General features: G+C 34.6%; 3 protein-coding genes, 1 long non-coding RNA gene, 1 other non-coding gene and 3 pseudogenes across 6 annotated transcripts in view; 4 read left to right on the forward strand and 4 right to left on the reverse strand.

Annotated features, from left to right (window-relative positions):
• Positions 1-8,310, reverse strand: part of LOC120120876 — a 17,522-nt gene extending 9,212 nt beyond the window's left edge. Inside the window, exons 1-2 of the long non-coding RNA XR_005515945.1 lie at positions 8,299-8,310; positions 7,615-7,621 (exon numbers count right to left, since the gene is read on the reverse strand). This is a non-coding gene — a long non-coding RNA (uncharacterized LOC120120876). The remainder of the gene's footprint in view (positions 1-7,614; positions 7,622-8,298) is intronic.
• A 4,528-nt stretch (positions 8,311-12,838) lies between these two features.
• LOC120120902 lies at positions 12,839-14,892 on the reverse strand. Its single transcript, XM_039140407.1, has 5 exons — positions 14,682-14,892; positions 14,402-14,602; positions 13,817-14,116; positions 13,618-13,716; positions 12,839-13,528 (listed from the first exon to the last, which is right to left on the reverse strand). The coding sequence occupies exons 1-5, from the start codon at positions 14,775-14,777 to the stop codon at positions 13,343-13,345; spliced, it is 882 nt and encodes a 293-aa protein (XP_038996338.1). The 5' UTR covers positions 14,778-14,892; the 3' UTR covers positions 12,839-13,342.
• A 10,882-nt stretch (positions 14,893-25,774) lies between these two features.
• LOC120120903 lies at positions 25,775-46,464 on the forward strand (annotated as a pseudogene).
• Positions 46,465-46,880: 416 nt separating this feature from the next.
• LOC120120791 (probable 6-phosphogluconolactonase 4, chloroplastic) lies at positions 46,881-47,553 on the forward strand. The gene has a single exon (XM_039140319.1). It carries the CDS (start codon positions 46,966-46,968, stop codon positions 47,449-47,451), a length of 486 nt encoding a protein of 161 aa, XP_038996250.1. The 5' UTR covers positions 46,881-46,965; the 3' UTR covers positions 47,452-47,553.
• An 18,658-nt stretch (positions 47,554-66,211) lies between these two features.
• On the reverse strand, positions 66,212-80,126 carry LOC120120836 (cytochrome b5-like). 2 transcript variants are annotated; one of them, XM_039140366.1, is made up of 4 exons: positions 79,972-80,126; positions 77,933-77,999; positions 77,571-77,848; positions 66,212-66,222 (listed from the first exon to the last, which is right to left on the reverse strand). In XM_039140366.1, the coding sequence occupies exons 1-3, from the start codon at positions 80,056-80,058 to the stop codon at positions 77,598-77,600; spliced, it is 405 nt and encodes a 134-aa protein (XP_038996297.1). In that variant the 5' UTR covers positions 80,059-80,126; the 3' UTR covers positions 66,212-66,222; positions 77,571-77,597. The 2 variants fall into 2 exon arrangements, with proteins under 2 accessions (XP_038996297.1, XP_038996296.1); XM_039140365.1 differs by lacking the exon at positions 66,212-66,222 and having other exon boundaries at positions 77,514-77,848.
• An 826-nt stretch (positions 80,127-80,952) lies between these two features.
• LOC120120904 lies at positions 80,953-85,057 on the forward strand (annotated as a pseudogene).
• A 6,551-nt stretch (positions 85,058-91,608) lies between these two features.
• On the forward strand, positions 91,609-95,194 carry LOC120120871 (annotated as a pseudogene).
• Positions 95,195-144,029: 48,835 nt separating this feature from the next.
• LOC120120938 lies at positions 144,030-144,145 on the reverse strand. Its single transcript, XR_005515947.1, has one exon. It is a non-coding gene; the product is annotated as a U5 spliceosomal RNA (small nuclear RNA).
• Positions 144,146-144,179: the final 34 nt, after the last annotated feature.

Below are 144,179 nucleotides of genomic sequence, written 5' to 3' on the forward strand. Positions count from 1 at the left end.
CCCTCCATGAGTATACAAATACTATCTCTAACCTCATTATCATATTATAATGCATCATCATGCCAAATACAATGATAGTAACCAGTATTGCAGAGACGTTGATACTATCATTCAACAATAAGTAAGCGTCGTGGTGTAGCTGAGGGTCACGTAGCATCACGGAACTCACACTCTGCTTACTTAATAGAGGTACCTTGGGTAGACTTGGGTCACATAGAATCAATATCTCTCAAGTATCTCAGGTGAGGTTTGGGTCACATAGCATCGACACCTCCCAAGTATCTAAAGTTAGGTCCGGGTCACACAACATCAGCACCTTACCTAGCTAGTCTACTCCTCTTGAGTACTCGGAATGTATCTGGGTCACATAGCATCAGTACCACATTCAACTAGCGACTAAAGTGCATCTTGCATTAACTTGGATATATCTTATCCTATGCACTCAAGACGATCGTCCTACTACTAAAGTTACTCGGGTATCATCATCGTTTCCCGAGCGACACACAAGGGCATAAGTCTTATGAAATCTTACCTCATAAAGCTTTTATTGTTATCACACAATTAATGTTATTATCTCATTATTATTATAAGGCTTTCATCTAGAGCTACGCCTTAACATACGTCAATTGATGCCACACTGCAGTAGACGAAGTAGCTCGATCACTCGCTACTTATTGAAGTCATGTGAGGTCATATCCCCTCACCCGAAACTATCCTTCTCGTCCTCTCGACTGGGACGTTATGGGATGGTATTATTACGTATAGGGTATTTTACTCATTTCTACCTCCGGAGATGTCTCTAAGTATTTCACAATTTCCCGGTGATTATGGTGTTTGCAGTACACTGACTGATCCATCGGTTAGTCTAATACATGACTCAGGCTCGTTACTGGGTAAAACCACAAATTATGCTCTTATCGTATTTCTCCCAATACCCCTTGAAATAGTGGAACGACTTATCCATTTTCGGTTCACTGACGTTCTCGAAGCAAAACACTCTTCATTAGGGGTGTTCAAACGTTTAATTCGGCCACCAACCGAACCGAATTTCTATTAACCTAATTAACCGATTTTTTTATAATTTATTTAATTAGATTAATTTGAATATAATAACATTATTTTTATTTGGGTTAAAATTTTAATTATGTATTGATAATTTAATGACTTTAATGTGGTTAAAAAATAATTGAGTCTTAATTCTTAATGAGTTTGAGCTTAAAACATGTATTTAATATATATAATATATTTCTTATTTAATAATTTTAGTTAATTCGGTTAATTAATCGATTTCGAACTGAATTAACTGTTAATCAAATATTGAAAAAAATGTTAATCATTCCCCGATCAAACTAATTCGGTGGCCGACCGAATTAACCAAACTAATTCGGTTTGGTTGGCTAATTCAGTTAAAACCGAAAAATGAACACCCCTACTCTTCGTCGATATTGAATCTAACATGTTTGTCATTCTGCTCATCAGGTATCGCATATACTGATCCTTAATCCCAGCCATCCATATACGCCCTCAATTGAATATATTCTAGTATATTACGCTTAATATGGTTGCACCAGGCGTAACCTACCCCTACGAATGTTTTTAGGTATGTTTGGTCATTTATGTTCCTGAAGGACTAAGTCTTACAATTACGGATCGTCCTTAGATCTTACGGACCTTAAAAGGGTCAAAAGAACGTTAAACAACACTTATGACCTTTAACGAATGCAAATGCATCCCTTTTTATCAAGAAAACAAAGAAGGGATCGATCTTTTCTTTCGAGGGATCGATCCTTTTGAAAAGGGGTCGATCCTTTACTGGACAGAAACTTTGAGATCGATCCCTTTGGCAGAGGGATCGATCATTTTTTCTGAGAATGACTTCCTTAAGCTCGAGAATTACTAAAAAATCACTCCAAATGACATGGGTTGGTTTCTCAAATTATTATAAAGTTTTAGTAAGTTATTTAGGGTCATAAGGCATCATTAAAACATGCTATTAATACCTAAAACGTGGTTTTGGTTGATAAATCAAAGATGAACCCTAAAATGCTCAAATCATACAATCTTAGCAAAAACCATGGATTTATGAAACCTTAATACTTCAAAAGATTAGAAATACACTACATTGATGCTTGAATCCCGAAATGAACCTCATTTAGCTAGAAATCAATCTCCTCAAGGCTTGGATGGAGAAAACCCCTCTTGAAGCTATAGTCACTTGAATAAGATGAAAGAAGAAGAAATGAAGAAGAAGAATGAAGAGAAGAGAAGTGGAAAGGAAAAGAAATCCACATCTGAAACACTTTAAAACCCTCAACAATATCTTCCAAAACCAATAATGGTATAATTACAATTTAGGTCCTCCATACTTTGTCCCTTAATTAAAAATCCCATTTTTGTGACTATTTGGGCACAAATTTAACCCAATTAAGGCCAACAACTTAATTTATAAATTTCAAAAGGTCCACTTAGCTCTCAGGTAAACTCAAAACTACTAACCTGTAATTTGGGGTGTTACAACTCTCTCTCCCTTAAAATAAATTTCGTCCTCAAAATTTACTCAGTCAAAATAACAACACAACCTTAGGTCAAACACTTAGGAACTTCGCAACGCTTAAACCTTATTAAAACTAATTTTCAAAGAAGAAGTCCCCATCATATGACATATAGTTCAAACTTGCAAATCGATCTATGATTTCCTAAGGGCGCTACCAACGTCAAACTTTAAGCGAAAACCTTTAAAAACTTAAAGCTAAGGAATTATATTCTCTATATCTGACACTACACGCTCAGAACGATCCACAAGAATAACACTACTCCTCCATTCGCTATTATCATTAAGACATTCTCTAATAAATCTTGCTCAATCGTGTTAACTTGCTATATAACCCGATGATCGATTTTACTTGCTGAACATATGTGTTATACCTTGAGATCTTACAACACTTGCTAACACTATCTCAATACTAACTACTGAAAATACGATGATAACCCTTGATTAACGTCAATCTATATGCTTCTGTTGTACAACTCTGATTCAATACTCAACTACAGTACCTGACTATTTCCCATATATCTTACGACTTACAAACGCTATGCTCATCTGATCGAGCATATAAGGGACTCACAACTGAAAATCGATCATTTGTCGAGCGAAACTAATAACATTTGAATCTCCTGGAGGGCACATAACATAAAGAGGAGATCTTATAAGGTCAAACTTTAACTTAAGGTTTTGAGGCTCTACACCTTGTATTCGCTAATGCTCACCATCATTGAGCTAACCAATGACAACTGACACTAGTCATATGATGCCTAACGAACTTGATTTTGATTTTTTTATAACCCAAGGTACCCAAAATATGCAATAAAAGCAATGTTGCATGCTATTGAGTGTGATACATAGGGAAACTCACTTAGCTAACTCACTTAGCTAACTCACATAACACTACTGTCAAGGCTTGGCTCACTTAGCTAACTCACTTACCGATTATGCACGAATGCACACTGACGAAATCAGAGGGAAACTCGGAACTATTGTATCGAAACATACAATTAGCTAACTTACTCCTCGAGGGCACTTGGGGCATCTGCACCTAGTTAGCAACCAAAGTGCTCTAGCACTGATTCAGACATATCTTGAAGTTTCTGAAAACAAGGCAATTGAAATACTAGTTAGAGTGACTCGAGTGTTCTTAATACTCTCGTGAAGATTCCTTACCTCCGGCGCCAAACTAGTATCTCAAAATTATATGCGAGTCGATCACACAAACCATTAAAGAATATATGAGATAATATTGCTCATTCTGCTAAGGCCAACCCACTCGACACCTGGGTCTCATTCTAAGATCCTTCACACGAATACTTTTCTTACTTAGCTCATTGTTCACCACAAAAGAATTTGTGCACATATGCTTACTAAATGCTTACTATACCAACACAAAAAGCTGGGATGTCTAAAAACATACATAGCATCTCATCTGCGATCTGAAAAGAGAAAACACACACCGTCGATCCGAAAACAAGTTGATCTACTTTTTTTTTCTCCTGTTCAAGCATAGAACCAACATCAATCAGACTAGGACAATCTCTTGCCAAATGCATCCAAGATCTGCATCCATGGCATTTCCTATAAAGCTTGAAACATCTTCATCGATGATCTTTGCCACAAGACTCGCACTCTGGATACCTCATGACTCTATCAGAATCTTTAGAGCTTGCCACAGATGGAGAATCTAACAATCTCCTATGAGACCCTGCACCTACACTCTGACTCGGGTGGAGTGACAAAGCTGATGTCACTCTTCTCTACTCTCGCGGACCTCTGGTCCTCTCGACCACTAACTTAGATTGGTCCACTGGCACACGGGCCCTCCTTCTCGGGCTACCAGATTCGTCTAACAAACTCTTTTTTCATAGCCTGTACCCTTTCTACGGCTTTAACATGTCGTGATGACTATGAAAAACACTTTAGACGGGTCTGTCGCCTACTACCCAGGAAACCTCTTGCATCTCAAAGACTCGGTCGTAACTATTTGGAGTGTAATAGCTCAATATGAGGAAATCTCTCTCGTACTTGAGCGCTGAACGGTTTTCCTGAACCAACTAAGAGAATTTACATCCTCAAACTATCTATGTGCGCCTCGTCAACATACATGCCTTTAAATTTCTCTATGAGTTGATCCCATGTAGGCACCCTCAGATGTAGAGCTATCTCTACAATCTCTTGCAAACTTATAGCATCACCCTTGAGCAAAGCATTAACACACTATATCTTACCGTAGAAATTGAATGTATTATACATCTTCAGTCTCTCTATCAGAGATTCTATCGGCACTGGCATACCCTGGTTGGTTGGCTACACAATTTGCACTCTAGGAATAACGTCCAATATCTCCATGAGAGTGGAACCCAAACCTCTAAAGAAGGTCACCTCTACAACTTTTACGCTTAATGAGACCCCATATTCCTCCGCTCTATGCAAGAACTCCTTGATAACATTATCAAGATGAGAGGCTCGACTTTACATCCTATCTTCTAGACCACGCTTGGAACTATCAATCATTACAAGTTTTTGTAACACAGACTTAGAAAATGAGGCACCATCAGGATTCTATACTTATACAAGTACGTTGAGCACCTAACGACATATATTCACTGACACCTTACTAAAAATGACCATTGGGTCCTATAACATACTTAACATGGCACTCTGATACCACTAAATGTAACACCCTAAACTCGATTGGGCCTAAAGGGCCACATTGGGCTTCCGAGGCAATCTCTGATACTCAAAACCTATTTATTTTCTTTTCAAATATATTGAATGGTATCATAATAAAACATAAACAACGGTTATAAAACATTTTTACAAAATTTGAGCTCCATAACGCAATATTTAAATCAAAATAATACATCTTGAAGTTTGCAACTCAAATACAAAAGTAAGGTTCTATGAATACACATGCCCACTAAAGCTACAATACAGTACTCTGTCGGAGATTCTGGAAGCCCTTTGACAAAGGTGCTATTACTCAACAATAAGTAAGCATCATGGTGTAGCTCTAGGTCACATATCATCACATAACTCACACCTTTTCTTGCTTAATAGTGGTACATTGGGTAGACCTGGGTCACACAAAATCACCATCTCCCAAGTATATTAGGTGAGGTTCGGGTCACATAGCATCGATACCTCTCAAGTATCTTAGGCTAGGTCCGAGTCACACAACATCGACATCTTGCTTGGCTAGTCTACTTCTCTTGAGTACTCAAAACGTGTCTAGGTCACATAGCATCAGTACCATGTTCAACTAGTGACTAAAGTGCATCTTGCACTGACTTGGATATATTTGAATATCCTTTGCACTCAAGACGATCGTCCTATTGCTAAAGTTACTCAGGTGTCCTCATCATTTCTTGAGCGATACACAAGGGCATAAGTCTTATGGAATCTTACCTCATAAGGCTTTTATGGTTATCATACAATTAATGTTATTATCTCATTATTATTATAAGGCTCTCATCTAGAGTTACGCCTTAACACACGTCAATTGATTCCACACTGCTCTAGATGAAGTAGCTCGATCACTCGCTATTAAACTTATTGAAATCAGGTGAGGTAATATCCCATTCACTCGAGACTATCCCGCTCATCCTCTCACCTAGGACATTATGGGAGGGGTATTATTACTTATAGGGTATTTTACTCATTTCTACCTCCAGAGAGGTCTCTAAGAGTTTCATAATTTTTCGATGATTATGGTGTTTGTAGTACACTAACTGATCCACTGGTTAGCCCAATACTTGATTCGATCTCGTTACTGGGTAACAACACTCCTAATGCTCTTATCGTACTTCTCCCAATTCCCCTTGAAGTAATGGAATGGCTTATTCATTTTCGATTCACTGACGTTCTCGAAGCACCATGCTCTTTGTCGATATTGAATTTGACATATTTGTTGTACCACTCATCGAGTATCTCATGTACTGATCCTCAATCCCAACCTTCTGCATATGTCCTCGATTGAAGATAATCTAGTGTATTACACTTAATATGGTTACACCTAGTGTAACCTACTCCTATGAGTATTTTTAGGTATGTTGGGTCATTTATGTCCCTCACAGACTAAGTCTTACTCTTACGGATCGTCCTTAGATCTTACAAACCTTAGACGGGTTAAAAGAACATTCAACAACACTTAGGACTTTTAATGAATGCAAATTCATCCTTTTCATCGAGCAAAACAAAGAAGGGATTGGTCCTTTCTTTCGAGGGATCGATCCTTTTCTCCAAGGGATTAATCCTTCTAAAAAGGGATATGTCCTTTCTCTTGAGGGATCGATCATTTTGAAATGAGATAGATCCTTTACTGGACATAAACTTTGGGATCGGTCCCTTTGGCTGAGGGATCGATCCTTTTTATGGGAATGACTTGCTTAAGCTTGGGAATCTCTCAAAAATCACTCCAAATGACATGGGTTGGTTTCTAAACTTATTCTAAAGTTTTAGTAAGTTATTTAAGATCATTAGGTATCATTAAAACATGCTATTAACACATAAAATGTGATTTGATTGAGAAATTAAAAATAAACCCTAAAATGTTCAAATCATCAAATATTAGCAAAAATCATGGATTTATGAAACCTTAACACTCCAAAGGATTAGAAATACACTACTTTGATGCTTGAATCCCGAAATAAACCTCCTTTAGTTAGAAATCAACCTCCTCAAGGCTTGAATGGAGAAAACCCCTCTTGAAGCTATAGTCACTTGAAGGAGATGAAAGAAGAAGAATGAAGAGAAGAAAAGTGGGAAGGAAACCCACGATCGAAACCCCTTTAAAACCCTCAACAATATCTTCCAAACCAACAATGGTCTAATTACACTTTAGGTCCTCCATATTTTATCCCTTAATTAAAAACTCCCTTTTTGTGACTATTTGGGTCCCAAATCCAACCCAATGAATCCCAACAACTTAATTTATAAATTTCACTATATCCACTTATCTCTCGGATAATCCCGAAACTACTAACCCGTAATTTGGGGTGTTACATTCCATCTTGTGAAACTTGGCGTGAATCGCTTATGGGGTTATTGACAGCTAAGGATTTCACTCTTCTGCTTTTCATTCTTTCCCAAGTTTGGTACAGACGTAATCTCCATCTACATGAAGATCGGCTACTTCCTCTTTGACAGGTAGTTGCGTCCAGTAAAGCGATGTAGGTGGCATACAATCAAGCTCGTGTTTCAGCTATACCTTGTTTGGTTACACCATCTTTCTCCACTGATTCTAACTGGATAAAACCACCGCCATCTGTAGTGAAGGTTAACATTGATGGTACTTGCCCACGATGGTTAGGATCGCCAGCGATAGGGGTTATTGTGCGTGACTCTGAAGGGATGGTCATCGTCGGATGTCCAAAGCAAGTCTCATGTCTCCGGGATGCATCCATGGATGAGGCTCTTGCCATTTGTTGTGGGCTTCGTTTTGTTATGGAACTTGTCTTCTCCAAGGTGATTCTTGAAAGTGACTCAAAAAATGTGGTTTTGAAGGTACTACAGCCCCGTATAAACCAATTCGTGTTGCGATTCACTTTAATGGAAGCTCGGCAGGTGTTGGATGTTAATCCTGAATACTGTGTTCGTGTCATTCGTCGTACTGCGAATGGTGTTGCTCATCGCCTGGCACAATATGTTGTTGCTGTTAATTCACCAGTTTCTTTTACTTCTGATTATCCTAGTTTTATTGCTTCAAATGTTATTTCAGATGCTAATTTCAGATAATGCGTGATGTCTACTTTCAAAAAAAAATTATATAAAAGCCTATACCTATTATAAATTTAGAAATGACACCAAAAATTATATTGAATATAGAAATTTCTTTTTAAAAAATAGCAAGTTATGAATATTATGAATTATTTTATTTCATTGAGAGTATTTTATTATGGCGGTAACATTTGAAATTTACATAGTGTACAGTGTATAGTTGTAAGTGTAGCATTGAAATTTACATAGTGTATAGTTGTAGGCACATTTCTAACATATGAAACTATATAGTTTTGGACTTCGTACCAAATGATCTCTTGCCTTTTGGATTTTATATTTTCTCACTTGGCATCTCCATTTCATTTTTGGTATAGTCCAGTTTCATATCTATTTCTTACATTTGATTATGCTAACTCTTATGATCAATCGAAATACACTAAGAGGAAATGAATTAACCTTTTAAAAGTTTGGTGTGAAAATAATCTAAAAATAACTTTTGTATAACGATTTGGAGTGGTTTGATTTTAGCAACCAAAGTCTACATTCAACACCTTAACATCCACACTAAAGATTTCTCAAAACACTTCAAGGTCTATACCCAAAACCTTGAATACACTCTCCCAAAGAGTAATTACAAATTAAGAAAATTAAGAGAACCTCACAAGGCAAATATGTTTACACAATTTAAGCATTCACCCAAAATCACAACAAAATAAATAATGTAGCTCACAAGTGTGTATACAATAAATAATTTGACAAATCAAGTAAAAAAAATACTTTGATGTTGGTAGGTTGGTTCAATACGTTTCTTTTTGACCATGGGATACTTTGACCTTCAATTAATATAGTATTTATCAATTCTAGCCGTTTGGAGCCATTGAGAGTCATTATAGTCGTTACATAAAATAAAAAAATAACATTTAACGCACAAAAGATTGATCCTTTGGTAAAAGGGATCAATCCTTTTCATCAGAAGATTGATCTTTTAGTGAAGGGATCGATCCAAAAGTTTCTAGAATCCATGAGATCGATCATTTTTAAGGTGATCAATCCTTTGGTCAAAAAGATCAATCCAATTGCTAAGGGATCGGTCCTTTAAGCAAAAAATCCTTGGAAACTTGACTTTAAAGTGTGAAAGCAATCGAATATGTTTTTGAAAAAGGTTCGACTAAGTTGGAAAATATTTAAAATATATTTTTTAAGTTAATTTGGACTTTGAATTATTTTTTATAATTTTTTGACAAATTTGATTTAGTCTAAAATCAATTTTGCAATTTATTGTTATATCAAAACATCAACCATCTCTCCCTTTTTGACATTACAAAACTCTTTGAAAAATTATCCCCTTAGAAAATTAATAAAATGACTTATGAATTTGTTAAAAAAATTAAAGCAATAAAATTATTTTTCAATTTATATTTATTTTTTCCTTTTTTTTTTGTTATATCAAAGATACTTTACAATGTTAATTCCATATAACAATGAGATAAAATAATGAAAATAAAACTAGAATCAAATAAAAATATATAGAGAATTAATATAAGAACTATCAAGGTACTTTAACATAAAAGACAAAATACATACAAAATATAAAGTATTAAAGTCATAAATATCCAAATAATCAAATAATAATGTACTAAATATCAAATATAACATCAAATGTCCAAAAGATATAATTGTAACAAAGTCTAATGTATGAAAATGATATGATATGCATGTTCACTAAGATGGTGAAGAAGGAGGGAAAGAAAATCTATCGAGCTGGTGCTGAATCGCTAGAACCTCCTTAATCATGTGTGCCTCAATAGCATCATGACGAGTCACAAGTTCATCAAAGTGTACATCAACATGAGATCAAAGAGATTCGATAAACTAAAGTATCCTATCCTCAAAATATTGAAAGAAAGCCTCGGTGGTACAGGGTCTAATGTGTTGCTCCCTCAGGCTCCTCTCCGTCATGGTTGTCATGAGCATCAATCATTTGCTTGTCTCTATTGTGTTCATCATCTTTATGCTCCCCATAGCGACTATGGACCCAACGTATGGATCCTTCGAGCTCCTCGATGTAGTCGATCTTTGTCATGGTAGGCCGGTGATACTATCATCGGAAGAGAACATGTCAGGCTTATGAGAGTGTCAACATCAAGTAGCTCGAATAAGTGACTGAGATACATCCCGTACACAATATTTGACTGAGCTTTGATTTGATGACACTTACAATGTCATTGAAGGTCATGCTAGCAAGGAGGAGCTTGTGACCTTGTTGAATGCAATACATCCATCAATAGTCACTCTCGCAAACCATCGGGAATTTTGTGCCATGAGTACGGTTGCAATGGGTGATGATAAAATGAAACAACCTGTCATGGAGGGAGAAAAGGGTGACTATTATTTCTAAGACGCGTATTTAGAGGAAAAAAGATCTTGTTCATTGTCATCGTCGGTGAGAGAAAGGTCAAAAGATTGGACGATGAGGTCGACGATGATGATGACAATATGACCCATAAGATATGAGATAATAGTCTGATGAATGGTGCCATCTTGAATTTCTGCAGCATTCGAATAAAAAGCTTGAACCAAATTTATAAGTATGGACGTAAAAATTAAGAAAATAAAAAAGTTTTATGTCCTTCAAATTTTGCTCATGAGAAAAATTCAAAATATTTAAAAATTCGAAATCTTTTTTTTTTGGGTTTTTTAAATCGGACAATCTTAGAAAAAATAATCGAATCTCTCATGGGCTTTGGAGCTTTTAAAACATAAATCAAGAAAAGGAGCAACTTGAGGGTTGCTTGGGAAAGTTTGTCCCTTTAAAGCCATAGATTTTCGTTTAACCATTTTGAAAGATTTTGATTAAAATTAAAATTTAGGCTAAAAGAGATGTTTGAAGGAGGCTAAAAAGTATTATTGAAAGATTTAAAATGACTTAAGCTAAGAAAATGGGTATGACCGAATGGTATGAGAGTGATTTTGATTGGAGACTTTTATCAAGCGTCTTGGGGTGTAAGATAAGGTTTAAGTTTTAAATAAAATTTGTCAATGAGTTATACCCCTACCTAAAATAAAAATATATTCAATGAATAATTGTTCTTTAACCACCTAAATCAATCCAATTTTTCGAATTAAAAAAATGAAAAGATAAGGCTTTTAAGAACCCTTCCCAAAAGTGTTATTCTTTCAAAATGACGTTATGAATAGTTGAAAGAAAGAATGAAAGAAGAATCACGCACAAAACTCTTTAAAATTTGATTGAATTGAAGGATTTTGAAGAATTTTTTAGTTTGAAAGTCATTTGAGTGTTTTTGGTTCGAAGTGGAGGTTTGGTAAGTGATATGCACGTAAAATAGAATTTTAAAGGCTTTCCTCACACATTTGATTTAAAGGGGATTCATTGCAAAAAAAATATTTTTTATAAAAGGGTCGATCTTTTTTCTGGAAAATACAAGAGATCAACCTTTATTCAAAGGAATCTATTATTTTTCAAATAATTTGACTGTTGGAAGAAAGAAATCGATCCTTTAAGGGAATAGATCGATCCTTTTTATCAGAGGATCGATCTAAAAGTTTATAGAATTCAAAGAATCAATCCTTTTTCAAGGAAATCGGTCATTTGATTAAAGAGATCAATCTTTTACTAAGGGGTCAATCTTAAGCCAAAGATTCTTGAAAACTCAACTTTAAAACACGAAAACGAACATATATATATTTTAAATGTTAGACTAAGTTAAAAAACATGTAAAACATATTTTTCAATTTAATTTAGATTTTAAACTAATTTTGATAATATTTTTATAAATTCAATTAAATCCAAAATCAAATTTTACGGCTTATTACTATCCCAAAACACAATTCAACAGATAAATTATTTATTTATCATCTTTCTAATTATGTTTATATTTTTGTTTATTTAGAGAAATTGAACTCACCCATCTCCTTTCTCCACGTATTTATTTGTTTATTTTACTCATTTCTATCTTCCATAATTTAACTCAATTTTGGGAGACAATATGGCAAAACAACAAATCTATTACATTCGACATCTCCCTAGTAATTATATATTTTTGTTTATTTAGAGAAATTGAACTCACCCATCTCCTTTCTCCACTTATTTATTTGTTTATTTTACTCATTTCTATCTTCCATAATTTAACTCAATTTTGGGAGACAATATGGCAAAACAACAAATCTATTACATTCGACATCTCCCTAGTAATTATTTACCTTCTTTTTCACCATCTCTGAGTTGTGGTTTCAAAGTTGCTAGCTTGCAATTCAAAACTGAGTATGAAGTACCAATGCACAGTTGCAAGTTGGAAATGAAATGTGTAGCTTCAGTATGACAACACAGTAAATAAATAGCTCTTTCTAAAACCAGACTATCTAAGGCCAAAAAGGAGAACAAATTATTTAAAATAGCCAATCAGATTAATATCCTAGGATGCTTGCAATCCAGAGTATCCATCCTGGCACAACAAAATTACAATGGTATATTAGATGATAAAAACTAGTGTCAGTTTATCCAACTTAATTCTTGTAAATATCTCACAAGGCAACATAATCTTGTCACTCCAACCCCAAAAGAAAAGATACAATTGAATATGACAACAATTATACAAATAACTCATAATTTCGATAGATGCACTCGCTATCTTCTACAAGATGCTATCCCCCCGTTGCCCTAGCCAAAGTACAAGAAAGTCAACTTCTGTAGGCTTAAGCAGTCACACACACACAAAAAAAACATAAGCTGAATATGACCTTCATCTATCTGGTAGGGTTTTTAAGTCACTTACCTGTCCTGTTTTCCAACAAAATTTGAATTAGACCTTCCATGACCTGAGGCTCTGCTTTCAGCACTTCTCATACTTATTCTCTCAAAACTTGCCCCATTACTTTCATTAGAGTGTCTTTAAATTTGTATTTAAATATAAGATTATTGCCAGCCACAAAAGAAATGCCATTTGGATGTTGATATTGCATTCCTAACTGCTGTGAATGATCATCAGCTGCATTTTTAGAGATTGTTGCATGCTTCTTGAAAACATCATCCTCGTTTGTCACACGACCAGAAGCAATTTATGTGAGAACTTTCTTTAGTCGGTTAGGCTGCACAATTGGAGTAACAGCAACAGAAGGAAAAGAGGTCGATTGAGGAGACGTGGCTGCAGTAGCTGCAGCGACTTTTGCAACAGCAGTTGTGGCTTCTATCATTTCTTGTGCTCCCTCTCGAAGCTGAATATAATCTCCATTGATCACAAATAACTGAAATCACAAAGGTGTTACAATTTTAAATCTTGAGAAACTACAATTTTATATGCATAAAAATATGTGAAAAGCTACAATAAACAAACCTCAAGGTGATTGGCTACAAAGTCATCCAGCTTTCCATATTTTTTCTTGTAATCATGCCAATGTAAAGGTGCAAGCATTTTCCCCAACCTATTTGGCAGCTGCATTTCAAATATACAAGTCAAACCCATTTGTGCACGACTTAAATGCTATAGTAACTTCACCTAAGAAAAACTATTAGCAAACCACAAAAGTACTAACCGTTGAGTTGATCCGGGTTCTGCCACCATTTGGAATTGTACGAACAATGCAGGCCAACAATGCTTTTTCATCAAGCAAAGCAGTCTCTGAAATCTTACCTGACATCAATGTATTATTCTGTCCAGTTGTGACCGACTTTTTGGGCAAAACAGCACCAGTTCCATTGATGATTGTTGTTTCATTGGAATTAACAGATTGCACTGAAGTATTAGTATGAGACAGGCTGCCAGCGGTACCTACTTCAACTGTTAGATCTTGGTCCTCCAGCACATGATTTTTCAAGTTCATCATATTCTGTTCCTGTCCAGTTCAAAATTAAGTAGATATTAGATACAAGATTTTCAACAACGTGAAGACTGGCCAAACAGACAAACCTTGGATTCATAACTCTGTTCAAAAGTGATCAATTTCAATGCATCATGAAATTGTGAAGAAACCTGTTGTAAGCTTTGCTCAGATCGAGGTTTCACAATGTAACTTGCATTAATTGAATCAAAGACTAGCACATAAATGGTTTTAACAATTTACAAGAATAGAGGACAACAATATTGAACATCTTAAGAAAATAATCTAAATTTAAAGAACCTGTGCTGTCCCAGCAGATGCTGATATTACAGAATTTGGCTCAGACCCTCGGCTTATATGATCCAGATGTTCCGAACAAATGGCTGGTCCATCAGCAGACATTTCACACTCATGACTTACATCTGACCTCCTGAGGTTTTGATCAGTTTGGGATGGTGGAAGTTCATTCTGTCCAGATTGCTGGAAACCCCCAGATGCAGTCTGAAGAACATGATGAAAAACCATTAAGTATAGCACATAATACCTTGGGAAAAGTGATAATTTGTTGCTTTGACCATACTTGTTGATTTTGCCACTGTTCAATGGATGACATTGCTGGCATTGAGTAGGATGTAACATGAGATGCCAAAGAATGAGGAAACCCTTGCTGACACATGACAAATGAATGGAGGGCAGTACCTTGCTCAGGTGGGAGGTAAGTAAGCAGCCCATGTGGAGCAACCGAAACACTCTGAACATGGTCATTTTGATTCTGTTAGTGAAAAGAGTAATTTAAAGGGAACAAAAAGAGGAAGTAATAAAAAATAGTAAATAAAAGAACAAAAAAAATCATGAAGTGACCATTAATGAATAATATAGCCTAAGGTTTTTAATTAAAACCTCTAAAATTGTTTACAATCACCGTCTTAAACTAGACATCAGCGAAGTGTAGAAATGAGGAGACTGTGGAGGGGGTGCAGAGATCCATTACTTGAATAAAACTAAATGCAAGTTGTATCATATTTTGCTAATGAAATGCATTACAATATGAACAAAAGTGGTTACATATAATCACTTTACAGGTGATTATATTAAATATTTTATTAGGCACAATCTCAACAATGACACTTCAACAGAAACAGTATTACCAGATTTGATGCATTGCCAGCAAACGGTTGAACATTGTCTGAAGCCCCATTTGAAACTACCCCAGTATTCGCATTTGTTCCACCACTTCCACCACTTCCATTAGAATCCAATTGAATTTCATTATTTTGGTCACCATATTGACGTAAGTCTTTTGTGTTTGTTTGTGATACATGTGATTCACCATGTTTGTGATACATGTGATTCACCATTCCTCTCTCTTGCATCAGCCAGCTCAAGTTGAAGTTGATGCACTTTAAGTAAATGACGTCTCTCCATTTCTGCAAACTAAAATCAACGTCTGTCAATCTAAATTCATGGAAAACCATGTCTATTTATTTATTCGAGAGAGAAACATAAATATGAAATTTAAAGCTCGTCAACCTGTCTTTGACAGCCATGCCAGAGCTGGTTATATTGCTCTGTGCGTTCTCTTAATTCTGCCTGTAAGGTGTGGTTTGTACTTGAATGCAAAGAATTCATCTCCTGGAGACGTGAAAGCCAAGTTTGGGCCTCTCTCAGTTGTTTATCCTTATGAAGAATGGCTTCCTGAGTTGCCCTATACTGAAGAACAAGACTTTTATTAGTAAAAGCAGCTAGACTTCCAGCAAGTAGCAACTGACATTATACTTGATTGAAAATGTTGTGCGACTTCCATATCGAACATAAAAAAACTTGCTTTGTTAATTTAATAAATCTGAATCTAACTTTCAATAATTGGCAGATGCACACCATGGATCCTGAAACAGGTTATTCACAACTAAACCTCCCTAATTTAAGTAAATTTCAAAGTGCATAAAATAAAATAAATGTATGGACCTGTTCTTGCAATTCAATAATCTGCCTCTCTTTCTCTTTAATATGCTCTTGGAGATCAAGTCTCTTTTTTATATGTTGGGTTCTCTCAGCTTCTGAATGATCATGTTCTTTTCTGCAAATAGAAAAAGAAAAGGAAGCCCAAGTAAAATTCTGAAGGTTCAAGCCTCAGCCAGAAAAGGAAATGCCATTCAGTTATGAATTCTAAAAGCTAAGTTATTAACTCAACTAAATAACAGGTTTAGGAAAAAAATGTTAAGGACTTATAACGTTCTTGAACTTTTTCATGAAAAAAAATCCACTAAGCCCCTACTTTTTTTGCACTCAAATGAGTGCTCGAACAGAAACTGCATCATGGAGCCACCATGACCAACAGTTTCTGTTGTTGACCGTTATTGTGCTAATGTGGTCATTAAACTTACTGGCATGACAACCAACTTGTGAATGATGACCTAGCAAAGGGGTTGAATTGATTTTTTGGAAAGTTTGAGGGCATATTAATGCTAAAAATATAAAAATCATTTGAAAATAATAAAAAAGTCAAAATTATAAAAAAATCAAATATTTAGAAAATAATTACTTTTTATATTTCTTTATTTTTAAATAAAATCTAATATTATTTTCTTATTTTTAATGTTCTAAATACTTTTTTTAATATTGATTTCTAATTTATTTTATAATTTTTAATTATTTCGAACTTTTAATTTATTTTTAAATATTTCTATTTTTTATATTTTTAAAATTTTCAATAATTTTGATTTTTTATATAATTTATTACATTTTCTCGGGATTATATAAGACTCAAACTTTAAAAAGAGAAAAGAAACCAAGTCCCTCTACCACAACATCATTCACATTGTCTAACAAGTTAGCAAACTTAACGGCCAAGTCGACACAGTAACGGGCAACGACAAAAACAGATGGTCAAAGAGAAGGCTACTTGAAGCAATTTGCCAATTTGAGGGCTTAATTAAAGTTTGAGGATTTTAAAACGCTTAAGCCTAAATGCTGGTTACTGCAAATAGAGAGGTCTTAAGAGTAGAGCACAATAAACACACCTGAAAGTTCCTAGTTCCCTGTTTTTCTTTCTGAGGAGGTGTTCCTTTTCCCAGACCTGCCAAGATAATCCGGGAAGCCTTAAATTACATGACTTACTAGAAAAACATTTTATATTAAAAGAAGAATAAAAGTAAATCCAAGAGCAGAATGGAAAAACAGAGAAGACCTCTTCTTTTTCCACTTTGATGGCATGTAGTTCTCTATCTTTCTCATCCATTTTCTTTTCCAATTGGCGAATGGTCTGTTCACGTTCATTGAGTTGGTCCTGTAGAAGCAAATAAAGCTAAAGATAGATTGAAATTCACAAAAAGAAAACAAGAATCTATTTGTTTCATGCGTGGAAGAACTCATTGATATTTTTCACAATTTCAAACATGAGATTCTTAAAACATAATTCTTGAATAACAATATTGGAAAAGGTAGGTTTCACTCATTTAATCATCCGATAGTCAAATCATGATGACAGAACTTCCTTGGGTTAATAATCATATGCATGAAACATAAATACCTCTCTTTCATTTTACATTTTCATAAATCAAAGGTCAGTATAATTTATAGAGGCCTTTAAAACATGACTTGTTTCTTTTCTTGATAGTTGTATTTGAGAACAATATTGCTATGAATCACATTCTTAATTCAAACCTCAAGCTTGGCAGCAGTATTGGCATGGGCTTCAATTTTAGCATCACAACTTCTCTGCATTTCTAGAATTGTTGATCTAGCAACTGCCTGAGCTTGTAATTCAATATCGATTTGTTGGAGTGCCTCTCTCTGTCTAGTAACCTCATGGATTCTCTGTTGTAATATGTCATCATCTAAAGTTCCATCCACCGTGATCCGAAAGAAGTCAGCATCAACAGGCTCTCCTCGATGTTGCACCTTAATAAGCATTTAACCATGTTCTCTTTTCAGCGTTCTCAAAATGGAATTGATCTTAGAGCCAAAAGCCTTACCTTATATAAGGTCCTTTCATCTGGTTGTCCCATCTTTGATCTGTCCAATCCCTGTTTATCACAAAAAACTGAATATAACAAATATGAACACCACAGCTTCAATAACAACAACAATATTAATCTTTCACCAACATAACTCGAAGCTACAATCCTACCATTGGCATCAGGGTGTTTTATCACTTCACCATAACTGAAAAAAAATTCTAGAGTTTGAAACACTGAGTTCTTGGGATTACATAAATATTGAAAAACAGTTTATACAACCCAAATTTACATCCCCAATTATTCAAACAACCAATTAACCATAGACTTCCATCAAAGTGAGGCAACAATTTTAATCAATGCTTCAAATAGAGCACATGGTTGGGCTAATAAATGACGATCCCAAACCTCAACCCAAAAGAGTGAAATAAGTGCAACTAATTAAATAACTGGGTAATCAAACTGTATACGAGTAAACAAACTTAAAGAGCCAATAAGATAATGGAAAAAGAATTAAGCGCTGCGCATAAGAATACCAAACACAAATAGTTATAGAATTAATCATGAAATTGTTTTTCGTTCGGAACTTCATATGCAAAACACGAATATGTTCTCGTTTCACCGTTGTTCTTCTAATCCAAAAAAACAAAGAAACTTTCATGATTAAATGAAATTACCACGCCATAAACGGCACGCCACTCTTTCCGTGAAGGTGATGGCATCGGCAACGAACTGCTCTGTGAGGCGGCGACACCAGCCGCGGCCTCCATTGGATCAAAATGTTCACAGTGCTCCGACTCTCTAACTTTTCTATCTGCAAAAAGCAAACCCAATAGAAAAGGGAGAAAAAGGAAAACTATAGTTTTAAGAAAAAATAATAAGGAAACGGGACAAAAGAAGAAATTGAGAAGAAAAGTAGGGGATAAATGGTGAAAAAGGAGAGCGGTGGAGAACAGAAATAGGGAAGCTTTGGGTTTTAAGGATTGGAGGGTTTTTGGATGAATCTTTGAGTGCCAGATTGCTGCGTCAAAATTTTATTCTAACGAAAGCCTCCCGCCATTTGTAGGCTCTAAGCCTTAAGGTTCTAATATAGACTATTATTAATATTATTAGGGTGAACTACACGACCGATCACTAAACTATTACCATTTTTCTATTTTAATCATATAATTATATTTTTTTTAAACTTTAGTCATTAACATTGCGTTTTTCTATTTTAATCATCAGCATTAAAAATTAACATAAAAGATGATGTGGTATATTATAATAACATTTTTATTCTCTAAAATATATATGTTTTATTAATTTTTTATTAATTTAAAAATAATTCTACAAATGTAATTCTTAATATTTAAATTTTTTATCAATTTAACAATGAGTTGGTTTAAGTGATAAGCAGCTTGATATTGCTTAAACAATGTCTTAGGTTTAAGCCCTTGTGTATGTAGAAAATTCTAGTTAGGAGACTCACCCACCAAAATCAAATGTACGATGTGAGTCAATCCGAATTAATCAAGACGATGTTTTGAAAAGTAGAGTACAACAACAAAAATTCTATCAATTTAATATTCATTTTATTTTTAAATAATTGAATAAATTTAACTATTCAATAAAATGATAGGTATCATCATCTTAAAAAATATTTGATTTAATAACACTATTATAATAAACAGATAATTTTTTAGAATAATATCCTTTTTAAACTCTTTCTTTACTGAAATCGAACTCACATAATAATATCGACTAAAATGGTATCATTTCGGCAAAGGTGCACTTACGTTGAAGCATCTTTTAAAGGTGCATTTTAAATGGAGTGTCTTTGCTTACGTGACAAATCATTTGAACAATTTCTACTCTGTTGGCGTCACTAATAACTAAAATAAAATAAATAAAATAATAAGATGAAAAATATATGGATTTTATTCAAAAATAACCAATAACACAAGTGGTATATAATTGCACGAGTCGATAAATTGAATGACTGTGGCGCGGGTGTTGGGGAAACCGGGTTATTTCTCACACGAACGTAGTTTCAAAATTGACCTAAAATGTCAATATCAAAACCACCAAAGGTTGCACAGCGGATAAACCCGTCAAACAATTGAATATTGAAACACAATGGAAAAAACCGAATAAAGAACAAAAAAGGAGAGAACACACCAAATTTACGAGGTTCGATGAGAATATCGCCTACTCCTCGGGCACCACACTGGATGATAACTTTACTATCAACAAATATTACAACAAATGGAATTCTTTAGAATTCCCAAAGTGAGAGAATGAAGAAAATAAGAGGAAGAGAGAACTTGTTTTGGGGTGATTTCTAATGAAAATACTTAGGCCTATTTATAGTTGAGTTTTAAGGACTAAACCTATAAATGAAGAAAATAAGAGGAAGAGAGCTTGCCAATGTCCTTCTCCATGATCATGCATGTACCTGCTCACAACTCCAACTGCTTGTGAAATGTCAGAACACGTACACACTATGGAATACATCAAGCTCTCAACTGCATTAGCATATGGAACTTTTTCTATATACTCTCGTTATTTGTTAGTTTTAGGAGATAACTGAGAAATAAGTTTCAAATGATAAGCTAGTGGGATACTTACATGTTTGGTATTTTCATTCATGCCAAAACTTTGTAATACCTTTCTCAGATACTGCTTCTGTCTATCTCTGCCTATCTCCATACCAAGAATTTTCTTGGCCTCACCTAGATCTTTCATCTCAAACTCTTAATTCAACTAAGCCTTTAATTTATCTATCTTCTTTTGACTCTTCGAAGCGATCAACATATCGTCAACGTACAAGAGTAGATAAATGAAAGATCCATCTTTGAGCTTTTGCAAATACACACAATGATCATATTTGCTTCTAGTATAATTTTGCCTCCTCATAAAGCTATCAAATCGCTTGTACCACTGCCTCGGAGATTGCTTCAATCCATATAGCGATTTGTTTAGCTTACAAACATATTTCTCACAACCACCATCTTTGTATCCTTCTGGCTGAGTCATATAAATATCCTCTTCTAAATCACCGTGCAAGAAAGCCGTGAGCTAGCTCCAAATTCAACTGTGCTACCAAGGTCAATAATATTCTAATTGAGGAATACTTCACAAAAGAGAAAAATACTTCATTGTAGTCGATTCCCTCCTTTTGAGCGTAGCCTTTAGCAATCAACCATGCCTTGTAGCGAACATCTTTCTTGCTATGAGATCCATCTTTCTTTGCAAATACCCACTTGCATCCAAATGCTCTTTTACCTTTCGGTAATTGTGCCAGTTTCCATGTGTTGTTCTTTTGGAGAGATTACATTTCTTCATCCATGGCACTTTTCCATTTATCACTTTCCAAGCTTTGTATTGCTTCTTGGTAAGTGATAGGGATATCATCATCAACAATTGGAAGAGCATAGGCCATCATATTAACAAATCGAGCAGGTCTACGAATTTCTCTCTTTGGCCTTGTAACTGCAAGTGGTTCTGGTGTCTCCAATGGTTCTTGGGTTTGAACCTCTTCATCTTTTGATTCTTCTATTGGAGTTGAAGAATCAACTGTATCAACTTCTGGGATCATCGTCTATTGAAACTCCACCTGTTTTGGAGTATGCTCCACCTGCTGTGGAGTACTACTTATCTGGGCAACTTTATTTGTTACCTTCTTTACTAGGGCATATTCATCAAAGGTAAATCTTTGCTACAAATTATCTTCTTAGTGTCTAAACACCAAAGGCGGAACCCCTTCACTCCATGTGTGATTCCCATAAAGAGAGCATTCTTTGCTCTCGGATCAAGCTTGGATTCCTTCATATGATAATAAGTAGTAGATCTAAATAGTAAGGAATCATAATCAGTAGCAAGTTTTCCAGACCATACCTCCAATGGTGTTTTTCCTCCTATCGTTGATGATGGCAGACAATTGATGAGATGGCCAGCATATGTCACAGTCTCAGCCCAAAATGCCTTGCCTAACCCAGCATTAGACAACATACATCGAACTTTCTCCAATAGTGTTTGATTCATACTCTCTACCACCCCATTCTGTTGTGGTGTATTTCTAACAGTGAAGTGTCGAACAATACCATACTCATGGCAAACGTTAAAGAATGGGTCACTTTTATATTCCCCTCCATTGTCCATTCTAAGACGTTTGATCTTTCTACCAGTCTGGTTCTCGATCATATTTTTCCATTTAAGGAAAATTCAAAGCACTTCATCTTTAGACTTCATAGGATACACCCAAACTCTTCTGGAAAAATCATCTACAAAAGTTACAAAAAATGGTTTCCTCCCAAAGACGGTGTCTTTGAAGGATCTGAGTGAATATAATTCACAATACCTTTTTGTATTATGTATAGTGGTGTCAAACTTCACTCTCTTCTGTTTTCCCATAACACAATGCTCGCAAAAGTTCAATTTGCAAGCCTTTGCACCATTCAATAATCCTTTCTTTGTCAGAATTTGCAAGGATTTCTCTCCAGCATGTCCCAACCTCATATGCCACAACTGGGTTGTGTCCAAATCATCACATCCAGAAGCTGCTGTAACTGCTCCAATAATTGTACTACCTTGGTAGTAATACAAATTATTTTTTCTGATGCCCTTCATCATAACAAGTGCGCCAGATGTGACTTTTAAAACTTCATCTCTCATAGTGACTATTAAGCCTTTGGATTCCAAGGCTCCCAACGAGATGAGATTTTTTTTCAAACTTGGTACGTATCAGACATCAGTCAGAACTCTGATTGATCCATCTTGATTCTTCAAACCTATCTCAACAGTTTTACAGGCATTGTCATTCCCATATAAACAACTATTGTATTTAGTTACACTAAATTGGAGAACCAGTCCCGATTAGGGGACATATGATAGGTGCAACCCGAATCTAATATCCACTCATCTGAATGAAATGTTGTTGATGAAGCAACCAATGATATGTCAGATTCATTTGCATCATGCTCTGTAACACATGCATCTGGAGCAGCTTTTCCTTTCTTCTTCAGCTTCAGACAATCTTTTTTCTAATGGCATTTCTCATGAAAAAAGGCACAATCATCTTTTCCCAGGCTGGACTTCGACTTTGATCTCCCTCTCCACTTTGGCTTTTGACTTTTCGAGCGACCTCTTGCCACCATGGCCACCGCTGCTTCGTACTTGCTCTCCTTCTTGGTTTTCTTTTTGAGCTCATAACTATACAAAGTAGCAGTTACATCTTTAACGGTAACATTATCCTTACCATGAAGTGTCTCAAGGTGCTTAAATTCACCTGGAAGAGATGACAACAACATCAAAGTTAAATCTTCATCTTTGAAGGTTTCATCTATTCCCAATAAGTCTACCACTAGCTCATTGAACGTAGTGATATGTTCATTCCTATTGGTGCCTGGTTGATAATCAAATCTGAACAATCTTTTCTTCATGTGGAGACGATTCTAAGAGCTTTTCTTTTGGAATTTTTCCTCCAGTGCTTTCTACATCTTACTTGCAGAAGTCTCGTTCTTATAGTCATACTTCTTCTCCCTAGAAAGACAAGATTGAATCTTGTTGCACGCCAAACGATTGATTGTTCCCCATTCTTTCTCCTCCATATATTCAGGTATTTCTTCCTCAATGGCGATGTCTAGACCTTATTGGAATAAAGCGTCTAACACCTCGCCTTGCCACATGCCAAAATGACTAGATCCATCGAACAACTCCATCGAGAAATTTGCATTTGACATCCTCCTCCTCACTAGTCCAGATGAAGAGCTTGATGTCTCAACTAATCCATATTTTGGCATTTTAATTCTAAAGAACAATATTCAATAGCATGAATTGTATCTTTTCAGCAACGGGACCACCAGGATAACCTCAACCGAAGCTCTGACACCAATTGTTGGGAAACCGGGTTATTTCCTACACGAATGTTGTTTCAAAATTGACCTAAAATGTCAAAATCAAAATCACCAAAGGTTACACAGCGGATAAACTCGTCAAATAATTGAATATTGAAACATAATGGAAAAAAACCGAATAAAAAACAATAAAGGAGAGAACACACCAAATTTACGAGGTTTGACGAGAATATCGTCTACTCCTCGGGCACCACACTGGATGTTAACTTCACTATCAACAAATATTACAACAAATGGAATTCATTAGAATTCCCAAAGTGAGAGAATAAAGAAAACAAGAGGAAGAGAGAACTTGTTTTGGGATGATTTCTAATGAAAATACTTAGGCCTATTTATAGTTGAGTTTTAAGGACTAAACCTATAAATAACCTAATATTTTAAGGACCAGAGATGAAATTCCCATTTGCCAAGTTTGGTCACCTACCAAAGAATTTTACATTGTGTACAAGTTAGCCACCAACCAACTTGTCAACTTTGCCAACTTACCAAATTTGACAATTTGCAAGCCAAACCTAACAATTGCCAAATTTGACAATTTGCAAGCCAAATCTAACAACGGGTATATAAATATTATCTTTAATTATTCAAGGAGTACATGTATAGAAAATTACATTTAAACACGTTAAAATCACATATAACAATTTTTACACATGAACAATTACATGTCTTTGATACATACCACACATATTTTTTTTAATAAAATTCATATATTTTTCACTCATTATTTTTCATTTGAACTGCGAGCATAGAAAAGCCATCCAAACAAGGACAAAGACATAATTATATATTAGAGGATCAATTTATAAAATTTTAAAAGAATATATCATTAATAAAAAAATATCTAAAATGTCTAAAAATTTAAAATTTAAAATTTTTAGAGGATTGACCGCTCCCACTCACTCTTAATTCGATCTATCTCTACATCTAAATGGCTTACCACATTCGCAAATATGCTCCCTCTAAAACATACTTTTTTTATCAAATGAATATCTTTTTTTTATATATAATATTGTTTGAATAGTACAAATCAAACGACTTTAATAATATAAGAACTTGTTATTCTCTCTATAGATTTTGAGTTTGAGCACCGAAAAGAATACGAGTATTCGCTTCTATGTTATATTCACCTATTTATCAAAAAAAGAAGTTTAAAAATATTATTTTAATAAAATTACCGTCCTAAGCCTTTAGATATGTCATTTAAATTACCGTAAACCATTAAAATCTATTAAAAGCAATATCAATACGTTAATTGAGTAAGATACATATAATTTGAGTATCTATATTCATGCTTGGATAACGGTACCTAATACACTGTTTTCAAATAAAATAGCTAATTGATATTAAATGTTAAAGTCGCACAACAGGATAAAACTGATTATTGTTAAAATAATATTTTAATTCTTTATATTTGTTAAGTGGACATCTAAGGATAAAACTGATGCTTTTTTTAAATAAAATGATAATTAAAAAAAGAAATGCAAAAATCAAATTAATTTTTAATAGAAGAGTCAAAATACAATGCACTGTTAACCCCGATAACATTTGCACGTATGAAGCGGTAGAAAAATCCCAACTTGGTGAGGGCTTAAGGTTCGAAATTTCTGGGGGCAAAACATAAACGCTCCAATAGGGAAAACCGGTAACATTAATCAGAGAAAGACAAAGTGGAAAGACTACTGTAATTCGTCATTTTGCAGGATCCATCCCTGCAATGCTAGCTAGAAAGAGGTAGAAGACAACCCAAAGAAGAACAAAAACTATGAAAACGTAAAACAAATATACACGACTACTTTTCTTCAAACCCTAAAACACCTGATATGGTGATGGTGGTAGTGATGATGATCTTTATCGATCATGCCTTGAACATTTCGAAACTCCTCCACGTGGCAAGGGATCACGATGGGGCCTTACTGATCAAATCCAAACTCTTCCTCGGCCAGCTTCAAGAGCTGCATGAAGAGCGGGTGATTGATATAAATGACTGGGATCACGAACCTCTGTTACTCTTCCCCTTGACCCACCATGATCGCCACACACCCTTTTGTAATAATCTTCAGCTCCTCCTTTTCAATGACTATGAAAGCTGTGTAGGTGAAATTTCACACGGTGTTTGTCTCCGCTCCCCATATTTCTTTTATCTTCAACAATGGAAAGAGAAAAAAAAGAAAGAAGACACTTTTTGAAGTTGTTGCTAAAAAGACAGACGATGGTATCAAAGTCTCTTCAATTAACGAAAGGCCAAGGATGAGGTCATAGTATAAAATAGCGTTATGAGGTCATAGTATAAAATAGCGGTTGTAACATCTGTCGTTGTTGCGGTGTCGCAGTTGCGGTGTCGCGGTTGCGGGACGTTATGTAACGTGTTGCGGGCGTGATTTTTTAACGTGTTGCGGCTGTCGCGGACGGTTGTATAGTGTTTATATTGCGTCACGGTGACCTTCAAAACCGTTACGATTGCGGCCGCAATTTAATACCATGGATGAGGTACTGCAGAAATGGCGAGCTTAAAAAGGGTCAGAGAAAAGTACTCCGTTAAAGACCTGAGAACGCTGCTCATGATAATTTGAGGATAGCAGCATAACTCGCATATGAACAAGAAAGAAACAAGGGAATGGAGAAAGATGGTTTATTGGGGGTTTGTATTGGCTTGGTTAGGGAATTTTATAGGTGGGTACTTGCAGCAAAGAGTTAAAGCCTATTTGTCGACAATATTTTTGGAAATTTGAAAGTCAACTTCCCTCCCCCGTATAGTATCGTTATCTTTAAAGAAAAGTAGAATACTTTGAAGATCAATCCAATTCCAACCCAAGGGTAGGTAGGGCAAAGGTTTTGCCGAGACGGGTCGAGAGTGGCAAAGGCTTGCCCTCAATGCCAGTGGCAACAGCGGACCTTATAATTTGTGACCGCCATCTCTCCAACACGTCAGTGTTCCATTGCAACCAAAGTGGCGTTCGCTTGAAAATCACTTTACTCTAAAACCTCATTTTCTATAGAAGGCCCTTGGGTTATATTTTTTTAGTGAATTGTGTTTTTTCATTACTAATTTATCATTTTTAATTAGTTTGTTCTAAAATTTTATAACTTTAGTCTTAAGATTATTATTATTTTTATTAATTTTAGGGTAAATTTTGTATTTAACCATCCGATTATTCGAGTATTTTTATTTTAATCACTCAATTATTTTTTTCAAAATTATATCTAAAATTATGTTTTAGTTTCAATTTGATCACCTATCATTGAGTCAGACTTAGTGAAATATTTATTAACAATGAATGATCAAAATGAAATAAAAAGAATAACATTAAATATGAGATTACCAAAACGGAATAAAAATAATAGTTAATATATTAAACATGCAGTTTTCCCTAGTTTAAACCCTTCCCACATCGTCAGTACCGCCACCTCACTAAACCAAGTTTTCCCCCGAAACGACCTCCGACAAGACAAAACCAAAGCCATTAATCAGTCAGGTCCACCCTCACTCTTGTCGAACAGTCAATTTTAAGTTTAAAGCGCTCATTACGGATGACATCTTTCTTTATTTCTCCACTCAATTTCCCAATCTCCCATCATCGCCGCCACTACCAAAATCACCTCGTATTCCTTTCCAGCCTTCAACATTATCGCACCTCCCGATGCTTTTCTGATTCCGGAGATTTTGTTGGAGAACCAAGGCGTCGATGGTGGAGAAAGGGAAAGCAAAGGTGGATTCCGAGGAGGATCTCTCGGTGTCGCTTTCTAAATACACCGACGATCTAGCTGATAAGTTCTCCAAGGAGAAAGGCAGCTTCACTGTGGTTTTGTCTGGCGGCTCTCTCATTAAGTCTCTCAGGTCTTAAGATACCCTTCATTTTTCTCAAATTGATTGGCCCCATTACTAAATGTTATGTCGTAACTGGTTTTCGTCCGGGCACGAAATATTTACTTGACGGGAAAATTGATGTGAATAAATGGTTTTAAAAATAATTTGGGAGTCGCCATCGACCTTTTGAGTCAGGTAGGTCGAATACCTAAGAATTATCTTTTAACAGAGTTTTTAAGAAAACATCAGTTAAAAGATGAACTGATCTGCGTTTATAACAAAAAATTCTTTCTTTTAATAATAAAAAGGGATTTGTGGTCGGTTACGTTTAGGGAAGGATTAGCACCCCTACAACGCCCAAAATTGGTACCTTTTAATTATAAATTGTCTCTATTAATAGAAATTTAAAAATTCAAAATATATATTTAATTTATAATCCTATTATTTCAAAATTATAATTATAAGAAAAAAGAAAAAAATAATTTATATATATTTATAAATAAAATATTTATTTATTTAGAAATATCAGAAAAGGACTTCTAGGTGCCTTAAGACAGCTCTTTTCTTCGATATTAATAAATATTAATATAATAAAATTATAATTTTTTATAATATTTAATTTTAAAATACCAGAATAGGACATCCAGTTGTATTAAGACTGCCCTTTTCTTCGATATTGAAAAATAAATAAATAAATATTAAAAAATAATTTATGTAAAAAAAATATAAATTATTATTTATTATATATATTTATATGACTATATAATAATAATAAAAATAATATTTAAATATATAAACAAGTAAAATTAAAACAATAAAAATACAATTAGAACTATATATTTAAAAGCAGTAAAATAAATGAAAATTTTTAAAATTAGTGACTAAATTATAATAAAATTAAAATTAAATACCTAATTCATAATTAATCAAAATTATAGGGATTAAACATGCTATTTTCTTATTTATTAATTTAGTGACTAAATTAAAATTATATAAAATTCGAATATCAGATTAAAATAAATTAAAACATACTATTCAGATTAAAATATTAATTATTAAAATTAAAGGACTAAATCTGTTATTTACCCTAAATATATTATTTTAATACAAATGACGAAAATAAATAAAATTAAAATAAAAGAACCGAATTAAAAGGATTATAAATTGATTTAGTGACTAAAATGTAAAGATTACAAGTTAGGATGACTGCGGACGGGATTTAACCTTTAAAAAATTACAAACAGATCCCTCCCCAAAACGGCGTCGTTTGGGGAGGGCTATTTAAGCCCCCTTCATAGCTGGCCCGAAGGGCCAGCAGCTCATTCTTCTCATTTCTTCTTCTCTCTTACAAACGAGAGAAGAAGAAGCTCTCTCGGCTCTCTAGCTTCCCTCACCGGAGGGAAGCCGGTCACCGGGCGGCAGCCGTCTACCGCCGTAGTTCTCACTGCCGGCCACCGCATCCGGTGGCCGAAAAAATCTATTTTTACACCACAATGTAGATCGGACCGTCCTAATGACGGTTCCGGTGATATTTTCTTCTAAATAGCTCCCGATTGGAGCAAATCTAAGAAAGTACCTTCGATTTTCGAAGGTTTTGGTGAGGTCCGGCGGTCGTGGCTTCTTCGGTAAGCTTCTCTTCTTTTCTTTTTTTTTTGTTGTGTTGTTGCTTTCTGTTTTTTTTTGTTCTCTGCTTTTTGCTGGGTTTTTTTTGCTTGCAGGGGAACTGAGGCTTTATAGCCTCAGTGTGGCTCTCGTCGGACCGGTCTGAAGGATGAAAAGTTCGGTGAGTCACCAAAGCTATGCTGGTGACTCACCATAGAGGCGACGTGGACGATCGGGATTGTGGCAGCAGAGCTTCTAGAGGCTTCTTCGGGGCGGCTTCGTGGCATTGGTGGAGCGTAGGCAACGGACGTGTGGCCTTCTGGAACCAACGGCGGTGGCTGAGGACTTTTGGAGACGGCGACAGCAGTAGTGCTAGGGTTTAGAAACCCTAGCTGAAACCCTAAATTGGTTTAGGGTTTCCTTTTAGGTCTGGGCCGATTCTGGTTGGGCCTGGGATTTGGGCTTGTAATTTTTTAATAATAATAATAATATATATAATAATATATATAATAATAATAATAATAATAATATAAATAATATTTAAATGAAAAAAAATGAGTATCTTCAGCTGCCCCTCTTTGTTTATTCTTGTGTTAATAAGAATATAGCAAAGACGAAAAGATAATAAGTTTTTTTTATTTGACTTTACTTGATTATGATGGAGATGTTGATCTAATTCTTCTTTGGGATTAGTTCTTCTCATTATGAACATTTCCACTGGGGATGATGTTGACCTATTTCCTTTTGTGATAGAGTCATTCAAAAGATTGAATAAACTCTTCTCATTATGAACTTCTTCTTTCTCCTTCAGATGAGTTCTTCTCATTATGAACTTTCTCTGGAAAGGTTGATGCTAATCTATCTGCTTCTGTGATAGAATTATGCAAAAGGTTGAATAAGCTCTTCTCATTGTGAACTTTTTCTTCAGATGATGAGTTCTTCTCATTATGAACTCGAACTGGAAAAGCTGATCCATCAAGTGATGGATTTGAGCAAAAGGTTGAACAAATTCTTCTCATTATGAATTTCTTCTTCCTTCTTCAGATGATGAGTTCTTCTCATTATGAACTCTACCATGGAAATTTTAATCCATCAAATGATGAATTCAAACAAAAGGTTAAACAAATTCTTCTCATTATGAACTTTTTCTTCCTTCTTCAGATGAGTTCTTCTCATTATGAACTTTCTCTGGAAAAACTGATCCATCAAATGATGAATTCAAGCAAAAAGTTGAACAAATTCTTCTCATTAGATGAGTTCTTCTTATTATGAACTCTTTCTGGCAATGTTAATCCATCAAATAATGAATTTAAACAAAAGGTTGAACAAATTCTTCTCATTATGAACTTCTTCTTCCTTCTTCAGATGAGTTCTTCTTATTATGAACTCGAACTGGTAATGCTGATCCATCAATTGATGGATTTGAATCTTTGCTAAAAATCTTTGAAATTCTTGTCAAAATTCAACATGGATAAAATGAATGAAAATGCACCTATTTTTGCAAATGCCTAAATATGATGCATGAATGTTAAGTTATTTGATTTCAGATTGGTGAACTGAGTATTTCTTCAGTTGTAGAAACCCAATAAATCTTTCTTCTTCAAATCAGAGAATCTATCATCTTTGACAAATGTAGATGTAGCTATAATGTCACAAAATCTCTTGAGAATAAAACTCAATAGTATAGGCTCTTGAAAAGCTTGCATTCATGCAACATGTTGATTCTGATAACAACTCATCTGATTATGAAGTGATCTTTCAAGATGATTTCGCAGATATCGATAGTTCTTTTAATACCAAGAAAATCATGAATTCTGATTCTGATGAGGGGAGTAAACTGTTATACTTGAAAAGAAATGGGATTCTCAGAGGCTGAGGCTTCAATAGCCATGAAGATATAATCCTGATTCATCAATTGCAGAGTTGACAGATTTTATATGTACTGCTCAAATGGCTAAGGCTGCTGACGCACTTCTTCCGGTAAAAGGTAGGCAGCCATTATGCAATGATCCCAATTACAAGTAAAGGCAAAACTTGGTAGAAGAAGCTTGAAAAGAAGCTTCTTAATGAAAACGATCATGCAGTCCATCTTTTAATTCCAATGATTGGTTCTGTGGTTCCTACCGAACCAGATCAGATAACTCAAAGAACACTTCCAGAAGATGCTATGAGCACATTCATCTTCCAAATTCAATGATTGGTTTTTTGGGGTTCATACTAAACCAGATCAGATAACTCAAAGAACACTTCCAGAAGATGCTATGAGCACATTCATCTTCCAAATTCAATGATTGGTTTTTAGGGTTCATACCAAACCATATCAGATAACTCAAAGAACACTTCCAGAAGATGCTATGAGCACATTTATCTTCTAAATTCAATGATTGGTTTTTAGGGTTCATACCAAACCAGATCAGATAACTCAAAGAACACTTCCAGAAGATGCTATGAGCACATTCATCTTCCAAATTCAATGATTGGTTTTTAGGGTTCATACCAAACCAGATCAGATAACTCAAAGAACACTTCCAGAAGATGCTATGAGCACATTCATCTTCCAAATTCAATGATTGGTTTTTAGGGTTCATACCAAACCAGATCAGATAACTCAAAGAACACTTCCAGAAGATGCTATGAGCACATTCATCTTCCAAATTCAATGATTGGTTTTTAGGGTTCATACCAAACCAGATCAGATAACTCAAAGAACACTTCCAGAAGATGCTATGAGCACATTCATCTTCCAAATTCAATGATTGGTTTTTAGGATTCATACCAAACCAGATCAGATAACTCAAAGAACACTTCCAGAAGATACTATGAGCACATTCATCTTCTAAATTCAATTATTGGTTTTTAGGGTTCATACCAAACCAGATCAGATAACTCAAAGAACACTTCCAGAAGATGCTATTGGGTCTACGACACTTGTTCTTCTTGAATCTGATAAGGTGGAAATACTTATAGGTTTCCCTAAAAACCATATACAAGGATCTGTATAGAAACATGTTCCATGGTGGTATCAATGTCCTGTCTCTTTTCTCTGGGATCAATGATGCAGAGGTTGCCTTTTACTGTCTTGGCATACTTTTGAAAACAAATGTGCAAGAACTGAATGATGATCGGTTGGAGCAATTGATGAGTAGTTTTAATGGACTCAACCTTATTGTCGGTGGCATCCATTGTAACAACCTTACTGGAAGAAATAAACATCATTCATGGGCTTAAAGATTTTTGTTGGTGCATTTACTTGCAATGATTGCTACAAAAAACTGTCTCTTCTACTTCTCCAATATACCCCATTCTTTTTTAATCATGGAACAGTTTAGTTAACAGTAAAACTTGTCATCTTCAACTTTTGGAATACTGTAACCAATGCTACCCTTTATAACCAAAGTGCAAATAATAACTTGTTCATGGCTTTATGATGGTGACGATTTGCTTACTTTGTATTCCATGCCTTTAAAAGTATTAACATAAAGTGATATTCAGAAATCTTTAACTTATTTCAAAATTATGTTAATCCATAAAAGAATAAATTGAATTTTCGAAAATAAATTGAATCTCAAATAAATTGAACTTGAAATAGATAGAATTGTATTCAAAGTTATGACAAGCATAAGAATGATAAAAATTCAAATGACTCAACAAATTATTAGCATAAGTATTTCTAAATTAATCAAATTGACATAATTTAGAGTAATGATGTAAGCTTTTGTCTGGAAGATCTCAAACGTTGTCAAAATGCTTGTAGATGTGAAGTTTCTCCCAAACTGTCAAAATCTTAAGAGGATTCAATTGCCAGATGCCTAATATCAACATGCATTTGAGTCGCCCTTTCAGGTTTTCAACTCAAATCCTTCCTTTGGTTACAAGATGCCCTTTTGCGGGTTTTCACCTTGACCCCCCTTTTTTCCTTTTTCTTTTTCTTTTTTTTTCTTCTTTTTTTTTTCTTTTTTTCAATCATAATATTTCTTGACAGAATCCGAGTTTATTGGATTTCTCAAAAATTTTCCATCCATTTCTGCCAAGATCAATGCTCCTCCGGAAAAGGCCTTTTTCACAACGTATGGCCCTTCCCAATTAGGCATCCATTTCCCACGGAAATCTTTATGTATAGGCAAGATCTTTTTTAGTACTAGATCACCCTCTTGGAATTCTCTTGGATGAACTTTCTTATCATGAGACTTCATCATCCGTTTTTGATACATCTGTCCATGGCAAATAGCTTTCAATCTTTTCTCCTCAATAAGGTTCAATTGATCAAATCTAGCTTGGGTCCATTCGGATTCATCCAATTTTGTTTCTCTCAAAATTCGAAGCGATGGAATCTCAACTTCAATTGGTAAGACTGCTTCCATCCCGTAGACTAAAGAAAAAGGTGTTGCCCCTGTAGATGTTCGAACAGTAGTTCAGTATGCATATAAAGCAAAGGGTAACTTCTCGTGCCAATCTTTGTAAGTTTCAGTGGTCTTTGTAATAATTCTTTTGATGTTCTTATTTGCTGCTTCAACTGCCCCATTCATCTTTGGACGATATGCCACTGAGTTTGCATGTTTGATCTTAAACTGTGCACAAAGTTCGGTCATCATTTTGTTGTTTAGGTTCAGAGCATTATCTGTAATGATCCTTTCTGGTAGGCCATACCGGCAAACTATCTCTTTCTTTATGAATTTGCAGACTGTGGACCTCTTAATATTGGCATATGAAGCAGCTTCAACCCATTTGGTAAAATAATCAATTGCCACAAGGATGAAACAATGTCCATTCGATGCTTTTGGTGTGATTGCACCAATGACATCTATTCCCCACATAGAAAACGGCCAGGGCGCTGTCATTACATGTAAAGGAGATGGGGGTACATGAATCTTGTCTGCATATATCTGGTATTTATGACATTTCCTTGCATAATCAATGCAATCTGTGTGCATGGTAGCCCAATAGTATCCATATCTCATTATTTTTCTGGCCATGGAAAGACCATTTGCATGTGTTCCACATATTCCACTGTGTACTTCTTCAATGATGCTTCTGGCTTCGCTGGTATTTAAACATCTCAATAGCATTTGATCATTGCTTCTTCTATACATAATCTCGCCATCAATAAAATATCCAGCAGCCATTCTTCTCAAGGTTCTTTTATCAATTTCAGATGCATTTTGTGGATAACTTTGATTTTTGATATATTGCAGGATATCATAATACCATGGTTTACCATCTACCTCTTCTTCCACACTATAACAGTGTGCAGGAATTTCATATACTTGCATTTTGATTGGCATCATATCAACTTTCTTAGTTGCCTGAAACATAGCAGCTAATGTAGCCAAAGCATCTGCCATTTGATTTTCTTCTCGAGGGAGATAATTGAAGGTGACTTTCTCAAATTCTTTCACTAATTTGAGGGTAAAATTTCGGTATTCCAACAATTTGGGATCTTTTGTTTCCCATTCTCCTCGTAATTGATACACCACTAACGATGAATCTCCATATATTTTGAGACATTTGATTTTTCTTTCTATAGCTGCTTTCAATCTCATGACACAAGCTTCGTATTCCGCCATGTTATTGGTGCAAAAGAAATCCAGTCTACTTGTAAAGGGATAATAAATATTTTATGGAGAAATTAACACTGCCCCGATTCCTCATCCCAAGGCATTGGATGCTCCGTCAAAGTAAAGCTTCCAAAATGCTGATAATCATTTGATACACGACTGGCCAGAAAATCAGCTATGACACTTCCTTTTATCGCTTTTTGGTTGACATATACAATATCAAACTCAGATAATAACATTTGCCATCTAGCCATTCTGCATGTCAAAGCTGGTGATTCCATTAAGAATTTCAAAGGATCAAGTTTGGATATCAACCAAGTAGTATGATATAACATATATTGTCTGAGTCTTCGAGTAGCCCACACCAAGGCACAACATAATTTTTGTATTGGTGGATATCGAATTTCACAATCAGTAAATTTCTTGCTCAGATAATAAATAGCTTTTTCTTTTCTTCCAGATTCATCATGCTGCCTAGTACACATCCCATCGAATTTTCGAAGACTGTCAAGTAGAGAATTAACGGTCTATCAGGCATTGGTAATACTAAAATGGGGGCATTGGATAAATATTTCTTAATAATATCCAAAGTTTCTTGACATTCATTATTCCAGACTTCAAGATTGTTCTTTCGAAGTAATTTGAACACTGGATCACATTTGTCAGTTAATTGAGAAATGAACCGAGATATATAATTTAATCTTCCCAAAAAGCCTCAAACTTCTTTTTTTGTATTGGGTGGTGGAAGATCTTGAATTGCTTTTACTTTATCTGGATCAATCTCGATTCCTTTTTTGCTAACCACAAATCCCAAAAGTTTCCCGGAAGTTACCCCAAAAGTGCATTTAGCGGGGTTGAGCTTTAATTGATACTTCCTCAATCTCTGGAAAAGCTTTCTCAAATTTTGAATATGTTCTTCTTCCGTTCGGGATTTAGCAATCATGTCATCTACATATACTTCAATCTCTTTGTGCATCATGTCATGAAACAAAGTTACCATGGCTCTTTGATACGTTGCCCCTGCATTTTTCAATCCAAATGGCATCACTTTATAGCAGAATGTGCCCCACATGGTTACAAATGTTGTTTTTTCCATGTCTTCAGGATTCATTTTTATCTGATTATATCCTGAAAAGCTATCCATGAATGAAAACCATGCGTGTCCTGCAGTATTGTCCACCAAGGTGTCTATGTGAGGTAATGGAAAGCTATCTTTCGGACTAGCTTTGTTGAGATCTCTGTAATCCACACACATTCGAACTTTTCCATTTTTCTTCGGTACGGGAACAATGTTGGCTACCCATTCTGGGTATTTGGCTGCCTGTAGGAAACCTGCATTAATCTGTTTCATTACTTCCTCTTTGATCTGTAACAACATTTCTGGCTTAATTCGCCTGAGCTTTTGTTGGACCGGTTTATATTCTGGATTGATTGGAAGCTTGTGCATCACTATATCTGTACTCAAACCAGGCATATCTTGATAAGACCAGGCGAAGATATCTTTGAACTCTTGAAGAAGATTTATCAATTCTTGTTTTATCTGGATTGTTAGAGTAGTACCAATTTTCACCTCTTTCATTTCTTCATATGTTCCCAGATTCACAGTCTCAATCTCTTCTTTGTGGAGTAGAATTTGTTTGTCTTCTTTTTCTACCAATCTTAATAATTCAGTAGGAACATCACATTCTAGTTCATCCTCACACCCATTGATTTCTTCCAGACATATGGGCTGCTCTAAATTTATCTCTTGATTAAATTTAGGAATAAACATGCTATTAAAGTTGTGACACCTGCAAATTTAAGTCGGACATATTTACGAAAGAATATAGTAAATTTATGAAATAAATCAATGTAAAAATGTAAGAAAATGTAAAGAATGATTGCCATCTGAAAATTTCAAAGAAAATTTCTTATATTTAACCTAATTTCCTTTACAAGATAACAAAAAGTTTTCATACTTTTGAGCTAAACATAAAGATTAGTTCTGAATATTACTCTGCGTTAATATTAAAAACTATAGGAAGGTCTTCAGTGGTCCAATTGTTGAGTGTTTCTCCAGGAAAACATGGGCGAATCCTATCCAAGTATTTGCCAGTCTTGTTGTCATTCATGATCATGTTGATAAATAATCCATTCATAGCTTCTTCAACTATGCTTTGATCTTTCGTCAACTTTTCTTCTTTAAAGGCCTCAACAAGCTGTTGTTCTACATTAATTGTTCCCCTGATCTGAATGTGGTCTTCAATTGTGGGAAAGACATGTGTTTCCAAAGGATTTCTTCCCCTTTCAATTTTGCCTTTCTGTCTTCACACCTTCTTTTCATCTCTTTGTTCTTTTGCTGAAAATTGGGCTTAAATCCAAGCCCAAAACGATCTTTCTTCATCTTTATACTTACAGGAACTGAAATCCCTTGAAGATTCTTTCTTAAACATTTCCCAGCTTTAGCTCCGATGCCTAAAGTTTGTCGTACCGTCATCTTGGTACAATCAGATAATCTAGGATATGAAATTTTGCTTCCTTCTATAATAAAGGTTGCATTGACAAATTCAAGAGCTCGGAAAGAGCATTCAAGAGCATCATCGTTGGTTTCAATATATGGAACATCACTTGTTACAGATGCAATGATTTCTTCTTCAGCTCCGACGCATATTAGTTGTCCATCAACAACAAATTTCAATTTCTGATGTAATGAAGAATGAACGGCTCCTGCTGAATGAATCCATGGCCTCCCTAATAAACAATTATATGTAGGGTGGATGTCCATCACCACAAAGTCAATATTGTACACGACTGGTCCGATTAACAACGGTATTTCCATTTTCCCAAGCACCTCTTTTTGAGTACCATCAAAGGCTCGTACTACATTCTGATAACTCTTCATGTGTGATTTATCCACAGGCATTCTTTGAAGTGTGACTAGAGGCATCAAGTTGAGAGCAGATCCATTGTCAATCAATACTCCTGGCAAAACATGACCATGATAATGTGTAGTGATATTCAAAGCTTTTACTGACCCCATTCCGCCTTCAGGTATTTCATCATCCGTGAACGTTATGTAATTGTCAACGGCTATATGTCCCACAATTCTATCAAGTTTATTGAGGGATATATCTTCAGGGATAAATGTTTGATTAAGCATTCTCATCAAAGCATTTCTATGTGCCTCTGAATTCATCAATAAATCAAGAATATAAATTCTCGCTTGTTGTTTATGTAGTTGTTCAACCACACTATACTCACTATGTTTCAAGAATTTCAAAAATTCTTGAGCTTGTTTTTCTGTTACAGGCTCATTGAATACTAGAGGGGATTCATCATCAAATACTTTTTGGGGTATTACCATGGTTTTTCCTTTTGCTTTCACTTGTTCTGAAGCATTGGATGTTTCGGGAGAGTAACATCTCCCACTTATTGTAAAGAATCCGACTTCACTTACTGCTTCAGACGTCGAACCCAGACTCTGTATTTTCTCTTCCGTTTTTTCTAGAGAAACAGATCCTCCTACCATTGAAACATTGGTAGTATAATTCCAAGATACTCTGCGAGTATCTTTATATGGAAATGGTAGAGGAGTGGTGATAACTACTTTCGGCTTTATTGGTGCAGGAATTACCGTAGATGATTTCACATTAATGATCACAGGATCATTTGTTCTTTGACTAGGTTTAGAATCCTCTGATGAGCAAACATCTTCTTCTTTTTTCCCTGGTTTTTCTTCAAAGAATTCTATCTCTCTGTTATTCATCAATTTTTGTACCAAATCCCTAAACTCAGGACATAGTTAAATTTCATGCCCATTCTCTTGATGATATTCACAACAATTCTTGCCTTCATTATGCTTTGTCCTGAATTGTTGTGGAATTATACCGGCTAAAGAGAGTTGTTGGAATACCCAAACAAAAGGAGATTTAATTTTAGAAATGTCAGTTTTTGCTTTCTTTCTGTTCTCTTCCTGAATTGCATTCACGTTTTTATCTCCATGATTTGGCAATGGATGATTGGATGTAGATGGTGAATTGAATTCCAACTTTCCAGTGTTGATCAAATTTTGAACTACCCTTTTGAATGCCAAACAGTTTTCAATAGAATGACTCGTAATTCCTTCATGGTAAACACAGTGTGCCTTTACATCATACCATGGAGGGAATGGTGGTTGCATGGGAACCAAAGGATAGGGCCGTATGACATCTGCTTTTAACAGCAAATCATAGATCTCAGCATATGGTATTGGTAAAGGTGTAAAAGACAACCTTTCATTTTCCTTTCGAGATCCTCTGGACTCTGCTCGATTAGTGTTTGTTTCCTCTTTCTTAACCCTTGGTTGGGTTATGGTAACACTTTTCGATGAATCCTTGTTATAAGAATTTGCATTGTTGATTTCATTCTCTTTTTTCTGGTACATAGGTCTTTTGGAACTAGACCCCTCATTTGATTCAATTTTGCCACTTTTCAAGACATTTTCAATGAGTTCTCCAGAAATGACCAAATCTGCAAAATTTCTGGTTGCATTCCCCATTAGATGATTTAAATAAGGAGCTTTCAATGTATGGACAAATATTATTGTGGCCTCTTTTTCTGACAAAGGTGGTTGAACCTGTGCTGCCGTGTCACGCCATCTCTGAGCATACTGTCTGAACGTTTCGTTATTCTTTTTCTCCAAATTTTGGAGAGTCCATCTATCAGGGACCATGTCTGTTACGTGGTGGTACTACTCTAAGAATGCTTTAGCCAGATCTTTCCAGGATCTAATGTTGGCTTTGGTCAATTGAGTATACCATTTTAAAGCTGGTCCTGTCAAACTATCTTGAAAGCAGTGAATTAACAATTTCTCGTCTTTCACATATCCTGCCATTCTGTGACAAAACATAGTAATGTGAGATGAAGGGCATGTGGTACCGTCATATCTATCAAATTCAGGAGCTTTGAACTTGATGGGGAGGATTAGGTCTGGAACCAAACTCAACTCACTAGCGTCAAACCCATAGAATGATTCAGTTATTTCCACGGATTTCATTCGTTCTTCTAAGCTCTTGATCTTTCTGGTCAATTCTTCATTTACTTTTTCTTTTTCATTCAGCTCATTTAAATCTAGGATTAAATGCTCAGTATTAAAATCCCCTATTTTCACATCTGATATAAGTGGATTTTTGCTTGAAGATGCAGGATCCACTTGTCGATTTTCATGTGGTTTGGCTTCTTGAAATGCTGATGTGCGAGCATTGATTTGTATAGGTGTAGTACCAGAGTGATAAATTGGTTCTGGTGGAAAACCTAAAGGATACATAGGTTCTTGGTCGAAAGATACAGGATTTTCATGCATTTTTCCAATGATAGCCTGCCTTTTAAACATGTCTTCTATTTTCTGCATCATGCTGTCTTGTGAATTTGCAATACTGGCTTCAATTTTCTCCAACTTCATTCTCATTTCTGCTTGTTCTTTATTATGATGTTCCTCAATACGTTGTATTTTATCCTCCATAATTCTCTTAGTAGCTTTTCTAGTACCGTAGTGATGTTGTATTTCTCTTTTGGCCAGAATAACTGCGATTGAAAAATATTTTGATATTATTTTTTCCAAATTTTAATTAATTTTTTATCTTAATAATAAAAATTATACATAAAGAAAATCATGAAATGAATAATGAATAATGAATGTATGCAAAATGCATGTATGCAAAAAGGTATTGATCCCAAAAAGTTAACTGTCATAGAACAACTTTCATCGGCATACAAAAGTTTCTTTATAATAGTTCATAACTACAGATAAGGCGTAGCTTTCCTATTAAGCTCTATAATTTCTTTCATTAGCCATGACACCTTCTTTCCGAACTTAGAAACTGGATCAACGTGATGCTCAATTATTTTAGCTTCAACAGCTAGTTCCCCAACATATCTAGCATCTTCGCTCATTTGTACCATGGCCTCGAATACCATATTACTTCTTTCTTCACTTCTTTCTACATAGAAATCAGTTGACTTTTGCCATTGTTCATTAGTTCCTTCAAGAGTTTGCTCTAACTCAGTGATTCTGACTTGACAATTGTGCAGAATTTTTTCAAGATCTCTAATTCGTCTTCGTAGTGAAGCACTTTCCTCATTACTTTCTTTGAGATAAATAGGTCATAGACGAACCTTTTCTTGAAATAATGACTCTTCAAGTTGCAAAATGTAAGTATTAAACTCTGCATTTTTGTTTCTAGACTGATCCAGATCTTCTTCAAGTTTTGTTCGTGCTTCTTGCATTCTTTGATTAAGCTTCTGGATTTGAACATTCTTGTTTCTGCATCTTTGCATCCAATTGCTAGCCACTTCTTGCTCTACCTCAAGTTTGGTGTTGAAATTCTTTCTTTCCAGCTCCCATTTTTCTTTTTCAATATTGAACTCTTCAATCTTTTGGCCTCTGACTTCAAGTTCGGCAATCAGCTGGTTCATTTCAGATTCAAATCCCTTGAACATGATATTTTTCTCACCTTCAAATTTATTAAAGATGTCATTCTTCATCTCTTCTAAATCTTTGGCTCGATTCCTTTCTCTTTGCATTTCATTTATGATCTCGCAGTGTTCAGCTTTGTGTTTTATAATTCGCTCTCTTCTGTCAACCTCAAAATCTTCCATTTTTTGCTTTTCTTTCTCAAGGCTTTTGAGTAGACGGCTATTCTTTCCTTTCAGATCTTCAACTCGACTTTTCTCGATATTCAATTCTCTAGTCATCTGTACTGTTGATTGGCTTGGTCCTGATGCTTTCCGGGATTTATATAACTCCTGGTAATTTTTCTTTAATGCTCTAAATTCACCATCAACTTTTTCTTTGTTTTCTCTCAACATTGCACATTGTGATGAATGAAAGTCAATGTCAACACCCAACATAGCTTTATCTCGTTTCATTTGCTCTAATTCTTTCGACCAGCCTTCTCTTTCTGCTTCAAACTCAGCTCTCAGGATTTCAATCTCTGATGGAACCACCTTAATGCGATCTTCCATAGAGATATCCTCATTTTGATCTGGTAGAGGAATATTTTCATTTTTCCTGATAGATCTCCATTCCTCATAATCAGGAGTTAGCATTTCTTTTGCTGCTTTAGCTCGGATACAAAAAGTTGTTTTTCATGCTGTAACAGCTTCCATGATATTTCTTTTATAATTTTTGCTATGGAATGCGAACTCAGATGAATGTAATCCAGCGGTGACAGGTACAAATTGACGACCTTCATACTGTCTTATGACCAGAAGTGGTGCATATCCAATTCCTCCCCACAATCCGAGCAGCATTATCCAGTTGTAATCACCACATTTGTAAAAGAATTCCCTTTGGATTTGCTATGGGGCTCGCCAAACAATGTCATTGCTTTGCAGATTTCGAAAGGCATTAATCCACATATCTTTCTTAATTTATTTCGGCCATTCTTGCTCCAGAAATTCTTTTAATGGTGAGTAATCCGTATTAAAGCGTCGGTATGAAACCTTTTCTGTCCTCCAGAAATGGCTACGGATCCAAACATATAACAATTGGGTACACCCTGAGAATCGTCCACCTCCTAGCTTTCTACAAGCATTTAACGATCTGAAAGTCTCTGCTAGAATTGTAGAAGCTGGATTAATCTTTTTTGGTAGCTGCTCAAACAAATCTACTACTGCAGCTTCAATATATCCCAATACTTTTGGGAAGATGACCATACCATACATACTCAGAGCAAATAGATCGAATCGTACTTTAGTGTCTGGATGACTCTGAATAAGTTCTTTAATGTTGGTCCAAGCAATGCCTTCGCTTTCGCCTTTTTGTTTTGTATGGGATGCCACCCATTCTTCTCGTACCCCGGCAATCTTTGCTAATTTAACTCGAAAGGGTTGAGTTTTAATTGACTTTGAATAAATTCGATTCTCCAAAGCCCCTTCTATATGTAGCAAAGTTGTGTACTCTTCAATAGTAGGGACCAAGTCCTCCTTATTGAGAGTGAAGCAATTGTACCCTGGATTCCAGAATTGAATTAGGGCTCGAAGTAAGTCATCATCAGCTTCGACATAGAGCAAATATGGGATGTCTCCATAAGTCTGATAAAACTGTAACTTTTTGTTTGAGTCCCAACTTTCCCAAATGCTTCGCAAATCTTGCATGTCATTTCTTTTTAGCGAAACTGGAGCATAACTGACCAAGTCCGATACATAATCATCTTGCAGACTGTCTCCTCATTGTCTTTGTAAGTCCTCAGCCCACTGTCTTACTTCTGAGTTTAGAATTATTTGATTTGAACACTTTTTATCCATGGATGAAGGCTTTCCAATGAGACAATTAACACGAGGATCAATGCCTTTTATCCTGTATGATGCTATGCAAACAGAAAAAATAAAGAACACACAAAAAGAAATGAATTAGTTTACATAATAAAGAAATTTAATAATAATATCTACCTAAATATCTTTATTTAAACATGCTTTTTCATAATTATTTAAATTTACATGTAATTAATCAGTAAGAAAATAAATAAATAAATTAAAAGGAAAGTTAAAATTCATTTCTCCTGTGTGTACACCTATTTTGGACAAAATTTCAGCATGGCTTCAGATCGGAAGAGTTTCTAGGGTTTATTATATGCAAGGTTTCAGATCTAAGAATAAAGGTATCCGAATTGTCCTTGTTAGTGCCCCCTTGGGTTGCTAACCCTCAATCCTAGTCCATCACAGACTAAAGTGGACCGAGTTCAATTCGAGGGGATACATTTCTCTATGCCTGACACGGAGAATAAATTCTCACGAAGACATAGAGCATATGAACCCCAAAAGTTACTTGTTAGGTCTGACACAGAGAATAAATTCTCACGAAGACGCCGCTTTCACTCCCACTTAAAAGGGACAAACTCAGTTATAGAGCTTTATGTTATGTAATGCAAGTGTTGTGTGTGAGGAGAAATGTTCAAACCTCTGACAGAAAAATAAATAATGAAATAAAATACTTGTAAATAAAATGAAATATTAATAAGAAAATATATAAATATTATGAAAATAATAAGTATATAAAAAAATTTGAAAAGAAAGAATTATAAATAAAATATATGAATTTTTAATTTATAATTAATAGAGACAATTTATAATTGATTTTAAAAGTTTGACCAGCTTCCCCAGCGGAGTCGCCAAGCTGTCGTAACTGGTTTTCGTCCGGGCACGAAATATTTACTTGACGGGAAAATTGATGTGAATAAATGGTTTTGAAAATAATTTGGGAGTCGCCATCGGCCTTTTGAGTCAGGTAGGTCGAATACCTAAGAATTATCTTTTAACAGAGTTTTTAAGAAAACATCAGTTAAAAGATGAACTGATCTGCGTTTATAACCAAAAATTCTTTCTTTTAATAATAAAAAGGGATTCGTGGTCGGTTACGTTTAGGGAATAATTAGCACCCCTACAACGCCCAAAATTGGTACTTTTTAATTAAAATTGTCTCTATTATTAGAAATTTAAAAATTCAAAATATATTTAATTTATAATCCTATTATTTCAAAATTATAATTATGAGAAAAAAGAAAAAAATAATTTATATATATTTATAAATAAAATATTTATTTATTTAGAAATATCAGAAAAGGACTTCTAGGTGCCTTAAGACAGCTCTTTTCTTCGATATTAATAAATATTAATATAATAAAATTATAATTTTTTATAATATTTAATTTTAAAATACCAGAATAGGACATCCAGTTGTATTAAGACTGCCTTTTCTTCGATATTGAAAAATAAATAAATAAATATTAAAAAATAATTTATGTAAAACAAATATAAATTATTATTTATTATATATATTTATATGACTATATAATAATAATAAAAATAATATTTAAATATATAAACAAGTAAAATTAAAACAATAAAAATACAATTAGAACTATATATTTAAAAGCAGTAAAATAAATGAAAATTTTTAAAATTAGTGACTAAATTATAATAAAATTAAAATTAAATACCTAATTCATAATTAATCAAAATTATAGGGATTAAACATGCTATTTTCTTATTTATTAATTTAGTGACTAAATTAAAATTATATAAAATTCGAATATCAGATTAAAATAAATTAAAACATACTATTCAGATTAAAATATTAATTATTAAAATTAAAGGACTAAATCTATTATTTACCCTAAATATATTATTTTAATACAAAGGACTAAAATAAATAAAATTAAAATTAAAGAACTGAATTAAAAGGATTATAAATTGATTTAGTGACTAAAATGTAAAGATTACAAGTTAGGATGACTGCGGACGGGATTTAACCTTTAAAAAATTACAAACAGATCCCTCCCCAAAACGGCGTCGTTTGGGGAGGGCTATTTAAGCCCCTTCATAGCTGGCCCGAAGGGCCAGCAGCTCATTCTTCTCATTTCTTCTTCTCTCTCACAAACGAGAGAAGAAGAAGCTCTCTCGGCTCTCTAGCTTCCCTCACCGGAGGGAAGCCGGTCACCGGGCGGCAGCCGTCTGCCGCCGTAGTTCTCACCGCCGGCCACCGCATCCGGTGGCCGGAAAAATCTATTTTTACACCACAATGTAGATCGGACCGTCCTAATGACGGTTCCGGTTATCTTTTCTTCTAAATAGCTCCCGATTGGAGCAAATCTAATAAAGTACCTTCGATTTTCGAAGGTTTTGGTGAGGTCCGGCGGTCGTGGCTTCCTCGGTAAGCTTCTCTTCTTTCCCTTTTTTTTTTGTTGTGTTGTTGCTTTCTGTTTTTTTTTTGTTCTCTGCTTTTTGCTGGGTTTTTTTTGCTTGCAGGGGAACTGAGGCTTTATAGCCTCAGTGTGGCTCTCGTCGGACCGGTCTAAAGGATGAAAAGTTCGGTGAGTCACCAAAGCTATGCTGGTGACTCACCATAGAGGCGACGTGGACGGTCGGGGTTGTGGCAGCAGAGCTTCTGGAGGCTTCTTCGGGGCGGCTTCGTGGCATTGGTGGAGCGTAGGCAACGGACGTGTGGCCTTCTGGAACCAACGGCGGTGGCTGAGGACTTCTGGAGGCGGCGGCAGCAGTAGTGCTAGGGTTTAGAAACCCTAGCTGAAACCTTAAATTGATTTAGGGTTTCCTTTTGGGTCTGGGCCGATTCTGGTTGGGTCTGGGATTTGGGCTTGTAATTTTTTAATAATAATAATAATATATATAATAATATATATAATAATATATAATAATAATAATAATAATAATAATAATATAAATAATATTTAAATGAAAAAAAATGAGTATCTTCATGTTACAAAATCTTGGTTTTCTTTATTCTGGGTATGATCTTCTGAGAATTGCTGTCATGAAATTTTTGAAGTTTCAGTAAACTGGTGGAACTCCCATATGTTGATGCGGTGGATTGGTCAACCTGGCATGTTTTCTGAGTGGATGAAAGGGTTGTTCCTAAGGATCACGATGACAGTAACTATAAGCTAGCTTTTGATGGATTTCTTTCTAAGGTATTATCAAATAATATGACATTTCTAGTTTACTATTATAATTCAGACTGTGCATATAATCAAATTTTTTGGTTATTTATGACTGGATTGATTTGCTAATTTGGTGTGTATGAAAAGGGTTTTAGTCGTCAATTAGGGGATGAGTAGGGAGATTTTGAGTTAGCTTTTGTTGCTGTGCTTATCCCTGTTGCAAGAGCGGAAGCAACGGTTGAGAACATAAGGAACTTATATTAGAAATTTAGAAGGTACGAAATTACAAAATTTCAAGAGGTGCGAAATTTAAAAGTTATATTAGAAATTTAAAATTTTTAGTTGATGCGACCATACTCCAACATCCCTCTTGGTCCATCCCTGACTGTTGTAATGTTTTTTTCTTTGTGGCAGGTTTTCCTGTTTAATTCACTAAATCATCCAAAAAAAACAAAAGAAAAGGTGTTATTCCTTTGAATTGTTAATATGACATTGTTAAATTGTAATGTTTTTCTTGTAGTTTTCCATTTTTTGTGGTGTATGATGAAAATCTAATAATTAGCCAAGCGATCTACCATTGCTGGTTCTAGGATGATGTTAGTATTCCAGTTTTTCCAAGGCAAAACAAGTTAAACATGTTATTTTCTCTCCTTCAGGTACCGATTCTCCGGGGTAAAGTCTATGCCATCAATGATGCACTGCCTGCTGATGGTGCAGCTGATGACTACGAGACTTGTCTCACGCACTTGGTTAAGAGCAACGTGATTAGTGTCTCGGCCGCGACTGGGTTTCCAAAGTTCGATCTCATGCTTCTGGGAATGGGACCAGATGGACATGTGGCTTCTCTCTTTCCAGGCCACCATCTGGTCAAGGAGAACGAAAAGTGGGTTACCTTCATTAAGGACTCACCAAAACCACCCCCAGAGGGAATCACATTCAATTTCCCTGTTATCAACTCATCTGCTAACATTGCACTCGTGGTGTACGGTGCTGGTAAAGCTGGTTCAGTGCATGCCGCATTAAGAAACAGTCAAAATTCCGATCCGCTGCCTGTTCAGATGGTTTCACCAGAAGGGGAGTTGGTTTGGTTCTTGGACAAGGATGCTGCTTCCAATCTGTAAGTTGTATGTTATAGTTTATCCGAGTTGCTTATAAATTCCTACCTTTGTAGTCTGAGCAGTGGTTGTGCTACTGGAGTTGTCTCCGCTTTAGTTATCGACTGCCGAAAGATGCATGCTTCGTTAATTTTTAAAAAATTAGAAAAAAAAATTACATGAAAATCTATGATATTAATGTAACAATTCACAAAATTATTATGACAATACTCGATGAACGATGATGTGGTAGGTTTACTTAATTGATTATTTTAAAAAATTTGAGGATTTTTTCTTTTTTAAAAAAAGAAAAACTTTATTTAAATTAAAAATATAAAATATAACATTTATTAAGATATTTAATTAATTAAATATAAAATATTACAAAATTAAATTATTAAAAAATTAATTTAAGGAATACATTGGAACCATATTGATTTTTTTTACAAAAGTTTGAGAGTTTCGAATACTATTAAATAAAAAAATTATTGTTAGAATAATTTAAACATGTGTAAGTTAAGTTAAAACTCTAGATATAATATATTCTTACTTTTTGAATTTTCAAAATAATTTTAATAAAAATACTGAAAACATCTCTTGTATGTTTTTATATTTTCACTTATTTTTGTTTTTATTTTCTAGAAATTATTTTTTAATTGTACAATTAAACACGTTTTCTCTAATGTTTTCTATTTTATATGAAAATGAAAATAAATATATTTTCTAAAACCAAATAGACCCTAAGATTTTAGGATTTTTTTTCAATTTTAAAGAAATTAACTTTTTTATAATTTTAATTTTTTTAAAAAAAAATCAAAATTATATAAGTATGACACGTATCACTTAACGAAATTTTTTAACGACCATTACGACCGAGACACTTAAAATGATAACGTTTACAACGTTAAACACTAGATTGATAAAAGTTTGATCACTTTTTATATTAAACCTTTATTAATAAAATAACCTGATTTGGACTTTTTGAAATATATGAATTTTTCATTGCAACTGTTATTTGTAGGAGTGTTTAAACAGTTAATTCGACCCCGTTCAAATCGAATTTTCATTAATTGAATTAAATGGTTTTTTCTTTAACCATTAACCGAACCAAACTTTTTTTAAAAAATAATTTACTGACTAGTGTGAGAAAAAATAATTGAATCTTAGTTTTTAATGATTTTGAGTTTAAAATATGTATTTAATATATATATATATATAACATATTTAATATTTTGAGTTAATTCGATTAATTAACAATTTCCAACGGAATTAATTGTTAATTGAATATTGAAAAAAGATTAATTGTTCTCCAAACGAACTAATTTTATGATCGACTAAATTAATTGAATTAGTTCAATTCAATCAATTAATTCGATTAAAACTGAGAACTGGGTGACTGATTTATCATTCAATTATTCCTTCATTTTTTTTTATTCCAAAGGTGGCGTCTCCTGGTGTCCCGAGGATTTCAAGTCCATAAGTCTTGTTGGCAGTATATATAAAATTTTAGCGAGAGTGCTTGCGAGGAGGCTGTCTATTTGTTTGGGTGAAGTGGTAGGTGATACACTGTTTGCTTTTGTTCCTGGGAAACAAATCCTTGATTGCTCTCTCATCGAAATTGAAGTCATCGATATGGTTCGAAAGAGTGGCTCGAAAGCTTTAGGTTTTTGAAGTATATTTCAAGAAAGCATACGACTTCGTAGATTGGCCGTTCTTATTGGAAAGACACTTTTCCTCGCACTTATTTGTTAGCAATAAAGAAAACCGAAAAGGTATGTGAATTTGGTATCGTTGTAAATTGTATTTGGCAATGGTAGGTTAGTCTGAGAAGAATTATCTTCGGTTGGGAAAAAACAGATATGAGATGACTTTATTAGAGTCCTCAACAGATTTTCGTTCTCTTCTTTATCTCATGATAGCATCAGATGGATTGGAAACTCAAATGGTATTTATTATCCTAAACTCTATTGTAATTTATCAGCTTCTATTGGGATGAATCCGACAGAATCCTAAAAAGTTGTTTGGTCTAATCTAGATCCTCTCAAGGTTCAATTATTTTCTTCGAAGTTGTTGCAAAGAAGAGTTGCTACTAAACTGGAATTATATAAAAGAGGTGTTATCTTGTTCATCAACTGTTTTTTTTCTTGTTCTATGTCAAGTGGAATCACTGTCTCACTTGTTTTGTCATTGGCTAATATCTTGGAGAATTTGGCTGCGATGATTATGTATATAGGGAGTTCAAATAGTCATGCCTAAGAATATCGTCATTCTTTTTTTATCTGGTTGTGTTTCCCTGTAAATGATGTATCAAAACAAGTTTGGTACATGGTTTTCTTTGGTATTGTGTGGTCAATATGGCTTTTTCGAAATGAATTTTATTTTAATGGGAAACTTTTGGACGAAGCTCAACCCTTTGACATGTCGATTTTGAGGATTATCTAGTGGTGTAAGTGTAAGTGGTCGGATAATTTGATATCTATATCTGATTTTATGATTGATCCCTACATAGTTTCTACAATTAATCTGCCTTGCAAGTCGGTTAAATCTTGGTGTCCTCCACCTCAAGGGTCTTGAAATTTAATGTGGATGGAGCTGTTGTTGGAAGCTTTGGAGTTGTCGGGATTAGACAAACATTGTAATTATCAAATAAATTTTTCTTTTTTCTCAAATAAAATAAATTAAAACATAGTATAGAGAATAAAGAGTCAATCCACATGGATTTAAAAAATTTCAATGTCATGTTGTGTTGATATTAATCTAAGTAAAATTGTAAGTAAAAAAGAAAAAGGGGTTTGTTAATATAAAAATTAAATAAAATTAACTAAATAAAATTGACAAAGGATGAAAGTAAATAGTTGACAACAATTATGATGGAAAATAGCCTTAAGCATTGTTTTTCCTTAATTCATTTCGATCATCGAAAGAGATTTTACTTCGGGATTGATGTTAATTAAAGTCTACAATGCTCAACCCTTGTAACTTACTTTTCTTTCCAGTAAACATATATTCTCAAGTAAATCTTTTAAATTCAATTATTGTTTAGACTAATCATGGCTATCGCTGTTAGCACCAAAACAACTTTAAGCGCTGAAAAGTCCGACTCGAATTATGTTGCCTCAATGAGAATTGAATTCGATCTCAATTTTCCTTAGCATGTAATCGCTAAGTGTGTTCATAAGAAGTCGAATTTGCTATCAGTCGACTCTTCCTCCCAACTATAAATCATAACAACATCCAGACCAACGAGTTCTTTTTGAAATTAAAGTGTTGAGATTTTTAAATGAAATGTCGATTGTCAATCTAAATTTACATAAAATTAAGAATGATATAGGAATATATTAAGTGTTATTCAATTCTCACTAAATGGATGAGTCATCGCTAAGTCATTGGCTAATTAAAGTGTAGCTAACCATAATAGAAATCATATTTAGCATTTGTTTAAAAAGAAAATAAAAAAAATAAGTAAAAATAAAAAAAAATAACTTTAATAAAAACCCAGGAATTTTGTAAAACCAATGAAACAAGTAGATTCGTGCAATACCTCAAGGGGATATTTATAGTTTCGGATTCCTAAAAATAACATGAAAATTTAAAATAAAATATCCAAAAGATAAATACTGAAAATCCAAAAGTAGTTTTCAAATTCAAACTTAAATTCTTTTTTTTTTTTGAGAAACTAAACTTAAATTCTTAAATAATGTAATTTGTCTATAATGTTGATTTGACTGCTTCTAGAAAATGTTGTCACTTACTGTACCTTTTAAAAACTGTCATGGTAGACTGCATCATGTCTCCAGCCACAATCAGATGATAAAAAAATGTAGAATGCGTCTTCTTGTTGTTGATTTTAAAAAATAGATTCATGCACATAATTAAGTGAAACATAATCAAATCAGTAGTAATAAATTGTGGAAGAATTAATAAGTAAATATATTCAATTTAAAACACTCATCAGCATAGGTGGAATTACGAGAGACGATTCAAATAAAGTATTGTTGCGTTTCTCTAGATCTGTCGATCTTATGGATCCAACAAATGCTGAAATTTTGGCTATCAAAGAAGCTTATTTATTATTCCGAGCATCCAAGTGGTCCAAAAATCACAGTTTATTAATTGAATCCGACTGCTCTCTGGTTCGTAACTGGTTAAAAAACCCGCTCACATTTCCACATCCATAGAAAGAAGAAATCCAAGAATGTTTAAAATTGCGCAGCTCTTTTGTGTGGAGGGTGAATCTCATTCGTAGAGTTTTAAATTCTGATGCAGACTCTTTGGCAAAAAATTACATTGGTAGGTCGCAAGCTATGCTTTGGTTGGCTCATTAAACCTATTTAATATGATTCGATTGTTGATATCGTTTGATTTCGTTTGAGTTCGAATAGGAGGCCCTTAAGTCCTGATGTCATCATTATGAGATGGGCTAATCTATATTGCTGCAAAGTGTCATAATTGGCTTCTCTTGTTTCATTTTTGCACTAATAATAAGGTATTGGTTATAGAGTATATATGTTCGGACGGTTTTCTTGCTATGAGCAGGTTATGACTGAGAGTTTTCGATTCCTAGTCGTCGCATGACCAGGTGTTAATCTTATGAGAATGAGTGGACATCAGCTGCAAATTCAATAGCGAAAACAGGATTTGGTTGTTTCCAAGAGATTTTTTGGGTGGTTGATCGACTTTTTAAGGTTTTTTTTATTTAGCTGAAGGGTACTGTTCTAATATAGTGTTGCATATTTTTGTTTTGTATCGGTGCCCTTCTCCAGTCTTGATGTCACTAGTTAATTAAAGAGTGATCTTATAGGGAGCAGCTTGATGCCATTGGATTTTGTAATCATTTGCCAAGTAAACGTGCCTGTGTGGCTTTAATGTAGCGAACTCGCAATTTATTTGGCTCTTTTGACATTTTGGAGTTTCTTAGAAGTTATCATTGAAGCTTGAAGGGGTCGTGAGTACAGTAACTGCAAAGGTTGAATAGGGTTGATTTTGTGTCGTATGTGTCTTAGGTAGAATATTTGCTCTAGATAGGATTGTTGTCTGGTGAATTGGATGTATCGGACAAAGGATGTTTTCATTGTGTATCAATGATGGTTAATAATATAATTGGAAACTCTTTCCCCTTTTGCTATTCTGATTGAGTTTCAACTCAATTGAGATACGAGGGTTTTAACGAGATCCATATTTTTTTTTCAAAAAAAATTCTGTGAGTAACCTAATTGTTACCATCAATTATTTATATACCTTCTATTATTCTGTGTTCGATTGACACTCCTATTATTTGCATGTGACATGATTAAAATATTCTAAGACTGTCGAACCAGATGAAACATAAACCACACTTCAATATTTATATACCTTCTATTATTCTGTGTTCGATTGACACTCCTATTATTTACATGTGACATGATTAAAATATTCTAAGACTGTCGAACCAGATGAAACATAAACCACACTCCTATTATTTATATACCTTCTATTATTCTGTGTTCGATTGACACTCCTATTATTTGCATGTGACATGATTAAAATATTCTAAGACTGTCGAACCAGATGAAACATAAACCACACTTCAATATTTATCATATATCTTTAACTATTTATATAAACATGCGTGCAATCACTCGCGTATACATGCTGCCTTTACTTCACTTCTTTAGGGTTTTTTTTTCCTTGAGTGTGCGTTTTAGCCCAATATTAAAGTTTTTTTAAATCTAAAAAACACCCAAAATCCAAAACATATTGTAATATCACCCTTTCCACTTTAATTACTAAACTAACACTCGTTTGAATATTTTTAACAAGGAAGATTACAGGTTTCAATTGAGGTGACATGCTAACTTGGAGGTACATCCTAGGGGGAGCGACTTACGTGGAGGTGGCAAGAAAATTGGGAAGCACATCCTATCCTATGGGACGAGCCTTTCCCAGATTTTCATAAATAATATTTAAACAATATACTTTAAAAGAAATTATAAAAATAAAACTAAAGTGACCAATAAAGTAATTTAATACATATTAAATTTTTGAGTTAAAAGTATAATGGTGTATGTTTATATAGGCATAGTGTATCTTTTAGGCTATATCTATTAGTAATGTAAGATAAAAGCTAAAAATGATTTCTTCTACTTTTTTTCTCTTGGGATTAAGTATACAAAAGATATGTCCAACTTATGTTTTTTTTTAGTTTAATGTCTGACGTTTATTTCGTTCTATTTTAGTATCTAACATTCCATTATGTTACTCAAAATGAGTTAAACCATGACGGACCGTTAAATTTGACCGTTAACCATTAAAAATGACACCTGGCATATTTTTGTCAATATTAAAAAATAATTTCTGAAAATAAAAAATTAATTAAAATGAAAATTTAAACTTTATTTAGTTTTTAACCGTGGTAAAAACGTGATGGCAACGAAATCTCGTAAAAGAAAAATCTGCTCGAGTAAAAATGACAATGATTTCCCAAAGGGGATGAACTCCAACGATCGAAGACTCCTCTAAGGGCGGACATTAAGCCCAACGTTGTCGTTACTACAGATGGTAGTGGAACATACGAGAGCATCAACAAGGCCTTGGCTGAAGTTCCAAAGAATAATCCCACACGGTTTTTTATTTACGTTAAGGCGAGCATTTACAATGAGAACGTCAACGTTACCATGGGAATGGACAATGTCATTTTTATCGGAGATGGTCCGACCAAGACCCACATCACCGGCGAGTTGAGTAGTGAAGTTCATAAGCTTTCCACATTTCACACCGCTATTGTCAGTAAGTAGTATATATATATTCATATATTAAGTTATAATGATCTTTAGCATTATTATAATAAAATGTGTGTGTTCTTGTATTTGGTAGCTGTAAATGCGGAACATTTCATAGCCGAGAACATCAGCTATCAACTGCTACATGTCCGTCTACTACAACTACAACTACCACTTCAATGGCTATCAAGTCACCCTTTTAACCCATAAAGAGAGGCAGTATTATAGCAACTGCATCATCAGTGTAGACATCCGTTTTTGTCCAGTCTTTTATTATTATTATTAATTACATATTTTTTACAGGCCTAAACCTAAAGCCCAACTACAATCATTCAACCTAAATTACAAGCAAACCCAATACAAGCCCCAAAAGGCCCAACCCAGTTACAAGCTGCTGACCCAAGTGGAAGCCCAACAGTACCCGACCCTGTTCAAACCCGGATAACCGGTCCAGCCCACGTGTGAACCCAATTAGGGTTTCCCAGCAGTAATCACCAGCCCTTGGATCTGAAGGCATCCAACGGCTCAGATTCTTTCAAAGTTGGGTTTCACCCTAATCCTTCAGATAGCCGCCGCTCAAGCCGAGCCTCTCCCTCGCCGACCGCCTCTGATGTCGCCGTCAACAAATCTGATCGAACAAGGACATAACATGCATCCATCAGTCACAGAGTAATCCATCAACAGTCAAGAAAAAAGAAAAATATAAAAGAATAAATCCAAAGAAATCCCGAAAAATTGGGGCTCTATCAAGCTGGGAATATAGGGTACTCGTACCCTATTCCCTTAGAAAAGAAGAGACTCCACCATAAAACAAAGAGAAAAATATCATAAGGGAGGGGGACATTCAGAAGGGAAAAAAGCAGAGGAAAAATAAAAAAGAAGAAGAAAAATAACAGAGAAATGGATACTCAAAATAAGAAAAAATCGAGAGAGATCTTACCTTTAGAGAGAGATATAATTGTTGTGTCCCCGCCGGAGCTAGAAGAAACCACCACCGAAGTAAAATATTTCCCTTTCTCGGATCTAGGGTTCGAATAGGTGGGTTACGGTTTTTGTTTGGGTATTAGAGAGCTTGTTTTCGAAAAGAAGGGAGAGGAAAGCCAAAGGATGTCTCGGGTAAGGTTTCTTGCGCCATCTCCGCCGGCTGCGACGGCCATGACTGTTATTTCTTTCTCCACGGTGGATAAATAGGCGGAGAGGAAGAGATGGGTTGAGAGCATTTGGGCTCTCTGTTTTTAGAGAGAGAGAAGGGAATGAGAGAAATGATAATTTTGGCCGAATTTTGGCCTTGTTTTGGTCTTATACATCGCACAAAACAACGTCGTTCTAGATGGTATTCTTCTTGTTTCAGCGCATGGATTAATCATAGTTTAGGTCCTACCTTGTTTGTAATATTTCATTTTGGTAATTAATGAAACTTTGTCATATTTTACTTTGGGCACTTATTTGTCTATATTTGTGTTTCAATCACTGAACCTTTGTATTATTTTATTCCCTTTCATGTTCGAATTTAGCCATGACATTTATGATTTTAATATTTTGGTATCTATTTCACAAGGATGCATTTTGGTATAATTGTAACTAGTACTTCCATATTTATTGTGTAGTTTATTTTAGTCCTTAATAACATTTATGAGTAATTTACATTTTCAACACCTATTGTTTAATAAATGTTTGATTATAGCCTTTGTTTGTTTGATATTGCTGTTTGGTACCTCAAATATTAGTTGATATCATTTTGGTCCTTTAAACACTTATTTTTGGTATTTTATTCTGGTTTGTAATGTTCACTTATTTTTATTTTAGTCATTTATGTATGAATATATTTTACATATTATGTAGTTATTTGTAATATGTAAATAAATGTTCTTAGTTCTATTTACTGTAAATATTTTATTTCGTATATTTCCTATTGCATGTATTTCCATTGTATTTTTATCTATTGATGAGATTATTCGAATACTTTCAAGAATAAAAAATTGTAGAATAGGCGTGGAAAGTATTGCTTGACCGATTCAAACAAAGTGTGAACTTGAATAAATCGAAGTTATTTTTTAAAGTGCTAATTAATTTGTTCTAATTCAAATGATGAAATGCGTGTTGTTTTAAATAGCAATTTATTTTATTTTATGTAAATGTAAATGTCGATTTCTAATTTATATTCGATTCACGTTTTTAAAATCAATAGAGAGAATATTCGTTTTAGATAAGAAATAGACTAGATAACCTTCCTATTGGAGGATGTACAAATATCGTGATTTTTTATCGAATTAAGGAATGTTCCCTAACAAATCATTCGAAGCAAATTAATTAATTTTAATAAATGATTCATATTTTAACTTTATATTCGATTCATAATTTCCACCATTACGATAATGTGTAAGCGATTAAGTATCAATTTTGGGTGTTGTGCGGGTATTAATTATTCCCCACACGTAATCGTCTCCCGAACCAATTAAATCATATTTTTGGTAAACGCATACCAAATTTTGTCTTACAAAATGATTTTTATTAAAATTGTTTTAAAATACGTTTTTAGATATTTGACATACTTAATCCAAAGGTCGATGACGAATTTTATTCAAATTAATTCAAAAATACCAATTTTTCAAAATAAAAATTATAATTATTTTTTTAAAATAATATTTAATTATTTTCCGGAAAAAAAAATGGCTATGACAAGCGGCACAGTGTACATCATCTTCGGCGACGAGAGGAGCTTGTTCCAGAACTGCCAGATCATCGTGCAAAAGTCGACTCCCAACTAGAGTTGCATCGTCACAGGACATGCGAGAAATGATGAGAAAACCCTTAGGGTGCGTTTGATTCACGGAATGTAAGATTACCAGTGGAAATAAAAGATTACCAGGGAATAGGATTACTAGGAATGTTGTATTTTGTGTTTGGTTGGTTTAGCAAGAATGTAAGATTACCGTGTTTGGTTAAATGAATAAAAGATTATTGGAATGTATATTTGACCAAATTGTCCTTATTATATATTTGTATAATATTACAAATTGTAAAATATTTTTATATTTTATTTAAAAAATTAAATTCATGATATTTATATAATTTTTTTTACAAAATTAAAAATATAAAAAAGGTTTAATGAAAGGGTAAAAAAAATTTAACTCCTGAACTTCATATAAAATTTTAATTATAGACTTTTTTTTTGTAAATCTAAAATAATTTAAGGATAAATTTGTAATTTAACCTTCGTATAATTTTTATTATTCAATGACAGATAAGGATATTTTTGAAAAAAAATAAAATTTAAGGGTATTTTAGTCCAAAACGCGGTATTGTTACAATACCTAAGGGAATTGAGGTAATGACATTCCCGGTAATATACCCAAAAAAATATACTATTGGTAATAAAACATTACCGGGAATGAGATTCCCGACCAACCAAACATAGGAATGTGAGATTTTCATCCCATGAAAATCCCACAATCCTTGAACCAAACACCTCCTTAGGCCATCGTGCTCCAAAACTGCACAATCTTCGTTGACAAGGACTATCTCCCATTTAAGGACAATAACAAGGCGTACCTCACACGACCCTTGAAGCCATACACCATCACCATCATAATGCAATCCCAAATCGACAATATCATCACCCCTGAGGGTACACACTGATGAATGACACTATGGGACTCAATACCCCATTTTACGCCGAGATCGACAACAGGGAAGGCATCACGTTTTTACGACTGTTAAAAATTAAATAATGTTTAATTTTTTATTTTAATTAATTTCTTATTTTTTAGAAATTATTTTTTAATATTAAAAAACATGTCAGGTGACATTTTAATATGTTAATGATCAAACTTAACGGTCTGTCGTGGTTTGACCCATTTTGAATAACAGAATAAAACATTAGGCATCAAACTTGAACGAAATAAACTTTTGACACTAAACTAAAAAAAGATGCATATTAAAATTAAATATTTTATATGTTAAAATATAAATTAGAGTTTTTAATGGGCACCTTTTGAATACTTAATCCTTTCTCTTGTAATCTTTAATTTTTTATTTTTACTTAATTCACTAAATTAGAGTTTTTTTATTTTCTATTAAAATATAAATTAATGTTTATATTAATTAAAATTAAATATTTTATATGTTAAAATATTTAAATATTTATTTTTAAGGGTAAAGTATAGTAATTGTCACTAAACATTTCTAAAGCTTGCATTTAGGTCCCCCAACTTTTAAAACTTGCAATACAGTCTCCCAACATTTATTACGTTTGTAATATGGTCCCTCAACTTAAACCATTGTTAGAAAATTAGGGTAAATTATATAAATGGTCATTGAACTTTTCAGGCACTTGAATTTAAGTCTCTCAACTTTTAAAACAGTCCTCAATTTCATTTTAAACCCCAATTTCCAAAGTAATTCAATTTCATTCTAAACCCTAATTTCCAAAGTAATTTAATTTCATTCTAAACCCTAAATTCCAAAATAATTCAATTAAATTTTAAACCCCAAATTCTAAAATACTTCAATTTAAGGTTTAGAATGTAATTGAATTATTTTAGAATTTAGGGTCTAGAATGAAATTAAGGTGTTTTGAAATTTTGAACATGAATTTACTATTTGAAAAAATTTATTTCAATATAAATTTGAGGTTTGTTTAACCATCTATATCAATTTTGAATAACAATATGCACTAATTAAACATCCCGAATAGCAAAATGGAAGCACTCTATTCGGTATTTCAACTTCCCATAAACTCTGCTCATTTCTTTAACTTTTGACTATATGAAATTCGGAACACTCATTTAGAGCATTATGATTTAAGTACCACTATGTTCTTGCATGCTATTTTTTTATCAGATTTGAGTACCTAACCCTTCAGTGCATTACAGTGCGATCATTTATGATTCACCTGAATTTGCTCATACAGTGATCATTTATGATTTAGTAGAATCAATGGTTTAGAATGAAATTGAATTACTTTGGAAATTGAGGTTTATAATGAAATTGAGGAATGTTTTGAAAGTTTTAAAAGTTGAGAGACCTAAATGCAAGTGTCTGAAAAGTTCAATGACCGTTTATATAATTTACCCTAATTTTCTAACATTGGTTTAAGTTGGGGGACCATATTGCAAATGGAATAAATGTTGAGGGACTGTATTGAAAGTTTTAAAAGTTGGGAGACCTAAATGCAAGCTTCAGAAATGTTCAGTGACCATTACTATACTTTACCCTATTTTTAATTATGAGATAAATTTTGTTGAGAAATATTTTGATGAGAATATTTAAATTAAAATTAAAACTGAATAAATAATTTTATATTTTTATAATATTTTTATAAAACATCATCAAATCCAATTTGAGATCAAAAAATTGTATCTATAATTTAAGTTGAATCCTACATAAAAATATGAATTGTTATATTGACATAAACAAATATAAAGAAAACTGACTTTCAATAAAAAATAAATTCATTAAAATTTAAATTCATTAGATCACTAATTTTTATTTTGATAATATTATTCTTAATAGCCAAAAACATAAAAAGTAAATAATTGTATTGTAACAGTTTATTATTGACTATAAATGATTGTAACATTTAAATGTTTATACAAAAGTTTTTAATAAAATTTACTTAATAATTTATAAGATTAATTGTTTAATATTTTAAATATCAAATATTTAATTTAAATTCATATATATTTCAATAATAAAATTTAATAAGATGAAGACAAAGATGAAGCTCAATTCTTCTGGTCTAGTGTTCATTTTTTCCCCTTCTGCTAAGGTTCTTTGGGGGTTCTACTGGGCTATGTCTGGCGACATTGCTACGAACTGGCGTGAGATTTTTGCGGCGGGGATTGATCAGGAATTAGAATTTTTTTCGCCAGCGGTGATAGAGGGCTCCTGCGTTGTCAAACCGTCGAAAAATGTGTTTAAGGAGGGAATCTCATAGTGGAAATTTTCTCTTGTTGGTCAGTTCATTGGTTCGGCTCCAACTTTTGGATCTATACAGAGAGTTGTCTCGATGCTTTAGGGGAAGGCTTCTCCGATTAAGGTAAGTCTTATTGGGAAAAATTTATACGTTTTTTCTTTTGCCAATTCGGTTGCTAGGGACTGGGTTTTAGATAATGGTTCATGGCATGTACAACATAAACCGATCTTTCTTAGGAGGTGGGAACCAAATTTGAAGGAACTTCAATTTGATTTGAGCCAAATGCCTATTTGGATTCATTTGTACAATGTCTCTTTGGAGCTCTTTTCAAGGAGGGGCTCAGCTACATTGCAAGCACCGTTGGGAGGCCTCTTCATATGGACTCCGTTACAGCTGCTCGAGAGAAGCTTGAATATGCCCGAGTTTTCATTGAAATTACTGCTGGATTTTTCATTCAGGATCGCATTTGATGTGGTATTGAATGATGAATCAGTAGCAAGTATTAGGGTCTCTGTCCCATTGATGCCTAGTTCTTACACTGATTGTGGGCGTTTTGGTCACTCTGTGAAGTTATGCCCTCGGGGTAAAAAAACTGAACATGTATGGAGGGCCAAGGGGTCTGTCAAGGATAATCAGATTGTCCCTTTTGCTAGTGGCAGGTCCTCAGATGATGTTAGCGCCAATAATATAGCATCAGAGGGGTTTAGTTCTGGTAAGGATAATGATCAAGCATCTAATGATGACTTGCCAAGTAATCAGGTGGGAACTAATGGGTATCTTGTTGAGTGTCTTGCTACTGCCAAACCAGTGCTGGATGATGGTTGCGAGTTGGTTAACCAGATTGATATTATTGTTGATGTCAGTAAAATTTCTGAGGTGGGTATAGGTTTCACTGTCACAACCAAACAAGTTGATCATATAAATAATCCTTTGGTTAAAAGAGGTAGGGGACGACCTGCCAAAGAGGGTAAGATTACTGGAGGAGCCTCAAAAAATAAATTTGATATCCTCAACTCCTTAGATCCTGACAGTGTCCTGGAAATTCCTACTGTTGATTCTGGTAAAAAGTAGAGATGACCTTCTATGGGAGTTGCTAAGCTTTTTCAAGAGTTAAAAATGAAGAAGAAAGAGTATGTGGATAAAGTTATAAAACTTGAGGAAAGAGGGGGTTTTTCTTCCTCCACATCTATTTCATGTTAACCTATTTTTGGAACATTAGGGGTTTTAATAACCCCCTAAAGCAAGGAAAGTTTTTGAGTTGGGTTGTTAAGAACATATTAGTATCATTTGCCTACTGGAAACTAGAGTGAAGGAAAAAAATTCCTTAGCTATTCTGTCAAGTAAGTTTGGTGACTGGTAGTATTGATGTAATTATGATTATGCTGAAAATGGCCGTATTTGGGTTCTTTGGCAAAGTGATGTAGTTTGCCCCATTATTTCTTCTTTTGATCAAAGCATCACCCTTAATTATTGTTTTAAGAATATTGAATTATTCATTACTGTTATTTATGGCTCAAACGATGGCTCCATTTGCAAGCATCTTTGGACTCAACTTTGTTTTGTGGAAGCCTCTGTGGGAGATAGGGCTTGGCTAATTGGTGGTGACTTTAATGTCATACTCAATGCTGAGGAAAGTTCTGCTCAGATCAATGCTGGCACTTTGGCTGACATGGTTGACTTTCAAAGTTGTGTGGAGGACTTGGGGCTAACTGATCATCCCTACATAGGTCCACTGTTTACCTGGACCAACAAGCAACATGCCACTTACTTAGCACATAAACTGGATCGGGTTCTTGTAAATCCGAATTGGCTCGAAGTTTTCCTTGCCTCTGATGTTGAGTTTCAGGCACCTGGTGATTCTGACCACTGCCCTGCACTTGTATGGCTATACAAAAAGGTCCCTGCTGCCAAACCCAAACCATTTAAATTTTTTAACTTTTGGGCTATGCATCCTGATTTCATGTCCTTAGTCAAGGATTCTTGGCAAGCCCCAGTCAATAAAAATCCTGGTCAAACTCTCTATCTAAAGCTCAAGAAATTGAAAATACATCTTAAGGAGCTTAATAGGAATAATTACAATGACATATCTGGGCAAGTTTGGGAGAAGAGGGAAAAATTGAAGATTCTCCAACTTGTTAACCTTGATCTATCTACTGCTGGAAGAAATATCATTGCTGAGCTGGAAATTGAAAAGGAGTTGGGGGCTCTTGAACAAGTTGAGTTACTATTTTACAAGCAAAAAGCAGAAATCGACTGGATTAGGGAGGGTGATCAAGGTACACAATTTTTTCACTCCATGGTAGCTACTAAAACGAAATGCAGTAAAATTAGATTCCTCTACAATCAAAGTAGTACCAGACTCGACACTTTTGAGGACATGTCAAATGAAGTGGTTAGTTTCTTTGTGAATCAACTTGGAGTGGCTGACCCTGAAGTTAAGGCCAGTTCTGTTAGCTGTGTCAAAGATCTCCTTGGTTTTTCCTTGTCTTGTGAAGTAGCAGATAGTTTATGCATAGCTATTTCTGAAACTGAAATTAAAGAGGCCTTATGGGTACAAGGGAACAACAAGTTCCTTGGCCCAGATGGGTATAATACCTTCTTTTTCAAAAGGACATGGTCTATTGTTGGAGAGGATTTCCTGGTAGCTGTTAGATACTGTTTCAATCATTCTTTCGTGCTCCCTTCATTTAGTGCAATTGTTGTGGTGTTTGTCCCTAAAATCCCTAATCCTAGCTTAGTGAAGGATTTTAGGCTCATATCCTACTGCACGGTCGTCTATAAAACGGTTAAAAAAATTCTTGTAAACCGGCTCTCTTTGGTTTTCCGTGATATGATCTCTTTAAATCAAACTGCATTTGTGAAGGGGAGAAGCATAATAGACAATACGCTCCTTGCACAGGAAATTGTTAGGGGTTACTCTAGAAGTAAGATATCATCTAGATGTGCCCTTAAGATAGACCTACAAAAGGCTTTTGATTTCTTAAGTTGGGGTTTCATTAATGTGATATTGCATGCCATGGGGCTGCCTGAAAAATTCATAGGCTGGACATGGGCATGCTTTGCTAATCCTAGATATTTCATTGTTTTCAATGGTAGTCTTGTTGGATATTTAAAAGGAGCTAGATGAGTGAGACAGGGTGACCCCCAATCACCTTACATCTGTGTACTAGCAATGAATGTCTTGTCTAATCTCCTTAATATGGCAGCTGAAAAGGGTATCTTTAGCTATCATCCAAAGTGCAAGAGGATTGGGCTCACCCACCTCTGTTTTGCGGACGACCTCCTCATATTTTGCAAGGGTACTATAGATTCTGTTATGAGAGTGCAGGCTGTGCTGGACCATTTCTATTCCATGTCAGGGTTGAAGCTTAATGCCAGCAAGTACGAGATGTATGTTGCAGGCATTCCTGATGAGCAACTCAGTATCATCAAGGAAAACACTAGTTTCAAGTTGGGTAGCCTCCCAGTGAGATACTTGGGAGTCTCGCTAGTTACCAGGAAATTGGCTGTGAAAGATTGCCAAGGTTTTATTGATAAAATTAGAGCTAAGCTTAGCTCATGGGCCAGCAAGCATCTCAGCTTTGCTGGTCATTTGCAGCTTGTTCATTCTGTCTTACTCAACATCACTACCTACTGGAGCAGGCAACTTATTCTTCCTCAAGCATTTATCAGGAAGCTTGAGCAGTTGTGCTCTTGTTTCTTCTGGAAAGGGTCTGATACCCCGGCCAAAGGCGCACGTGTGAGTTGAAAGGTTATTTGTTTGCTGAAATTTGAAGGTGGGTTGGGGATTCATGATGTAGGTGGCTGGAATAAATCTTGTTCTGTTTAGTTAATCAAGAAGCTTCTGGCTAACGATGGCTCTCTTTGGGTGGCGTGGATGCGTTCTTATATTATAAGAAATGCTGACTTCTGGTAGATGGAAGTCCCTAAGATTGTTAGCTGGAGCTTTAAATACTTACTGGAAATTAGACCTGAAGTTGCTCCCATCTTTGTGGGTCTAGTCCAAGAGGTCAGTACGAGTTATATCTGGGACAAGTTGCGCCCCCAGCTCCTATGGTTCCTTGGAACCACTTGGTCTGGTTCTCGGATCGTATTCCCAAACATAGTATCATCGTCTAGATGGCCTTACTAAACATACTTCCTACTCGGGTAAGGCTTCTGCGCATGGGCATTTCCATAGAAACAGATAAATGCTTGATGTGTGGTGAAGAGGCAGAGATAATGAATCATTTATTCTTTGAATGCCAATTTTCAAGGGATCTTTGGGGATCCATTCTTAATCTTTGTTACATCTCTCGAGAATGTTGTAGTTGGGAGAGTGAACTGGCTTGGGCTATCTTACTATTCAAGGGTAAGTCCCTCATGGTGGTAATTCTTAAGCTTGTTTGGTCTGGGCACATTTATGGTATATGGAATGAAAGAAATGACATATTATTTGGGAATAGGGCAAGATCGAAGGATGAGTTGCTAGGTGATATCAAAGAGACCATACGCATTCGGCTGGTGGGCAAAGCTTTCAACCGGTTAGACTTGGTTAACAATGCTCTGTGTGCCAATTGGGGCATTTCTTGAATAGAGTCTATCTTTGTTGTTCTAGTTTAGTTGACTGCTCTTTCTTTGTGGTTTCCATGTGGTTTTTTTTGCTTTAATATTGTGTTGTTTATTGTCTTTATTTACTGTAGCAGGTTTTTCTGCTTCTTGGGTAATGAAATTGAATTATCCAAAAAAAATAATAAAATTTAATAGATTAAGTAAGCATAAAAAATTAAAGATTACACGAGAAAAAGGTAAAATAATTTCTTTTTAGCTTTTATCCCACATTGCTAATTTATATAATCTAAACACTCCACTATGCCTATATAAACTTACAACATTAGACTATTTATTCGAAACTAATATGTATTAAATTACATTATTAGTTCTTATAGTTTTATTTTAAAATATATTTTTTAAATATATTTTATAAATTTTCTGGAAAGACTTGTTCCATAGGACACGCTTCCTCGCCATCTCGCCGGCGATTTGACTAAACTAACACCGTTTAACCGAATATCTCCCTTTTTAGCACCGTTTGACCTATATTTCCTGAAGTGGCACCATTTCGGCTGAGGTGGCGAAAGGCGCATCCCCGGGGACGCGTTTTACCTGGGTTTACGCTGAGTTGGATGCCACGTGTGAAAGGCGCATCCCCGGGGACGCGCTTTCACGGGGTTTTGCTGATTCAGTTGCCACGGTGGTATTTTTTTTAATAATAAAAATTTGATTTTTATTGTTATTATAAATTAGTAATATATTATGTAAATTGTTTCGGTTATAATTTAATAATTATCGAATGTATTTTTTTAATGTGTGTTAAATGTGGAGTGTATTATCCACATTAATCGGATAGAACAACAGATGAAAACTAGTTTTTATTTTATTGTAGTTATATGAAAAATGTATAAAATTATTATATTACATGTATGGTTATATTATTATTATTTTTTATTTTGATTATCGATCTATTAATTTTATCACTTAATTATTTAAATATTATCAATCTAGTCATCTGTTATTATTATTTAACCAAAATATTAATGCATAAGTTAATAAAATTAGTATAATTAGACATTTAATCTGTTATTATTATTATACATTGAGAAATTATAGAAAATGCAATTACATTTAAATATTAGAAACAAAAACATTCATTTAAATAGAATATTAGGTTACATAAGGGTTAACGGTTATGTGATGATAATAGAGCTGGACATTTTTTTCTATTGTGTCCGATGTTTCTACAATGGCCACATCGTTTTTGTTCTATTGACTTCTCCTGAATATCCATATCACAATGTATTCTAGTAGATTTTGGACGACCTGAGTCCCTCAATAGCAATGGATCTGGTACAATTGTAAGCCAAGTTTGAATCTTATCTGGGTCTCTTTCGTTTCCTATGAGCGGAAACTCAAATTCATATACCTTGAATACTTGTGAAAGTTGGTATACGAGATCAACATAATTTTTGTAGTCCAAATACGAATGTGAGCAAGCTGCAATGACATGAGAGCATGGATATTTGAGTGCTTGAAAGAACCCACAATCGTACCACCTCTCATGCAGATTAACTCTGAAATAGTTAACTTCAATCCCTTGCAACGGACGTGGCATTTCGGTTACACGAAACAATTCACGGGTGCGAGAAAAATTTGTAACCAACATCCCATTTAATGCAACCACTTTTTTCTGTAAATCAGCTTCTAGTCTTGTGTGGTAAATATTACCGTTTTGCATCCAAGTAAGAGCTTGTCCACCGAGCTTTGCAAAGAGTTGACCCAAACGAAAATAAGCCGTTTTGACCAATGCGATGACTGGTAAATGACACGCCCCCTTTAAGGTTGAATTTATTGCTTCAACCAAGTTTGTTGTCATATGACCATAGCGATACCCCCCGTCATACGCATTTGTCCACATTTCTTTGGTGATGTCCATAATGTACTCGCACCCCTTCTTATTTTTGCCAAATAACTCTTGTAGCATCAACTCAAACCTTTGAGGTAAGAGTTCGTAAGCTAAGCCATTAGGAATATGTAATAGTTAATATGAAGTATAAATAAGTAATACGAAAATGATAGAAAAATTGGGGAAAAGTAACATACCCATCCGTACGACTAATTGACGTTCATCGTTCTTCTTGTATTTTCCGTAATAGTTTACAGCAATATGACGGACAGAATAACGATGTTGAACATGTGGAGGTCTATACATTGTACCCAAAGAGTCCATTGCTGCTTTTATCCCGGCTCCTCGGTCTGAAATAATGCATACTCGTTCCCTGGTGACAACATGTAAACATAAATTTTTAAGGAAAAAATCCCAAGACTCAGTGTCTTCTCCTTGAACGAGGGCAAACGCAGCGAGAAGAATATTGCGGTTTCCATCTTGGACCACAACCAATAATAAAACTTGCTTGTATTTCCCATACAAGAAAGTACCATCAATTTGGACAACTGGTTTACAGTACTTGACTGCATTAATACACTGAGTGTAAGTACAAAAGACACAGTAGAATTGGCAGCGATCGCGAACCACTCGATATTCACGTAATGATGTTGAGTTTCGAACTCAACAATTGTCCTGGGATTGAGTCTTTGCACAACATGAAACCAACTGGGCAACTCGTTGTAAGATGAATCTCATTCGCCATGAAGTTTGCAAATGGCATTCTGTTTTGCCAACCAAGCTCTTTTATATGAGACGGTGTACCCATATTGTGACTGTATAGCAGAAATCAACACTGCAACAGCTATATGAGAGCTTTGCTTAATAATGGGTATGATTGCTTGGCAAATAATGTTGGAGTCCAAGTTGGGATGATCATGGTTTATACCTCTTGCACAACACGTATGAGGACCGTTGTATCTGGTTAGTTCCCATAAGTTGTTCTTCCTCTTCCACTTTGATATACGAACCATCCATTGACATCCGTTGTCACGTTGGACGCAGTAGCATACATATTTCTCTGTGTTAGATCGATCAACTCGGGACTGAACTGAGTTACGAATATTGTAACTCTTTATTGCCATCATTGCTTTCTCCTTCGATGTGAACTCCATTCCAATATGTAAATCACCGTCATTGACTGTTGATTGAAGTCCATAGTTGCCAACATCAGGAAGATCCAGAAATTCAGGCTCATATATTGCATCATAATCATCCCCATACATATGTGCAGGAAGTTCGACTGGTGTTGTATTTATCGGAACGTCATCCTCGTCATCATCAGAATATACGTTAAACTGTGGTGAGTCAGGTTCAACGAATAATCCCGTTTCAGCACCATCTACACCTGGCTCCCGAAGAGGTTTTTCTGGTGGAGATGATGGTTCCTCCGATAATCCAATGTTGAGGTCAAATAAGTTCCCGCTTGTGTGTCCTCCCTTTGAACTTGAGGCCATTGTATCATGTGGGATGTGAATAGACTGCCGTCTCGTTGGCATTTCCATATGTAAGTCGAAAACATTGGCAGATGAATGTCTGCCCCTTAAAGTAGAAGAGATGTTGCCATATGGATTATTGGTGAAACCACGTGGGTTGAGATCATAAGCAGTTGCAGATGAATGTCTTCCTACTGAACTTGATGCCATGGCATCTGGTGTTGGATCCACCATTAATGATGTGAAATCATTACAGATCAGTTGTGTCAGGCTATCAACTAGATCAGCTTGATATACAATGCCAAAGTGAGAGGAATATGAGAGACCACGAAAAGCATGAAACTCAATAAAAGTGGCATACATTTCAATAAGAGATTGTGAACTTCCCATATGAGCATCAACCATCATAGAAACATCATCATCATTTGAAAGCTGAAATGATGTATACGTGAGCGGAAAAAGTTCAGCAGAAAATCTGTACTGAAGTGAATATAGTCTTCTCCGGCATGCTACACGAATCTTTAACGAAATTTTTGTGATTAACTCCTTAAGAGTGATGTTTTTCTTCAAGGTTAAGGGGATATAATGATCTGACTCAAAAACAACCCTCTCTTCAGCTTCTTTAATTTCTCTATCATACAAAACAACAGCAGAAAGATGACTCATTTTTCAGAGAATAGAGGATTAAGTTTTTTGAGAAATTTAGAGTTTGAGAATTTCAAAGCTTGTGAACTGAAGTTTGTTTTGAAAGTTTATAATACGTTACATATAATAGTTTCTATAGCCGGGGTACTATTCACGTGAAGGCGCATTCTCGAGGGGGGCCTTCCATTATTTTATCAGAGAATATGTTATCATTGCCCTATTATGTCACTTATGTCCCCCGGGAACTAATCATGTCAATACCTATTATTCCTTAGGGGATCGTGAAGGCGCGTTCCCGGGGGCGCGCCTTCTATTATTTTGCCAGAGAATATGTTATCATTGCCCTATTATGTAACTTATGTCCCCTAGGAACTATTCATGTCAATACCTATTATTCCTTAGGGGACCGTGAAGGCGCGTTCCCGGGGGCGCGCGTTCCATTATTTTGTCAGAGAATATGTTATCATTGCCCTATTATGTCATTTATGTCCCTTGGGAACTATTCATGTCAATACCTATTATTCCTTAGGGGGCCGTGAAGGCGCATTATCGGGGGCGCGCCTTCCATTATTTTGTCAGAGAATATGTTATCATTGCCCTATTATGTCACTTATGTCCCCCAGGAACTATTCATGTCAATACCTATTATTCTTTAGGGGACCGTGAAGGCGCGTTCTCGGGGGGGCGCCTTCCATTATTTTATCAGAGAATATGTTATCATTGCCCTATTGTGTCACTTATGTCCCCCGAGAACTATTCATGTCAATACCTACTATTTCTTAGGGAACTTTAAAGCGCGTTCCCAGGGAACTATAGATGGATGATGAAATCAGGTAAATTATAACCAAAATTTAACTTCTTTTGGAAGTTCATCAAGTTAAGGATAAAATTATACATATAGATAAATTGAAGTTCATAACTTAAATTAAAACGTTATGTGAAGTTTGAATAAATTAGATAAAATGTTATGGATAAATTGAATAAATGTGAAGTTATAAGTTGATTGTGACATTGAAATTGTATGGAATGAGCATCGACATGTTTTTACGAATAAATGTGAAGTGATAAGTTGATTTTAATGTATACGTTTTAATATATATGTTAATGATAAAATCATATGTATGGATAAATTTAATTTCAATTTAAGTACTGTGAACTATAATTGGAATATAACTTTTAATTTCGAATACAATTGAAATATTAAGTTGAATTTAATGTTAAATTTTGAATACTATAATTTATATTTTAAATTTAAATTTCGAATAATATTATTTGTATTTTAATTTTAAATTTCGAATACTATAATTTGTATTTTAAAAACATTTATTAAACATTTAATGTTAAATTTGAATAAAAAATAACATTAAAAATATTGGCAGTAACAACCATGAAACATTTAAATAACATAACCAAATTACATAAATTTATGAAATATAACTATTTAAATAACATTAAAATACAACTGGATCACCGATGTCGTCTTCTCGAATGAGTTCCACATGGTGGTGGTTGTCTATTTCGCGGAGGATTTCTTCGTGGAACTTGTTCTTCAGTCTCCTCATCTTCACTGTCATCATCATCGGCATTTTCTTCATTTGGCGTAGATGACGCTGAAGGGCCTGTATAAAATAACGACCCTGAAGGAGTGCTAGTAACCATTCCACTGCTCCGCGGGAACTATGAAAATTGTGGAAACATTGGCATCGATGTCTGTGATCCAGATGGAGATTGAGGTGTCTGTGGAGAAGCACCACCAGCCAAATAAGATGCATATGAACCATATGATGGATCATTAAACATAGCCGTATATGCACCTCCATATGGTATAAAACCTTGCGGGCTAGGCATGTAACCTGACGGGCTAGGAATGTAACCCTGCGGAGATGACATATGAACTGGTGGGCTTGGCATATACCCCTGAGGAGATGGCATCTAAAGTGGAGGCTGGGCATGTACCACTGTGGCATCAGTGGATAAGGATATTGTGGTGGGACTGATGCAGAACCGATAGCGCCTTCTCTCCGTCTACGCGTCGGGGGACGATGATATTGAGACGGTTGACGTCTTTCTCGGTGCCTAGGAATGCTAACCCCTCGTGCTTCCGCCGAAAGTAGAAACGGCTTTCCATTTTCATTAAACCAGTCCATATAGTTATCCGTAACCATATGACCAGTTTCAGCGTAATATTGTCGAGGGGCCAACTGTGCATACCGGTTCTCCCAAAGCGTAATCCAATCTTTGTGTCTCACCACCCAGTTAACATCTTTCTTTCCTTGTCTATCTATGTTATGTACGTCGTCTAAATTCCTAGGTGCTCCAGGAATATATTGCGTACAACCATACTGACGGAGCACGCGATCAACTGGATGCCACTCAATAATAGCAAAACATATAAGAGGTATAACTGATATCTAAACCTCTAATGACCCACCAAGGTGGGGTAGGATGCAAGCCTTCACTTCATCGCTCGCATAAGGTATCCATTGAAACTGATATATAAATATACAATTCAAATAAATAAAATATTTTAATTATATTTAGCATTTTAAATTAAAATATTAATATTTAAACAGGTGTAAAAACATACCTCAGACCCAACTTTTGTATCAATAAGTAGACGAATTTCCTCTAACCCATTAGATATACTTCTATGGTTCTTTCTTTTCATCGACCACCTATGAAATATAATATAAACTAAATATCACCCTATTTGATTAAAAATATTTAAATCAAAATTTAGTTCGAAAATTACCTCAACAATAAGGGAAATACGTATGGTTCATTCACGATCGGGCATAAGAAAGGCTTGTGGAACCACGCCCATGATTGCAGAAGCAGGAGACATCCACCGATATCAGTTTTCTTATAATTCGTCGCTCGACACATTTCTCTAAAGAGAAATGCCAAAACTGCAACGCCCCAACTATATCTTCCAGCTTCATCAAAATCGATCAGATGCCGCAACCACATACAATGCACCTGGTTGCGAGATTTGTCGGGCATCAATATTCTTCCAATTATTCGTAGAATATATGCTCGAGCACATGTCTTTGCTTGATCATCTGAAGCATTTTCATTTAAAACCTCAAAATTAGCTTTCAACCAAGATAAAACTATTATACCTCCATTAAACTCTGACGGAGCAACTCCAAGATAATCCATGCACATTGACTGCCAATCCCCATCCGCTATACCACACATCATATTTCCGTCGACGGGAAGCCCCAGATGCATAGAGACATCCTCCAATGTAATTGTAGCCTCTCCACATGGAAGGTGAAAAGTGTGTGTCTCGGGCCTCCACCTCTCAATCAATGCAGAAATTAGGACATGTTCGAGTTTACAACCGCTAATAATTATTGCAATATATCCGAACCCGACAGAAGCCAAATATGGCAAAATACGTTCCGGTGTCGGTATACGTGGATTTTTAATAAATGTCTCTAAAATACGATCAGTATCCTAAATAATATGCATTATAAAAAATTAAAATTAATATAAATTCATAATAAATTTAAATTAAACATAACAATAAATATTAACATTAATTATAAAAAAATATTACCATATCGCTAAAATGTTTGGAGATATGGTCAGCATCCAATCGCAGCAGCATTTCACTTTCCATTATAACTGTAGATAAAAAAAATAATTAGCACAAAAAATAATTAATTAATAAATTTAAATAAATAATAATTATATAAATATTATTTTAATAAAAAAATAATATTTATATAATTATATTAATATAAAATATAATAACTATTTAAAAAATACTAACTGAAAAATAAATTTTTTACCACTAATAAGAAATTTAAAACTCAAAGATTTGGAGAATTTGAGTTATATAATAGAAGAGAATATGATTTTGGTGTGAAGAATAAAGGGGGTTGAGGGGGTTTATATAGGGGGAGGAGGAGGAGGAGTTGGGGAAAAATCGGATGGACATTTAAGATATTTAATGAAAGGCGCGTCCCCAGGGATGCGCCTTTCACACGTGGCAATTGAATTAGCAAAACCCTGTGAAGGCGCTTCCCCAAGGATGTGCCTTTCACACGTGACATCCAATTAAGCGTAAAATCAAGTAAAGCGCGTCCCCGAAGATGCGCATTTCGCTACCTCAACTGAAAGAGTGCTACTTCAAAAAATATAAGTCAAACAATACTAAAAAAAAAGATATTCAATTAAACGATGTCAGTTTGATCAAATAGCCCATCTCGCCAACTCAGTGTAAGGCACTCCCTTTTAAGACGTGCCTTCCAATTGACGTGTGACCTCAACTGAAACCCCTAAAATACTGACAATGTAGGAAACATCTTTGGCCACGTTGACAAGGTGCCTTTCTTGGGAATGTCTCAGGAAAGGCGGGTTAATATACGGCTAATATACAGCATTACCGGATACATTAAAATGTATTTAATAAATTCGGTTTAGCGGTACCTATTATGTTGACAACTAATAATGTTTTAGGTAGAAAATATGAAAAACTATTAAAAAATTTGGTAACCGGTAAACTTTGGTTATCGGTAAGTATCTATCCTTTTTATAAAAGTGTCCATACTTTTAACATATCAAGTAAATTTTACCGGTTTTGTCATAATGAATCTGGTTTTGTCATATTTTTACCTGTTATATTGTAAATTATCTATCCTTTTTATAAAAGTGTCCATATTTATTTCACTGTGAAAATATATTTATTATTATCTTTAGTTAATATTGTTAAATTTAAAATCTAAATAATATTTTATAAAATATCAAAACAATCAAATAATTTTTTGTGTAAATGAAATTATTAAATTAATATTGTAGGTGGAAAACATGAAACACTATTAAAAAAATTGAAACATAAATGACATAACTTTCAAAAAAGTATATATCATTTTTATAAAAGTGTCCATACTTATTTCACTGTTGAAAACATATTTATTATTATATTTGGTTAATATTGTTAAATTTAAATTCTAAATAATATTTTATAAAATATCAAAACAATCAAATAAAATTTTGTGTAAATTAAATTATTAAATTAATATTGTAGGTGGAAAACATGAAACACTATTAAATAAATTGAAACATAAATTACATAACTTTAAAAGCAGTTTTAAATCCTAAAAAGTGTCGATACTTTTAAAAAATATATCGATCCAAAACGATATACCAGGTAAAAATATGATAAAACCGGTAACAAAATGATAAAACCGGTAAATTTAAAAGTGTCGATACGTTATATAAGGATCTACACTTTGTGAATTTAAAAGAGAAGCAGTTATAGCGCCTATAATGTGTCGATACTTTAAAAAAATATATCGATCCACAACGATATAACAGGTAAAAATATGATAAAACCGGTATCAAAATGATAAAACCGGTAAAATGATACCGGATATATTGAAAGTGTCGATACTTTCGTAAGTACGTGTAATAAATTATCGACACTTTCAAAGAAATAGGTAATTATCCTTTCGAAAGTATCGACACCTGACATAAAAGTATCGACACTTTTGTATTTGTATCGATTAAATATAAATAACATATCCGATGAAAATATAAAGGCCATAGCTAAATATCCTCTGAAAAAAGATAGAACGGACGAGTTTTTGAAATCGAAGAGTAATTGTTGCTGCATTTCAGAAGGCGTTTCTAAAGCGAAGTTTGTTAGTTTGTTGCTGCAGTCGAATCGAAAAGTATGTTGTCGAAACCCTAATTTTTTATTATTACAGTAATCGCGATAGGGTTTTTTATGTGTTGTTTGGGGTTTTGGAGTAAGGAAGCATTTGTGACCGATTGCAGGTAGAAATAGATATTCAAGGAAAAATATAAATGTCGATACTTTTATTAAATATTATAGGTAGAAAATGATATTATAGGTTGTATAAATGTGCCGACACATTTTGGTGTGGCCATTCAAATTCTTTTGAAGAAAACCGTTTTACCACAAGAGTAGTTATCTATATTTGTATATTGAAAAGTGTATGTAACAAAATAATTTGATTTGCGTAAACTGATATATGAAGGAAAAATGGAGTCAATGGGTTGGAAAATTGTTGGTGGAGCAGATGACTTTGAAATTGAGGCCGAGACTCGAAAGCAACCAAAGGGTGGATATATGTACTTCTAGTAAGTATCAATGTCTTTTTGTTATTATTGTTGAAATTGTAATTGGATTAAAGTATCGATAAACTTTAAATTGATTACAAATTTTAAATGTTAACAGTATGGCCGAATACAAAAGGATGAAGGGAGATGGCACACAGAGCGGTTCGGTATGTAAAATGAAATTGACATTGAGTAGTATTAGTATTTAGTGTTAATGTATTGATTAAGAAACGTTTATGTTTAATATTAGGTGAAAAAAGATGTGAGGTCCAAATGGAATTCAATGAGTGATGCTGAAAAGGAACCTTACATCACACAGTCAAGGAATGATAGTAAAGAATACAAAGAACGGAGGAAAGCACATGAAAATAAGGTATCGATCCTTAAATTAATATTGTAGGTGGAAAACATGAAACACTATTAAAAAAAATTGAAACATAAATTACATAACTTTAAAAGAAGTATCGATCCTTTTTATAAAAAGTATGGACACTTTCAATATAATAGGTAAAAATATGATGTAATAGGTAGCGCTTATATAATGTAATAGGTATCGTTTATATAATGTAATAGGTAGTGGTTATATTGTAAAGTGTCTATCCTTTTTATAAAAGTGTCCATACTTTTTTCACTGTGGAAAACATTAATTTAAGGTTATCTTTTTGAGTGAGTTTTAAGATTTTAATTTAGTAATTATAGGCGTCTAATGATTTATTTTTTACGTTACGATATATATTATTATTAAATTAAAAATTCTAAATAATATTTTATAAAATATCAAATAATCAAATAATTTTTTGTGCAAATGAAATTATTAAATTAATATTGTAGGTGGAAAACATGAAACACTATTAAAAAAAATTGAAACATAAATTACATAACTTTAAAAGAAGTATCGATCCTTTTTATAAAAAGTATGGACACTTTCAATATAATAGGTAAAAATATGATGTAATAGGTAGCGCTTATATAATGTAATATGTATCGTTTATATAATGTAATAGGTAGTGGTTATATTGTAAAGTGTCTATCCTTTTTATAAAAGTGTCCATACTTTTTTCACTGTGGAAAACATTAATTTAAGGTTATCTTTTGAGTGAGTTTTAAGATTTTAATTTAGTAATTATAGGCGTCTAATGATTTATTTTTTACGTTACGATATATATTATTATTAAATTAAAAATTCTAAATAATATTTTATAAAATATCAAATAATCAAATAATTTTTTGTGCAAATGAAATTATTAAATTAATATTGTAGGTGGAAAACATGAAACACTATTAAAAAAATTGAAACATAAATTACATAACTTTAAAAGAAGTATCGATCTTTTTTATAAAAAGTATGGACACTTTCAATATAATATAATGTAATAGGTAAATTTGTAATACTATCGGTATAAATATACCGGTTTACTTATAAAATAGGTAAATATAAGCACTACCTATTACATTATATAAGCGCTACCTAGTATGTTATTGTACTTTATAATATTTCCGGTTAAATAATATAACATAACCGGTATAAATTTTAACCGGTCACTTGTTTAACCGGTCACGCCGTATATTAGCCGTTTTTTAGGCGCCGCACCGCAGAACTACCCGCCTTTCTTGGATCATGTCTCTTTATTAAAATATTTAAAAGGGTGCTAATTTGGTAAATAAAAAGCAAAGGGTGTTACTGTTGATTTTTGTGTGATTTTTAAATTAAAAAAACACAATATAAATGGGATGATAATTATTTAGACTTATGCAACTCAAAAATTAATCTAAATTGGAGTTGAAATTCGTCGTTCACTTGAAATCTTTTCTTAAGATCATTTTTATTGACCCATAGTGTGTGGGCCCACAGACCAAATATTTTTAATTTTCTAATTTAATTTATTAGAACTCGTCGTACAGCAAGACAAGTTCTAAAAAGAATTAATGTTTCTACCCTTGATGATTTTTTTTATTATAAATTTTTAATATTTTTTATAAATCACAAGAAACTCATCATTAATATAACAAAAACAATTAATGTAGCGGATTTCCAATTGACTCAGGCATCAATGGCTACACGTATGTCTACCATAGTAAATGTTTCAATAAAACTAAATTAAAAGATTGGAACTCTGCATGTAGTTACCTAATGTGCAATAATCTACTGCATTGATTATTGCATTAATGAACCATTGATGCAAGAAAAGTTGGAAATCTGCGTATTGTTATTAAGGCACAAGTTACTTGGAAATCTGCTGCATTTATAATTATATTAAAGATGAGTTCCTCTTAGTTTTTAAAAATATTGAAAAAATATAAAAAATTCAATAACAATAAAAGAATATTTTTTTAACTCATACGAGTTCTAATAAATTAAATTAAAATATTAAATCATTCTAAACTCGTCGTGTGAGTATGACAAATTTTAATAAAATAATATTATTCATAAAACTCAATGAGTTGTACGTACATCATAGCAAATAACAGATGACTTAATCCCTAAGGTAATCTCTCATGTCCTGCATTTTCCTAAATGTGTTTAGCGGGAACACTATTTCCCAAAAACGCAGTGTGCCTTGTACCTCTGACAAATCTGCTATGAGCTGGTAAAGAAGTAAGCGATAAGAAAAATCATGCTTCTGCTTTTAAATTAATTCCAACAATACTAAACATTGTCTTCTCTCCCTGGGAGGGCTCAAAGATGATATGCTCCATATAGTATCGTCTCCACAATGGACCACGTTATGAACTAGTTTTTAGTTTGGCAAATGCTAAAATGGAAAATCAAACAAAACATATGACTGTCCTTTTTCAACTAACAGATGAAACACACTTCTGCCCTGTGTGGTAGTAGTCAGCTACTCTTTCTTAGTGTAGTGACGTACCACAATAGCCAAGTCCAGAATCAAGAGGGGAACGAGAAATTGTAGGATCTTAATCACAAACTCGGGGGTCTTATCGGGGTTGTAAGGTGCTTGCTGCGGTGGAATGTAGGTGCGCTTTGCCGGGACGGTTTTTGAATCGATCTCGCCTATGTAGTATTTCTCCATCATTTCTCTTGCGGAATCACTGTGTCCCACATCTTCAAAATCATTAGTGGCATCCTTCCCTGTCAAATTAGTGGGGCATGGTACCGAATACAGGCTTAATTACTTAAAGAACCAAACACAAAATCTATATCGCATGAATTTACCTGTTGCTGACAGCAAAACTTCATCACCTCCAGGATGATCTTCCATGAATGGAATTACATCATACACCTTCATAGAGAGAAATCTAGATCATGAACAACAGTTTTAACTCCAAATACATTGTTCTTGAAATATTCATCCAAGGACTTGGGAACCTTGAAGGAGAAACATATTAGTTCAACTTAAGGTTCTTTCTACAGCTGAGAGAAGATCAGACAATTCTAATGATTGTTTGATATACAGTAAAAAGTTGATATGCAATTTACGAGAATCGAATTTTTTATTCAGAGTAAATCAGTTACGGGTAGTACTAATGTTTTCAGATGATAAAAACTAAATGACATCATTGATCGCTGTTCTTCCAAATAACAAGCATCTGGCATGCACAATAGTACGAATGACTTCAAGCAAGGATAGACAAAAAAGGGCATATATTTTAGATATTTTATATTGGTAATCTATCCTAGCCCTAAATTTTATAAATTCACCTATTCTAAAAAATTTAAAGAAGGTCTGCTAACATAAAATCTTCCATCGTCTATCGCTTCAAGAGTTGAAGAACACAAACACATTAAACTAAAAAGGTACTAAGCTGCCCAAAGTCAGGTTGAGAACAGCTTCCGTGAGAGACCTTCATTATAAATGGACTCGATCCCACGACCACAAGATTAAAAAACTTGTGCTCTACCAACTGAGCTAGACAGGTACTTACAAACACATTAAACCATGGTTTTCAGAATCGGACCGGTTAGCGAACCGATCATGCTACCGGTTCACTGGTTCAACCGGTCGAACCGGTCCGACCGGTCGGAAGAACCGGGCGACATCATAATTATTTAAAAAATTAAATAAAAATACCAAAAATATTTAATAAAAAATAATTTTTTATTACACAAGTCGTATTCAAAGCAAGTCATAACATATATAAGTTAAAAAACATAAAATCAAGTGAAACAAAATGATTCAAATTAACAACAACATAATATTTAAGGTAAAACATATTAAATAATAAATATAATTATATAACTATAATTAAAAAATAAATTTGGGGTTAAAAAAATCATAACAAAATGATATTGTTTGGTTTAATTTTTTTTAAAAAACAATCTCACATGGCTAAGAAACATAGAAGAGCTTCCCAAAAGTCTAAAGAGTAAAAATATGAGAACAAAACAATCTCACAATGCTAAGAAATATAGAAGCGCACCACAACTAACTTCTATAAATAATAGAGGTAATTTGGCATTCAAAATCATGGAGCCTTTTGGTGAGTATTGAGTGAGCTATTCTTTCACTTCAATCAAGCTCGAATTTTAGACTTCAATCGAGCTTCTAATTTTTTTTTGAGTTCAAGCCTTTTTGAGTTCAAGTTTCAATATTATATTTCGAGTTTGAGTTGAACTTGATAATTTTTAGCTTGTAAGTTTGAGTTGAGTTGAGCTTACTTTTAAAGTTTTCAAGTTCGAGTCGAGCTCAGCAATACTCAAGTTCGACTTGGCTCGTTTAACAAACGACGTTGTTTGGTTTATTTTTTTTTTTAAAAAAAACAAAAATCCCGATTTTTCCCGGTTTAAGCCGGTCTGGTTCGAACGGTTTAGCAATTCTGGCCGGTTCACTAATAGCGATTCAACCGGTTTAGATTAAACCGGACTAAGCAACGGTTACCGATTGAACCGGCCGATCCAATCCGATTTTCAAAACTGAGCATTAAACTAAAAGATTCATTAATAGTATGTATATAAAAACCAAACTTCAACTACTAAAATGAATATAATAAACAATTATTCAATTCTGTCTACCTGTCCATCCAAAAAGTGAAAAATTATTTAATTTTCTTCCATGTCACATTGTCTGATATGGGTATATGTATCCTCCGAATCCGAATGCATGGAAAAATTTTGATTTGGACAAATACCCATACCCAACCCAATGAAACACACAATCGAAGGTGAAATCAACCCAGATAAAAATAGTTCAAAATAGGAAAAAGGAAGTAAATCATCCTTCTAATGAGATTAGAAGAGAGAGGGTAAGATCTGACCTTCCCGGAAATAATCAGCCAACAATCTTTGGTTTTGTTGTGGACTGCAACCTCCTCGAAAGTGTGCACCTTTGGTTCTGAAGCCATTCTTCAGCACTGTCAATCAAAAGAAAACACCAAAATTTCAAAATCCCACCGCCGGTTAGACCTGAAGCACCCGCAAAGAAAGCCACCAAAAACAAATAAAAACTAATGCTCTGTAAAACTAAAGACTCCAAAAGCCTCCAAATAAAAAGAGAGAAAAAGGTTTAAGCTAATCCTCCAACATACTATAGTTCAATGAGGGTACTGTTGTCTCTTCCACAATATATTTTCATTTCCTCCCCATTACTTCATTTATTTTAAATTTAGTCCTGAATTTATGTGTTGTTTCATTTTCGTAATGACTTCTTTTATTCTCGTGATAAATTTAATTAAATTAATGTTGAACTTCACATAAATCTTACTTAACGTCTGTGATCAGTTAAATTTTACATTAATATTTTATTAATTACACTTAAAAGTAAGAATATTTATTCAATACATTATTTATAGGATAAAATTTTTCACAACCCGTATAAGATGTTGATATGTGTATATAAAAAATAAAATTAATAAAAAATAACACATGTATTTATTTATGATTTTCTTGAATAATTTGAGAATATTACAAGATAATATTTGTTTATATTTTTTTTTACTTATTGATAACACACATGTACTCGCAAACATATCTATTTAAATCTATGACCTCTAGAGAGATTTTTTTAATTACTAAAGTCTATCGGTAACTTTTATTTGTGAAATTATTTATTTTCGTTAACCGTGTATATATAATTACCTTAAAAGTAAAAGGATGTTACAAAGTAGTAATTCATTAATTTTAAGATGCGTTTAATTTATAAAATGTAAAATTATTTTTAAAACTGTATTTCTTGAAATATAAGATTATTTGCCATATTACTGCTTACTAGGATTGGATAGTTAGTTTAATTGGCAAGAATGTATAGTCGGAGGAGTGATGTACAGTTGGGGAATATAATATTATTAACTAAATTTTTAATAAATTATTTTGTTAAGTTAAAAATTCACCAAGCATTGAAAAGGGGTAAATTATTTTACTTGTAATAACTCAAAGCAATTTATTTTAATCAGTTAAGTTGTGAATTGGACCACTCAAGTCTGGAAACATTAGGCCCATGTTCTTTAGTTTTGTGGCGACGGCGACTACGAGTTTGGTACCGGTGGAAACCAATCTTTGCTTCCGTTTCCCAGCTGTCCAAAACTCCAAAGTTGGTGAGTTTCCTTCCTCTCCAACCTCGGATTTGTCGCTGCTGTCTAGGGTTTTCGATTCTCATCGCAATTTCCGATCTTAATCAGTCTATTTTCGTACCGCTTTTCCGAAGTCAAGGAAATATTGCTGGCAAGGTATTTATTTCAAGCAGATCGAGGCGCATAGTAATTAAGTTTTGTATTTATAGCTTCAAAATAAACTGTTATCGATCTTAAATTTTTTTATGATTTTCCTATCCTTTTGTCTTCAGATTTCCGTAGAACCACTTAAAGGGAAGAAAAATGAACATAACGGTGTGAAGGTTGAGCTCCTTTGTCAAATAGGTCGGTCCTTGCCCCTTGTTCACTGTGTTGCTCCAAGTTTTAAATATCATTCTGATGTGGTAGAAAGAATAAGGTTGAACATTTAAGGGTGTTGTTGTTTCTTGATGAAATGAATTAACGTGAACTTTGATTTTGCTTTTTCAGAGATGTATTTTGACAGAGGCAACTTTTACTACTTCACCTCTCTAGGTGAGTATTGTAGTCTGGTTGACCTTTTGTTCGCTTTGCCTGGAAATTGTTTAGATGTTCTTTAAGCGACTTCAGGAATTATTTACATTAATTGCATGTGGCATGGATGGGGTTGAAAATAAGAGCTTAAGAGTTCAAATTTATGCTTTGCAGTTTATGATATTCACATAATTTTTCACTCTTTAAGAGGCTCAAAATGCACATGAAATTTATTTCGCGGATAATAAGTTCTTGTAGACTGCTGATTGGTTTTTTATTGCTTCTTTCTATACCTTATCTCTTTTGCTTACATTCTGTATATTCCTAATATTTGCAGTACGCGAGTTGGATGTCCCTGGGGAAATATATGAAAGAAAAACTTACCCTTTTGAATTTTCTACTGTTGAAATGCCGTGAATGTGCGGCTCAGGTTCGCTACTCATCACTGCTTAAACTCTTTGAAAATAAACTTTTGTTCATTTTTCTTGTCAATTTGAATGGAATGGTTCCTTGATAACTAAAAGTTTGTTTGCTATGTATCTTTGAGGATTATAAATCAATTTCTTATCATGATAGTTTTGGGTACCTATTTTAATAAAGATTATAAATTACTCTGATATGTCATTTAAAGATCTAATTTTGAAATTATGAAAGGGTTTTTAGTTTTGTTTGTCTGATGATGAGGCTGGTGATTTGGGTTTATAGTGTGAAAACTCATCCTATAATTGTTTGACTATTTGCTTTCATCAGGTATGTCCTGAAAGTAACAGTTAGCCGTAATTATGGTGGAAGCATAGTGGAATACCAGGACGTTATGGTAAAAAGCACCCACTTCAATTCTTTTCTCTTCGACTTTTTCTTTCGCATAGTTTTAAAAAGCGCGCATGAGGCGCTAGGCGAGGCGAGGCGTTTAGAAAAAAGCCTCCGACCACCAAGGCGGCGGCGAGTACATGAGGCGGCGATTCAGTCGTCGGAGGCGGCGAGAGGCGACGAGGCGATGCTTTTAGCGATTCACGTACAATGACCCATTTTTAAATTTTGAGTCTAGGCTCGATTTTCTTCCAACAGTCAGACCTTTTAAATTCCAATTACTTACATTAATGTATTCCTGGAACTTTGAACTGTCTCTTGACCTTCTAACGTCCAATTTTTTAATTACTGTATGTCTATAAATCATGATCCAAGCTCTCTAGTTTCTCCGATGCATACCCTGGAGCTTCTTTTCCCTCCTAAAATTTTCTCTCCCTCCTCCATTCATGCTTAATTCAGCGATTGTTCTACGTTGAAGTTGAAAGCAGACTCCTTTCTCAGTTTCTCCTATCTCCTTTCTCGATTTTCTCCATTAAGGTAAGTCTTAATTTTAAAATTTGTATCACTGTAGTGTATGTACAATCTGCTTTTCTTTTCCCCTCCACTCCTACATGGTTAATTTACTTCACTGTAATTTGTTTAATTGCTTCATCTTCAATGTAATTTGTTTAATTGTTTATATATTGGAAGACACAAGCTTTCTTTATCGGTTATCATAGCTGTAGATATATAATCCGCTTCATTGTTAAGGTGATCTGCTTACTTGTTATTTTGTTAAGGTAATCTGTTTAATTGTTTATCTATAATATGTTTAATTGTTAGGTAATCTGTTTAGAATTTAGATATATAATCCGCTTCATTGATGTTGATGACGATGATGATGAAGACAAGTTTTAGGCATTTTGATTATTGATGATGTTTTTATTTGTCTTTTTGAGATACAATATGACCTATGCTACTTGGTGTTTTTGCTTATTAAGTTGTTTTGTGTTTGAGGTATGGTTATAAAATATTTACAAATGTTTTGTAAAATTAAGCGCCTCGCGTACGTGAATCTCTCGCCTCAAAGCGCCTCAAAAAATTGAGGCTCTCGGGTAGCTAATCGCCTTGGAGCGCCTCACGCCTTTTAAAACACAGCGCATCGTTCTTTCTCTTTTGCCTAGCATACCGTGGCATCTCATTCTCATCTGTACTAACATTAATATGCAAGTAAGCACATACTAAATCTCATGTGTGCTGCTAAAGGCAGAACTTCAATGCTTTCTTATGTGAAGATTGGAGTGCTTAACACCCCCCCCCCCCCAAAAAAAAACATATAGTACTCATATTCGGGAAAGTCAGCATCAATCTATATGGCCATATAGAAGTTATCGGTTATGTGGTCTTAGCAACTTAACTTTTGCTTGGTTTATGTGTATCAGGTTCGCAATTATTCTCCACTTCCATCAATCAACAATAGCATCAAGGTTAGTGCATTTATTTGAATACTTTTATGGTGATTGCATTGCATAGTAGTTTGACTGGTATCTAAATTGATTTTTATGAACATTACATCGATCATTTCACCATTTGCTATTGAATTGCCCACCACTGACTTCATTCATAATTTTTAATTTTTAACAAATATCAACCTTCTTCTACAGATGGAAGTTGGAATTGAAGATTGCCTCCACATCGAATTTGAGTACAATAAAAGCAAGTAAGTTGAACATCTATGGTTGCTCAAGCCTGATATAATAGGTTGGCTAATGTCAGCACTGGTTTAGGGCTTGGCTCATCGGAATTGAAATTGAAATTGCAGGTATCATCTGAAAGATATTATATTTTCTTCTTGTGAGAATCAAGATTAAGAATATGGATCTTGAGATAAGGCGTCGAGAGTCAACAGGATCAGGAGCAAATACCCACGTTGAAACAGAGACCCTAGCTAAATATGAGTTGATGGATGGTGCTCCAGTCAGAGGTATGTTCTTAAGAAACGTCGTCTTTTTCTAAGAGCTGATGAGACAGTTGTCAGATACAACTAGCTTATATATAATTGACTGTACTTGTATTCTTTAACGGATGTTAATTTGGGCTGAAATGTTCAGTTTTGATAAATGCATACACACCATTTTCCTAAAGCATAGCGCTGACAGTCGTGCTTGGCATTGAAGGTGAATCTATTCCAATCAGGCTGTTTCTCAGTCCGTATGAGTTGACGCCAACACATCGGAACATAAACAACAAATTCAGCGCGAAGTATTACTTGAATCTTCAGTAGGAAATTACAATGTACAGGTTGCAGGATTCCTGATCAAGCATCTCTATACATGTAAACTTTGACATTCCATCCAGTAAGGACGACGATTAACTTACTTACGGTACCTTTGTAAAGCCTTGAAGCTTAGGTCTAAAAGTTAAATACTGGATGACAAGGTGGTTTATTTGGAAGAGCAATAATGGCTTGCTAGACTGCGGTCTGCATCTTTGACTCAGATTTGATGCAATTATTTACGAGTCATGTGACGTTGCGGAGGGCGTAACAATATTTTGATACGGTCATTTCATGTTCCATGTGAATTACTTGACAATGCCGTTTACCCCCCCCCCCCCTTTTCCTTTCTAATCTTTCAAAACTTATAACTTCCCCTACCAAGTCCAAAGTTATCCGCCACATTCAAAACATTTCAAAATTTATATAATCTAAATTATTACAACCAAATGTTAAATAAACAAAATAGCTGATATGTAAATACATAAATTGAGCATTTGAGTACTTTATGTTGGGTAATTGTAGTTTCACTCCACTTGATTGGATTCAAAATGATCCAGAATTGGCAGAAGCTCGGGCATTCATGGATGTAAAGTCTTAAATTTTTAAGATGGTTGTCGAGCACTAGAAGGGCTGGGAATCAGTTATTGTAGAGGACGATGCAGCAAAAAGTGTAGTGAACCCTCGTCCGGATTTGTTTGTTGATAGGGGCCATACATATTCAAGAAGCGCTAGAGTTGTTATCTGCCAACAGAATGATCTGTGTTATGTTCGCAAGACCAACGCAATGGCCAATGGGGGCGGTACATGTGGAAAAGATGGTCTTATAAAAAAAATCAATACCTTAAAAAATTATAAGTTATCTCGATTTTTTTTTTAAAAAAATTGAAATATAATCTATAATTTCTTGAAATAAATATGAATCATTCGCGAGAAAATAAAATATTTATATTGATTGTTCAAATTTCTTTAAAAAGTCATTCAATTTTAAAAACGGTATATCTATATTACAGATAATAAAGAAAATAACAGTTCATTAAATTAAGAGATTATCTCATTAATTATTGTAATAACAAATATTGTCTTAAATTTACAAAGAATGAAGAGAAAACAATTATGAATTATATTTTTTTTATCATAAATAACTAATAAGATACGATTCTTATTAGTTGTCATAACGGAAAATAATATTTTCTTAAATTTTAAAAATGATGTAGATCTTCTTTTTAAAATATATATTTTATAAATATGAAATAGAAAACAATATTAATAACAATGATAATAATAAATAATTGTGATATTGATTAATTAATGTTCTTAGAGAATTCAAAGAAAAGGTATATTAAGACTATGGATGGGCATGGGTCGGGTTTTTGGTCCACCCGACCCGAGAACAATGACTCCTCCACCCAAACTCCGACCCGACCCGAATTTTTGAAATAAAATCCGAACCCGACCCGAAATAATAATAAAAATATTATTTTTATTCAATAAAAACAATGGTTTAATTGAAAAAATAATATATAGAGGGGTATTATTGTAATTATTCCTAAATATATAAGGTATCATTATATTTTTCTCGGGTTGGGTATTTTTCACCCTAAACCCGAATCCGACCCAACCCGAACACCACATTTAAAAAATCCGACCCGAACCCAATTTTTTTAAAAATCCCGACCAGATCGGGCCGGGCCGGAACCCGTCGGGGTCAAGTCCCATGCCCATCCCTAATTAAGACACACAAAAATGGATTGATTGAAATTGGGCCAAGTGGCATGTTGATTGGTTTTTTTCTTTGCCCAATACAGTTATCGGGTATAAAAATTAGCCCATTAGGCATAAATAACTCTTGTTTGGGATCTACCATATTTGTTATAGTCTTCGTGGAACTCGTCCTTTCGAGGTGACGAGTTCCAATGTGAAATATATTTTATTGAATCGATTTTTCTCAGAACTCATCAAATCGACGTGACAAGTTTCATTATAATAATATTTTTTGAGTTTAAACTGTTTTATTAAATAAATTTTTGGGAATGAAACTCGTCATGTCGACGTGATGAGTTTCATTATAATATTAAATTTTGAGTTTAGACTTTTTTTAATTAAATACAAACATTACATTAGAACATTAAATCCTACATTACATTAGAAACATTAACTCCTACATTACATTAAATTAAATTACATTACATTACATTACATTACATTACAATAGAAGTATTAGGTTACCCACATATCTTAGTCTTCATAGTCAGTTGACTCGTCAAGTGTTAAGTTCTTATATCCTCTATTTTTTTTTTAATTATTTCCTTCTATATATAAATAGTTCAAGTTCTTGAAGTTCAACATCTATATTATTAGATACGTCAAGAGATTTTATTTTTTATGTGGAAAGAGTTTCGACTTGCTTGTGATACTCAACAAATAAGTCAACGTTACTCACCGAATTGGTAATGTATGTATCAATCATTGTTCGAAATGCAGCATCATTGTTCAAATTACCCATTGATTAATGTTGTGTAACCAAAGAGATTGGAAACCTGAACTGTAGTAAAGAAAGTGTTGAATCTTCAGTAACTCCAACCTTGTTTGAAATTTTTGTCGCTAAGTCGAAAAGTCAAATGTCTCATTCGAAAAAGATGGTGAAAGATTTTCCATCATAATAAATTGTTGCCATGAGAATTTTCGAAATATGAACTTGAACAATAATGTTTTGTGTCTAATATAGACATGGTTATATATAAAATTAAAAAAGTTATAGTGAATTATGATAGGTATGATCAATTATTAAGTATGGTTAAAACATCATTCAATTGTCCAATATATCACTGAATTGAAGTGATTGAGCATTGAAAAGTTTTTTTCATGGTGTATTAAATGATCTATGAGAACAATAACGTTTTCATTAAAGTAGTGGTCAATAATATCATTTTAATGGTATGATATATCACTGAACTGAAGTGATATATCACTAAAAAGTTGATGTCATTGTGCATTAAATGGTCTTTAAAAAAAGAACATTTTTCATTAAAGATTCTGTCATTGAATGATAAGATAGATCACTGAATTGAAGTGATATATCACTGAAATGTTTCTATCATTATGTATTAAATGGTCACTGAATGATAGCTCGTTTTTTTTTTGAATTGGCTTATGTTATATGAATCTTTACAAAACTTTTACTTTTTTTTAACTTCATTGAAGTAGCATAAATTTTTTTCAAACAATGATTAACAAATTTTTTGCAGTTGTCCATTCTAATGGTCAAATTATACAAACTAGAGATGGTGTTGTGTTTACATCATAGAGGCTCGTAAACATGATGTTCCATGTAGATGTATCTCATCGCCAAATGAATAGAAAGTAAGCTTGGAGCTTCTGTTTCATATTTAAGTTACTAATACATAATCTTAGAGACTCCACTTACATATGGAGTAATCCAGCTTAAGGATGATGGCAGTGTTTCTGTTATGGTTGAACAATATCAATCATCACATAATCAAATGATTGAGATTTACGTTGAAATGACAAATCCAGTAGATCTACTTATCTCATCAACAATTGCACACGTCGTTGAAGTAGCAGGACCATCTATATCGCATGAAAATAGTGGTGTAAATGATAACCTTGTTGGGTGATTCGATGAAAGTCTTGTTGAGTTTAACGAAGATGATGAAAATGTCATTCTAATAATGGAAGACAATGACACACACTTGATGACTCTAAAATCGTCGATGCTCTTTTTAAGGAAGAAGATTTCGATAAAGAGGGTGAAATCTGAAAGGCAATGGTTTTACGGGGTCATGGATTATAGAATGCTCCAATGGGTTGGGCCCATATACCAAAACCCCCTCAACCTGAATAATTGAACCTCAAATGCCTCACTATCATCAACAAATTGCGATTATGATGTTATGAGGAATCCTGAGATTTCTGACATCCCAAATATTTGTGTTACCCACTGGGTACCTCAAAATTCGGATCAACGAAGTTGTTAGTCAGGTCCTAGTTTAAAATTAAAAAGGATGTACAACTATCAGTGAAGGAGTATTGTATCAAATCCCATATGAAATTCTATGTGGTGGAGTCTAATCTAAAGACATATTTTATTAGGTATATAAACCATATAGTCGATTGCAAGTGGAGGATATGAGTTTCATTTTTACAATGGAAGATGTTGTGGGAAGTGACAAAGTTCAATGACCAATACATATATACATTGAGCTCGTTGACACAAGACCACAAGCATTTAGACTCCCATGTCATATGCTCATATGTGAAGCTTCTGGTCGAAAAAAATCCAAGGATCTCAGTTTCAGTGATAGTGTCATCCATCTGGAATACATTTGATTATATTTTGTCTTACAACAAGTCATAGATGACGAAAAGAAAAGCAATGACAATGTTGTACGACAATTGGGAACAACCATATAATGAGCTGTCACATTTGTTCCAAACGAAGGTGCACAAATAGAGGCCATGATCAACGATGGCAAAAATTGGGCTCCAAATTTAGAGAAGTCGATGAACAAAAATCAAACGCATACAACATCAATGTTTGTTCATAATTTCGCCAGACTTAATTCTGATTACGTTGTCCAAGCACTTATTCGACCACGTGAGGGTGGGAATTCTGCCAAATACACTGGTAATCTCAATAGAAGATTGTGTGATTACGGTCGATCTCAAGTTTTTAGATACCCATGAGCTCACACTGTTACTGCATGTATGCATGTTAATGTTAACCTATACTCTTATGTTGATGATTGTTATAGCCTGCATACTATGCACAACATGTGCACTTATGAGTTTAAGTATCTCCCAAACGATGCTTATTGGCCACCAACAATTTTTGAAGAATGCTTGCCAAATCCACAATTACGAAGAAAGTTGAAGGGTTGACCTAAATCTAATCGAATTCATACTGATATAGATGATCCTAACGAGAGAAAGATATACCAAAACTTTATGGCCACTATAGAGGTGAAGGCCACAAGAGGCAGCATTGTCCACATCTTCCTAAATATCGACCAGGTTGATAAAACCTTCGTAATTCAGTTCCCATATTTTTTGTTGTACATTTTTGGGATAATTTATGAACATCATTAATCATCTTTATTTTTAACTTTTCATATTAATTTCAAACTATTCATAAATAACTTTTAACTAAACACAAGTTCATACATATATTTAAACATTTTTTCAACATAAAAATCAACTTTCCATCTTATTTTTCTTTTCAATTTCTACACTATTATTTTTTCTTTTTTCATTCCTCTTTATAAGTTGTTTGCTACGTCGGATTGGTAAGTCGTCATACTTATTTTTCTTCTCAATTTTCATCTCCTTATTATCTTCTTCAAGTTTCATTCTCTCTTTTTATTGATAAAGTATCGACTTTATTGCCTCGTTTACCTACTATTCATCTGAAGACAAACTTGAATCCGAATTGTCGAAGTTTAAGTAATCATACCCAAATAAACTTTTCAGGAATTTTTTTTATAATATTCTTCATACAAATGCATGATTTAGTTCTCATATAAACTTTATCAACTCACCTCATTCCTATTTATAATAAAAATTGCTCAAAATGATCGTTGAATCTCGTATGTCCACATGACAAATTCCATCAATTCAAAATCATGTCGTTGGCTAACGTCTATAAACAACTAGTTATTTTAAATCCAAAGGAACTCGTCTCCTCAACATGACGAGTTCCATGGTATTTTTTAAATCATGATAAAAATAATCTAAATAAAAAATATTATTATAATATAACTCGTCATGTCGATATGATAAATTTCAAGAAAAATAATAAATTACTAAACCAAAATAAACGGTTAAAATATATTTTTTCATTGAAACGCATCATCTTAACATGACGAGTTCTAAAAATACTATAACAAATATCGTAGGTCACGAAATAAAGAATCTTTATGCTCTGTTGAGCTAATTTTTTTGCACGGTAACCGTATTTGAAAAAAAAAACACACACTTATTTTCTGGAGCGAGCATCAAATTAGAGTGAATCGACCAATTGTTTTCTTTTCTTTTATTTTCTATTTCACTTAATCACTAAAAAATAACGATAACAATCGATTTTAATTAACAACGAGAGTCATGAGTAGCGATAGTGATAATAGACTTTGATTAAATTTAAAGAGTAAATTAATATTTTATTTCAAATTTATGGGTTAAAACAATATTTTATTTAAACTTTAGGTTAATATCATATCTAATTATGGGCTCAAATTCAAGTTAACATAAAAATTAACTAACATATTGTATCAAACTAATAAATTAACAATTTAATGATTAAAATATAACAATTGATCAAATAAATTTTTAAAATTAATAATATAAATAATATAAATATAATTTTTTATTAATATAAAGTGATTATAAATAATAATATCTATTTTAAAGACATCATTTGATATTAAATATTTAAATACTTACATTATACTTAAACTCATGACCTCTAATTATAATAATCATTCATTTAATTATTGAAATAGTTTAATTCATGTTAAGTGTAACTTTCTTTCTTTAAATTTAATAAGTAAAAGTATATACATATAAGAAGAAAATGATTAATAAGTAATTTAAATCGACACCTCCTCTCTTGATACAGTTCATATCGGACAACCCAGGTTCTGCCACGTGTTGTAGTTTAGAATATAAAATTCCAATTAAGTAGAGCCAAATGCGTCCTCTGTGCATCCACCGTCACTTAGTCGTGCCCATCACCCTCGACGCTATATTACCCCCCCCCCCCCCATTGTTTGCAACTCTTCAAATCGATCCACCCCCGCCCTCTCTCTCTCTCTCTCTCTCGATCTCGAAGCACTGTAAAAGAAAAGAAAATATCAGGGTGCATAGGGAGAATTCGAGTGGTGGTGTGTAGTAGGCAGAAACAATGGAGCTCTTCTATTTCATGGTGTTCGGTGCATTGGGAGCGGTGGTGGCAGCATTAGAGCTGAGCAAGAACAACAAAGATCGAATCAACACTTCCCCTGCCTTCAATTCCTTCAAGAACAATTACCTTGTTGTTTAGTCTCTCATGATGGGTAACTATCTCCCACTCATTTTTAGATCTGTATTTCAATTTCCGTGAATTAGATCTCACTTTTATTTTACTATGACATGTCTCTGATCTAGTGCTGGTTTTTGTTTGCTGTGAGTAGTATATCCAGAACCTAGATTTGCATTTTTAGAGTGTGATTGAATTTTTTCCTCTTTGTGATTTGGTTTTGCTTTTAGTGGATGATGTTTTCGTTATATTAATCGTTTACTTTTAAATGTCCTTACTGTTTCTGTGCCTTGGAAATGAAGAACGGGTTCATCAAGAAAAGTAAGTGGAAAATGGGAGACATTAATGGTTTTTTTTAGCTTCTATAAGAAAAGGAAAGCGTAAAGAAAATGACTTCCAATAACTATAATGTGGATTTTCGGCTCTTTTCTGTTTTATGGTTGAGAAACTGATATTATTCTTTTTCTTTTTTTTTTGGGTGGGTTGGAGATATGTCGCTATTGCTTGGTTTTATGGTTTGCCTGGTCGATAATGGATTTGATAAAAGAACAACCAAAATGTTGAGGATCATCAAACTCTGCAGTGTTCTTAGAGTGGAAGTCATAAACATAAACTCCTGATTCTTGCCGAGTTTTTTTACCATCACATTAACTTAATAAGTTTCAGGGCAATGGGTGTTGGGATGATACTCTCTAATATAGTTGTCTACTTGGGATTAAACAGCTGAGATGCCATTAATCATGAATTTGAATGCTATAAACATTGAGGTTATTCAAGCTTTTGATGCAAGTCTTTAATGTTGTTGATTGGTAACGATGTTATTCAAGGGCATCATAAACATATTGCCACTTATGTTTGAATGATCTTTCTTTTAGAAAAATATTTCCTAATTCCCATATAGTTACCATCTTAGTCTAATTAGTTTTAGAGGTATGATCTGGTAACTGTGAAAGATAACCTTCTTAGACTGATAAATGGTTCTTTATGTATCTACAGCTGGAGACTGGCTGCAGGGTCCATATGTTTACTATCTTTACAGTACCTATGGCTTTGGAAAGGGGGAGATTGGACAGCTTTTTATTGCTGGTTTTGGTTCATCCATGTTGTTTGGTACAATTGTTGGATCTCTAGCTGACAAGCAGTAAGCTTTTACTCTGGCTTCTGTTGCGATCTTTTCATACTTAATCGATGAAAGGTATTGTCTTAAATGTTAAAATGCCTTGTGTTCTATTTAGGGGCCGAAAGAGGGCATGCATTACTTACTGCATAACTTACATACTTAGCTGCATCACCAAGCATTCTCCTCAATACAAAATTTTGATGATAGGTCGTGTTTTGGGAGGTATCGCCACCTCCCTTCTTTTTTCAGCATTTGAGTCATGGCTTGTTGCTGAACATAATAAGGTGAGCAATTGCTTCTGTTCTCTTCTCTTAGTGCGTATCTGTCAAGCTTACAATTTACATCATATTTGTATTAACTTTTGTTCCCTTTAATCATGTTTATTTAGTATTCTTGATGCTGTCATGCTGTGTGTTGGTTTCTGTCAGGTTTTCCTCCATGCCCTTTTGGGGGGAAAATAACTATTTTAGAGATATCTAGTTTGCATCTCAGTTTACACATGATACATAGGAATATGCTAACTTCGTGTCTTGAGTTTTCTTCCATTGTTTTCAAGGACTTCAAGGACTGAATCATCTGTTTCTGATTAGCTACATTCGTCAACAAGTTTGTCTGCATCATTGATGTTGATATCCCTTTAAGTTTAATCATGTTCTGACAATACTATTTCTACTTACAATCTTTGCAGAGAGGCTTCGAGCAACAATGGTTGTCACTAACTTTTTCTAAGGCAATATTTCTTGGAAATGGTCTTGTTGCCATTTTGTCTGGGTTGCTTGGGAACCTTCTTGTTGACTCTTTATCCCTCGGACCTGTGGCTCCATTTGATGCTGCTGCATGTTTTCTTGCTATCGGAATGGCCATTATTTTATCATCATGGACTGAAAATTTTGGAGATCCCTCGGAAAATAAGGACCTGTTAACCCAATTTAAGGGTGCTGCTGTAGCAATAGCTTCTGGTAGAGTTCAACACTTACTTTTGACTCATGCATTCATCTGATTGACATGTTACAGCCCAAGTACTGTCTCTTGATGCCCTGTTGTTGTCAATCATCATCCACCGTGCATTGATTCTTCCCTTTGTTTTCCTGTTGTTCCCTTTCTTAGTCTAATATTTTCTGTACTTCAGATGAAAAAATTGCTTTGCTGGGTGCCATCCAGTCTCTGTTTGAAGGCTCAATGTACACCTTTGTGTTCCTTTGGACTCCTGCTTTGAGCCCCAATGACGAGGAGATCCCTCATGGTTTTATTTTCGCCACATTCATGCTGGCTTCCATGCTGGGAAGCTCCCTTGCATCTCGGTTGATGGCTCGCTCATCACCCAGGGTAGAAAGCTACATGCAGATTGTTTTTGTGATTTCCTCTGCTTCTCTCCTATTTCCAATTATAACTAATGTATGTTCTCTCTCTCTCTCTCTCTCTCTCTTTCTCTCTTAATCTATCGAGTGATTCCTGACTGGGTGAATCTGTAACAGTTCTTCTTAGCACCTTCTACAGTGAAAGGCGGAAGCATCTCGTTTTCAGGTTGTCTTTAGCTTCTTGGCTTCTGTACTTTTGAGGCATGTGTAGGGATATTCTGGCCATCTATTATGAAAATGAGATCCCAGTACATCCCAGAGGAGGCTAGAAGCACCATTATGAACTTTTTCCGCATTCCTCTCAACATCTTTGTCTGCGTCGTGTTGTACAATGTATGTTATACGCTTTTTCTGAACCACCGCCCCCAAAAAAAAGAAGAAAAAAAAGAAATAACAGCGCTTTGCTATAATAGATGATCATGTGCCATAGACGGATACATGCATGCTGTTGGACATGTACATGTTAGGCATTAATTCTGTTGCTAATTAGCTGTATTATTATTTGCTGTGAAGGTTGATGCATTTCCCATCACTGTTATGTTTGGTGTGTGCTCGATTTTCCTCTTCGTGGCATCTATCTTGCAAAGGCGGCTGTTGGCAATTTCAGACAAGCCAAGTAAGTACAACATCATATATCACACCAAACATCCTTCATTTTCCCTACTGTTCAATTCACATCGGTTGTAAACTTCTTTGATGGTTTTTTTCTTTCAGAGATTGAAAGTTGGACAGCTATGAAGGAAAGGGACACAGAGGCAGAGCCACTAAATGATTGAGACTGATATTTTGCCTACTGCTTTGTAAGTTGAAAGCAACAACATAACTCATTCCGTATACAGGTGCGGTTGATGATTGGAAAGTTGGTAATGAAGCTGCAAATTACAATTTATAAGGAAATAGTTGGCAGGTCATTTTTAGTATTCATGATTTGTTTTGGTCTGTCAGTAGATCAGCATTAAAAATACCTCTTTCTAATTCTGATATATTTATTTTTTCTGCACTAAATTGTTGAGTGGATTTAGATTGTCATCCATCTCCCTCCTCTATTTATATATTTTTCAAAGTTAGCTACATTGTTCTTTATAGGAGGTATGATTCCGTCTGATAATAAACTAAGGTGGCGTTTGGTTCGTTAAAATGTTTATGAGGGAATTGGAATTTGTGAAGGAATTAGAATCTGTATTCCAATTTCATATTCTGTTTGATTGGCAGGAAATGGAATTGGAATCCAATTCTATATTCTGTTTGGTTCGTAGACATGTCAGATGAATTTGATTTTAGTAATGTAAAATAACAAAATTGTCATTATTGTTTTGCTTTATTTTAGTTTATTTTACAACTTACATGTAGTAATATATTATAAAAAATTAAAAAATATTAAATTTTCATTTTATTGATTGATTATTCATTTAAATAAATTATAAAAATCATGCTAATAAACATTATAAGTTAAAATCATCGTAATCAAAATATGTTACCAAAATATAGAACAATATTTCGATACATTCCAATCGAAGTATGCTAATTAGTTATCAAAAAATATATCAAAAATTATTTTTATTCAATATATGAATTAGAAACTCGACCTGACACAATTCAAAATAATAAAAAAATTATTTTTATTCAATAAAAACATTGACTTAATTGAAAAAAGTATATATAGAGGGGGTATTATTGTAATTATTTATAAATATATAAGATAAAATTATATATTTTTTTCGGGTCGGTTTGGTTTTTTTCACCCTAAATCCGAACCCGACTCGACCTGACCCGAATTTCACATTTAAAAAAATCTGACCCGACTCGACCCGAATATCACACTTAAAAAGCCAAACCCGACCCGAACAAAATAAAGTTTCATCCGACCCGACCCGAATATATGAATTAGAAATCTAACTCGACCTGACCCGAAATAATAAAAAATTATTTTTATTTAATAAAAACAGTGACTTAATCCGACCCGACCCGAATTATATATATTTTCGGGTCGGTTCGGTTTTTTTCACCCTAAACCCGAACCCGACCCGAATATCACACTTAAAAAAACTCGACCCGACTCGATCCGAATATCACACTTAAAAAACACGACCCGACCCGAACAAAATAAAGTTTCATCCGACCTGACCCGAATATATGAATTAGAAATCTAACCCGACCCGACCCGAAATAATAAAAAAATATTTTATTTAATAAAAACAGTGACTTAATCTGACCCGACCTGAATTATATATATTTTCGGGTGGGTCCGGTTTTTTTCACCCTAAACCCGAACCCTACCCGACCCGAATATCACACTTAAAAAACCCGATCCGATCCGACCAAAATAAAGTTTCACCTGACCTGACCCGAAATAATAAAAAAATGTTTTTATTCAATATATGAATAAGTTACCAAACGATTGATGAGGGTAGTATGATCAAATTTCAATTCCCTCCAACAAGGGAATATATCTATTTTTTGATAGAATTCACTTTCCCTCATTTGATGGAATTGAATTACATCAGGGATTCCAATTCCTTTGAAAAACTTGAACCAAACATGAAAAAATTGTAGAATTAAATATCAATTCTCACCAATTCCAAGAGATTTCATCCAACCAAACGTAATCTAATTGAATATGCAGATATTAAATTATTTAATTCTTTTTACTTTCCCTTCCTCATCTCTCTTAATTTAATTACATTTTCCTGATGATAAATAATAGTACATTGTACGTAAAAATAATGATTACTGTCTCCACAAAAGTTTCATATCGAGCTTATACCCTGACCTTTGATGTCTATATATCAACAATGTTAAAAATTGTCCACTCAGGTACTTTGGGTCAAAGCCGAATATGACCCACGTAAAAATTTGTGTACATAAAAATTTTCATGGTCTTTTGCCGGATTGTGCAAATCCCCATGACTCCATGAGTCTTGGACAGCTTCTCCGCAAGCTTATCTATTGCACTCATTCCTAGAATGTTAATGTGGGACTGTCTTCTTTAATGATTCTTTTATGGTTAAGAGGAAAATATCTAAAATATAAATTAATTTGAATTTTTTTTTTTGGAGGGACAACTACTTGTTCCGTTCATCTCTGTCTCTAAATATCTTTTAAGACTTGCCTCCACAATGTTGATGATGCTTTTGTGTGCATGGATTTGGGTATTTTTGTTGTACCTCAGTTTAATATAAGTTTAAGGAAAAATATTACTGAAAATATTAATATTTTTTTAATATTTCAGGTAAAATGGTACTTAAAATATTATTTTTTATCAGAAATATTAATTTTACTACTTAAAATGAATATTTTATGTAGAAAAAAAATAATATTTTAGGTAGTATTTTACACGAAATATTAAAAAAATATTAATATTTTTTGTAGTATATTTTCTTAATCTTATATTAGGTTAATTTTCCTTATACATCCCATTAATTGTGACAAAAAAACCTGCCAAATCAGCTGATTTGCCTTGACAAGCTCCGATACGAACATGGGAACAAGATTCCTTCAAATAGAAACAAGATGTCTCCTTTGGTGTTTCCATGCTCATCGTTTTATTATCTTTCCGAGCCATGGCAATTGTGCTTCTTGGAACTGGCAAGAGAAATTGCCTACCAAAAAGCAGATATGCAAGAAAACAGTGTCAAGGAAGATTTGTCGATTACAGTTGATATAATCTCGGAGGAGAGGAGTAGCATTAAGAACTCTTCAACCTGTTTTCAAGTGGAGTCAATGACTCCAACTACACAATTATTTTGTGCATTAGTTAATGCTGCAGAGGCTTCCTCTTCTTTCTTACTCATCAAAATCCCTTAGTTGAAAGGTCATCAGGGGTGCTTTCAAAGCCAGGAGAAATGGCTGCCATAAATGATCTGAGGGAAACTAAACTACTTGCAAACCTGCTGGGAGTATCAATTTTCTCAGGTAATCCCTCATTTAACGCACTACTTGGGTTCTTGTTATTAGCACAGAGTGACTCATCCCACCCTATCCCTATCCATGGATAAACACTTATCTGCAGCTCATAAGATAAGCCCTTCATGGTTTTACCAGTGATAAAATTGCATAAGCTTTAGGACATGAACTCCAACATTACTATCAAGAAGCAAATCTTGGAGAATCTGGCAATTCTTTCCTAAACTGCACACCTGACTTTCTTTAACTTGCTGCCAAGCCATTGACATGATATGTTAAATTAATATATAATATCTTATTTGACCTCTCAATTACAAATCACTTTACTATATATATATATTTTTAACATTTCTAAACAACAAATTTAAAATAAATTAAAAAATTCAGAAAATGGGAGCTCTGATGGATGGCATTTGGCATTATCCCTGGCAAGGAGCTTGAAATAGTTGGAGGCATGTGTCATTACTATATTTCTTTTACCTTTTTCGTGTGGTTCCTCGTTCATTTATTTGTGCATACACCAATATGCATTCACTTATGTGTATATGTCTTTACGAAATTTAGGCATGTACACAATTGTGTATATTTGAGAAGATTTCTTATTTTTTTCCTATTTTCTGGAATCTTTTCATCATGAAGAAACCCTGCAAATGAAATCAATTCAAAAGAGGCTGCAGAGCCCAGTGTTGTTGCAATCTCTGACTGTTCCTCTTGTGGTAACTCTAGTGTTTGGTTTTCTGGTCGACGGTCATGCAAGGGTGGAGACTGGAAGAAGAATGAGGAAGTTAGTCAGCGTAGCTGGGTACTGTCGCCACATCCCATTTTAAAAAATTTCATTCCTAAATTTATAATATAACTTTTTAAATTTACACTTTTGATATAAAATTTTAGGTTCATTACTAATATTAGAATTTTATAAACAAAAAACAAACACTACAAAATCATGGTAAAAAGAAAAAAAAATGAAGTACTAATAATTATTGGTACAAATTAGCATTACCCCCTTCACAGAGTCACAGGTACAACCCAGTATTAGTTCCCATGCATGCATGGATGCCAACCTATGACTGGCAAATAAGCTTTACCTAACTTTATTTATCATCGAATCTATTCCAGACTTTACAATTTTATAGATCCAACAAAGCTAAATAATATTTAAATATCAAATTGTAGGAATAGTTGACGGCCGCATCCGGCGGCGATCTCAACTGGCCAACCTTCCCAATTCACTTCATTAGCCTTGCCAATAGCACGAAACTATATATATTTCAAATCTTCATAAGGGTTTACTGTCTATACAATAATGGTAATAATAAAATCAAACACAATCACTAATCACATATAAATGAATTGTTTATTAGATGAATGCTTCTTCTTTGATTAGGAACCTCTCGTATTACACATGACCTTTGAATTTCTCTAAAGCCTACGGCAGAAGATGATAGATCGATTCTTATATTTTGAGAGAAGGATTGCTTGGTTTAAATTTTATTCTATTTGTTGCAATATCTACAAGTATTTCTTTTAAGTAAAATTTCTTATACTTTGAAAATTGAAAAAAATAAAATAAAATCAATAACAACAAAAGTACGAAATTGAAGATACAGAAAAAAATGGATAGAAATTCCCTCACCGAAAACTCTACTGCCGGCTCTCTCCAAGAAACACAAGCGCATCTTGATGCCACCAAAAAGGTCTGATTCAAATCACCAGATGTGAGGGATGATCAGAATACTGAGATGGATGTAGAAAACCATGAGACTCCTATTGAAAATCAAACGCGACAGGTTCCTTCATACGCCTCGATACTGGATGGCAACGACAATGCTGATCAGAAGATTGAAGACGATTCAAAAAACGTCAACGACGACTTTGGCATATCGGACGATGATATTATCACATGTGCCCAATTCGGTCTGCTGGCTATTTACTTTTCTAATTGAGCGTACAAAACTATGAAGCTAGCATGGCCAGAACTATTGCGCTTAAGCTTTTGGAAAGAAACATAAGCCTGAATGTTCTGTCCAACAAAGCTTTCGCGCTATGGCAGCCATCCCAACCATTCATCCTCATGGATATCGAGAATAATTATTTTCTAGTTAGATTCGAAACGGGCGAAGATTATTTTAAGGTTCTGGCAGAAGGTCCTTGAATTGTTTATGGCCAGTAGCTTACTATTCAACCTTGGTCTACCCAACAACTGTCATAGCCTGGATTATCGAAAAATATTTATAACAAAAAAAAATTCTCAATAGCATTGGAAGCCTGGTGGGACAGGTGGCCAAACTTGATTTCCAAAAAGATACGAGCTACGGGAGAAGATTGCTAAGGTTGCGGTTTACGTTGATCTCACACAACCCTTAGTCGTAAAAGTTGTTGTCGAAAACATGATTCAAATTGTGGAATACGAAAATCTCCCCTCTATTTGTTTCTCTTGTGGCTGTTTTGGGCACCTGAAGGAGGCGTGCAAGCTCACCGAACCGAACCAACATTCCGAACGTCATGTCTCAAGAAGTCTCCGATATTAACAATTAATGGTCTTACTGCAGACGCTGGTTATGGAAAGCTCACTGTTACAAATCCTAAGGAGAATGATATTAACCAAGCTAATTCAAGTTTGGATCTATATGGTCCTTGGATGGTGGTCGAACGTCGTTGTCGGCTACAAAATCCGACACCGGCGAAGAAAATGGAACATTCCAATTCCAATAAGGCAAATGAATCAAAATTTGAGGCTCTTAATGAGAGAAATCAGAGTAAAAGGAAGTTGCCCGTTGTTGTTGGAGAAAATTAGGGAGCTAATCTTGGCTCTAATCCCTTGCTCATTTAAATGATTCCAATGAACGAATTACCATAACTAACGACAAAATTATTGATTCATGCCCAAAGTTCAGGAACAATTCTAGGACGAGCACTCACGTCCGCAAAGATTCTATCCAAAGGCACAATCAAAGCTCACCAATCATGTCATCTTTAGGGACGAATCCCACAACTGCTAAATCCAATTCGATGATTCATAATGGTGGAGCTCAAATGGGAAATATACTTGTTGTCAATTCCATGCAAGTAAAAAACGTAACTGTTCCCATGCATGGCACCATGCAGCCGTTGAACCACAACAATCTTCAACCTGGAATGGTGAGACTGAACGAGTCCAATTTTTCTTCAAATACTAATTCTATTTTTGATAATTTTGCAGGTTTAGGAGGACAGTTGTTGACGATCACTTTAGAGCCGAATCTTCACAAAGCAGTCGCCTTTAACAAGGATTTCATAGCCGATGATCAAGCTTCTACCTTTAAGCAATCCCAGGAGGATAAGCGTGGGCCTTTCAACCATAAAGGAAGAGCTACCCCATATGACATCCGTAATAAAGGATTGAAGATTAAAGGTAAAATCTCCAGCAACTTACCAGTCCACGTTTCCATGGATGTAGCGGTGGAAAATATCAAAGCTCAATTACTTGAGCAAGCTAAGGAGGATGACCAAAAAGGCAGTGCTGAAGGCACTAATCATTAATGGTTTTGTTTCTTTATTTTCTTATGGATTTTACGCTATTAACTTGGAATTTTCAGGGTTGTGGAATTAAATTTCGGAATATTCTTAAAGAATACACTTACGATTACAAACCGCACATGCTGGCTCTTTTGGAGACGCGTATTAGCGGCAAAAAAGCTGACCACGTGATTGATAAAACCAATTTTAATGCTCCTTTCAAGTGGAAGTGGACGGTTTCTCTTGAGGCATTTGGCTCATTTAGAACGACCCTCTGCTGGTCGATATAGTGGTTGCTCACTCTCAGTTTATTCAGGTTAAGGTTCGCTGGTCTATTTCTTTGATTCCTTTTTCGCTACCTATTATTTATGGCAGTCCAGACAAAAAAAATGGAATAACCTATGGCTGGACTTGGACATTGTTCAAGGGACTGAAGATAATCCATAGATCTTGGCGGGGGACTTTAACGTGATCATCTCTAGCGATGAGAAGCGTGGTGGTGCCTGCAAAGGGAAATGGTGTAATCTCTTAAGTGAGTTCCTTAATAGACATAATCTCTTGGATATGGGATTCAAAGGCCCACCATTTACATGGACTCGAGGGGGCGTTTTCGAGTGCCTAGACCGCATGGTGGCTAATGACGACTGGATGAGGATGGCACCACATTTGGTTGTCAAGCACCTCCCCCGTTCAAGTCTGATCACCATCCTTTATTGCTCTAATCGATTGGTCTCACTTTGTCAAATCTTTCTAAATTATTTTGTTAATGCCCAAATCTCAGGTTAATAGTTTCGGGTTAACCCAAGATTATTTAGACAAGCACATTAGATTTATTTGAAACTTGGACCAAGTTAAGGATTGACTTGGGCTAGGATTGGACCCAAATCTTAGAATAAGAGGGGCATTTTAATGATTGAGTGTAAGAGAAAGAACCAAAAGGGAAATTATACCCTCTTTCAAACAAAAGTTGATTTTTTTAATGGGATAATGTAATATTGCTTACCCACTCCCTTTTCCTCTCATTTTCACCATCCTCTTGTTCTCTACCTTATTCCTTCCCATTTTCATAACTTTCCTTCTCCAAACAAGTGCAAAGGTGGAAACTTGACAGTCTTTCAAGCCTACTACAAAATTTTCAAGGTAAAAACCATAATCCCCTTACCTTAAGCTTTTATTCAAGCTCTTAATCTCAACGTTTGGTCACGATTGCTATAGATGGAGGTTTAATGGGGGTCTAGGAAAATAGGATTTTTTAGCTCGTTTTAATGGATTTGAGTTTAAGAAAGTGTTCATAGCTTTATTTTAGTCTTATAAACAAGTTAGTAACTCATTTTCAACGTTATATTAGTGAGAGAAGTTGGAGAAGGTTCCAAACTAAAGGAAAATGAGAAGTTAGGGATCTGACAACAACCATACGATATATAGTGAGAGTCATCCCTCAGACTCTAGTTATACCGCCTACTCTGCCTACACCATCAGCTCATCCAATAGTGACTCATCAAGAATCCTTAGTCGAGTAGATACAGGACGACTAACTTCCTTGTCTGAGGACGTCGACTCTATTACTGTGAATCAGTGGCTTAGAGAAACACTCTTCACACTTAGACAGTTACACCTGACCCCCGAGGGTAATTTGGATTGCATCACTGCCCTACTGATGGGTGACGCCATAGAATGGTGGGAGACTACCGAGTTAGTCATGGAGCTCGAGAGACCGACGTGGAAGCACTTCTTTTTCGAGTTTCGACAAAAGTACATTGAGGAGGCTCACATTGAGGATTAGAGATGTCAATTTCTACATCTGACCAAGAAAGATAGGTCCATGGTTGAGTAAGAGAGAGAGTTTCTCTTGTTGAGTCAATATGACTAAAGTTGGTGGTATTTGAGTACCACTATTGTAGAAGGTTTAGGGAAGGCCTCCATCTTAACATTCTTACTAACCTGGCTATCGAACCACCTAGGATCTTTGCTGAGTTGACCCATCAGGAAAAGACGATCGAGAGGGTTTTAAGATGAGGTCTAGAGCTTCAGTTTCTACATCAGGGCAGACTCAAAGGATGAAAGAGTCTACAAGACCCACTCAGGCACCAAACAAAAGGGCCAGAGATTCTCAAGGTTCGTGGAGGACCCTAACGAGCTAGTCTAGGAGATCGACCCAGAGCACAAACCACAAGGGTAGAGTAGGGACCCGTAGTAGTCCTTTGTCGACATCATCATTGGCTAGTATAGAGGATCTATGAGGATGCTATACCCAACCTGTTAGACCTGTGGGAAGGGGCACATTGGAGCATGCCATTTTGAGACCCGAGGGTGTTTTGGTTGTGGCTCGCCAAATCATTTTGTCTGGTATTTTCCATAGGCGTAGAGTGTGATCCCAACGTTGACTCAGAGGTTGGTTCAAATAGGTCAGAAAAGCCAATGACCCTCGAGCGGTGGGAGTTTTACTTTTGGATAGTACAATAAAGGTATTACTAGATTTGTGGCCTGTTTAGAGCCTCGGGTAGCCGTTCTCAGAAGAAGTGTGCTGCAGCTGACCTAATCTTAGGTACTTTTATTGTGTTTTCCATTCTGGTTACAATATTATTAGACCCAAGGTCCACCCACTCTTACATATATTATAACTTAGTCCAAGAAAGAAACCTTCCAGTCGAATACTTTAAGATAAGAGTCAGAGTGTATAATTCTCTAGTGTTAGATGCTCTTGTCAACAAGATTCATTGTCGATATCCAATGAAAATTCAAGGCCAAATTTTCCCAATTGATCTAATGAAGTTTTTGTTTAGAGAGTTCACATATGATCTTGGATATGGATTGGATTTCAGAGCATGATTCTAATTTAAGGTGTAAGGCTAGACAACTGAAGCTTAGGAAAGATGATAGAACCAAAGTGGTGATGTTTGGCAAGAAGTATGGGTGTTCAAAGATCGTTTCAGTAATAAAAATGCAGATGATAATCTACCAGGGTTGTGAAGCCTTTTCAGCTCATGTGATCGATGTCTGAATTTCTTTCCCCACCATCAATAATATTCATACCGTTCAAGTCTACCCTGATGTGTTTCAAAAAGAGTTGTCGGGTTTGCCATCAGACCGAGAGTTAAAATTTGGAACTGGGGTGTTTCCAGATTTCGCTCCAGTGTCTATTGCTCCCTACCACATGGCACTAACAAAGTTCAAGGAGTTAAAAGTTTAACTACAAGAGTTGTTGGAGAAGAGTTTCATCCGACCAAGCATTTCTCCTTAGGGAACACCAGTTCTTTTTGTGAAGAAAAAAGATGGGTCGATGAGATTGTGTATCGACTACCGTCATCTGAACAAGTTAATTATAAAAAACTGATATCCACTCATTAGGATAGATGACCTCTTCAATCAGCTTAAGGAAGCGTGTGTTTTCTTCAACATAGATATAAGGTTAGGGTATTACCAGTTGAAGGTCAAGGATGTCGATATAGAAAAGACGACGTCTAGGACAAGGTATGGTTATTATGAGTTCCTTGTTATGCTGTTTGGGCTCACCAACGCCCTAGCGACATTCATGGACCTAATAAATTAAGTGTTTCACCCATAATTGAACTAGTTTGTGGTGGTCTTCATAGATGACATCCTTATATACTCATGATTTGAGGAAGAGCATGATAAATACCTCCATATAGTTCTCCAAACTCTTCGAGACCGTCAGTTACTCGTCATGTTTGGGAAGTGTGAATTCTGATTGTTTGAGGTTTTATTTCTGGGTCATGTTGTGGTAGCGGATGGCAGCCGAGTTGATTCTTAGAAGATTCAAGCCATATTAGAGTAGGAACTACCGAAGAATGTGATCGAGATGCATAGCCTTTTAAGTCGTGTCAGTTACTATCATCGATTTGTAAAGAGTTTCTCGATGATAGCTGCCCCAATGAATAAACTACTTTAGAAAGGAGTTTCATTTGTGTGGGATAAGAAAAGACAGAAAAGCTTTTTACGATTGAAGACCATCTTAACCCAAGCTTTTATTTTAACCCAATAGGAGTCGAGAAAATAATTCACAGTGTTTAGTGACACCTCGCTGAATGTTCTTGGGTGCATCTTTATGCAAGAAGGGAAAGTGCTACCTTATTAAACCCTCCAACTCAAGCTGTGCGAGTGAAATTATCCCACCCATGATTTAGAACTTACAACAATAGTTTTTGCACTTAAGATCTGGATACATTACTTTTATGGTGAGAAGTGTCGTATATTTACCAACCTAAGAGCCTTAAGTACCCATTCAAGTAGACATAGTTAAATTTGAGGTAATATAGATGGGTTAAGTTACTAAAGGATTATGACTGCGTGATCGGTTCTAAATCGGGGAAAACAAATGTTGCCTCTGATGGTTTGAGCAGAAAATCTATGTCTGAGTTCCGAGCCTTGTTAGTGTGCATGAGTTTGTCTAGTGATGATGGGCATATAGAACCCTAGTTAGTAGGAGAAGTTAAGAGGCTACTATTGAGATTGATGAAGCTCAAAATTGACAACCGAAATAATTTGCCAAGAGGGGGTGAATTGGCTTTTTAAAAATTTTAGGGAGTAAGGAGATTTAAAGGAAAAATAAAAAAGATGCACAAGGATTTATAGTGGTTCAACTCCCTCAATGAAGTCTACATCCACTACCTAAGCTCCTCACTTAGGATTTTCCAATAAATCCACTAATTTGTTCTTTTTTTTTCACGGATAAAGAGATAACCTTTATAAATTCCCTAGCTTTTCAAAGGCTTAGATAGAACCAAAAACCTTTTACAAAAGGAAAAGAAAGTAAAAAAAGAAATCTCTAAAAGGTAAGTGTTTACAAAATTAAAGCTCACACAAACAAAACTATTTACAAGAGAAAGAAAATAAAGAGTGAAAAATGTTTCTCTTGTTTTTGAATGTTTGGATAGGTGTTGGTAACCTTCTTCAAGTGTCTTGAACTTATATTTATAGGTTGAAATATGTTTGTGGCTGTTTCTAGCCATTGAGAGTGATTTGGAGCCGTTGGGGATGTTTTCTCTGCAGAATAAAACTATCCAGGACAGGGAGCATCAATACTCCTTTTATGGGTATCGTACTCCCTTTATTGTTTTTAAATAAAACTAGTCGTTGGGCATGATGGTATCAATACTATGATCATGGTATCGATACAACTATATAAAATATTATCGATACTCCTTTGAGTATTGGTACCTATTTTGAATTCTGGAATTTGAGTAAGCTGGTAGTATCTATACTACCTTGAGAGCATCAATACTTCTCTTACCTTTGGTATTGGTACAACATGAACAATATCGGTACTGTTCATATAGTATCGATACTGTAAGAACATTATCGATACTTTGTATATGAAAAGATGTTTTTGATCAAATTCTAGTTTTATGGACTTTGAATTATTTTTGAAAACTTTTGAAAACTTTGTACAAATTCAATTAAGTCCAAAAACATTTTTCTTTAATGTGTTATATCAAAAAATTATATAAAAAATGGTTCAACAACTACATATTTCAGACAATCGCTTAAAGTCTCACGTAGAACAAGTTCACCGAGGCGAGGCCCCAAGTTTTGAGTTATGCGAAGGAGGTGCACTTTACTTTAAAGGTCATTTGTGTGTACCCATCATCAAGCAGTTGTGTTTTAAGATCCTCTATGAAGCACATTGCAGTCTGCTTTTAGTTCATTTGGGTAGTAACAAGATATATCAAGAACTTCGACCATTGTATTCATGGCCGAGTATGAAAAAGAAAGTGTTTTATATTACAAAGTGCTTAATATGTCAACAAGTTAAGGCAGAACATCAGGTTCCATCGGGGTTGCTACAACAGATCCAAATACCGTAGTGGAAGTGGGACAGAGTTACTGTAGATTTCGTGACTTGGTTACCAATGACTAGGCAAAGACACGACGCATTGTGGGTTATAGTAGACCGATTAACTAAAGAAGTTCAGTTTCTCCCTATTCGAATGGACTACACCTAAAAAAGATTAGCGCAACTATACATTTGTGAGATAGTGAGTTGCATGGAGTTCCGACCTAGATCATATGCGATAGAGACCCTTGTTTCATTTCCCGATTTTGGAAAGCGCTTAGTGAATCCCTAGGTATCAAGTTACACTTTAGTACCACCTTTGATTCTTAGAAAGACGACTAATCCAAGCGTGTTAAACAACTCTTAGAAGACATGCTTAGGTACACCATCATTTATCTTGAAGGTAGTTAGGAAGATCATCTGCCACTAGTGGAGTTCACGTATAACAATAGCTTCCATTTTAGTATCCATATGGCTTTGTATAAGGCTTTATACAAACTCAAGTGTAGGACTCCACTTTTTTGGACCAAACTTAGTGAAGGAAAGATAGTGGGCCCAGATTTGATCAGAGAAACTAAGGAAAAGGTTCGGTTGATTCAGAGTCGGTTGAAGGAAGCTTCTGACAGGCAAATATTGTATGTAGACTTAAAACATAAGGATATTGAGTTTGACGTGGGAGACAAAATGTTCCTTAAAGTTATTCATAAAAAAATGTACTTCTCTTTGGGCGTAAAGGGAAGTTAACACCGTGCTTCATAGGCCATATGAGATACTTGAGAGGGTTATACCCATGGTGTATCAGTTAGCCTTACCCCTGGAGCTGGAGCATATCCGTAATGTATTCCATGTGTTCATGCTTAGGAGGTATCGTTCTGACCCTTCCTATATCATAACGTTAGAGGAAATTAAAGTAACTCAAGACATGGCCTATGAGGAAGAGTAGATAATGATATTAGCCAAAGACATGAAGAAATTAAGAAACAAGAAGATTCTCCTAGTAAAGGTTGTATAGAGAAATCATGGTGTTAAGGAAGCAACGTAGGAAACTGAGGAGAATATGTAGCTTCAATATCCACATCTCTTATACTCATGTACATTTTGAGAATTGAATTTCTTATTAGGAGGGGAGAGTTGTAACATCCCGAATCACGGGTTAGTAGTTTCGGGCTAACCTGAGATTATTTAGACAAGTCGATTAGATTTTTTTGAAACTTGTACCAAGTTAAGGATAGACTTGGGCTTGGATTTGGCCCAAATGTTAGAAGAAGAAGGAATCATTTCAATATTTAAGTGTAAGAGGAAGGACCAAAAGGGAAATTATACCTTTTTTTAAACAAAAGTTGATTTGTTTTAATGAGATGATGTTATATTCTTTACCCCTCTATTTTCCCCTCATTTTCTCTATCCTCTTCTCCTCTACCTTCTTCCTTCTCATTTTTATAACTTCTCCAAACAAGTATAAAAGTGGAAACTTGATAGCCTTTCAAGCCTATTACGAAATTTCGAAGGTAAGAACCATAATCCCCTTACCTAAAGCTTTAATTCAAGCTCTTATTCTCAAAGGTTGGTCACAATAGCCATAGATGGGGGTTTAGGAAACTAGAGATTTCTAGCTCATTTTAGTGGATTTGAGTTTAATAAAGTGTTCATAGATTCATTTTAGTCTTATAAACTAGTTAATAACTCATTTTCCATGTTATATTAGTGAGAGAAATTGGAGAATGTTCCAAAACCAAAGGAAAAGACAAGTTAGTTCTTTGTTGATTTGGAGACGTTTTTCTACAACTGATCACCAATGTAATATATTTCTAACCTTCATATACCATTTATGGGTCTTTAAGTGCATTTGTTTAAATAGCACTAGTTTATGATATTCTTGAGCATGTTCATGGTAGATTCTAGTTGACGTGTTTTTAAGCATGAAAAATGACTCCTTATAACCTCTGTACAACTACATAAGACTTAAACACCTATTAATGGCCTTAATGGGGCAAATGGGTAGGGTTAGGTTGCATTTTTGTGTCCAAAACAAGGCATTTCTAGGTTCAAGTATCGGTACTGAAAGAACAATACCAATAATATTCTTCAGCTAGCTTGAAATAATGGAGTTTTGGAAGAGTAAGTATCGATACTCATCCATAGAGTATCAATAATATGGGTCAGGTTTCGATATTCACAAGGTAGTATCGATACCGTTTTTAGATTTTGGATTTTAATAGCCAATTTTGGTACTGATACTCAAGTTAGTATTGATACCATGGTGAGGGTATCGATACTCAGTTAATTTTTCAAACATCGAAGCCAGTTTGATATCACTTCTCGGGGTAGTACCGATACCCTTATATGGAAGTTTCAATACTCTAGATAAGAGTATCAATACTGAGAAATTTCCTTAAACATAAAAGTTAGTTTTGGTATCAATACTTAGAAATCAATATCAATACCTAAGAGATCAGTATTGATACTATAAGGTCAGTACCGATACCCTCGTCCAAAGTAAGGTAAGAAACCCTTCTCATCTCAAGTATGTTAGTTCTGGAATTCAAGGCCATTTGAACTCTATAAAAAAGATTTCAAGTGAGAACAACACTAATGTTTTAATCACACTGAGGAACGATATAAATTAGGGAGTCATAAAACTAGCCTTGTTTGATGTTTGGGAAAACAATCAGAACACCCAAGTTACTCTAGTAGTAGGAAGGTCGTTTATATGTCTGAACATGTTTAGTTAGTGCACAATGCATTTTAATACTGACCGGGCATAGATGTGCCAAGTACTCGTATGAATTAGGTTGGCCGGGTGGATGTTTCGACGTAGAAATTTTGGATCCCACCCTAGGTAGGCTAGAGGGGTGTATGTCTTTGAGATGTAACGAAACCCTTCGATACACCATGATGCCCACCTTAGTATGTATGTATAGATTTGCATTTTTCGTATGCGAATATTTATGATGGAAAGCATGATCACATAATGGACCCATATAGTATAGTTTGGTTGGCACTGAGCTTCTGAGATCGACGTTCATAATATGTTTTTGTGCACAGGTTTTTAGGAGGAGCGTTCAAGGATCTTATCACGCAGTCCACTTTCCATACCGACACAAGTTTTTGAGTACACCTTGAGTCTTTTAGAGGGCATGTACTGTATATGAACATTTTGTATTCAACTTGTACCTGTATTTTGAAATAGGTTTGGATGAAATTTGGGGCCTCATGTATTTGCAAACGTATATACTATTATTTATTTTATAATTATGATGAATGCTTTTAAATTGGTCTTTATAATTGTTTAAAAAGAAATTTTGGGTTAGCCAATTTAGTGGTCTCGTGTAGCTTATTAATCTATTGGTCTTCAGATTTTATTGGATTAGGATGTTACGGTTTCGGTTCTTTAGCCAAATGGATTAAGCACACGCATATCAACAACTTCGTGCGTGATAATTGGGACTCGGAAGGTAGTATCTTTTGTAATTTGAATTCAATCACAAACTCTCTTAGTGTTTGGAACAGAGAAGTCTTATGGGTACATAACTAAGCAAAAGAGAAAGCTTAAAAGGGATTTGGCCTCCATATAAGCTGAGATAGATAAACGAGGTTCCACTCACCTTCTTAACAAAGAATTAGAAATCCATACAAAGCTCGATGAGGGCCTGGACCACGAAGATTATGAGAATTTCCAATTCCTTGTCAAGAAGGTGAGTGGAACCTCGTTTATCTATCCCGGCTTGTATGGAGGCCGAATACTCTCTAGAGGAATTGGAAATCTGCAAAAGCTGAGATAGACCAATACTCTCCAGGAAGATTATGTGGGCCAAGTATAAAGTCAAGGAACCATTGCCTTTAAATATCGAGAGTAAAAGCGGTTCTTTTGTTTGGAAGTCCCTTTCTCGGGTTTGGAAGCATGTTCGGGATAACGTATGTTGGTCTTTCAGAAATGAGCATAATACAAGCTTCTGGTTCGACTCCTAGATCCATGAAACGAACCCCCTTTCCGATCTTATTAATATGAACCAAATTCCCTTTCCCCAAGCTACTGTCTACGACTTCGCTACCAACAAAGGGGAGTGGAAGTGTTCTTTAATTCACCAAATTCTCCTTGAAAACCTCCCGCTCAAGGTTCTCAGCACACCTCCTCCCAATTACGATATCGGTTGCGACCTCCAAATCAAGCGGTGGAACCATAATGGTAATTCCTTTGTTCGCTCAACCTTTAATTTACTTAATGGTGAAGGCTGGGATGCGACCAACAGCAAATGGAAGCTCGCTTGGGACTTTAATGGGCCTCAAAGAATAGGAATTTTATCTGGCTTGTGCTTTATCGTCGTCTCATAACAAACGTTGAAATAGACGCAGCTTCACGGACGATGATCGCTGCCCAGTGTGTGGTACTAGTGACGAGTCCATTTTACATGTTCTTCGGGACTGCCAGATCGCTCGCTCAATCTGAAGTCAACTAATTCCAATAAGCCAAACTATGGTATTCTTTTTCACCCCTCTATTGGAGTAGTTAAACCTTTATTTCTTTTTAGGTATGGATACCCCGAACTATAGCTGGAAGCAGCTTTTCGACATCCTAGTATGGAAAACGTGGAAGTACGAAAATAGCTTTTTATTCAAAGGCCAAGTTTGGTCGGTCATGGCCACCATTATTTCGGCCGAAGCATGGGCTAGATTCATCAGAGGCAACTGTTGAGCCGACCTATTTCACCCATGCAGACCTATAAGAGGAAGGTCAACAGCATGTGGAGAGCCCCTGAAAGTAGAACCCTCAAGCTCAACACTGATGGTGTCGTGAATCCTTCGACGATAGAAGCTGCTTGCGGGGGAGTTATCCGAAATAACAATGGCGATTGTGGGGTGTTCTTGATGGTCTGGAGGTAGCTTGGTCACTCGGCATTGATCAAATCCATGTGGAACTCGACAATATCGAAGTGGTGAAAGGTCTCGATTCTCCTCTCCACGAGCCTTCAACCATAAAGATAATTAAAAACTATATGAATCGTCCATGGAGTGTTACGTTGAGGTCCTTTCCTCGTGAAGCTAATAGTTTGGCTGACAATCTAGCTAAACTTGGAAAGGGTCGTAGTCTAGGGCGTATTGTTTCAACTCACCCTCCTACCGAAGCTGTGAGATTCCTCAAGGTTGATCAATCAGAGTTGAGAAGAGGACTGTCCCACTGAGTTCAGTGCCCTTTCTATTACCACGAAAAGAAAATTGAAAAAAATCTCCTATAGATATTAAAAAGCAAGGGTTTTTTTATTAATGAAGTTTTTCTTATTTTTTGAATTTAAACAAATTTATTTTTTACAGATAAAATAAGGAAAATTTTTAATCGATAATCCAATTCTTCCCAAGTTGATTTAGGATTTGTGTTAACATCTAAAAATATTTTTATGTTATTATTTTAATTTAAATAATGCAATGAAAGTATTAGTCTTCATGTCAACCCACAAGTTTATTTAAGATTTTTTTTCATATTCATTTGTATTTTTAAATGGTTTAAACGATACTTTTATGAGTTCGTCCATCCAATCACTCAAATGTGGTATGCGTTTCTTAAATTATTTATTTCTTGATATTAGCTAACATTATTCAAAGACCTTTTTATCAATCATATACTAGTGTTTCTCTTAAGTTTTTATATTATATTATAATTTATAAAATTTGTTTTATTTGTTTTTATGTATCAATTTATTACATATTTTGATACGTAAAATTGACAACTGTTGTTTTGATGTCAAATAAATTTATTATTCTCAATTAATAAATAAAGGAAATACTTAGTAAAGAGAAGTAATAGTCGATCCTTGGGAAATTAGAAAATTCCAAATTTCTGTTTGAATGGCTTAAACCATGTGATAAATAGTAAAAGGGGTTTTGGTAAAAAGAATTAAATAATAAAAAACGATTTAAAGAAAAATAAAGAAAATTAAAATTGAATGTTGAAAATGAATATGGTAAAAACAGCCGCAAGACTTGCTTTGACTCCATTTCCTTTGGATCATCGAATTAGATTTTCCCTTTAAGATTCACATCGGTTACTTTGTCTACAAGGGCAATCATCGTGACTCTTCTTTGTATACCGAATACCCATTGCAATCTATGATTCTGACTTCGGAAATTGATCTGTTCAACATCAATTGTCGTAGATCAAAAACTGTTTAAGTTTGTGAAGACCAAATCGGATTGTTGTTTCAATAACTACTAATTTCAATCTCTATTCCCTCTTGGCATGGCAATCTTGCCAAGTGTGTTCCCAGGAAGTCGAATGTACTTTCGATAAGCCGATCCTTCCTCCCACACATTTAATCGCAACAACATCTTGACCAAAGTCAATCTTTGATTTCGAAAACTGTTTTGATTTTGAAAATAAGCTCAGAGATTGAGAGAGATATTCCGAAGTTATTCAAGTGCTTTTCAATTCTCACGTTGGAATTGAGTCATCGCTTAAACTCTTGACTTATGAGAAAATTAGCTAAGCATGACAAAATTCATACATAGCATGTTTAAAAATAAAACTTAAAACAAAATAAAAATGAAAACTTGAAAAGGGAATAAAAGAAAGAACTTTATAAAACTAGAAGTAAGAAGAAGATTGAAATCTACGTTGTGAGTTTAGGCTTACCCCAAGACGGTATATATAGCCTCTAAAACCCTAAAGATAAACATAAAAATTAAAAGAAAAATAATCCTAAAGATAATTCTAAATATTTTCTAAATTCAAACTTTAAAATTAAAAATAAATCTCCTAAGATATCTCTGCCCGCCCACCTTCCAGAAGGTGCTGACTAGATCTTATAGAAAACTGCTGCTGACTGGACCTTCTAGAAACTGTCATGTCAGAACGTTTCATGCCCAGAGTCGTGCCCATGTCTCCAGCCTTGAACAAATAATAAAAAAATACAGATTGCGCCCTTTTTACTACTAATTCTGGAAAGTAAGACCCTACACGAAAATAAGAATAATGTAACCAAATCAACATCAATAAATCCATAAGATTGAAGAATTAACAAGAAAATATTATCAATTTAAAACTCTTATCAAATTCCCCCCCACTTATCTCATGCTTGTCCTCAAGTATGATATAATCAAATCAGTCAAAAATTCCACTTACATTTCTTTGTCAAGTCTCACATTCGAGAAAGCAAGGTAGAGACCACAATAATCATCCAAGTTAAGACACCAATCAATTGAACATCACCAATTGAAACAAGTTAAATACAATTGTAACATCCATTCATTCATCAATCTCAATGCCCATAACTTAACACCTTACCAGGATTCACTCAAATCACTCAATGTGTTTGGGGTGTAAAAACGCTCAATGTCAGAACCGACACGATATTACCATATGCCTGCAAGTAAATCAAATCTCCACTACTAATAAGAAAAAGGTGCATAAACCAAAGGGTCTTTTATTGGTTGTAACGTGGCTTAGGTAAAGGTGGGGAAAATGGCTAAATATATGGCTAAAAATTCAAGACAAGGATCTAAAAATAATAAGTAATACTCCATCAATCGACTAAGTACAACAAGATAAAAGGCACAAAACCATCAAACAACACCTTTCATTTCTAATTGAATTTGACTTTTACACACTTTTGTTGTTGTTTTGTTTTTCTACTGTTTCTCATGTCTATTTCTGTTTCCTTTTCTTTTTTTTTCTTTTCGAACTGCTGTTTTTGTCTTTTTTTTCTCTGAAAAATGAAAGCATAACCTTTTTTCTCTCTCTTTTTCATATCACACCATACAAAAAAAATTCTTCTGTTCATGAAGCATACACCGAATAAATTGTTCACTTGTCCAGAAAAAAGGTATAAAAGAGGGATAAAATAAAAAGGCTCGAGTTTATGAATATGGTGAAAACAAAGAATGAGAGTAGGCTCAAGAGTGGTTAACTATGGGAAAATATATGGGTAGGCAATTTAGTGGGAAAACGGAGTGGTTAATCATAAGGTGCCCAAATCATTTTTAAGCATCAGGTTCATGTATAATATCGACAATATTTAAAAAACAGGTTCTAGAATACCAATGTCAAATTCAACACACTCAATCCAACAAAATGAGAGCGAAATGATATGCTCGTAAAGGCTCAAATCTCACCAAGTTGTTTTCATGTATTGAGCTAAGCACATTTCAACCAACAAAATCATAGAATATCACAAGAATACCAATTTGATCATAATTCATGATATCCGCTATCAAGAATATCTTAACCTAAACAATTATGTGTTCTCAAACAAGCATGGCATTCCAAAAACATTTAACAAGACAAAGAGATTCAATGGAATTTATAGTAGATCCAACCAACTCATACTAGCATAAAAACCTAGAGTTAAGCAAAGGAAAATTTGACTTAGACTCTATTCCCCTCACTTAAGGCATTTTGTTCCAAAACATAAAATTAAAGTACAAGAGAAGGAATAGAGAACTCTTCAGATTATTGTCACCACGGCCATGGCCACGGCCGCGGCGGGAGACATTGGAAAGAAGAAGTGGGCAACTCGGGTTTGATGCCATGAACTAGAAGCATGGTCAGGTGGTGTCGTCGGTGAAAAATTGACATTGAAATCCTCTGTAAAACCATAAATCAGATGGTACATTAGTAATAGTTGAATGGAAATAGGATCAGAATTTACCTTCGGAGTATTGTCCGATGCCGCCGAATGCATCAAACACGATGGGAAGACCGACTATTATGGACAAGAGGAAGTAGTGACCATGGTTGGCATGGACGGGAAGGACAGTGATGGAGAGCGCGACGGAGTTGAATGACTAACAGTGCTAGATCCGGGGCGAAGAGAGGCAGTGGGCGCGAACGCCAAATGTGGGCAGAGAGTTAGGTGCGTGGCCTTGTACTCGCATCAGGCGAGGAGTAGGTGGTGGCGGAAGGGAGTTTGAATCGCTTGGTATGACAACAAAAACTGGCGCATTGAGGCGGCGATGTCCACCAAGGACAGTAGGCGGAGGTGCCGCTACATTATTATGATGGTGTCGTGTACACACCATTGTGGAGAGGAGCAGGCGGGGAAGAGTTCGACGGGGTGATGTTGTAAAGCCGGTGAGTGCAATCGTGGCGGAGGGGAAAAGGCGATGAAGGGTTATCGGGGACGAAGAGTTGGTGTGGGGAAGATGAATGAGTTTGGTTTAAACTGAAGGGTACGTGGGGGTTGAATTTAAAGGAAAATGGTGTTTTAATTAGGGTGAAATTGGTTGGGTTTGATAAATTAAAATAAGAAAAAATGTTTAAAATTTAAAAGGGGTGTTAAGGATAGAGGTGGGCTCGTGGTCAAAGAAACAAGGATAGGAAGATGATGAGATGGGCAACGGTAAGTACTTGTCTCCAGATAGGTGGCAAAAGTGATTTTGGTTTTGCAAATATGCACCAGCCAGCTTAAGGGGAACGCTGACGTGCATCGTTTAATAAAACAGTGTGCACGAAGCTGGAGCAGATTGTTCCATTATGTTGCGCGACAAGTGCAACTTCTGGGGACCAAATTTGTCACAGTTCAAATGAAAATTTTAAATATCTTCATTGTTTAAGCTCGATTGAAAACATTTGGTTCCTGAAAATAAAATAAAAAATTAAATGAAATTTGCTCAATCAAAATAAAATAAAAAATGCAACGAAATTAAAAATGAGTTGCCTCCCACGAAGAGCTTTTGTTTAAAGTCGTTAGCTCGACGACCTGGTTCAGACTACAGGTTCTAAGAGAAATACTTCTTCCACTTAATACGCTTTTTCCAACTAAGAATTTCCTTGTAAGAAATTCTACAATCATAGAATTCTTTTATTTTCTCCTTGTATAATTTGGTATTCTCATAGGTTATTATTCGGATATTTTTTAGCTTTGAAAGCTTATCTGAAATAACCAGTGAAGTAGGATTTTCTTCTAAAAAGGCACTTTTTAAGTTTTTTGGCATTTGTTTCAATTCTATCTCAGGTGCCTGCAAAACAAAAGCCAAAACTTTAGACTTAGAAAGAATCAATTTTAAATTGACACAATCTGAAAATATTTTTTCAACTTCCTGATTTCCTCGTCATGATCTGATAACTCCCTTGATAAGTGCTTAATTTAGTTAATATTTTACTTTTAAATTACTCTTTAATCATTGATTTTTGTGGCTTATTTGTTCATTTTAATTCATTTTCTGTACAGGGCGTAAGATTATGGAAATTGCACAAAAAGAACACAATTCTGCAGTTTTTTTATTTTCAGAATCAAAGCTGGCTGGAATTCGGATTTGGATTAAACTCAAATTTAGGATAATATTTTAAACATTATATTTTATCTTTGTATTTTAGTTTAAATAGGTTTTTAGTATTTTAATTAAGTTTTAGGATATTATTTTTATATTTTATCTTTATCTTTATATTTTAGTTTAAATAGGTTTTAGTATTTTAATTAGGATTTAGAATATTATATTATTTTTTTAGTATTTTAGTTTAAATATTTTTAAGTGTTTTAATTAGGATTTAAGATGTTTTAGCTTGTTTTTAGGATTTTGAAGGCTATAAATACCCTCTAAGGGTGAGCCTAGAAACATATCTCTCTCATTTGAGAATAAAATCTTCTTTTTCTCTCTAGCTTTCTCTCTATTTTTCGCATACTTTTATATTATGCTAAGTATGACTTTGGTTATGCTTAGCTAATTTTCTTTCAAGCCGAAGACTAAAGCGAAGGCTCAATTCCAAACGTGAGAATTGTAAGGTACTTAAATCGCTTCGGATTTTCTCTCTGTTTTCTGAAGCTTACTTTTCAAATCAAAACTATTTCGACATTGGTCCGGATATTGTTATGGTTAATGTTTGAAGAAGGATTTGCTTATTGAAGCATATTCAACTTCCCGAGAACACACTTAGCAAAATTATTTGCTAAGAGGAAACTGAGATCGGAATCAGTTGTTGTTGAAACGACACAATCCGAGTTGGCAGCGAAGAATTGTTCTTCTAAGCTTACGTGAATCTTAAAGTAAATATTTGTTTCGATGATCCTAGGAATTTGAGGCGAAGCTGAAGTTTGAGGCTGCTTTCACAATAAGTTTCTATTTATCTTAATCTCTTTAATTTATTTATTTAATTATTTTTTTCTTTTATTTAATTCTTATTTTTTATTTTAACCACAACTTTTAAAAAAAATCCCCCTTTTATATTTATTACTATCAATATTTATTATTATATATATATTTTATTTTAATATATATTTTCAACTTCATCTGGAATTCTATCTTTTTCTAAAATCAAGAAAGAGTTTTATTAAATCAGAAACACCACAGTCCCTATGGATCAACCCTGCTTCTCTATACTACATTTTCATTTTTATTTATTAAGAAGCCAGGAATTATTTTGATAGCAAAACGACGGTTATCAAATTGGCGCCGTTGTCGGGGACTAACGGCAAGTATTGATTTATTTTTCTAGTTTTTGATTTATGACCAGAAGTAACCTAGGTGAATTAGTAGATCTAGATCCAGAGATCGAAGCACGAGCACGAAGAATCCACGCACAAACGCTTCAAGAAAAGAGAAAAAGACAAGAAGAACAAGAGCAAAGTTCAGAAGCAGAATCAATTCCAGAGATAGACTTTGAAGCAGGCGCATACAACATCCCGATGGCAGAAGAAGAACAAACGATCCGAGAGCTAGCCACAGCTCCTATAACTCAGACGCCATTATGCATTAATTTTCCTAGTGGCGGGACTCCGTTTCAATTAAAGACATAACTCATTCATCTTCTTCCCACTTTCCACGACTTTCCCACTGAAGATCCGTACAAACACTTGTTAGAATTCCACATGGTTTGCACTAGCATGAAACCACAGGGAGTTACCGAGGATCAAATTAAATTAAGAGCTTTCCCTTTCTCTTTATCTGACTTGGCTAAAGATTGGTTATTTTATTTACCTCCAAATTCAGTTAATTCATGGGCTGACATGAATCGAATTTTTCTTGACAGGTTCTTTCCAGCGGCTAAAGCAAGCGAGTTACGAAGGAGCATTCTTTCCATTCAGCAAAAGAGTGAAGAAAGTCTTTATGACTATTGGGAGCGATTTAAAAAGCTTTGCGCACGTTGTCTGCAACACGTATTAAGTGAGCAAACGTTACTTCAATACTTTTATGAAGGTCTTTTACCAATGGAGATGAAAATGGTGGATGCTGCCAGTGGAGGAGCACTAGTTAACATGACCCCAACAATGGCAAGGGAATTGATTTCAACCATGGCAGCCAACTCTCAACAGTTTTCGAGTGAACCCAGCCGACGGGTTCACGAGATAAGTACATTTTCCCTTGAAAATAAGTTAGATAAATTAACTGAAGTAGTTAATTCACTTGTTGCAGGAAAATCTGGAGCAACAAGAGCATGTGGGATATGCACAAAGCTAGACCATCCGATGGATTGCTGCCCACTGATACAAGAAAGAGGCAATGCAGAAATCAATATAGTAGGGAACTTTCCAGGTCCTGCACAAAGATAATAAAACTCATACAACAATACTTACAATCCAGGATGGCGAGACCACCCAATCTTCAGCTATGTGGCAAATCAGAGACCAACTTATCAACAAAGGCCTCATCCTCAACAATAAATGCAAAACTCATCTTTGGAGGAACTCATAGGAAAGTTATCAATTTCACAAGAAAAGTTCATTGCATTCCAAGAAAAATTCCAAAACCGAACCAAAACACATCTTCAAGAATTAGATAATCAAGTAAGCCGACTAGCTCAAACTATGGGAAAATTGGAATCACAAGGAAAACTACCTTCTCAAATGGAGTTAAATCCGAGAGAGAATGTTAGTGGCATCACACTTAGAAGTGGAAAAGTTATCTCACCCGAAGTTCCAGCAAAAAAAGACGCACATCAGGAAGACGTACATTAGGAAGAACAAGAGGAAACACCACCTCTAGAAATACAAGGTACGTCTGACTCACATACTTCTCTTTCTTCTTATGAAATCACGCCACCACACTTCCCATCAAGGTTGATGAAGCATGATAAAAGTGTTGAAGAAAGGGAGATCTTAGATGTTTTCCAAAAAGTTCAAGTCAACATACCTCTTCTTGAAGTAATTCGACAAGTACCAAGGTATGCTCGATTTTTAAAAGAACTTTGCATTACAAAGAGGAAATTAATGGGACACGAAAAGGTAAATTTTGGAGAACATGTTTCTGCAATTTTTCAACGAAAACTCCCACCAAAGATGAAGGATCAAGGTATTTTCGCTATACCTTGCAAAATTGGTAATTTCAAAATTAAACATGCAATGTGTGACTTAGGAGCTTCAATTAATATTATACCGTTTTCTATATATAAAATGATTACTAACGAGCCTTTGAAGGAAACAGGAATAACAATACAGTTGGCTGATCGATCTGTGATCTATCCAGTGGGAGTAATGGAAAACGTCTTGGTAAAGGTCAATGTATTATTCTTTCCTGCAGATTTCTATGTCATTGACATGGAACATGATAGGTCGAATTCTTATTCCGAGGTACTCTTAGGCCGACCCTTCCTAAGAACAGCACATACAAAGATCGATGTTAGAAGTGGTATACTAACAATGGAATTTGATGGTGAGATCGTTGAATTTGATGTTTACAAAGCAATAAAATGCCCTGATCATGTTGAAAGAATTAATTTTGTTGATATTATAGATCATTTAATTGATGAATATATTGAATATAATTTTTCTTATGATCTTTTTAAGGATCCTGAACTTTGCCACGAAGATGAAAAAAGGGAGTTTGAAAATATTAATTCAATCAATTCTGATTTATCTTTATATTCCTCTAAAACTAAAATTTTACCTTCTATTTTTTAGGCACCTGAGGTAGAATTGAAGCAAGTACCGGAGCATTTGAAATATGTCTTTTTGGGCGAAAATGAAACTTTACCAGTGATCATCTCAAGTAAATTATCCAAAGGAGAAGAGGAAGCTTTGGTAGCGATATTGCGCTCTCACAAAGAAGCCATAGGATGGACCATTGCCGACATTAAAGGATTAAGTCTCTTGACTTGCATGCATAAGATCAAAGTCTAAGAAGGAGCAAAGCCATCATGTGAAGGACAACGTCGATTAAATCCACTGATGATGGAAGTAATAAAGAAAGGAATTCAGAAACTCCTTGACGCTGACGTAATCTATCCAATTTCGGATAGTAACTGGGTAACTCTGATTCATATGGTTCCCAAGAAAATGGGAGTCACAGTGGTCGAAAATCAAGAAGGGGAGTTAGTGCTAACAAGAGTTCAAAATGGATGGCGAGTTTGTATTGATTACAGGAATTTGAACTCTCTTACTCGAAAAGATCATTTTCCTCTTCCTTTTATAGATCAAATGATTGAAAGATTAGCTGGGAAAACTCATTATTGTTGTCTTGATGGTTTTTCAGGTTTTTTTCCAAATCCAGTGGCGCCAGAGGATCAAGAAAAAATGACTTTTACTTGTCCCTTCGGTACATTTGCATATAGACGAATGCCATTTGGTCTTTGTAATGGACCAACCACCTTCTAAAGATGCATGCTAAGTATATTTTTCGACTATATGGAGAAGGGCATCGAAGTCTTTATGGATGACTTCACGGTTTATGGTAACTCTTTTAATGAATGTCTTGATAATTTAACTAATGTGCTTAAAAGATGCTTAGAATATAACCTTGTTTTGAATTATGAAAAATGTCATTTTATGGTTGATAAAGCGTTAATTTTAGGTCATATTGTTTCCTCAAAAGGGATTGCGGTTGATAAAGCTAAAACAGATGTTATACGCTCACTTTCTTACCCCACAACTGTGAGGGAAATTCGTTCTTTTCTTGGCCGTGCAGGATTTTACCGCAGGTTTATTAAGGACTTTTTGATGATATCATAACCTTTATACAATCTACTTCAAAAGGATCAAGACTTTGACTTTAATTCAAAATGCAAAGAGTCTTTCGATTCATTAAAGGAAAAGCTTATTTCAGCTCCAATTGTTCAGCCACCAGATTGGAATCATTCCTTTGAACTTATGTGTTACGCATCGGACACTAGCGTTGGAGTCGTTCTCGGCCAAAAAATAAGGAAAGAGCCACATGTCATATCCTACGCGTCCCGAACTTTGGACTCGGCTCAGAAAAATTATTCGACAACGGAAAAATAACTTTTTGCTATAATTTTTGCTTTAGAAAAATTTAGATCCTATTTGGTTGGTACTAAAATTACTGTTTTTTCTGATCATGCAGCTATAAGGTATTTGATGAGCAAAAAGGAAGCAAAACCAAGGCTTATCCGGTGGATCATGCTTTTACAGGAATTTAACTCAGAAATTAAAGACAAAAAGGGATGTGAAAATCTGGTAGCAGATCACTTGAGTCGAATTCCCCTTTCCACATCCAAACCACCACTTAGAGAAGAATTTCCTGAAGAAAAACTGATGGTGGTGCAAAGCATAACTCCATTGTTTGCAGACATGGTTAATTATTTGGCCACATGTAAGTTACCATTAGATTTGATGAGAGCTGAAATCAATCGAATTAAGCGAGAATCCCTATACTATATTTGGGACGATCCTTATCTATGGATGCATTGCTTGGATCAGGTAATTCGACAATGTTTTGCCGAAAGTGAGGTAAACTCAATTTTATAATTTTGTCATTCTTATTCTTGCGGTGGTCATTTTGGGCCAAAACGTACATCTCATAAAAATTCTTGAATGCGGTTTCTATTGGCCTAACATCTTTCGGGATTCTTATCTATTTTGTAAAACTTGTGAAAGATGTCAACGTACAGGTAATTTAAGCCGTAGGAATGAAATGTCGCTTAATTCTATACAAGTTTGTGAATTTTTTTATGTTTGGGGAATTGACTATACGAGTCCTTTTACTTCGTCATTTGGAAATACTTATATTATTTTAGCTGTGGATTATGTTTCTAAATGAGTGGAAGCTAAAGCCACTCGGAATAATGATGCTAAAACTACAATTAATTTTTTGAAAAATATTTTTTCCAGGTTTGGCATGCCACGGGCTATAATAAGCGACAGAGGAACACATTTCATCAACCGAGTAATCGAGTCGCTAATGAAGAAATTTGGAGTAACTCAAAGAATTGCTACCGCTTACCATCCACAAACAAATGGACAGGTAGAAGTATCAAATCGAGAAATTAAAACAATTCTTGAGAAAATTGTTAAACCGGACCGAAAGGATTGGAGTTTAAAATTAATCGATGCACTTTGGGCATATCGAACTGCTTATAAAGGTCTCATTGGGATGTCACCATACCAGCTTGTTTTCGGTAAACCATGCCATTTACCGGTCGAGTTAGAACATCGAGCTTATTGGGCCGTTAAACAATGTAACATGGACATGGATGCAATTGGTGAAGCTCAGATTTAAAGAAAAAACAAAAGAATTTCACGATAGTAGAATTTTTTTTAAAACTTTTTTTTTCGGTCAAAAGGTTTTATTATTTAACTCCAAATTTAAAATTTTTGCAGGAAAACTAAAATTAAAATGGCTCGGACTGTTTACAGTTACTCAAGTATTTTCTCACGGTGCTGTTGAAATTGAAGATAACATAGGAGTACGATTTAAAGTTAATGGTCAAAGATTGAAGCCATATTATGAAAATGCTCCGGTTGGTCTAATCGAAGAAATCAATTTAGAGGAACCCACGCTTTGAAAACTCAGGTTATCGAGCTAACGACGTTAAACAAAAGCGCTCGATGGGAGGCAACCCATTTCGTTATATATATTTTTTATTTTTTTTTCATTTTTTTTAATTTTTTTAGCGAACTATATTTCATTCTATTTATTTTATTTTGATTAATTTTATTTTTTCTGAACAGATCTGAATTCCGATCGAATATTTAACGAAAAAAACTGACTTGGTTCAAACTATGCAGAAAAATTCGAACAGAACAGTGCATAAAAAACTGATTTGGTTCGAACAGTGTAGAAAAATACACAGAAGATTCAAACAATGCAGTGCAGAAAAAAAACAAATTTGGTTCGAACTGTGCAGAAAAGTTCGAACAGCACAGTGCATCATCGGACAATCTACTCTACAACAGCTCGTCTCGACGTGGCCGTGATCGCCACTAGATTAGGGAGTATTCTTTTTTTTCCTCTCTTTGTTTTTAAATTTGATATACATTTTGGGACAAAACGGAATAAGTGAGGGGGGAAGGATAAGCATGTGTCAAATTTTTCTTGACTTGTTTAATCGTTTGAAATTGAGTTATTCTGATGTTGATATATTGTAATCGTTGGTTGCTACTCTTGAATTTCGCTTTATACTCTTGCTTCCTTTTGGATTATGACCATGTTATTTATCGAATTTAATTTGCATGATTGGTGATTGATATAGCTAGTGAATTTTTTGTTGAGTATTGATATTTCATGCTTTTGTCAATAGAGATGAACTTGACTCAATGCATATAAACTTTTCTTGTGAGATTTGAGCCTAACGAGCATACATTTTCTTTCTTGCTCATTGTTTTACTTGTGTGTGCCGAACTAATTAGGATATTCTAGAACTTGTAATCACAATGCATATCGAGACTACATGTTGAACGTAATGTTTTAATGTGATAGGGGCACCTAGGATAAACCCACTTTCCCTAAAAAAACCTACCCATTTATATATCCACTAGTGAACCACATTTGAGTCTATTTCCCTTTCTTTATTTTTACACCTCATAATTAAACCCGAAGCCTTTTTTTCCTCTCTTTTCACACCCTTACCGAGACTTGAGATCTTGTATCATTGTTGTTCCAGAAAAAAACTCAATGTTTAAAAAAAACAAGTTGTTCATTGTATCGAACGGTAAAAAAAGACCCTTTGTTCGAGAAAAAAAGGGAAGGAAAAAAATCGATCGCTTCAATTGTCTTTCATCTATTCTTTTTCCTTGTTTTGTTCTTCATTACGCTTCATGTTAATTCGTGGATTGTTCTTAATTAATTTGATCTCTTGTTTCGGTATTTTAAATCTTTCTTTTCGGCCTTTCCCTACCCTAACCTATGCCCCGTTACACCTTGTTTAAAGACCCCTTGATTATTGCATTATGTTCATTTTTCGTGGTGGAGACTTGATTGGATTCCAAGCCTATGGTAATATTTTGGTTAGTTTCGGTTTGAGATGTTCCATTTAACCCAAACACTTTGAGCGGATATGTGTGACTCTTTGTGAGGTATTGAGTCATGTTTCATTGAAGTTGGCAATTAATTGAGATATCTTGCCTACTTTAAATTTTCTTGGTTATGTCTTTGCTTGATTGTAACTTGAATTCGGCAAATGTCATGGACTTAATTCGATTGGAAGTTTGAGGAATAAATTGAAATTGAAGATGACAACTTATGATTTTGATATGTTAATTGAAGAATGCTTGAGGACAAGCATTGAATAAGTGAGGGGGAATTTGATAAGTGCTTAATTTAGTTAATATTTTACTTTTAAATTACTCTTTAATCATTGATTTTTGTGGCTTATTTGTTCATTTTAATTCATTTTCTGTATAGGACGTAAGATTATGAAAATTGCACAAAAAGGACACAATTCTATAGATTTTTTATTTTCGGAATCAAAGCTGCCTGGAATTCGGATTTGGATTAAACTCAAATTTAGGATAATATTTTAAACATTATATTTTATCTTTGTATTTTAGTTTAAATAGGTTTTTAGTATTTTAATTAAGTTTTAGGATATTATTTTTTATATTTTATCTTTATCTTTGTATTTTAGTTTAAATAGGTTTTAGTATTTTAATTTGGATTTAGAATATTATATTATTTTTTTTAGTATTTTAGTTTAAATAGTTTTAAGTGTTTTAATTAGGATTTAAGATGTTTTAGCTTGTTTTTAGGATTTTGAAGGCTATAAATACCCTCTAAGGGTGAGCCTAGAAACATATCTCTCTCATTTGAGAATAAAATCTTCTTTTTCTCTCTAGCTTTCTCTCTATTTTTCGCATACTTTTCTATTATGCTAAGTATGACTTTGATTATGCTTAGCTAATTTTCTTTCAAGCCGAAGACTAAAGCGAAGGCTCAATTCCAACCATGAGAATTGTAAGGTACTTAAATCGTTTCGGATTTTCTCTCGGTTTTCTGAAGCTTACTTTTCAAATCAAAACTATTTCGATATTGGTCCGGATATTGTTATGGTTAATGTTTGAAGAAGAATTTGCTTATTGAAGCATATTCAACTTCCCGAAAACACACTTAGCAAAATTGTTTGCTAAGAAGAAACTGAGATCGAAATTAGTTGTTGTTGAAACGACACAATCCGAGTTGGCAGCGAAGAATTGTTCTTGTAAGCTTACGTGAATCTTGAAGTAAAAATTTGTTTCGATGATTCGAGGAATTTGAGGCGAAGCAGAAGTCTGAGGCTGCTTTCACAATAAGTTTCTATTTATCTTAATCTCTTTAATTTGTTTATTTAATTATTTTTTTCTTTTATTTAATTCTTATTTTTTATTTTAACCATAACTTTTAAAAAAATCCCCCTTTTATATTTATTACTATTAATATTTATTATTATATTATTTTTCTTTATTTTATTTTATTTTAATATATCTTTTTAACTTTATCTGGAAGTCTATCTTTTTCTAAAATCAAGAAAGAGTTTTATTAAATCAGAAACACCACAGGAAGCCATGAATTATTTTGATAGCAAAACGACGGTTATCATCCCTACATAGAACTAAAGAAAAATTAGTTTCTACAAACTCATTTTCCAAAGGATCAATAATACTGACATAATTTATGCTCACCACTTTGTCTGAGTGTTTTATTTTCTTATACACATCAAATTTAACGATCTTACCATCAAACTACATGTTAAAGTCCCACTTCATACGTCAATTTTTGTGTGCGCTGTACTTAGGAAGGGACGCCCCAATAGAATATCTGAAGAAGTATTGGTGCAATTATTCTCCATGTCAATTACATAAAACTTAGCGGGAAATATTAAATCGTTTACCTCCACCAGCACATTTTCCAAGAGTCCTTCCAGGATATGTCTGTAAGCTGGATTGATATTTTTGTATCATTGAAGGGCTCATTAGTGATCCTATTATAAATAGAGAGAGGCATTACATTAATAGAGGTGCCAAGATCACACATGGCTCGTTTTATCCCAACTTTACCAATTTTACAGGGTATTACGAACATACCTTGGTCTTTCAGTTTTGGTGGCAACTTTTGTAAGAATACAGTTGAGGCATGTTCTCTTAGATTTACCTTCTCTTTCCCGGTACGTTTTCTTTTTTTTGTGAAAAGGTCCTTAAAAAATCGGGCATATCTTAGAACCTTTCGGATAACCTCAATGAGAGGTATATTGATTTCCACCTTTCGAAATACGTCTAGTATTTCCTTTTCCTCAGCTTGTTTATCCATTTTTACTAACCTCGATAGAAAAGGTGGTGGCATGTCATAGGGAGATGGCATTGGATCCATTTTTACTTTGTTACTCTTCTTCTAGGATCTTGAATCAACCATATTCTTTTCTTTTTGGATTGCTTCATCTTCTGGAACAGGTGGTGCGATCACTGTACTACTCCGAAGAGTGATGTCACTCACATTCTCCCTTGGATTTAAGCCTGGTTTGGTCTTGAGCATAATTGAAATTTGGATGATCCCTCAATCCTGGGTTGTAAGTATTCCTGTAGGGATTATAAGCCCTTCTGGAAAGTTCCCTATTGCATTAACTTGAATTGATGTGTCATCTTGAATAAGTGGACAACCGTCTGTTGGATGATCAGGTAATGTACATATTCCACCTAATCTGTTGGGTCTTATCTTTCCTGCAACAAGAGAGTTAACTACTTCAGTTAATTTATCTATCTTATTTTTCTAAAGAAGATGAATTTATCTCATGAACCCTTCAAGGAGGTTCATTAGTTGGGCGGAACTGTTTGGAATTTGCGGCCATTGTGGAAATTAAATCCCTAGCCTCAATAGGAGTCATGTTCACCAAAACTCCTTCGTTGGAAGCATCGATCATCTTCATTTCCAAGGGAGTTAATCCTTCATAAAAATATTGAATGAGTGTTTGTTCGGTTAACCCATCTTGTGGGCAACTAAAACATAATTTTTTAAATCTCTCCCAGTAGTCATAGAGTGACTCTCCATCAGGTTGCTTGATTCCAAGTATTCTTCTTTGTAACTCACTTTCTTTCACCGCAGGAAAAAACCTATCAAGAAAAAGACGAGTTATTTGAGCCCATGTAGTAATAGAATTTGGGGTAAATAAAATAACCACTCCTTAGCCGAATCGGCTAAGGAAAAAGGAAAAGCTCTGAGTTTGATTTGGTCCTCAGTTACTCCATGTGGTCTCATTCTGGAGCAGACCATGTGAAATTTCATGAGATGTTTATGTGGATTCTTGTTTGGTAATCCGAGGAAGGTAGGGAGGAGATTAATAAGGCCAATTTTTAACTGGTATGGAGTTTCGCCTTGAGGAAAATCAATGCACAAAGGCTCTTGTTTAGTAAGAGCTGTGACTAACTCTCTGATAGTAGGATCGACCATCGAATTTGGTTTGGTATGAACAGCTTCGCCTGAGCTTGATTCTGAATTATTCTAGATCTGATTGTTGTCACATTCTTTCCCGAAGCATCTGTGCGTGAAGTCTCCAAGCTCTGGCTTCGATTTTCGGGTCGTACTCCACTAATTCACCCAGGTTTGTCCTGGTCATAAATCAAAAGCAAACAAAAATTAGTAACTTTGGCGAAGTCCCCGGCAATGGCGCCAATTTGACAACTGTCATTTTGTTGTCAAAATAAATTCCTTCTTCTCAATTAAAAAATAAAGGAAATACATAGTAAAGAGAAGTAAGGGCCGATCCTCAGGGACTTAGAAAATTCTAAATTTCTGTTTGAATGGCTTAAACCATGCAATAAGTAGTAAAAGGGGGTTTTGGTAAAAAGAATTAAATAATAAAAAGAGATTTAAAGAAGAATGAAGAAAATTAAAATTGAAGGTTAAAAATGAATATGGTAAAAACAACCTCAAGCCTTGCTTTGACTCAATTTCCTTCGGATCATCAAATTAGATTTTCCCTTTGGGATTCAGATCGGTTACTTTGTCTACAAGGGCAATCCTCATGACTCTTCTTTGTATACCAAATACCTAATGCAAACTTTGATTCCGACTTCAGAAATTTATCTGATCAACATCAATTGTCGTAGATCAAAAACCGTTTAAGTTTGTGTAGACTAACTCGGATTGTTGTTTCAATAACTACTAACTTCAATCTCAATTCCCTCTTGGCAAGGCAATCTTGCCAAGTGTGTTCCCAGGAAGTCAAATGTGCTTTCAATAAGTCGATCCTTCCCCCCACACCTTTTATTGCAACAATATCTTGATCAAAGTCAATCTTTGATTTTGAAAACTGTTTTGATTTTGAAAATAAGTTTAGAGATTGAGATAGATATTCCGAAGTTATTCAAGTGCTTTTCAATTGAATTGAGTTATCGCTTAAGCTCTCGACTTATGAGAAAATTAGCTAAGTATGACAAAAGTCATGCTTAGCATGTTTAAAAATAAAACTTAAAACAAATTAAAAATACAAATTAGAAAAGAGAAGAAAAGAAAGAACTTTATAAAACTAGAATTAAAAAGAAGATTGAAATTTGAGTTGTGAGTTTAGGCTTACCCCAAGAGGGTATTTATAACCTCTAAAACCCTAGAGATAAACATAAAAATTAAAAGAAAAATAATCCTAAAGATAATTCCAAATGTTTTCTAAATTCAAACTTTAAAAGTAAAAATAAATTTCCTAAGATATCTCTGCCCGTCCACCTTCCAGAAGGTGCTGACTAGATCTTCTAGAAAGCTGCTGCTAATTGGACCTTCTAGAAACTACCACGTCAGACCGTATCATGACCAGAGTCGTGCTCATGTCTCCAATTGTGAACAAATAATAAAAAAATGCAGATTGCGGCTGTTTTACTACTAATTCTAGAAAGTAAGACCCTACACTAAAATAAGCATAATGCAACCAAATCAACAATAATAAATCCATAAGATAGAAGAATTAAAAAGCAAATATTATAGATTTAAAACACTCATCAATAATTCAACATTGTAATGTTATTTTATAAAATGTTTTCCTATTGTATTCATTTTGTACCTCAATTAATGATATGTTTTTGCATAATTCATAATATTTATTTAATTTAAAATATTTATATTTAATTTTGTTGAAATATAAGGACTGAGTTGGTGATTTGAGATGGCGATAACGATTGTTGATTAATTATCCTTTTTAATATTGACGGAAAGATTTTGATGATGGTTACATAATACCTATGCATGAATGTATTTTGAGAGCTTATGTGAGTGCTCTGCTATGAAAGAAGAAGAGAGTCCCTCTGGATCTATTCAAAGAGGGAATGAGAACTCCTTTTGTTAGAGAATGAGAGAGAGAAGTTACTCTCTTTTCCCTAAAGTCATAAGATGATTGTTGATGGTAATTGATGAGAGTTCAAATGAGTCTCACAATTAATAGTCATTACTCATTTATTACAGTTAGAATACTTGTCCCCTTTAGAGGGTTATACAATGATGCATTGAATCTAAAAAAGTGAATATTTGACATCGTTCATGTTGGAAAAAAATATAACGAGGTTGTAACGATGAATGATTCATCCTTTTTTATTTGGGCGGAAGTATGCGTAGCTTAATTGTTATATCACTTCGACATTAAATATCTTTTAGGAGCCTTTGAAAGATCAATAATTGATTGGATGCCTTAATAATGTAGAAATAATTATTTTGTTGACTTTACACCGTACGAAAGATATCTCGATACAACTGAAAATCAAGTTTTTTTTTAAGGCGAGCGACTAAATATGACTGAGACATTTCAAATTTGCATAGATAGAAATAATTTGATGGAGTATGCCAATATTTTTATATTCAAGTATCATGACTGTGTTCAAATGGAGGCATCTAAAAGGAACATATCACACTGAGCAAACAAGGTAACTAATGAAAGGGTCGAGAGTCATCTCAACATTACAACTACTAGAAGGATCTGACAGATCATAAGCCATCTCAACCGAGGGGTATAAGCCATCTAATCAACAAATGCTTTAAAGTGGCGAGGGATAACATCAGTAATTTTGTAGATTTTTCTCATTTTGAAGCATATCTATGATTTTTTTGCAACAATCTAGTGGTAAGGGAGTCCTAGAAGAACCTGTGTTTGTATAGACGAAGGTGATAGATTATGAGAGCAGGTTTTCACAGTTCACACTTTATTTATTCAAGTAGAGGATCGCATATTCATTTGACTAACTTTCATCCCAATGAGAACATTTCATCTGGAGGCATCTCTCATATATTTACGGAGACATCTCTCATAGACTTGCAAATGAATCAACCATAAACTTATAGAAGCATTCATAATCATTTCGACACTCTCGATAATAACAGAATTCACAATTATTTTGATGATTCTAATAGTTGAGGGATTATGGTCATTCACCTTTCAAATTCAAGCAGAGAAGTATACAATTTTTTTCTCATACCTGAGGCTTCGACATGAAGTTTTTCTCATTGTATGAGTGGATGTCTCATTTAAAGCTATGTTTGGGTGTCTTTAGCACCAATCTATTGGTGTTTGATCTCGAGCATCTACATGGCTTAAATAGATCTATGATACTAGAATCAATGATTCTTATCTAAAGGGATTATATCTCTAGAGAAAGGAAGAGAAGTGCTCCTAGTGAATCTAGAATTCATACTCTAAGAGAATATAAAGGAAAAAAGATGAATAGCTTAATCAACAGATCAAATGTTCTTGTTCGATGGGATGAGGTGTGCATGACTATGGTTACATGAGGTCTAGGAATTCGGAAAATGCGTTCTCAAGACGATGATTTTCTCGAGAAGATGTCTTTACTATTTGGTGACTAACAAAGACGAATTATGAGCTCGGGTTTTCGTGCAAAATCTAAGGTGAAAGAAGTAGTCTCAGAATCCATTGAGCGCAAAAGTAGTTCAAGAATTTGGAGCGACATGAGTTTGATCTGGCATGAAATTCAAAGTGGAATTATGTGGAGTTTAGGTATCGGCTATACAGTGAACTTTTGGTTTGACAATTGGTTGGGTGATGTTGGTCCATTGTATAATTCGTGCTTAATTCCTTATTACCGAATTCCAATAAATGTTAGAGTTTGCGATATGGTTCAACCTAATGGTGAATGGGATTGGCATTCTCTTCACTCGATCCTTTCCCCTACATTTTTTCTTACATTAATGGTGGTGAAGCCTCCTTTTGCTCATGGCAGACCTAATATCATGGGTTGGAAATGGGATGAGAATCGGAGATTTACGACCAAAAATGCATATACATTATGAGCAGACAAAGATCCTGATGAGATCGAGTTCTCCATAGTGGGGCACTTTGGCAAAATATTGAGGTCTACTTCGAGTGCGTATGTTGCTTTGGCTTATTTGTAAAGGGAAGTTTCTCTCCAATGAAGAAAGAGTACGACGTCACTTGTCCGGGATGCTATAGAAGGCTTATGTCCCATGTTAGGAATGAATATATCTTTGGGAAGGTATTTAAAGGGCCATCCTTTCCCTCCTATAATGAATGTGGTAAGATAACTCTCTTGTATGCGTGCATTGTCGTTGCTGCCATCGACTTTGCTCATGGTTGTGGTAATTATGTCATGCGTGTATTATCTTTTTAGATAAAATTTGGGCAAAATGGTCACTTTTATTCCTGTAATATATCCAATTTATTATTTTCGTCATCGTCGTATTTTCGCATCAATTTAACCTTCGAAGTTGCTCAATTGTATCAATGTTTAAAATATTTAGTATTGTTTATGGTTTTAAGTTGGGGTTCAGGGTATAGGATTTATGGTTTATAGGATAAAAGGTTATGTTTAGGGTTTATTGTTTTAAATTTAGAATTTTAAGTTAGGACTAGGGTATAAAATTTTGTAATTAAATAATTTTGAGGGCTAAATTAATTCAAAAAATATGATAGAGACGAAAATAATAAATATAGTCTACTAGAGGGACAAAAATGACCATTTTAACATAAAATTTGTAAGAATTTTTCTTGCAAAATATTTTTGAAGAACCTGAAATGAACACAGAAAATATTATGTAATTAACGTGAATAAATTATGGGATTTAATATTAGATTGTTATTTTCTAAAGGATAATGGTGATGAACATGGACCTTTTTTCAGCCAGATTCATTCCTTCGTTGCAGCAGACAACAAATTAAATACCCGTTCACACCGACTGTGTTAGCTGTTATGACACAGATTAATTTCTATGATTAATCAGCAATGGATTTCTTTTCTTAAATCATGTTGGTTTTACGTTTTATGTCTCTGAAACAAGCCTATAAATATAGAATGTTTTCAACACTTTTTGATCATCAAACAAATCATTTTTCTCTGCTCCTACAAAGCTTTCTTCTCCCTCTTACAAAGTTGTTCGAAAAACTTTAAAACATTTTAAAATTTTCAAGTGGTGAAAAGCAATATCATCTTTGTTCACTCCAATTTCTCACTCCAATTTCTCGGTTATACAATATTTTGGAGAACCTCAGGAGGTATTGGTCTCTAACATATTTGTGGTACGACAAATGAAACACTTTCACATATATTCAGAAATTGTGGGGCCGCCCGAACTACTTGGAGTTTGGTTATTGCTCCATCAAAGCTTACTGAGTTTCTTCAAATGGAGTTGGAGCAGTGGATTATGGTGAATATAACAAAGGTTAGTTCATTTCCCATAGATGCAACGGGCTGAGATATTTTATTTGGCTTAATTGTTTGATGCTTGTGGACGCAAAGAAATCGAATTTTGTTTGATTTGGATTATAAGGCTGACACTGTGCTCCAACAAAGTCGAAGGCTGCAAATGGAAGCGGTTCATGCATTGCAGATGCGCGCTATGGGAATGGCAACGTGTGCGCCACCGATTAACCGTCTCCTTCCCGATGGTGCTCGCAGACAGGATTCGGGTGCATCTAGCTGTGGCGGAGTTGTTCGAAACCATTAAGGCCTTAAGATTAATGATGCGGAATTGTGAGGAATCTTTCATGGCTTGACATTAGCTTGGAGACTGAATTTTCGAAGAATTATTGTTGAATCTGATTGCAGGGAAGCTTTGGCCTTAATCAAAGGTGATTTGAACTTGGGTGGCGGCTCGTCAATGCTACCACATATTATTGATCTCATCAACCGGGACTGGATTATTTTAAGTTTTTCCCCTCGGGAGTACAATAGAGTGGCTGATGGTCTAGCTTGGAACCGTAGTTTTGGACTTCATCTCTTCTATGATCCACCATCTGAACTGGATGCGTTTGTCAATGGTGATGAACAAGCTTGTGCGCTGCGATGTAGCTAGCTTATAGCAGTTTGGTCCTTTTCTTTATTATTAAAAAAAGATTATTATACAAAAGAGTTAATAACCGACAAATTACGAAAACATTACAAAACAATAATATTTATAATTATTTAATTTTTTTTATAATTAATGACCAAAATATTAACTTACTAATAAATTCATAACCGTTGATTTAATTTACGTTTAAAAAACACACATAAAATAGAGTTAATGCACGTCAAAGACTAGCGGAATGTGCTCCTTTAGTGATAAACACAGCTGCCCACAAATTTAGAACCGATCCCCTCTAATGTCTATACATGCATATAATATATATTGGTGGAATAACTTTATGTTCGACCCTAGACAGATGGGAGTACGTTGTTTCCAAGACAAGAAATCATAATAAATCTCCTATCCTTTCTGTCTTTTCGTTTGTGACATCCAATGAATGCATAAAACTTCTTTTTTTGGCAAGCAAAATGTTTGAACCAAATTGGAACGGCACAAAGTGGGGGACCGTCGGCTTTTATATATAATATAGATTATAATTATTCAATCAACTTTCCGACTTTGAGAATCTAATAACTTTTCTATGCGCATAATAATTATTCCAATGGCTAATACGTTCGGCATGACATGTGTTGGGGAAATCGGGTTATTTCCCACACAAACATAATTTTAAAATTGACATAAAATATCAAGATCAAAATCATCAAAGGTTGTACAGCGGATAAACCCGTCAAACTATTTAATATTGAAACACAATGGAAAAAACGAATAAAAAACAATAAAGGAGAGAACACACCAAATTTACGAGGTTCGGCGAGAATATCGTCTACCACCACACCGGATGATAACTTCACTATCAACAAATATTACAACAAATGGAATTCGTTAGAATTCCCAAAGTGAGAGAATGAAGAAAACAAAAGGAAGAGAGAACTTGTTTTGGGATGATTTCTAATGAAATACTTAGGCCTATTTATAGTTGAGTTTTAAGGACTAAACTTATAAATAACCTAATATTTTAGGGATCAAAGATGAAAAATAAGTTGGCCACCTACCAAAGAATTTTTCAATGTGTACAAGTTAGCCACCAACCAAAGATGTCAACTTTGCCAACTTTCAATTTTGCCAACTTTCAAATTTGCTAATTTTTCAAGCCAAATATAACAAATATCCACCTTGGCTTGAAATTACAAAGCCTACTCAATTTCTTCAACTCCCCAAATTTCATGAAGCTCTTTTAATGTAGTGCCTCTAATAGCGCTCACAAGTACCATACACCCGAAGGTGCTCAAACTTTCAGGATGTTAATCAAGTTCAAATAATGATTGAACTTGATTACTGTTACCACCTTGGTCATCATATCTGCAGGATTTTCTGATGTTGCAATTTTCTGAAGTAGAATAGTCCTTGAATGGTAGACTTGATTTTTCGCTAAGTGAATAGCGCTCTGACTGTCACAATATAGACTAATGTGACTTTTAACAACTCCCAAGTCTTCCATCAACCTATTAAGCCAAAATTGATTCCTTTACAACCTCTGAAACTGCCATGTATTCTTCCTCTGTAGTAGACAAAGCCACCGTAGATTGTAAAGTAGACTTCCAACTTACTGGGGCTTAAGCAAGAGTAAACAAATACTCAGTAGTTGATCGATGCTTATCCAAATCACTAGCATAGTCGGAATCAACATATCCAACCACACACTGACCAAATGTTTTATCTTGTTCAAAAACTAAACCAACATCCACGGTTTGTTGGAGATACCGTAGAATCCATTTCACAGCTTTCCAATGTCCTTCTCCAGGATCATGCATGTACCTGCTCACAACTCCAACTGCATATGAAATGTCAGGACACGTACACACCATCACACTGGTGTATTTATGCCTCATCAAAAAACTATCAAATCGCTTGTACCATTGCCTCGAAGATTGCTTCAATCCATATAGCGATTTGTTCAGCTTACAAACTCATTTCTCACAACCACCTTCTTTGTATCCTTCTGGTTGAGTCATATAGATCTCCTCTTCTAAATCACCGTGCAAGAAAGTTGTCTTTACATCAAGTTGAGCTAGCTCCAATTCAACTGTGCTACAAAGGCCAATAATATTCTAATGGAGGAATGCTTCACAATAGGGGAAAATACTTTATTGTAGTCGATTCTCTCCTTTTGAGCGTAGCCTTTAGCTACCAACCGTGCCTTGTAGCGAACAACTTTCTTGCTATGAGATTCATCTTTCTTTGTAAATACCCACTTGCATCCAATTGCTCTTTTACCTTTCGGTAATTATGCCAGTTTCCAAGTATTGTTCTTTTGGAGAGATTGCATTTATTCATCTATGACACTTTTCCACTTATCATTTTCTAAGCTTTGTATTGCTTTTTGGTAAGTGATATGGATATCATCATCAGCAACTGGAAGAGCATAGGCCACCATATCAACAAATCGAGCAGGTCTACGAATTACTCTCATTGGCCTTGTAACTGCAAGTGGTTTTGGTGTCTCTAATGGTTCTTGGGTTTTAACCTCTTCTCTTATGATTCTTCTATTGGAGTTCAAGAATCAGCTGCATCAACTTCTTGGATCATCGTCTGCTGAAACTCCACTTGTTTTGGAGTATGCTCCACCTGCTGCGGAGTACTACTTGTCTGGACAGCTTCATTTGTTACCTTCTTTACTAGGGCAGATTCATCAAAGGTAACATCTCTACTACAAATTATCTTCTTGGTGTCTAAACATCAAAGGCGGAATCCGTTCAGTCCATGGATGATTCCCATAAAGAGAGCCTTATTTGCTCTTGGATCAAGCTTGGATTACTTCACATGATAATAAGCAGTAGATCCAAATACATGTAAGGAATCATAATCAGTAGTAGGTTTTCCAGACCATACCTCCAATGGTGTTTTTCCTCCTATCGTTGATGATGGCAAACGATTGATTAGATGGCCAGCATATGTCACAATCTCAGCCCAAAATGCCTTGCCTAACCCAGCATTAGACAACATACATCGAACTTTCTCCAATAGTGTTCGATTCATACGCTCTGCCACCCCATTCTTTTGTGGTGTATTTCTAACAGTGAAGTGTCGAACATTACCATACTCATGGTAAACGTCAAAGAATGAGTCACTTTTATATTCCCCTCCATTGTCTATCCTAAGACGTTTGATCTTTCTACCAGTCTGGTTCTTGATCATATTTTTCTATTTCAGGAAAATTCGAAGTACTTCATATTTAGACTTCATCGGATACACCCAAACTCTTCTGGAAAAGTCATATACAAAAGTTACAAAATAATGGTTTACTCCCAAAGACGATGTCTTTGAAGGACCCCATACATCTGAGTGAATATAATCCACAATACCTTTTGTATTATGTATAGTGGTGCCAAACTTCACTCTCTTCTGCTTTCCCAGAACACAATGCTCGTAAAAGTTCAATTTACAAACCTTTGCACCTTTCAACAATCCTTTCTTTACAAGAATTTGCAAGGATTTCTCTCCAGCATGTCCCAACCGTATATGCCACAACTGGGTTACGTCTAAATCATCACCTCCGGAAGCTGCTGCAACTGCTCCAATAATTGTACTACCTTGGTAGTAATACAAATTATTTTTCCTGATTCCCTTCATCATCACAAGTGTGTCATATGCGACTTTTAAAACTCCATCTCTCATAGTGACTACCGAGCCTTTGGATTCCAAGAATCCTAACGAGATGATATTTTTCTTCAAACTGGGTACGTATTGGACATCAATCAGAACTCTGGTTGATCCATCTTGATTCTTCAATCGAATTGAACATATCCAAACAGGTTTACAGGCATCGTCATTGCCTATATAAACAACTCCTGCATTTAGTTCTATTAAATCGGAGAACCACTCCCCATTAGGGGACATATGATAGGTGCAACCCGAATCTAATATTCATTCATCTGAATGGAATGTTGTTGATAAAGCAACCAATGATAAGTCAGAGTCATTTTCATCATGCTCTGCAACACAAGCATCTGGAGTAGCTTTTCCTTTCTTCTTCAGCTTCGGACAATCTTTCTTCTAATGGCCTTTTTCATAACAAAAGGCACATTCATCTTTTCCCAGTCTGGACTTCGACTTTGATCTCCTTCTCCACTTTGGCTTTTGACTTTTCGAGCAACCTCTTACCACTATGGCCTCCGCTGCTTCGTACTTGCTCTCCTTATTTGTTTTCTTCTTGAGCTCATAACTATACAAAGCAGCAGTTACATCTTTAAGGGTAACATTATCCTTACCATGAAGTAACGTTGTCTCAAGGTGCTCAAATTCATCTGGAAGAGATGACAACAACATCAAGGCCAAATCTTCATCTTTGAAGGTTTCATCTATGCCCAATAAGTCTTCCACTAGCTCATTGAACGCAGTGATGTGTTCATTCATACTGGTTCCTGGTTTATAATCAAATCTGAACAATCTTTTCTTCATGTGGAGATGATTCTGAGAGATTTTCTTTAGGATTTTTTCCTCCAATGCTTTTCACATCTTACTTGCAGAAGTCTCGTTCTTAAAGCCATACTTCTGCTCTCTGGAAAGACAATATCGAATCGTGCTACACGCCAAACGATTGATTGTTCCCCATTCTTTCTCCTCCATTTATTCAGGCTTTTCTTCCTCAATGGAGATGTCTAAACCTTGTTGGAATAAAGCGTCTAACACCTCGCCTTGCCACATGCCAAAATGATCGGATCCATCGAACAACTCCACCGAGAAATTTGCATTTGACATCCTCCTCCTCACCGGTCCAAATGAAGAGCTTGATGTCTCAACTGATCCGTATTTTGGCATTTTAATTCTAACGAACAATATTCCATAGCACGAACTGTATCTTTTCAGCAACGGGACCACCAGAATAACCTCAACCGAAACTCTGATACCAATTATTGGGGAAGCCGGGTTATTTCCCACACGAACGTAGTTTCAAAATTGACCTCAAATGTCAAAATAAAAGCCACCAAAGGTTGTACAGTGGATAAACCCGTCAAACTATTTAATATTGAAACACAATAGAAAAACCGAATAAAAAACAATAAAGGAGAGAACACATCAAATTTACGATGTTCGACGAGAATATCGTCTACTCATCGGGCACCACACCGGATGATAACTTCACTATCAACAAATATTACAACAAATGGAATTCGTTAGAATTCCCAAAGTGAGAGAATGAAGAAAACAAAAGGAAGAGAGAACTTGTTTTGGGATGATTTCTAATGAAATACTTAGGCCTATTTATAGTTGAGTTTTAAGGACTAAACTTATAAATAACCTAATATTTTAGGGATCAAATATGAAAAATAAGTTGGCCACCTACCAAAGAATTTTTCAATGTGTACAAGTTAGCCACCGACCAAAGATGTCAACTTTGCCAACTTTCAATTTTGCCAACATTCAAATTTGCCAACTTTCAATTTTGCCAACTTTCAACTTTGCTAATTTTTAAAGCCAAATATAACATGTTCATTTTTACTATATCAATGGCCGAAGTAAATTAGTTTTAATCTATATTTTTTTCTTGGCAATTATTTTTTTATTAAGGATATAACTAAATCATTTCAAAGCTTAAGTTGTATGTCTCGTTAAAAACTTTCTTAAATTTATATAGAGAAAAAGAATACAATACAACTAGATAAAATCCGAAAACTATCATCAAAGAACAATAAGATAACTCGAAACACCAAATTCAAAACAGACAACAATGAAAAACACAACAAATTCAAAATACCACGGAAAACTTAATTCTATACCGTACCGGAGAAAAAAAATATCACACTAACATTCATCAATTCATAGTTGTCTAAGACCTCTATAAAACACGAACAACACCAACATAAAAACATGAAACTTTTTAAGCTTTTCCTTTGCCATTGAATCTTGGACAATAAAGAACCCACTTTACACGCACCATATTACAATTACAAAAGGAAATCATGCTACCAGTTTCACCAAAACAAACTCCAACCAACACTAAAAAATTTGGACAAAACGAGGGACGCTAAGACCAGGATATCAAAACGCCATCCACTCCACAAACGGCGTTTTTTTTTCTAACAACAACTCAATATCACCCCAAGACACTGTTCTGCTAACGTGCACAACAAGTACATAATCGAACTCCTTTGGACATCACAACAGTCAAACCAAAAAACTTAATTCTAAATAAATTTTGTATACTCAAATTATGAAATAAAAACAATTGATATTATTTTTCTTTAATCCATATAAGCATTAAATCAGACTTATTTTTAAGATTAACATAGTTGTTTAAAATTTGTATACTCAAATTATGAAATAAAAAACAATTGATATTATCTTTCTTAAAAATAAGAAAATTTAGTTCAAAAAATATTATTCTTATGCACAACGATGAGCAGGAAGCAAAGAACTAATTATAAAGTATAAACGCAGAGGAAAGTAATACTATATTTAAACCTCTTGGTATCAATTTTCCATCCAATGTGGGGTTCTATGATTCAAGTACGGAAATGAATGCTAAGATTGGCAAATAATTGGTCCAACAATATCTATAAAAGTGATTGGTAGTGGGCATGCCTTAATCTTAATCGTGATAATGATAAAATTCCATATGCTTAGGGCCTGCCATCAACAGTGTAGGGTCTTAAAAACCCTTTGGTTCATCTCCTACTTATAGGGATAAGGCAGTTGAGTTGATGTACAACTTAAAAGCTCATAGAAGCAAATCGGAGTAGACATGGCGTGATATTGCTTCGGCTCATCTTTTTGTCGGTAAGCGATCTGAAGCTTGAAGACGAGCCGAACACTCTTGTATGCTTTTGATGTTACTGGTTTTTGATGAAGAAGGAAGAATAATGAGTTTTGCTACGAAATCATGGTACGTAATAACCATAAACTTGGTCTTTCATATTTCTAAATTTTCTCAACCTCGCTTTCTGGATGAATTTTTAGTTCAGGGGTTTCATTACTTGTTCTTTGGGAGTGGGGGAAGCAATGGTGGTTATCGTGTTGTGCAACAGTTTTTTGGTCCTTATGGTTTGCTAGGAATGGATCTGTTTGCAATTGTAAGAAGACGTCTATGGAGGAGGTCTTCTTTTCACTTTATGTTGTGATCTTTGTACAAAGTGAGTGTTTCAAACAACGTTTCAATACAACGGTAAAAGTTTTTATTGACAGTAACTAAAAGAAATTTTATAATAAATATTAAGATGTTTATGACAAAAAATTTCGTTCAACACTACTATTATAAATAATTGTAATGTTATTTGATCATTATTATAATAGTAATTATGATGAATTTTTTAAGACTAAATTCTCATTATAATCTATAATATGATATAAATTTTATGTTATTAAAACTTCGACACTACTATTTTTTGAAAGGAAAAACTTTAAAACTTTATGTTTTGTGATGATGATGATTATAGTATTATGTCTTTTATCACAATAATATTCAACATAGATCAAATTATTTCATGAATTGGATTTTGTTTGATTGTCTACAACTCCTTTGGGTGTACTCGAAATAGAAGTGTATAAATGTATCGTCGGGTTATTAAATATTTGACTTAATTATAAAATAAGTGCTTAAATTATACGATTTTTTCAAATAGATGTTTAATTTTTTTTATTCATTTAGGTGTCTAACGTTGCAAACATTACCATTTTAAGTGTTTTTGGATAAGCCGAGTTCAGAGCTGTTATCAACAGTGGCAGAGGGGTCTTTGTCCAAATCTCCTATAATGAATATTTCTGTTCATTCTAGTGAAAAGGTGCTGACCAATAGGATGAATAGGAAGCAACAGAAATTTGGCTCGCTATTGGATATTTAGGACAAAGTACTCTCTAAAGCTGAGAAATTAAAAAGAGATCGAGCGTTGAAGAGATTCAACTTGCTGAAATCTGATCTAAATTCCTCTGAATTATCTGGTACATCTCTATCAGATTCGGATTTGAAGAAAAGGTGCCTTACTTTTGTTGATAAGGAGTATCAGTGCCATTAAGTTTGGTGTGTGATTGTCGGAAGTTTTAGGTTGTGTTCTAGGAGATTTTTCACTGAATTTAGGATCAATGGATCCTATAGGATTGTTTATGTTATAATGCATGCTGGTTTGTAGATCGAGGAATTCATGGTGTTATGCAGTGATCAGCAGTTTTGGTGATTCTATTTCCAGCTTCTGTTTTCGAATTGTCCCCTTTGTTACTGAGTTCGCCTGAATTTCGTTTTTGATGTCCTCTTTATTTCTAATTCTTCCTGCTATTTGGTATGTATGGGTGATTGTGTGAGTTTCGTTGTGGTTTGGGTTTTGTAATTTTTGTTGCTATGTGGCTTCATTGTATTAGTTCTCCTCCACCTCTTGGTTCACTCTTTTTCCACCGTTGACTTTATCGTCGGATGTGTTTTTAGGTTTGTTCGGAGTTAAATGATCGTTGGGTGGAGGGGTGTTCGAGAGTAGGCTCGGTCGATGACAACGATAGTCAAAGCGACGATCGATATAGGCATAAGATGAAAATTAGGTTTTCAAGGTTTTGAGAATTTTTAATATTTCTAAAATTTTGGGATTTTTTAATAAAAAAATATTTTTATTATTTTTATTTTTAAAAAAAATCAAAATTATCATAATATGACACATACTATTTAGCAGATTTTTAACGACAGTTACGATTCAGACACCTAAAAATAATAACGTTTGTAACGTTAAAGACTTGGTTAAATCAAAAAAAATTAGATACCTATTTTATGATTAAGCCTAAGTATTCTGATTTAAGTTAATAATATTGGATAAAGTACCAGAATTGCAACTTACTGTCTATATGTTTATACGTGTACTTATTAAATTAAAAAAAATATATATATATATTTTATTTTCAAGTGGAATTTTATCTATTTCTTATCTTCTTTTTTTAAATGACTACGAATTCCCCCTTCCCCAATAAGATTTTAATTTCCCTCCAACCGGCTTTATGCACGCTGATGAAGTCGACAGTTACTTTCAATTGCTGTTAATCTTGGATTATGATGTTCAAAACTAAACAACGTATGTTTAAACAAATAACGGAAGAAACAAAGAATATCTAAACTTGATTACCTGGAAAAACTACTTTGTAGAGGTAATTTCCCATTGTTAACAAATACTTTCTAGACCAGAAATTGTTGAGGCCGTTCTTAAAGGAAGGCCCATAAAAAATAGACGTATACCGCTTTAGGTTGCGAGCACACGGTATTCTTTAGTAAAAGGCGAAAAAATAGTTCACTCTGCGCTCACCGGAGAGCTCCAAGAGTTCTAATGTGTGATTTGCGCTTTCTT

Source organism: Hibiscus syriacus, unplaced genomic scaffold (assembly GCF_006381635.1).
Source record: "Hibiscus syriacus cultivar Baekdansim isolate YM2019G1 unplaced genomic scaffold, ASM638163v2 tig00110348_pilon, whole genome shotgun sequence".
Classification (NCBI taxonomy): domain Eukaryota; kingdom Viridiplantae; phylum Streptophyta; class Magnoliopsida; order Malvales; family Malvaceae; genus Hibiscus; species Hibiscus syriacus.

Coding starts and splice junctions, on each gene's coding strand:
- LOC120120902 (XM_039140407.1), bottom strand. CDS start 14,777: ATGTGTCAGCAAGGGTTTCCTCATTCTTTGGCATCTCATGTTACATCC. Junction 14,603..14,681: donor AACAGTGGCAAAATCAACAA/GTATGGTCAAAG, acceptor CATGTTCTTCAG/ACTGCATCTGGGGGTTTCCA. Junction 14,117..14,401: donor CATCTGCTGGGACAGCACAG/GTTCTTTAAATT, acceptor TGAACTGGACAG/GAACAGAATATGATGAACTT.
- LOC120120791 (XM_039140319.1), top strand. CDS start 46,966: ATGTTATTTTCTCTCCTTCAGGTACCGATTCTCCGGGGTAAAGTCTAT.
- LOC120120836 (XM_039140366.1), bottom strand. CDS start 80,058: ATGGCTTCAGAACCAAAGGTGCACACTTTCGAGGAGGTTGCAGTCCAC. Junction 78,000..79,971: donor GGCTGATTATTTCCGGGAAG/GTCAGATCTTAC, acceptor CTCTCTATGAAG/GTGTATGATGTAATTCCATT. Junction 77,849..77,932: donor AGTTTTGCTGTCAGCAACAG/GTAAATTCATGC, acceptor CTAATTTGACAG/GGAAGGATGCCACTAATGAT.